General features: G+C 52.2%; 3 protein-coding genes across 9 annotated transcripts in view; all 3 read left to right on the top strand.

Annotated features, from left to right (window-relative positions):
* Window positions 1-72,650: 72,650 nt before the first annotated feature.
* Window positions 72,651-103,843, top strand: TBC1D24 (TBC1 domain family member 24). Of its 7 annotated transcripts, none has more exons than XM_068420243.1 (10): window positions 72,651-72,697; window positions 76,273-76,326; window positions 84,052-84,321; window positions 86,048-87,082; window positions 89,445-89,462; window positions 93,810-93,968; window positions 94,937-95,000; window positions 96,822-96,917; window positions 97,344-97,578; window positions 99,396-103,843. In XM_068420243.1, the coding sequence occupies exons 4-10, from the start codon at window positions 86,124-86,126 to the stop codon at window positions 99,548-99,550; spliced, it is 1,686 nt and encodes a 561-aa protein (XP_068276344.1). In that variant the 5' UTR covers window positions 72,651-72,697; window positions 76,273-76,326; window positions 84,052-84,321; window positions 86,048-86,123; the 3' UTR covers window positions 99,551-103,843. The 7 variants fall into 7 exon arrangements, with proteins under 7 accessions (XP_068276344.1, XP_068276339.1, XP_068276340.1 ...); XM_068420238.1 differs by lacking the exon at window positions 84,052-84,321 and adding an exon at window positions 76,457-76,574; XM_068420242.1 differs by lacking the exons at window positions 72,651-72,697; window positions 84,052-84,321 and adding exons at window positions 73,140-73,236; window positions 76,457-76,574.
* Window positions 103,844-120,921: 17,078 nt separating this feature from the next.
* ATP6V0C (ATPase H+ transporting V0 subunit c) lies at window positions 120,922-132,894 on the top strand. Its single transcript, XM_068420196.1, has 3 exons — window positions 120,922-121,314; window positions 130,628-130,811; window positions 132,057-132,894. Exons 1-3 carry the CDS (start codon window positions 121,239-121,241, stop codon window positions 132,259-132,261), a joined length of 465 nt encoding a protein of 154 aa, XP_068276297.1. The 5' UTR covers window positions 120,922-121,238; the 3' UTR covers window positions 132,262-132,894.
* Window positions 132,895-140,607: 7,713 nt separating this feature from the next.
* Window positions 140,608-140,983, top strand: part of AMDHD2 (amidohydrolase domain containing 2) — an 8,604-nt gene continuing 8,228 nt past the window's right edge. The window contains exon 1 of the mRNA XM_068420130.1: window positions 140,608-140,983. This exon is cut by the window's right edge and continues 32 nt beyond it. Coding sequence (XP_068276231.1) covers window positions 140,933-140,983 — 51 coding nt within the window. The 5' untranslated portion in view covers window positions 140,608-140,932.

The following is a 140,983-nucleotide window of genomic DNA, read 5'->3' as shown; positions in this document are numbered from 1 at the left end:
TTTGAATATCTCCAGAGAAGGAGACTCCCCACCCTCCCTGGGCAGCCTGTGCCAGGGCTCGGGCACCCTCACAGCAAAGAAGTTTTTCCTCATATTCAGATGGAACTTCCCGTGTCTCAGGTTGTGCCAGTTGCCCCTTGTCCTGTCGCTGGGCACCACTGGGAAGAGTCTGGCCCCATCCCCTTAACACCCGCCCCTGAGGTATCTGTGAGCATCGATAGGATCCCCCCTCAGTCTGCTCTTCTCCAGCTGAACAGCCCCAGCTCCCTCAGCCTGTCCTGGTAGCAGAGATGCTCCAGCCCTCTGACCATCTCCGTACCCCTCCGCTGGACTCTCTCCAGTGGTTCCTTGTCTGTCTTGAACTGGGGGGCCCAGAACTGCACACAGTTACTCCAGGTGTGGCCTCACCAGGGCCGTGTGGAGGGGGAGGAGAACCTCCCTCGACCTGTTGGCCACACTCTTCTTCATGCACCCCAGGACACCATTGGCCTTCCTGGCCCCAAGGGCACATTGGTGGCTCATGGGGAACTTCTTGTCCCCCAGAACTCACAGGTCCTTCTCCACAGAGCAGGTCACCCCCAGCCTGTACTGGTGCATGGGGTTATTTCTCCCAAGGTGCAGGACCCTACACTTGCCTTTGTTGAACTCCATGAGGTTCCTCTCCGCCCAGCTCTCCAGCCTGACCAGGTCTCGCTAATTGCAGTGCAACCTTCTGGGGTATCAGCCACTCCTACCAGTTTGGTGTCATCAGTAAACTGGCTGAGGGTACACTGTCCATTCATCCAGGTCACTGATGAAAAAGTTGATCAGGACTGGACCCAGGACTGGACTGGACCCAGCATGTTCTCCTGCAGTGTCATGCGTGTCCCCCCTGACGCATGTCCCCACCACAGCCCGCCTCACCCCCTCCTCGCAGCCCAGCACGCCCGCGGGCCCCACGGCGTGCCGAGGCAGCCCGTCAGCGCAGCACGGCTCCCGGCCCCATGTGCTGCCCGTTATATTGCGGAACCAGTAAAAATTATTTCGGCGTGTGCCTGTGTGGTCTGCACCAATGCCCCAGCCTGAGATAACCTAAGCAGAGGAAGCCCCAGGCTGGGCTTTAAATCTTCCATTGCCAGCAGCCCCCAAGTGTCCGACCCCCCATCCCACGGCCAACATCTCGCCGTACCGGAGAGGCGGCTCGGGGACCCCAGCAGCGAGCCCCAGCGGGGTGAGCCCTGCACACCACCGCGGTGACGGCATTCAGATCCCGCTGTAAATCAATTGCTGCGCCCTGGCAGCTCTGTTTCCACGGTCCCATGTTATTCTTTCACTCAGTCATGGGGAGAATGACTCTGTTTTCCTTCGGCAGTTTTGGTTCTTTTTCCTCTTTTCTTTCTTTCTTCCTTTTTTTCTCAGGGCGAAGGATGAGGTCGGAGCGAATATTCATTTCCACGGTTCCAGCTCATTGAGAACAATAAGGGCAATAAACAGAGGGCAGCATTGCTCAGGAATGCAAAGCATTCGCCTGCGGTTTAAAATTACTAATTTTTTTACAGGCAAGAATATATATATTTTTAGAGACCTTTAAGGACAGGCCAGACTCTGCTCCCCCACATCGCTCCCCTCCCAGCACCCTGAAATCCCCCCCCTTCATTGGGTTTGTTGCAAACTGGCATTAAGTGTGAGAGGTGATGGAGGGCTTGGCGAGCCGGGGAGTCCCAGGGGGAGCCCGGCTGTGGAGCTGGACTGGGGAGGGGAGACCCCGAGTCACTGGTTGAAGCTGCAGAAGTTGGACCTGGAGCTTGAAGGTTTCAGGAATGGGCACAAAAAAAAAAGCACTGCTGCGTGTGCTCAGAAAAGAAAATGAGACGTGGCTGGGGGGTGTGACAGCACGGGGTGGCAGCGGGGAGGGGATGGCACCGTGGGCATTACTGGCGGTGGTCCAGGCTGCGGGGCGGGGGTCCCACCGGGACACACGTGTGCCCTTCCTGGGGTGCTGCAGGGTAAGGCCAGGGTGTCCCCGCACAGGGGTCACACGCTGCTCTTGGGGCAGATGCTGCCCATCAGGAGTGAGGGCAGGGGACAGCAGGGCCACGGGCTGCAGGGAGAGAGTGGGGACATCCCCAGGTGCCCCCAGGTGTTCCCCCCTGCCTAGCTACAGGACCTTCCCAGTCCGGTTCTGTGGGAGAAGTGCTCGGAGGGACGAGTCCCACCTCAGAGTAGAGCAGACACTCGGAGGGGCTGTCCCCACCGCTCCCCACCGCTGCCGTGCACGGAGGCACTGCCCATCGGACCCTGGCACCATCCCACCCCCTCATCCACGCCTGCTCAGAGCATCCCCTTCCTCCTCACTGCGATGCAAGCCCCATCGCTGCTTCTCCTGCAACAAGAGCTGGTCTGGAAAGACTGAAGGGATGCGGGAAGGCAGGGACATCTTCACTCCCCAGCCTCAAGGGGATGATTGCACCTGAGAGTCCCGAGGTTTAGACCTGCTCAGCTGCCCAGCACCACAGCCAGCACCCGGCACAGCGGGCGGAGCCGTGGAGCCTGGCCTGGGGGCACTGGCACTGGGTGATGGGACAGCACATGTGCTCCCACTCAGCTGCACTGATCCCCACATCTCCATCAATTCCTCCCTCTCAGAGGAGGCAGGCAGACCAGGAGAGTCAGCTGAGGACGTTCGGGCTCACAGCTTCACTTCCGAATGGAACGGAGGAGGGAAGCATTGTTTTATTGAGAGCAATTGCTTTCACAGCCCTGCCCCACCAGACACGCACGCATCCTGTCTTGGGGCTGATTAGCTCCAGATCTGCACACGCTGGCTGCATGGGGACAGCTGCCTCCCTCTCCCCCAGCCCCCGGGCTGCACCCCGCCGACCTTCCACACCACGTCCCCAAAGACATCCAGGCTCCGCTCGCAGGGAGCAGCTGCGGTTCACCCCATCTGGATCCTCTTTGCAGATCCAGCTCCCAAACGTTTTGCCGCTCACCCAGAGGCTGAATGGAAACATTTGGGCCCTTTCTCTTTGCTCGCCTCTTCCTCTTCGCTGCCATGAAACCCTCCCTGCGCCTTCTGTGGCAGTGCGGGTGCTTCCCCGGGGCATCGGGGCTCACCCCAAGCTGCTCTCTCCTGCAGGACTTCAGGCAAAGGTCATTGTAGACCCCCAAGCTGGACCCTGCAGCAGGACCAGCCTGGGCTGAGGGATGGATTTGGGGACCAGGCGAGCCCCCGGCTGACGCAGTTTACTTCCACGGGCCTTTTACAACAGCCGAACAGCTTGAAGAGTCACAAACCATGAAGGAATATAGCAAAAACTCCATAAATCAAGTAAAAAGGCATAGACATAAAGCTGGGAAGACATTTGCCTTTTATTGTCTCTTCGGACAGGCTTAGCATTTAAAGGCTTTTATCTCCTTTTTATGGCTTTTCGGGTGGGCTCCAAGCCAATAGGTACCTCGTGTCCTTACTCTGCATTAAATTACATCACAAAGAAAGGAGGCTGGGGAGCAGACTGCAAGGAGGATGCAGCCAATGCATCCATACCCGCTGCCGGGGAGGGCTCGTCTCTGCCAGGGCTGCCCTCCCACTGACTGCAGGGCAGCTTTCCTGCCCTGAAGACCTCAGTCTGTTGTCCAGCCTTAGCTGGTGGGAGGAACTGCTCTATCTAGGACTTAGGTGATGCTTTGCAACAAGCTGAAGGGACCGCAAGCCCTCTGGGTTTTTGTCTGGATCAGAGCCATGCCCACACTAAAACCTAGATCCCAGCACTCAGACAATGGAGAAGAGTCCCTAAACTTCACAGGCTTGTGCAAACAGTTGGGGAAATCCCATCGTCCTTCCTAAAAAACCCTTAGCGCATCGTCCCTGCTTCCACGTGCCAACAGAGACCCCAAACCTGCCCTCTTCAAGGCAGTGCCCACCTGCAGTGAGCCAGAAGCAACCATCTGATGGGACTGTGGGAGCCCCAGCCACCCCCGGGGCCCCCAACCCCCAGGTGGGCTGAGGAGGGGGGATGCTGCCCGAGTGGAGGAGTGGGCTTATTGCAGGAGAATCCCAGAGGAAAGGCTGCCTTGGCCAGATCACCTCCACGAGGCAGGCGGGAGGCAGGAGCTCACGGTGAGCTTGCGGTGAGCTTGCGGCAGAAGTGAGGGCAGTGATGGTGCACACCCTCCCCAATCTTCAGGCAGACCCCTCGGCGGGGTGACTGGCCTGGCTGTGGTGACCCATGGTTTCAGGACAGGCTGTTCGTGCCACAGAGCTGGGTTTGCTTAATAACAGACATTGAATTGAATGTGCTTTTTGTGCAGTTCCCTGCTGACACCAGGCATCGGCTGTGTGACAAAAGACCTCTGCTACCCCCAGCCCAACACCCCAAGAATTCCTCTCCAGACCTTCCCCTGGAAAGGCTCCTGCCCTGCCACAGAAGCTCCTGGGGGGTATCGGGGTACAGGGAGAGTGAAGGTGGCCTTTGGAGCCCCATCTCACCCATCCCTGCAAGAGTTCTCCCCAAAATGGGGTCATGGTCCCCAGAGGATCATGGCACTATGGATGGGATCATGAGTGGGATGCGTAGCGGTGGGGCACCATGCTAGGAGTGGGAGCATGGTGGGCTCTCTTCCAGCTCCTCCCTGCTCCTGCATCCCCTGGGGCCAGGCTGGGTGGAGGATGGACAGGGACCTGTGCATCTGCAGGTGGCTGCTCCCACACCTGCATCCTGCCACCCTCTACTCCCCCAGCTCTCCATTGCCCAGGGCCTCCCCCCTCCCAATCAAGAGACCTGGTGATGGGCTGTCCCAGGGACAAGGCTCTTTCTTCTGCAGGACTCATACCCCAGGTGCCAGGGCACTCTGAGGGGCCAACCATCCCCCAGGGACACAGAGGACCCAAGCCTGTGGCGAGCATCTCTGCCCCTGCCCTGCTCATCCTCCCGGCCCAGCCACAGTGCTCAGCAGTAACTGCACGCCCTGGTTTCCCCCCATGGGGCTGCAACCTCTGCTGAAACCCAGAGGCTGATGGGGCTGCCAGGCACTCACTTAGCTGCCCAAGCAGGCATTTTTCTTCCCAAAGCTTGTCCTGTACTTGTAGCAGCAGGCAGCTGTGCAGGGATGGAGGGATCCAGGCATGGCTGCGGGTAGCGGGTCAGGATAGGGGGGTCCCAGCAGAGCTGTGCTCCCAGTGCCCCGGGAGCAAGGACCTCGCAGTCAAGTGAAAGAGCAAACCTCACTGCCCCGTTCAAACCCAGCATCTTTTGGCCAGACATCAGGCTGGGGAGACAGCCATGGGCCCGGGAGGAGATGCTGCGGGGGGGACACATGGAAAGGAAGTGAGGGGAAGGGATGCGGCATACGAAGGGTTAAAGGCGTCCTTCCCACCCAGCATACGCTGTGTGCCAATCCTCCCAGCCATGTGTTTGAAATCCCTTCTGCTATCTCCTGAAAATATTTACAGTACACGCAGATAAATTAGCTGTAGCGCTTATTACGTCTCCCTGGAAATATATACAGCAGTTAAAGATGTTTAAAAAAAAATAGCCAAAAGCCGTCTCTTTACTATATCTGGAAGATATTTCACAGTGCGGGGAATTTACAGGGCTGGGTGGCGGGGAAATCGCATTTATTTTCACTCGAGTAGAGAAAGTTAAAGGACCCTTCACTGGAGTTTATTTTCATCTCTACTTGTGAGACAAGGAGCCAAGGTTGGCTTGGAGTGAGCCGGCGCGCCGAGACGGGGGTGCAGGGCAGGTTAGGGTAGAGTAGGGATGGAGACCAGGAGCTTAGTGGCACCACGAGCTCCCAAACACACGTGGGTAGGGACCAGCGGTGTGGACGCAGGCTCCTCACACCGCTGCTGCAGGGCATGATGCCTGACAGACCTCCGGCTGTGCCTCCGGGGAAAATGGGTGGCATGGAGGTTGGGGACACCTTCACCAGGTGCCCATGGAGGTTCAGAGGATGGGACACCTCTGGTAGTTCAGGCTGCCTGGTCCAGGGTGGAGAGAGCACAATCCTGCGAGGGGGATCTCGGTTGATCCCACTGCTCACAGACCTTCTCCCACAAAAGACGTGACTGTTCCCTCTCCCATATCAAGTACACATTTCTGAGGGCACTGAAAGAGTCCAGAGCCCATGCAGTGCCATGCAATGACCTCCACACATGCATCTCCTCAGCCAAAGCAGCCTGAGACGTTGCTTCCATTCCCAGTGGTGGCCCAAGTCACGAAGCTCTGCCAGGACAAGGGGATGGGACAGCGTCACAGCCAACAGCTGCTTTGTTGGTTATTGTCCACCAGAGAAAAGCGAAAGCTGGTATCATTTCCATGCACAACTTAATTAATAGCTTCTCAGTGAAAATCAAGGTGATGTTTAAAACCACAGCAGAGGCACCAGCTGTCACAGTCTCTCCCCATCTCCAGATTTCAAGGCTGACACTCCTCAAATGTCCTTTCCAGAAGTCCCTAGATCTCCACGCTGGGGTGAAAGGGCTGTGGTGGAACATCTCCACTTCTCAGTCAGCTCCTGCAGCCAACACCGTTGTGTCCAGTGAAAGCTTGTTGACTGAATTCTTCTCTTCCCATCTTTTCTGGCTTCTCCCTCAGCTGAGGTTTCTCATGGTGAAGGCACCTGCCAGCTAGGAGTCAAAGACCAAGGTCCTCATATGCACTCATTGACTCACAGTCACTGACCCAACATTAGATGACAATGTCTTCTGGGCCACTGGCATCAAGATCTGGAAGCAAGCTGCTGGCCTTGACGTAAAAGGCTTTGGGAAGCCATTTGCTAATTCCCCTGAGTCACCCGCTCCCTCTGGCTGTTTTGAAATTCATATCTAATGAGTGGTTTGGGTGAAGGAATTCTGCAAAGATGCAAACAATTCCTTTGCCAAAATAAATGGAGCCAGAGCTGGGCTTATAAACATATAAATCATTTCTAGTTTTCAGCTTGCAAACAAGATAGACACTTGTTTCTTCATATGGATTTGGGGGAGAGCAGGAGGCTGGAGGAGGAGCAGGGGGGAGCCAGCTGAAGCTCCCCTCCAAAGGCAGCCCATACCTTCTTCAGAGAAGAACATGGAGCACCAGCTGCCCTCCAGAAAGTCTCTAGGATGAAGAAGCTCCAGAAAGTCCTCCAGAAAGTTTCCAGGAGGGAGGAAAGTTGGGCTCTCCACCAGCTTTTTTGGTTATTTTCTCCTCAAACAATATCCGCAGCAAATTAACTCAACCAATTCTTAATTTTCTCCCCAAGTGAGGAATACTACGTCCTGGGCCAGGCAGGGAGGAGAAATATCCTTGGAGTTGAAGGACATTGCACAGACAACAACTTAACCACACTGCACAGGGCGGGCTAAATGTGTGTGTTTTGCTACACGTGTTCTTCACGCAGGATTGCTATGGGACAGGAGAAAAACAGTGTAAATCACCCAAAACATGCTAAGACCCCCATGTTGCTGGTGGGGTTCAACATACCTGGGACACGGGTGGCCCTTTGCTTCAGCGGCTGCTCAGGCAGGAGCTGGGAGGTGGTGAACCTGCGCCCTGGGACGGGAGCTGCTCCCATGGAAGAAGTTTGCACCGAGCTTGTGCTAACCGCATTTTTTCCCAAATAAAGTGTTCTAGCTTGGTCAAATTTGAGCATATTCCAGGGACACAAGACAAATCTCAGCCTCTCTTCCCTCCCTACTTGCCAAATTGCTTCAAAGGCAGAATTTTAAAACAAAATAAGGACAAACGCCTTATTTTCCCTTATCCCCATTCTTGGTAAGAGCCACGCTCTCCAGCTGAAGTTTTCCCCAAAAATTTAACTAGAGGTTACAACCCACCCTGCAAAAATTTGCCCCCCAGCCTGGGATGGTTTGGCAAAGCTGGCAGCAAATGCAGGCAGGATTTTACAGAAGGAAGCACCAAGCATCCTTAAAAGTAGGGGGCACCTCCGGCTCCCCACCCCGACACATGGAGTCCGTCTGCGGCACGCTCAGAGCCCAGTCACTTTATTTATAGGATGCCGAGGATGTGCCTCGGTTTTCCAGGGGCTCTTTCCCCCTTCTTTTTTTCCCAAGCCTGTGGAAGCCAGCCAGATAACCAAAGCCGTTCCTCACTTTCACAGCAGATAAGCTAATTGTCGGATGTGCCCTTTGAGATAAGCAGAGCCGGGGGTTTACGAGGGAACATGTGTTCTTGGGAAACGCCGTCACCCAGCCGTGATGTGTCTGATAACCCAAGGACGTGCAGGCTTCTTCCCCGGGGAACTGGGGTGTCCCTGCGAGGGCTCAGGGGCAGCTGCCTTGGGCCACAGCGGCATGTTTTCAGGGAGGAAAGTTCCCCTGCTTCCCTGCTCTGTTGCTGCTGAGTGAGGAAGTTTCGCGGCGCAGAGCACCGCCAGGTCCTCCCAGAGAGAGACCCAGCTCTTCAGATGCTTTGCAATTCAGCAAGAAGTTTAGCACCTATTGAAACCCACAAAAAAACTTGCAGTGAGTTTAGGATGGGTCGGGCCAGGCTGGTGGCCATGAGCAGGGTTCCCCGGCAGCACCGGTGGGTGCTGAGTCGTTGCCCGAAGCATAAGTGCAGGCAGGAGGGTATTTCCCTCCAGTCCCTACGGACCCATATGGCTCCATCACTGGTGTGGCAATGGTTGAGCACTGGTCTGCGCTGGGGAAAGCCGAGGCACCAGGGGCTGAGGCTCTGTCCAGACAAAGCTGAGCAGGGGGAAGCTGTGTGTGACCGCGCAGAAGGGTCACTGATGGACTCCTCTCCCTCCAAAAATCTCTGGAGGCGGCCCGTTGCCCACACACAGCCTCCAGACCAAGGCTGGGGCCAGGTTTCACAAATTTCACAGAAATGGCAAAGCCAGGGAACCCTTTGGAGGCCATTTCACCTGCCCTGACTGCAACCAGCCTGTTTGGGAGCGGTCAAGTCCTCGACTCGCTGCTGATGGGGACGGCAGAGGTTCCCATGGCATGGTGAGGCTCCCCTTGATGTGCAAGCCATGCCGTGCTGGCAGGGAGGATTTGCACCAAAATCCCTCCCACACTGTGTCCCCAATCTTCCCTGGCATGGGGAGAGAGCAGCTGTGCTCCTCTGGGGCCACGCTTGCACGCCAGGAGTGAAAGGCGGGCAGAGCCAGGGCATCAGGGTGATCTGAGCCAGCATGCCCCCAGCCCTGGCGAGGATGCTCAGAGGATGCACAGTGGAGGGCTGCGGGAGGAGATCTGCTTCTCCCCGCAGGGAGACTGCCTTTGGTGTGGCCTTGACCTCCCACCGCTGTCCTGACCAGGACCTCTGAGCCCAACCATGGGGAAGCCACATGCCTGTTCCTGGGGACACTCAGTGCAGTGTGGCTCCCAGCACTGGGGATGGTCCATCCAGTCCAGCTCCCAGCACTGGGGATGCTCTGTTCAGTCCAGGTCCCAGTGCTGGGGATGCTCCATCTGGTCCATCTCCCAGCACTGGGATGCTCTGCTCAGTTCAGCTCCCAGCACTTGAGGTGCTCAGTCCAGTCCAGCTCTGAGCACTGGGGATGCTCAGCCCAATATGGCTCCCAGCGCTGGAGATGCTCCATCCAGTCCAGCTCGCAGTGCCACCACCCACAGCCGCGTCTGCAGGAGCCGCACAGCAAAGGCACCCACACCCTGTGACCCCACCATCCCCATCCCAGCAGCTCTCCAGGGCTGTGGCAAGGCCGTGCTCCCTCGCCCAACCGGCGGGCGAGCCACCCTCACTCGGCTGTCCCTTCCCTCCCTCCCCCCTGAACAGCCATCACTCACCAGGCTTTGATTACGGCCACAAAGGAGCCTTGGAGGAACCACGGGGAAGCTGGAGGGAGGCAGGCAGATGATGAAAGAGCTGTCAAATGGGATTAAACAGTAACCGTCTCCCCTACTGCTGGGCAGCGGGAAGGGGGACAGATTGTCCTGGATTGTAATGCCGGAGCCCTCCCGCTGCTGGAGCCTGCCAGGCCCGTCCTCCCGCGGGCTGCTGGCCGGCCGGGCCCTGCCAGCGGGCAGTGGGACAGCCGGGCAGCCGTCCCTGGGCAGGAGGTGGTGGTGGGCGATGCACAGCAGCTCTTTGCACGAGCACCCACATCCCACGGCGTCACCCCCAAGCCCTGGGTGAGACCCCCCCCCATCCTCCCATGGGCTGAGGAAGCCATCCCCTGAGTTCCCAGGCACTGAGGGTCCCCAGGGGTTTGGACAGAGGCTCTGTCCACTCCCAGCTGGTGATGTCCCCTTGTCCCCACAGGCACCTGCTGCTGCCAGCATGGCCCTTGCCTCCCCTGCCAGCCAGTCCCCAAGGGGAGATGGTCTGGCAGGGGACACCGCACTCACAGCATCCTTCTTGCCAGCTCTCGGGTAGAAACTCCCTTTTCCCTCGCCTGGCCTCCAGGCAGAGGATCAGAGGTGGGGAAGGGGTAGGCATGCTTTCTCATAACACAGGGACAGTGCCAGAGCTGCCTGGGGACTTTCTGCAGCTCCCCAGGGACATGGGTGCTGCAGAGCCCTGGGGTCAGGATGAGCATAGCTGACTCTGCCTTTCCATGCATCCTCCTGCCAACCCCCGAGCAGCACAGCAAGCGGGGCACAGGGTGCCGCGACCTGTGGAGCCATCCCACGCATGGCACAGGCGTGTTCTGGCTTTCCCAGGGGTGCGTGGCACCGGGATGTCAGCACATGGTTGATGAAACATCTGGGGGCTGGCATGTCCCCCAGGATGCTGAGCCACGCTGCCACCCTGGGACTCCTGCCCCTCCACTGCCTGCTCTGCTCCGCCTCTGCCCTCGCCTCTTCACCCACTCCCTGGGGTGAAGTGGCATGTGTGGGCATGGGGGCATTGGGAGCCCGTTGGGGATGCTGTTGTCCCAGACCCCAACTCATACAGGTTCTAAAGCCCAGCGTTGCTGGGGCTGTCCCGGCATGGGAGCAGGTCAGCAAGCCCCAGCCAAGGAGCCCTCCACCAAAACTGGGGCTGCCCTGGCGTGGCCAGGCATCTCCTTATTCCTTCCACATCTCCCAGTTTTCGGCTGCTCTGACATCCCCACCCAGGGCTGCTTTTCACCACAGCGGGTGATACAGCGGGCCAGCCTTTTCCCCATGGCAGCACGGAGCCAGAGGCTGGGAGTGCTGGGATGGGCAGGGCTGTCTCCCCGCAGGCAGGGGGACAGGCAGGTGGACCCGATCCTCAGCTTCCCAAGCACCCGCATCACCCCGCTGCCTCCCCATCCCAGTACCATGCAGGAGCCCCCAGCCAGGCGCTTGCAGGCAGACCCCCCTCCAGCCCCCCGAGCGCCAAGTCCTCACCACCCACTCCGCCAGCGGCAGCTCCAGTTTCTCACAGCACCCTCTTTTCTGAGCCATTCGTCACGGCCCCCAGCACAAAAGCCAGGGAGAGAAAGAAACAAGGAGTAGGAAAAGGAAGGAAGATAAAAAAAAAAAATTAGAGAAAGGGGAGCAAGAAGGAAAGAAAGAGGGAGGACAAGGCGTGAAAAGAGCCAGGTCTGTCGCCGAGAGGGGAGGAGGGGAAATTATGAAATAAATGAAGCACCTCGGCAGTTCGGGGGGCACTGGAAGACAGCCCGACCACGGCTGAATTTTAAACGCCTGCTGCACAATCGGTCCCATTTTGCGAAGAGAGGAAGCTGTGTCCAAAGACCCTCATGTTTATTCATGAGGAGCCTCTCTGGCCCCTCCCACCCTATTGTCTGGGGGTATTTATTTGGGGGCATCTGTCTGGCCCGATGAATGGTGGAGGGGTAATAAATGGGATGGTGGGGCCGGGGAGGGGAGCCGGCGCAGCCGAGCCGGGCGGTGGGCTGCCCTGTCTCCCGACCCCCTTCCCACTCCTCCTCTCAGCCCAGCGATGCCTGGGGAGTGTTTCTGCCCCCCGTGCTGTCCCCAGCCCCCAAGGGACCTCAGGCAGGCGGCCTGCAGACCTATGGCAGCCCAAGGGTGGTGGGGCGAGAGGAGCAGGGCCAGGTCTGGAGGGGCAAAGCCGGGTGGTGCTGGGGCTATGGGCTGATGGAGGCCAGGGGAGTGAAGGGTGGGTGTCCCCGGGGTGCCAGCAGCAGCAAAGCCAGGACAGGGTGAGGAGCATGGTGTGTGGCTACATGGGATGGGGCTTGCCTTGCCTGGCTGGGAGCAGTGACCAGCCCCTCCACGGGCAGCAAGGAAGGGCAGGCAGCCCCCAAGGGGCAGGCAGGGCTAGTTCAGAAAAAGGAGGACCCAATTCATCCACACAGAGGGGCAGGAGGCTCTTTAGGGACAGGGCAGGCAGCCCGAGGTGAGGAGAACTGCATCCCATGTCTGCTGGGCTAGGCCATCACTCTCCTGCCTCTCCTGTTGGAAAGGAGCATCTCCCTCCCATGAAACTCCTCCTCATCCTCCCTTGGTGGGACACAGTCCTCATGGGGAGCAAGGAGGAACTCTGCATCAAAACCAGCCTTGGTCGTGTCAAGGGGTTCAGCCTAGAAGCAACATGCAGGAGAGATGGACAATGGAGCACAGTAGGTGTCAGCCAGCCTGGCTCTGTGGGAAGCACATCGCACCGGAGAAACCCAGCAGCTCTCCTACCAATGGGGCTCGTGGAGGTGTGGGGACAGAGTGGCTGAGCTGACGCAGGCAGCTTGGCTTTCTCCATCTCCTTCACCTTGTGCTCAAGAGAGCTGGTGTCCAGCCCGACCCTTGCCCAGGGAATGCCTGTGGGACGCAGGAGCGATGCTCCTTTGCAGACAAAGTCATTACAAGATCACCCGGCTGGAAGTTGGAGCTCATCAAATTCAACCTTGAAACAGAAGCTACAGCCTTTTAGCTGCCAAGAAGAGGAGCAAAGAAAGGAGGTGGCTCTCGATGGCACAGCCACAAGAGCCACTTCCCTAAGCGTACGCTGTCACCCAGATGCTGGCAGAGGTGGCACGATGTGGGGAGGGGACCAGAACTGCCTGGCGGCCATCTCCACCGCGGCAACAGAGCCCAGAGGGACGCTCCTGCCCAGGCAGCGGACACTTGAGGAGGGTTGGGAGGTGCTGGGCAGGGAGAGCAGCCAGGAAGAGGCAGCCTGGCCGGCAGCGCAGGGAGCAGATGGCGCAGTCGGCAGGAGAGCACAGACACCTCCCCGCGCGGGCCAGGAGCCAGGGCAATGGCGCGGCTCCCCACCAGCCCCCAGGACTCTGCTGGGACGGGGAGGCAGCCGGGTGAGCGGGGTCCCCACACCCAATCTCCCCCCTCAAAACACAGATGTCCTTGCTCCTGCGTGGGAGCATGCATCGCATCGGCCAGCGTGTACACCCCGAGCGCAGCGGCCGGTAGGACGGTGTAGAGCCGTGCCTCCAGCTCGGTCGCTGGCAGAAGCTGGCTCAGCAGTTTGCTTACGAGCTCTATCCAGGAAAGTATTTTTGGAAGGGCATTAGGTTATTGGCATAAAAGCCGCCTCGTAGCCATGTAAGCCCAAGCACAGCTGCCAGCTTCACTTCCCTGATCTCTCCCATTCCCAAACCTCAGCAGAAAACCCCTCTGTAGTCGCAGCTGGTGATCCCCAGGTCCCTTCTCCCTCTGCCCCTGCACTGGAAGGCTCCTGCCTCGCCCCCTCCCCACACCCCGACCCCTGTACCAGATTGTCTCCCACCCAAGACAAGGTGTCCAGCAAGTTTTGGGACCGCACAGGCTCCACAGAGGTCCCTCTGGGATGAGTCCCTCTGGGACAGCCACGCCAGAGAGCAGATCTCCAGGAGGTCAGGTGAGGGATGTCCCCCAGCCACCAACATCGTGGGACAGCAGAGTTGAGACAGACCAGACCAGCAGTGCTGCTGAGAATCCTGCTTTCAGCGAGGTTATGAAACACTTGTAACCACCATCCCCAGGATTCTGCCACAGACATTCACCTTCTCCTAGCCCGGGTGACACCACACGCACTGGGGTGAAGGGTAGGAGGAGGTGGTGAGGAAGGAAATTGGTGAGAAAACCAGCCTCCACTTCAGCCCAGCAAAATCAAATACCTCCTGAGCCAAAGCGGGAATGGGGAAGAGATGTGGTGAGCTGGCAGCCTCCAAAATCCCATCTCCTCTCCGCTCAGGTGCCATGGGAGAGGGCATGCACAGGGAAGATTACCATGTGCGAGAGAAGATCATGACCAGATAAGCTCCTCACCCTCTCACACACCAGCCAGCCCGCATCCCTACTGCGCTGGCAGAATGTTTTCCGTGCCCTCTGTGTTTTGGAGACCTCACTTCCCACTAATGAGATGCTTCCTAGGTTGTAATTCGGACAAGTTGGCTTCAGTTGAGACAAAACCAGAAGGAAAATCCTCCCAGTCCTTCCGGCTTCTGTAATTGAATGCAAATTGCTCGGTAAATATCTGCAGCCAAACATCCCTGCAGCCATGGAGCGGAGGAGGGAGCGCCGTGCTCCAGCGGGGATGGTTTCTACCACGGGGTGGTTTTTCCGGCATGCACGCTTGGCTCTTCATGACAAAGGGAGAGAGCTGGGGGGCACATCCCCAGCCAGCACCAGCTTTGCTTCACGGAGGTGATGACAGGGTGGACAGCACATGTGCGGGAGGCTGTGATCCTCCCGCTGCCCGTGGTTGCCAGCCCTCCCTGCCTGCCGGCCCCGTGCCCCATGGGGTCCGGGGGTCCCTGCGGGGAGGGTGGCGTGGTGAGTCAGGGCAATGCCCCAGCCAGGAGGGATCCTCCTTGGGATGGGAAATGATCTGCGTGGAGGCAGAGAGGGCAGGAGGGAAGAGACGTGGGAACAGAGACTGCCACACGGCTGCTGGCTCAGCCATTGTGGGCTGTGTGGGCAAGAGGGGGCTGCTTAACCCCAGAGCCACCTGGGAAAAAGGAGCTGAGGGCACTGCCCTGCCCAGGGCCACAACAGCTGCCAGCAGCCCCTGCCCACTCCTCGCAGGGGCACCTCGCTGCAAGTGGGGAGAGATTATCTCTGACACTACTTCCAAGCCTCAGGGGTGCCTTGTGCTCCCCTCCATGGTCACAGGACAGCATCCAGGCTGGGCTCCACCTGCCCTTGGGGTCAGGGAATGCCCCCAGAGCAGTGCTGGTCCCCACTCTCACCCACCACCCACAGGGTAACCCACCCTGACCTGCACTGTTTCACCCAGCCCTTGGCGCTGGGCCGGCCACCCACCCGTCCCCCGTCACTCAACACATCCCGACGGTGGAAGAAGCATCTTCAACAGCCCAGCATGACCCACTGGTGCTGTGCAATACCGTACGCATGCAAAGCTGTGAACACCTCTGTGTGCAGGCACAGACACATGCGATAAGATCCACGGCTACACAAACACGCTCCCGGGGAGATATTGAATCAGGCAAGGGGAACGGCCCCAGATGCCCAAACTCGCTAACAGACAGATGCAAACATTGAGCGAGACACCCGGAGCCCACGACGTGCATACACACAGTCAGACACATCCATACACAATACCTCATTAAACATGGGCAGTGTACAGTCCCAGATTAGGTCTGGCTGGGCTGTGGGCATGTGGCCAGGCTGGGATCAGGGTTCAACTTCAGCTTTGACAAGTCCTGAAGTCTCACAAGCTGTTCTCATGGGATTCCCATCGCCCTGGACTGTCAGCAGGCAGAGAGGGGCAGCCCTGGACTGGAACAGGGGAGGAAAATGCTAAAGCTCATCCAGTCCTCAAAGCAGGTTCAAATTCCCTGAACCTGTCGTGGTTGCCCCTGTGGATGCCCCATCATTGGAAGTGTTCAAGGTCAGGTTGGACAGGGCTTTGAGCAACCTCATCTAGTGAAAGATCATCGAATCACAGACTGGTTTGGGTTGGAAGGGACCTTAAAGATCATCTCGTTCCAAGCCCCCTGCCATGGGCAGGGACACCTTCCACCAGACCAGGTTGCTCCAAGCCCCATCCAACCTGGCCTTGAACACTGCCAGGGAGGGGGCTAGATGATGTCCAGGGAGGATGGACTAGATGATCTTTAAAGGTCTTCTCCGACCCAAACCTTTCTCTGATTTTATGATCTAGGGATGGATTTGGCTTCAGCCCGAGGGTTCCGCTTCTGGGACCCTCGTGGGACCAGGACCCGGAGCAGGGCGACATGCATCCCCCCCCAGGCTGGGACCCGGGAACCCCCCGGCTGCCCGCGGCTGGTCCCCGAGACCCCCGTCCCAGGGCCTTTGCTGCCACCTCTCCGCGCTGCGGGGAAGCACAGCCCGGCCCCGGCCCCGGCCCCGGCCCCGGCCCCGCGGGGAGCGGACCCCGCTCCCGCAGCCCTGCGGGGGGCTCCCGGGGCCGGGCAGGGCGGCTGCGGGGCGGCCGGTGCTCCCCTCCTCCTGCGGGAGCCGGGCACTGGGGGGGTGCAGCCTCTGCTGCCGGCTCGAGGCGTTTTGCCCGTTTATCATAAACGCATCAGCTCAAGAACTAACAAATTTTCTACTTTGTTGTTGCTTCGAAGCGACGCGCGGGACGGAGCGGTGATGAGGGCTCTTGGCTTCACCCCAGGCTCGCTGCCTGGGCGGCAAGTTGCCCATCAGTAACTAAAATGCTTTCCAGACTCTCCCGCATTGAAAGCTCTCTCCTCTCCGTCACTTCCAGACCGCTCCGAGTTGGTGACGTGTCCTTGAGGGCCCCAGCTTGGTGCCACCTGCGAGCCTCGCATGGTCCCTCCGCTGCTCCCACTCTCCATGCGTCCCTCTTGCCCCATTGCACTCCCAGTCCTGCTCCGGCAATATGCCTGAGACCCCTGTGCTCAGTTCTTCTTCCCAGCGTGATGAAGTGTCCCACCTCAAACTGGGAGAACTTCTGCACCACCCGAAGCCCAGCGCCTCGGGGAGGACGCACTCACTGTGCCACACTTCCCATCTCCAAAGGGCTGCGGGGTCCTGCAGTGAGTGGCAGGTCCCCACAGAGGACAGGGCAGGGGAGGTCAGGCACGGGCAATGCACCACACTGGTGCAGCTGCTGCAGCAGCCTCTGCCTGCAATGCAGTTCCCTGCACTCCCATGTGGGCCACCACAGCTCTCTGAGAGCAGCCCAGTCAGCAGCAGGTAGGATGGGATTTGGGATAGGGCGTTAAGTGGTTGGTTGGGGTCTGGAGGCCAACAGGCCCAGCTGGACGTTCAAGTGTAGGTGCTGGGCATCCTCGTGGACAGAGACAGGCCATCCTCCATGAACACGGCTGACTGTGCCCCCTTTCCTGTTGGGACAGGCAATGAACTTGAGCCAGAGATCTCCAGATGTACCACAGGCACAGAGGTTCCTTCTCCACATCACTTCTGAGTGCAACCATCAGCTCTAAGCAATGTTTCTCACTTCAAATGCCAGATGGACTTCAAACCCCATATGGGCATCCTGGAGAGAGGAGAGGCCAGAATGTCCCCCTAAACCAAACCTCCAGAGCCAGGCCTGGGAAAGAGGAACGCTTCACATCTTCATCGTGTCACCAAGTCCTCAGCAGTACATAGCAACAGGGAAACACAATTATTGAGACAAATGCAGCTGCCTCCCACATGAAGGAAACAGAACTGGTCAAAGCCGGGAAGCTCAGGAGGGGGGAAGGAGAAAATGTTCATAAAATACCCTTTTTTATTGACAGTGGGGCTAAATGCGCATTGCGCGCGCGTACAAACACACACACACACAAAACAAACAAACAAAAGCCCTAACACACACTGAGGTCCTCCAGCGATGCCTTGAGCTGGTTTGTGGGAGGGCCTCCCTACAATGCCACCATCTCGATGGCCACCCCTCTCCTGCGTTGACAAAAGGCAGCGTCACACATGCCTGAAGAAGCCGGTCCCAGAGCCCATTTGCTGTTCTTTCCATTGTTTCACTTTAATGAGTTGCTAGCGAGGGATGACCTTTCCCTCTCCTTCCTCAACAAAGAATGAATACATTTCTCAAAATCACGGGGGAAAAGAAAACATGTCAGAAAGCACGATGGCCACAGAGCTACTGAACGTGCCGTTGCCAAAGACCAAGAGAACTGCGGCGAGGTGGCACGGCTCATAAGCCGTGGTGACCAGGAGGCATCAAGGGGGCTTTGGGTTGAGGGGATGTCCTGCAAACCCAGGGCTACAGGTGCAAAGCGCTCCAGGGGCTCGGGCTTTCACCAAGACCTGCACAAAGCAGGTCCCAAAGATCTCCTCTGAGGTGGGACTTCATCTGCCAGCCAGCAAGGGGACTCATGCCTGTCCTGAATAGCTGGCACCCCAGGAAGGAGCAAGATCTGCCCATAGTCACACACCAGAGATGAAGCTGATGGGGTCCAGGTTCACAGAGACCCTGCAGCCCCCATATCCGCACCACACCAACACCTCCCCTGGGCACAACAGCAAAGGGCTTAGACCTCGTTGCCCCCAGCAGAGGGAAGCTCCAGCATCACGGCCCGGTCCCTGCCCATCCCTGTGCCAGGGATAAGGCAAAATTGTTAACTGCTGAGGTCAGTGCAGGCCCAAACGTGCACTTCAGCCTGGATTTATCCTGCTTAACTTTAACATCTCCACAGTTAACGGAGGAAAGCAGGTGACTCCTGGGGAGTGCTCTGAGCTGAGGTCGACCAAATGGACCTCTGAAGGTGCCTTCTTCACTACAGAGGAGATGCTGCTCCTCATTTTGGCACAGCATGCACTGCTACTTCAGCTCGGGGACAACAGCTCTGAAACACAAAGTCTTCTGCTGACCCAGTGAGACCAAAACAGGCCTGTGACCCCTCCCAGCAACAACTAGCCAGGCCATCACTTCACCAAGCAGTTGTCTCCATGGATCAATTGTCCTAGACTTGCCCAGATGGCTCCTTCTGGGGCTCCGACGAAGAGGGCTGCAGTGGCAGTTGGACCCAGCAGAGGCTGATTTATTTTTAAGGGCCCCACCATCCCTTTTCCGTGGCATCTCTGAGCTTCAGGAGGAGACACAGTCCCAGCCATGCACTCACCCGAGGCACCTGCACCAGGAAGGGCTCCCTCCACCACCCAGCACCAATGGACGTTAGAGAAGGGGCAGGTTTTCCCCGGCACTTCCCACCCTTCAGTCTGTTGAAAATCATGTTGTGTATCAGCAGCTCCACCCAAATCCCTGCCAACATCCAAACATCTGCAACTCCTTAGTATGCGGCATTCCCTTTATTTCGTTGGAGTTGCTGGAGTTAACCTTCCCATTCCCCATCTCTGGCCTTGCATCCACCACCCAGCGTCTCATCTGGATGCAGTGGCTGCTTGCAGGTGGGCTTGCTGCCTCCTGGCTCCACAAGTGTTGACGTCACCGAGCTGTGGGCACAGGAGCATCGGCTGGTGCCCTTTCCTCACATGTTCCTTTTACTTTTTTTTGTGACCTGGTTTTCGGTGAATTTTGGAGCTCTTGCAGAATGTTTAAGCTGCTGCTGCTCAGTGTAGAGAAGCACAACCTCCACTTAAAGCTGGTGGAAAGAGCTGGAGGACCTTTTGCCTGTCTTCTGTGCTCCTGATGACAGCAGTCACCTCCTTCTCCCATCTTCTGTCCTCCTGGTAGCAGCCATCAGCTCTTCCTCTCCCTCCCATCTTGCTGAGGTTCATGCATCCCATGGAGGCTGGACATACCCTGGCAGAGACATAGCTGTTGGCCCTGCCATACCTGCATGAAAGCACCATTCCTTGGCCCCATGCACCATGCCATGCCCATAACTAACCCCCTACTCTCTCCTCTCTCACCACTTTTCCTCCACTAAACAAATCCTCCTTAAAAACACCTTTTGCCCTGTTTACACCTGTGCTGGATTGGGGAAGGGATGCGCTGTTGCAGGTCGCCCAGGCTGCCCCAGCTTGAGCACGGCCAGGCACGGGGACCAGACCCTGCCCTGCCCGGCCGCACAGCAAGAGCTCGGAGTCGGAAAAAATGACGTGGGAGGTTTTCCGTTGGAGGACACTCCTTCCCCGCTCAGCGTTTGGGGCTGGAAAGCTCTCGGAAAGTGAAAGGGGTTGACACTTCTGCTGGCGGCGGAGTTCAGCAGGGGTCAGGGCTAATCCAAGCAGAGCCGACAGGAGGAGAGGGAGGTGGCGGGGGGAGTCAAGCATTGACGCGCTGAGAGGTAAAAGCTGGTCAGATGCTCCCAGGAGGGAGGAAACAAATGTATAATCAAAACAAAACCGGCTGGGGCTCGCGTGGTTGATGGTGGGTCTCTGGGGGGCTCAGATTTTACGTTCAGCTGCTGCGGGCGGCATGGAGGGAGAGAAGGGCTGGGGGTGCTGCTGTGGGGGGCCACGGTCGACTCACCCACCTTGCAGGCAGCCAGGTATCTACCTGGCCTCAAAAACATCAAGATGCCCAATAGTCCTCAGATCAGCCTGCGGTTGCTCCAGGCTTGTGTTAGGTCCCATCTCCAAGGGATGGGTCCCATCTCCATCGGGCAGGATCTCAAGCTGACAGACACCCTGTGAATCATGTTAGCATGGCTGTGACACCGCAGAAACACTCCTGCTCCCTCACCCTGTGTTTGCACAAAGCTCCAAGCTCTGGAAATGCAGCCACCAAGCAAAGCTCACCACTCCAGTGGGAGCAGAGACCAGGAGAAACTCAACAAAACCCAAGCTATCACCCGCCGGGCAAATCTCACCCTGCTAGCCACGCTACACTGCTCCCATCCTGGTTGGAGACAGCTTTGGAGCAGTGCTGCTGGGGCCCTGGAGGTCCCAGGGAAACCACACCACTCTGTGCTCGGGTCAACACAGGATCCAGGGCACCACACACGTGCAGAGCACCAGCACGCATCTAGAGCAAAGTGGGGGAGATCTTTGCCTGCCGGTACATGATTGACTCGATGTTGAGTCTTAGGCACAAGTCCAAGCCATGGGATGATACTAAGCAGTGTCTGATAATAAAATCAGCACCAGACAGCAGAGCCCATTTGTTTCAGATCAAGAGGATTACCAAGATTTTTACAGGTTTGCTAACAAACAGTGGGATATTTGTGTGGAGTTGTCCGGGCCAAATCCATCTTTCATCCAGAAGTCTCCCTGCAGCTCTGACACCAGGAGCCTGGGGAGCTGAGCATCTCCTTTTTTCAGGAATGCCTTTTGTTCATCTAAACAGGATGCAGGACTGAAAAACACATTGAAATCTCTCGTCAAAAGCTAGCCAAAAAGCATGGTTTTGTAGTGCTTTTGAATGTTTTGGGCTTTTTATTTTGAACTCAGGGGACTGAAATGATTCATTTCCAAGAAGAAGAGGAGTGCATAGGCAACGTGATGTTTGGGGCATGCAGGTGCAGAAGGGCACACGCATCCTGTACCTCCAGCCAGGCAGGTCACAGCCCTGGACAGTCCCCTGGGACGGGGTTCATGTCTGCGGTGTTGGAATTGATGCTCCTCACCGAGCTCCCAGCCCTGACCCACCCATTACACTGGTCCCCAGCCTTGAGCCGGGACTGGGAACCCCAGAAACGAAAACCCCAAAGGCAGGCTTCCCTCCAGCAGCACCCATTCATGGAAAATAAGGAGTCTGTGCAGGGAAAAAACCTGCACAAGCAATCAGTCTGGGGCATTTCAGTTTCTTTTAATGTATCTTAAAGTTTCTGAGTCTTCAGGCCATGCTAATATCACATTTTCAGTTTTTCTCCACGGTGGCAGCAGCTCAAGCCTTCCTTTTCCTTGCCAAACCCCCCCAACCAAGCAAAGTGGAAGCCCCCCAAGCACTGTGACTCCCCGAGCTTGACCCTTAGGAGAAACATCCCGTCGGACGGACTCGGGGAGGACAATCTGGCAGAGCTGCAGTGCGAAGTCGTGGCATCCAGCTCTCTGATGGATCAGTTGGAGGAGACATGGGATGCACCAAGGGCTGTCTGAGTCACGCCACTGTCCTTTAAACCACTCTGTCTCCCAGTATCCCCAGTATCATTGATAAAGCCAGGAAGAGATGCGCTGGTGATGGGTATATTGTGTAAGAGCAGCCCTGAATGGCTGCTTGGGGACAGCACAATGCCACAGAGCAGTGAAGCTTTATAATTGCTGTTTCTGCAACCAGGCTACTCCGGTTTTGGATCTCTCACTGCAGCCATCTCCTCCCAATCCCCCACAGGCAGCGGCGGGGTGACTATGTCCATTTTACAGGCAGGGACTGAAGGCACCAGCAGGTCCTGAGCCCGACAGGGACCTTTGCCCACTCGATGGCAGGATGAGGTGGGGCGGTGGGGTGCCTCATCAGAGCGGAGTCTGGCTGGGGACCAAACGCAGGAGCAGCCACCCCCCGGGAGGGCTCCGAGATGGGGTTGGAGGGGGTCTGAAGCAGAGGGGGATGGGTCGGGGGGCTGCTCGTGCACCAACCTGCCAACAAGCCACCTCACCACGGCTTGATGCCCCTCCAGGGACATTGCCTGTGGGGAACAGCACAGCCTCTCCCACTTGCCCCACAGACTACTGTCATGGCGTCCATGGTGTCCCTGTCCCCCCATGCCCAAACAGGCAGACGCCCCTCCCAGCACAGCCCTTGGGGAGCCCCCCCCAGCCAGCACAAGCCCATTCCCCGCCAAGAGCGTGGCAGAGACAAGGCTGCCAACCGCACAGCATCTGAGGGGTTAAGAAAACCCAACCTGCCACAAGAGATTTGAGCAGAAACTCCACTAGAGACCTTGAAATCCTGTTAATTGATGCCACACATGTGCTGCATTTAACCTCTGCCCTTTGCTGTAATAGTTTACACAAGTGGCACAAAGGCCGATGTCTCCCGATGCGTGGGGGAGGTCTGCGCACGCCCAAACCCGCTGCGATCACACCGGGCATCCTCCGAGCAAGGGTCACCTCCTCAGCGCCGAGCTCCTCCATCCCAAAGGTGCTCACGAGCCCTTCGACAGGCCTTTCAGCCCACAAGCCCTTGTGCAGGAATCAGCCACTGTTTGTGGGCAGGTCCCAAGCAAAGGAAGAGTTCACGTGTAATTATTCAGTTATTTGCAATAAAACCCTCGCCTCGGTCTCTGGAGTGAACGCAGTCCTTCCAGCTGGTGTGTGGAGGTGGTGTCCCCGTCCTGCTGGGTCTCACCTAGGGGTGCAGAGAAGAGCTACTGCTGCTTGTGGTTAACACCAAGGGTGTGGGACCAGCATCTTTCCAGCCTTGCTGATGCGAGGTTTATTCTTTGTCATTCGGGAAAGAAACTGTGGAGTCAAGACTGGGAAAAAAAAAAAGATCAGAAGAGTTATGGCTGTTGTTAACCCCTATTATAGCCAGGCAAAGGACAGAGCAAATGAGTCCTCCAGGGTTTATCCATCTTAAAAACACCCAAGTAGGCAAAAAAGTAAAAAAGAACCCTGTAACTCCTACCCAGTACGGGTCACACTTCAAAACAGCTTGTTTCCTCTGGTGTCCAAGCTTCAGGGCTGGTCTCAAGAGGTTTGCTCTGGCAGCAGGGCACCAGAAGGAATGAAGGGAAGGTCTCCAGGACAAGACAGGAGACACCAGGACTTGCTGCCGCTGGGGAAGGTCCTGGGGCCATGAGAACTTGCAGAGTTACCAGCAATGCTGCTCTGCATGCTTGCTCCTCAGCCTCAGCAGCTGATACCTCACCCACGATGACAGTGCCCAGTTAACACATGAGCCATTTCAGTGGGAGCCAAATCCCAGGTGACACATTGGCAGGTACGTGGTGGATCCACCAGACTCCCCAGGCTGCGTTGGTCAAAACGCAGTACTCTTTGGTCACCAGGGCCGTGCCAGCAGCACGAGCAGCTCATAACCCTTCCAACCATGAAGTATACTTATTATACTATTACTGCAGTACAGTTAACCATGAAATAGATGATCTGCTCTTGCACAACCGAGAGGTGGATTTATACTATGTCTTTTTTCATTACCCCTGTTATTACCATCCTATCTTCACCAATCAAGTGATTCAGGGCCATGACCAAGGCCTCAGATGAAGAAGGAACCAACACTGCTCCATATATTCAAGTGCAATAGCAGCCTTCAACATTGGACACTGTAGAAGTAAGATCTTCTCGATGCAAAAGAGCAAGTATTGCCTACTCCTATTCCTACTTGTCTAACAGCTCCCAGGAAAATCTCTTCTGGTAGAGCCATAGGCAGGGAGAAGCTTCACCTCACGATGAGCATCTGGCTGCCAGGGCTGAGATTCACTCCAACCCATGACCGCCTCTCACTCACAAACTGCTCCAGCAAAGACAACTCCTAAAGGTTCCCCTTCAAATTCATACCAAAAGATGCAAACAAAAACATCAGTTCAAAAGCATTCATTTTTCTTCCTCTTGGAAAGATTAAAAAGAGATGTCAGATCTCATTTCACTGTTTCTGTCTTCCCTCCACAGACTGTGGGGTTCTGGCACAGAGACGCCTGATGCTGGTGGAGAGATGTGCTCTGGAAGAGAACCGATCTCTCCATGTTCTTCTAACCAGCTGTAATTTTAAACCCGGTAGCACTGAAGGTCCTATTGTGTTTCAGAATATTTGTGGTCAATCAAGCACCTGTCAATCAGAACATTTGTGGGGACAGTGATGCAAGGGTGAAGCAGTGGATGCGAGGCAAGGTGTGATAGCACGAGGGGTTTCTCAGAGATGCTTTGGGCCAGGCTCCCACCAGCCCATCACCTTCGACAGAGCACGATCTCCCAAGGGACCAGCGCCCATCAAATTAAAGGCTGGATCTTCAGTAGCTCCTGCTTGGAAGTGTGTGACCCAAGTTTTGGGCAGTGGCGGTGCAGGGGACTGCCGGCATCCCACGGGCATGGGACCTCTCGCCTGCACTGCCTCTGGGTGGGAAACCATTTGAGAGCGGCTGCCAGTGCTGCTTGCCTTTGACATCATGAGAGGGAGACAAAGCGGAGAACCTCACCCCGTGCTAATCAGCCAGGCCCTTGTTTTATCTTCAAATGTTCCTGCACGCAGCCATTAAAACTGCCCAGCCAACATCCCAGAGACGATTCTCTTTGAACGGCCGCTTTGTCTGGTAACTTTATTTACACTTTTGATGCCAATGTTTATCCACTCTTTAAAAAGCTATTCAGAGCGTCTCTCAAATTAACTTCAGATGTGAGAGCAATGGGAACATTCCCTACATCATATTTCATACACTTTCGTGTTATTTAATTCTTGGAAACTCTTTTTTTTAAATATAAAAATATTTTTTAAAAAATCTCCAAGGTTTTGGAGAGTATAACCTCTCCCTGTGTGGTCTGCAAAATCTGGCTGTAAAGCTTTTTCCTAAAGTTCACAAACTCCATTATAAATCGTCTCCTTATCTTGCTTATTGGGTTTCTGTTTTCACTGACATACATCCTGGATAAGAATATGCTCCAAGTGGCCTCCACCAGCAACAGGCCTGCTCCACTGGCAAGAGGAGCTCTGTCTGGGGATGGCTGGCATGGATGCCCAGAAGAGATGGAGATGTGGTGGGATGGGATAGGGTAGAATGGAATGAGAGGGACGGGATATAGGGTGGAATGGGATGGTGTGAGGTGGGATGGGATAAAATGATGAGATGAGACGAGATGGGAGAAGACGAGACAAGATGAGATGAGACAAAACAAGAGCACTTGCTTTTCCCCATTTCACCACAAACCCTCCCTAAGATTTCAGTCTTTTTCCTCAAGATGCCTTAGAAAAAGGAAACCGACTTTCTGCGCAGGAAAAAGAACGTACCATGAAAGTACCAGAGCAGCCTGGTACTCTCAGGGCTCACTGGAGACCCATGGCCAAGTCCCTGGAGGGTTGGGGCAGGCCACCAGGTCTGCTCCACAGGGAAGCAGCTGCAGTGGCCCAGCAGACTCGAGCCGCATCCTCCAGACCCCCCCAGGAGGTGGCTGCACCATCAGCACCTGGAGCCAATCCGTGAGCCCATGAAGGTTTGTGCATTGACCCTTCCAGCGGGGACCAGCTGGAGTTGGAAGAAGGCATATTTACAGCCAGGGTTAGTCTTTCCTTTTCCCATCCCCACCCCACTGGTCTGGTACGGATCAGGCCATAGGCAAGCAGGTTTGTCCCCTCGCTGGTGAAGACCCTTCACTGCCACTATTGCATATACTGTGAGGGTCACCCAGGAGGCTGCAGCAGAGCTGGCAACACCACCAGCTCCCAGACAGAAGGCATCACTGCCTCCAGTCAGGTCTTGGGCTGTGGCTTTCCAGCTGTGAGGGAAGTTAAAAGGCCTCTTCCCAAGGGGGCAATTTTCAGAAAAATCCAGTAGGCAGCTGGAGACAGCCTCCAAAACCAGCCGGCAGAGCTGAAAATCCTGCTTGACGGCAGGTATTTCATCAACAGCCGGCCGACGGTCCCTACAGCAGACGGGCTCCTCCCTGCCCGCAGCCTGGGATGTCCAGTGGAGGAAGCCAGGCAGCTGAAGGACCCAGAACAGATCCGGAAAGGCAGACTGTTCCCGCTGCCGGGCCAAGCCAGAGCAGTGTCCGATGAAAACCGCTGCATCTTCTGGGACGCTGCAGCTGTGAACAAACCTCTGGACAGGACTAAGAAGGACCTGATGACAGCAAAGGGCTTGGACAGGGAAGAGGGAATCTGAGACGCTGTATTATTTGGACTCATTAGCAAGCAAGACTTCCATGCGGTTAACACCCGTCCTGCTCCAGCGCCAGGACCCAGTGTGCCAGACAAATCCATTCCTGACCTGGAAAAAAAAAGGGGTCTGGGAAAATGGAGGGTGGCTTTATCACCAGCCCTGCAGCCACGGCTTCCCCGGGGTCCCCCGGGAGGAGGCAAAGCTGCACAGCACATGCCGGGCTGCAGGGCAGCATCCTGCTGACTACAGACCAGTGCTGCTTGTACCCGAACACCTCACCCCAGGCACCCCAACAGGGACAGAGATGTCCATGGGGGGCAGCTAGGGTGGGAGGAGAGCCAGGAGGGATGCAGGAAAAGCTGCTGCCCTAATCCTGGCATGGTCAGGCATCCAGGTGAGACAGCGGGAAGGGTTTATCACCTTCCCTGGGTGGCACGGGTGCGGAAGGGGTGGTACTGTGTCCTCCTGGCAGGCTCGGAGACATCTGTTATTTATAGAGCACTTGGGGATGCTCAGAAGCGAGGCGCCACACAAGCACGAACTGTCATTACAAAGGATATGATTTAAGGCCGGGCAGGGCCGGGAGAGGAGGGGGATCCAGTTTGCGTGGAAGACTATACAAAATAAATCCTGTCCGAAAGGCTTCCCGCCTCCGCAGCAGAAAACGGAGCTGTATCAGCCAGCCTGTCTCTGCCGCGCTCTCCTTCTTCCTTTTACAGGCATGAAGAGACTTTTTTTGCTCATCTTTGCTGCAAGACTTGTTGGGTCCCGCCAGCTGATACACGGCCAAGGGGAACGTCAAGGGATGGCGGAAACAAAGGGATCCAACTCTCCTCCAAGGTGGGACCTACGCAGCCACGTCCGCCCTCAGCCGGGTGACCTGCAGGGTCACAGGAGGGATGTGGGCATTGGAGGGATGCAGCACCAACACTGCTGGCCGCATGCACCAGCCGGGAGAGGCTGCAGGAGAAGGAAAGCTGGTGAGCCAGAAGCCACATCTCCAATGTGCCACCACCCCACTCCTCTCATTATAGCTGGGTGCAGGTCTCCTCTGCCCAGCCCTGGGATCCCCTTGCCCCAGGTGTCCATGGCTGTGCATCTCCTCCTGCTGCTGCTCTCAGCCTGGACCTTCGCTCAGAGAGCAGCTGGGTCCACCCTTCCCTTCCCATCTCCAGGTACAACACCCGACCATGCCGCTGGCACTGTCTGCGACACACAGCTGGAGCCGTAATGGTGCACATGTGCCAGCTGACATTGCCGCCTCTGGGAGAAGAGCTCCAGAGAGGCTGCAGGAAGAGCATCGTTCGAGCCCTCAGCTATCACGAATGTGCAGACATGGTCGGGAAGAGCTGTGCAGGATCCGGCTGTTGGAAAGCAACCCATGAGCCACCGGCAGAGGGGAGGTGATGGGGAGACCTGGGCTGGTACCTCACTCCTTTGCTTCCAGCGATGGCTTGGGCAGACCTTGCTGCTGCAGCTGAAGACATGTCTGGGCATCTGCCCTGCCCCTCTGCCAGACGCCGGGAGCCCCAACACGACGCAGACCATGTCCGTCCCTCGCCAGGGCTCCATGGTGGCCAGGCAGGGGTCCCAGGGCAGCAGTTGGAGATGCCCTGGGCTTGGTCCCACACTGCCACCAGAGCAGGAGCAAACCAAAACAGGGCTCCAGTGGGCAGGAAACCCCCCCGAGACTTCCCTCCTTGCCTGGAAAAGGGACAAAAGGAAATCGTGGCCAGAAGGGTTTGCCAAAAGTGTTACTTTTTTATTTTAATGGAAATTTCAAAATGAAAATTTCTCATTTTCAGCTTTCCCGTGAATTCTTCCCTCTCCCTCCACCCAGGGCAGGTAAGCACCTGAGTGCCAGTTCCACAGGAAAGGAAATCTCCTCCTCTCCCCTTTCCTTTGCATTTTCTAGGAAGGAGAAAAAACTCAAGATAAAGCTAGAGGAAGGGGAAGCCCATTGAAATAAATTAGCCGGGAGCAAAGTCATTGGGAAATGTTAAATGAACAAACAATAGTTTTCTGCTCTTTTTGAATTTCAAACCGAACCAGCTCTGCAGCGGACGGGATTCTCCATCCCCACCAAAGTTCAGGCAGAAGAAGAGGAGATCCTCTTTGTCTTGTTTTGGCAATGCCACTTAAAGCCCTTTACGGCTCCTTCCTGCAGCCGCCTGGTCTCCACCTTTCTCTGTGGAGGAGCCCTTTTCTCAGGAGAGCCTCCACGAGGTCTGGATCTTTTTCTTCTCCACTGGCTCCGAAGGAGAGTGAGGACATACAGCTCCAAGCATGGATACCTCTGTGATTTGGCCTTAAGTCAAGCAAGACAAACCCTGGACTGCAGGCAGCTTTAACGAGGAATTTGTGACCCTAATTAGAAAAATAAGGGCATATTCACGCAACATAAAAACATAAAACAAAGGTTGAGTTTAAAGATTCGTGGTCTACAGAGGAGCAAAACCAAAGAGGCCCCAAAGTTTCTGAGTTCCTGTTGGCTTTGGAGACATGTCCATGCCTGGGGAAGTTCAAGCTGCTTCAGATCTCCAGGGTCTGCAAAACCTGCACCGAGGCTCTCCAGCGAGCAGGCTTGCTCCCACGGTTTCCGGCATTTCCTAGTGCGGGAAGGTCTGGGAAACACTGCAAGAACAGCTTTTTGCAAAGTATTTTGGCACCTTTGCTTCCAACTGGGATGCAGAAAGTACAAAGGCTGAAAAATCTAAAAAAAAATATAGGGGGAGGGGGGCTAACCAAAGGTTTTCAAGCATTAGCAAGTTTGACTTGGGGGTGGTTCAAGTTGGAGGTGAAAGTTTGGGCGAGGTGCTCATTCTCCGTGAATCATCTGCATTTATCCTAACGATCACACGATGGAGGTGCAGGAAGCTGAGGATCAAGAGGTGGCTGCTAAGGGGCAGGGACTCGTACCAAAGCCAGCCCCTGGGGACAGGGCTGTGCGCTCTCCCCGGCCAGGGCAGCCTGGGGCTGGGAGCTGAGCTTAGTCCCATGCAAGACGTCAGAGCATGGATGGAGGTGACAGACCAGGCAGCACATGGGGGACACCCCAGTGTGGGCAGGGAGGTTGGGCACCCCAATGGGAGGGCCACCTCTCTGGTCAACAGCTGGATATGGTCCTAGGATGACCTAGAGAAGGTCCCAGGATGACCTGGCTTCCCTCTGAACCTCTAATGATGTGCCTCCACTCACTGTGGAACCAGATGTGCTCACTGAGACTTGGCACTGCGTGGCTGATGGCCCCATGCAACCCCACAGCACTGCCCGGCCAAGCCGGTAGAGGCACCTGAGCCCGGAGCATGGTGCTCAGGCTCTCTAGAGAGCAGGGCAGCAGAGCAGGGTAAAAGATGGGGACTGGGTGTTGGGAAAGTGCTCACGGCTGGCACTGTTCCCCTCTGAGTGGCTCTGAGGAGTTTTGAAATTCTCCAACAATGGAAAATTCCTTCCTCTCTCCCTTAAAAAAAAAACAAAAAATAAAAAACAAAAAACCTTGCTTTGGGCAAACTGAAGCATTTTTGCTCCACGTCCGACTTTCCTTGATTTTGACTTTTCCATTTTGCCTTAGACAACATAATGCAACAGCAAATTAAAACAAAGCATCATTTTTCCCGAACCTGCACTGGAAATGGCCTGTCCTGAATCTGCTGAATGGACACGTGATGATGCTGCCAGCAAAAAAAAAATGGAAAATAGGTCCCAAACTGAAATCCATGCAACCTCCCAGAGCTCAGCCACACCGTCCTGCTCGACATCGCATCCTCCCATCAGCGTTTCGCTGACCGGCTGCGCTGGCAGCGCTTCCTTTCTGCTGAAACACCACATCAGCATCCCTTATTTTGCTGTTTAGCCAGAGCCTGTACTCAGACCTCCTCCACGCCCCCTAATTATTACATTGGGTGTCTTAGGCTTTGTGCTCACAACGTTTTGAGAAACAGGCTTGCATACGTGTAAGAGATGCTTGACAGAGCTCAGAGCCTGTGTAAAGGCAGAACTGGCATCCCCGTTTTGCAGACAGCAAGCCAAGTCAAGGATGAAGGCTGCTCGTGGTTGGTGTGGCTGCCCCAGCACCGCCATCACACCCCACTGGAAATGACTAGAAACAAGACTGGAGGGTTTCTCAGGTCCCCAGTGGAAGCTGCAGCTGAGCCTGGTAAAGGACTTTCTCCCAAGCCCCAACGTGGCCCCAGGACTTCCAGGATGGTCCATCCTGAAGCCCATCCTGAAGCCCCCAGCCCATCCTGAAGCCATGCTTTCCACCAAGGCCAAGATGCCACAGTTCAAGCCCAATGCAAGCAGGTGACGCAGGAGCATCCTTAAAAAGACCTGTAGACTGGGAAGAGCCTCTCCCAGCCCGCTCCGCTCAGTGAGCCCCATGCCAGTCCCTCCCTGTGCAGTAGCACCCATTCCTTCAGAAGACTTTGAATAGGGAAGGAAACAACATATGTGATCCAAATTACAGAAACAAAGCCCAAACAAAGGCCGTAAAATCTAATAATTAACAGAGCAAATAAGCTGAACGCCCATTAGATTGCACATATTAGGTAATGACAAGTAGTTTGCAATAACCACTTCTGAATGGACTTCACCCAATATGCATTTAATTAGGGTTTAATAAAGCAACAGCATGTTCTTAAAGGCCAATTAGAAACATATTCACTGAGGTTTAGAAGCTGTGTAATAGATGCCTGTAGGAACCAGATACGTGCTGATTACATAGCTATTAATCCTCAATAAAGGGTCTAATAATCATTTTGTGCTTCAGGAGCAGGCAGCTGCTTTATTAAATCTTAATGAAACGCATACTTGGGAGCTTTCCTTCAAAGCCAGCCCGCATGAGGAAGATGGGCTTAGAAGTGGCAGTCTGCTGAGAGAAAAGACCCCCTCCTCGTCACCACCCCTGCCATCACTGTGGCGGGTTTGAGGCCGACTCTGTCCCTGGAGCAGCCGGGATGGCAGTGGCTGAGTCCTGCTCTGACAGGAGTGAGAGGTCTTTGGGTCTTTGGGATCTTTGGGAGCGCAGTGAGACATTTCACCCTGCGCTGAACACTTGCTCACATGGGGAAACATCTCCATGAATCAGAGCATCCGTCTGATTCACGGCTCCATGTCTGGAGCATCCCTGCGCAGCTCACACCAGCACTCAGGGCAGGAGAGGACCAAAGCCCTGGCCTCAGCGGGGTGGTGCCATGTGCCACGAGGAGCAGCTCAGCCACTTCTCCAGGAATTTACCTCCTGCCTGGATACAAGGCTGCCTGAAAAGGAGCCACGTTGAAGTGAGCTCCCTCCCACCATCACCCAAAGTGGAGCGGGCTTGATCCAGGGTCTGGGCCAGCCAGGTGGTGGCTTCTTGCCACGTAACCTGTAGAATCAGAGGTTGGCCTAAAACCTGCCAAGCCATTACCCAAGGCCCCGTGGACACGCCTGGACAAGCTGTGCCCACACGTTTTCACCACAACTCCATTGGAAAGCCAGCAAAATGGTGCGTCGGGCTTAAAAACTGTCAGATTGCAAAAACTTTTAATAAACACCCATCTGTTTCTTCACCTTCTGGTTTCCCAGTCCTCTGACTCATGGGTTTGGGTTTTCCATGGTGGCTGGAAACTTCAGCAACTGCAGTTGTGATGCAGCCATGCTTCACCCTTAGATTACACTGCAGATGAAGATGTGCCTGGTCCTCACCCCAAAACAGTCTGGAGCAGAGACCACCCCAATGCAGCAGATGGTTGTTAGCCAAAAGTTGCCAGCCCATCCTCCTCCGCCACCCGGGAGGATGAAGGCACAGCAAGCCAGAGCTGGTGCAATGGGGCTGGAGCCAGCAGGCAGCACCCAGGGATGGATCCAAGCCCCGTGGCCATAAGTGGCACCATCCAGCAATGTGAGGCTCTGCACAGAGCTGCCCACCAGTTCAGACTGGGGCTGGGAGGTGCAGGTCCCAGGCGGGTCACATCTGGGGCCAAGCCTGGCTGCTAATTAGCAGCCCTTGTTAACCCTGCAGGACTTCAGCAGTGCTGAGACTGGCAGCCGGCCACCTGCCCCAGAGTTCCGCGGGCGCAGGTCACCATGGGTGCCCCATCCGCTCACCCCAGCTGCACCATGCCGGGTGCAGGTCCAAGCTGGGCGGTGGGCGCCCAGTGCTGAATTTTGCAGGTGAGCAGCCAAAAGCCAGGACAAGCCATGGGAAGAGTGGCAGGAGCCATGGGCATGAGCAGCCCGGGGGCGAGAGGTGATGGAGAACAGCGAGGGTGGGCAGTGGGGCGGCCCCTGCAGCACCAAGCTTCAGCACTCTTCTGTGGTCCCCTGGCAGTGGGATGTGTAAAGCAGGGAAAACACCCAGGATACTCATGTGACACCCCAAATACTCTGCCCTTTTCAAAGCTCTCCGCTGTGTTACACTCTAATTAGCCCAATTAAGCAGAGCTCTGCCCCACAGGGCGGGCTGCTTGCTGGCTCCTATCCTGGATAGGGGGTCTGGCTCGCGCCCCTGAGTCCTCCTCCCAGACGTGGGGCTCTGTGGCTGGGGGAGCAGCTTGGAAGGGCAGTGCCCCTCCAAAGGCACCTCCAGTGACCCCCCAGCTCCATGACGGGGCTGCCTCCACCTGCCCCCGCGCATCACTCACTCCCACCACCTGCAAAGCTCCCACCCCGGCTCGTGCATGGCACCCTCCACTCCAGCACACCCATGTCCCTGCTTCACCGAGACCCCACGCCACCATCCCAGCCCCATGTGGGCATCACTCGAGGTGCCCACCTGCAACCAGAGCAGGCGTCCCGTGAGGACCAGCACCCAAGCATCCTTCACTTTATCACCTGGGTCAGGCATGCACACCCTCGTGGGTGCCTGAACCCCCAGGATCCACATTTCCCCAAAATGGGGAGACCATCTCCTCCCAAGCCAACAGTTTCCCTGGCCAAAACTCTCCAAAAAAAGAGTCACGATGGGCCATAAGCGGGGTGCTGAGGGGTGCCCGTGGGCAGCTCCAAGCCAGGGAGCAGCTGGTTCACGTTAGATGCTGTCAGGCCTTGCCTCACCGCAGATGGACAAAATCACAGCATCTCCTGTGTTATTAATTAATGTGTTTTCACAGAAAATGGAAGTTGCTTTCCAATCTCACCAAGGAGTTAATCGGCTGCACAAATTGGCCCTACCAACAGCCCGAGCGGGGGCAGGAGCCTGCGGGGACAGCCAGTCCGGGGGAAATAAAGGGACAAGGCATTTCATTACTATTGTTTCTCCCAGTGAAGAAAAGCTGGACCTGGACAGGGTGCAGATCCCTCCCACCTGACCATCTGTCCCTCTGCGTGCCCTCCTGGCTTGGCATCCCGCTGACTCACAGGGATGGAGAGCCTCAGCGATGGCTCCTGATGAGACCCCATGCATCAGATGCTGGGAGCTCCCCTCTTCTTCTCACTAGCAAGATACCAACTTAGTCACAGATACCCACTTTTAAGCATCTTCTCTGCATCATGGAACCTAGATGGAGAAAGATACTCCATGTGACCACCACAGACTCTGGTTACATCCACCAGGAGCCTTCGGGTGGTCCTTTCCATCCAGCCACAGGTGGCTGAACTCCACGCTGCTCTGCTGAGGAGCTCAGAGCAGAGACCCCTTGGCTGGGCAGAGGTGCCCATGGCTGGCACAGCCTCTCCTCACTTTCGGGACATCCCAGTCTTCTCGTTCAGCCAAGCCTTGTTTGCCCACAGCATTGCTGGTCAGCAGTTTCCTGGTGGAAAAGACAGTTTTTACAAAAGTAATGTTTTCTCCGCAAGAAAGTTCTGGTTTTCTCCCAGAGGCCAAGCCTCAGGCTGTTTAGCTGAATCAGAATGATTTGAGGTCATCTTGACACGAAAGCTCCCGTGACGCATCACAGGTCGCTGTCGTGCACCCCGAGTCCCACCACGAGAGCCCAGGTCCCCATGAAGCTCCATTGCGGGAGAAGAGCGGGGGCTGGAGATGCCCCGTCAGCTCGGGAGGGCACGGGCTGGCATGTGGGAGCTGAAAATGAATTTTGCTGAATTGAGTCTTTCTGCCCTCATTTGTTTTTTTTCTTTTTGGAACTTTCCATCCCACACAAGGTTTTAACAAGTTGATTTTTCCACCCTCTTGAGGACAAAAACAAATTCTGAAATATCACAATTTCCACAAGGGCAAAACTTCTGATTTTCAGCCACTTTCTCCCAAGACCTTACCCCAGCAGTGCTGCCAGGAGGTCCCAGGCACCCACACAGAAGATACTCACATATATATTTATATATATGTGTGTGTGTGTATATATATATAAAAATCTGTCTGGTTTGCAGCCCCTTCCCCAAAAGGGGCTCTTGGGTGTTTGATAAGGCACGAGCCCACAGCATCTCATCAGGGCCATCACATAGTCTCCTCTCCCAGCCTGGCCACAGCATCAGAGCCAAACACCAGTGCCATCCCCACCAGATTTTGCTGAGCCAGGGAGGAGGGGGACCTGTGGGAATCACAGGGTGCACAAGATAGCGCAAGAAGGACAATCATGCACATTTGGGGCATCCTGAAGATTGTGACCTCAGAAAAGAATTGGAGGCAACAGGGCTATATTTAATGATAATGCTCAAGGGAAGGATATTTTCTTCCACAAAAGAGCCACCAAAAGACCTTCCTGGAAGTCAAGCTTGAGCTTGAGCCCCGTTGGAGGGCACAAGGCAGATGTCTTCAGCAAGGATGCTCTTGTACAGGGTCTACCTTGCCCATTTTCCCTCCCTCCCCACCCCATCTTCTAGTTGGTTGGGTCCTACATTCAGGAAGGAGGGTGCCAAGAAAAGGTGAGAAAAAGATTTATGATTTATTTTAGAGACACCTCACAAGGTTACACCAAAAGGCTCATCTGACTGGGGTTGTGTCCCCCGCATGGGCTGATCATGGATGTTTAGAAGAACTCAAGAGAGACTTTCCCAGGAGCTACTTTGGGACGTCCAAATCACTGCCTTCAACAACCACCAACACACCAAAATTTCTCCGATCCCTTTTTCAATCAAACATGGTCAACTGGTAGCGTAAAACAAGCCTGTCTGTTGGCTAGCTCCAAACAAAATCTGCAGCTAAGGCATTGCAGATCCTCACAAGCTGGTCCCCGTCCTGTGGGGGCTGCTTGCAGAGACTAGAAGGGTTTGTCATATGGCAATTAGCTGCAAGGAATCCCCAAAACCCTCCAAAGCTGCTGCTCGCTGCCTCTGGCCCTTGCAATAAACTTACTGCCGCTCTCCATTTCAGATGGCCAGCTGTTCCTTATTTCTAGACCTTCTTCCTTTCTACTAATTAATCAGCTCCAAATGTCTCTCTGCATGGCCTGCCTGTACATGAAGCCAGAAACATGATGTCAGGACATGCTCGCCTAGACCCGTTCGTGCCACAGGTGAGGGGCCGGGAGTGCCAGCAGCAGAGCTGGGATGACCCTGCTTGGCCACCCCCGTGGCCACCACGCTGCTCCACGTAGCCAGACCCTGCATTGCTCCAGGTCCAGGGCACAGACAGTGCTGCCTGTTTGGCAAGGGATGGTGGACGGAGTGTATTGATGCTGCTCAGCCCATTGTGCTGACTCCTGACTCCAGCATCCCGCAGAGATGGGCAAGCATCAGCCCCATCATCACATGTGACCTCAACTCACCTCCAGGCAGAGGTGGGGATGAAGTCTCGGGGAAAAAAATGGGTTCACAAGACAAAAGAAAAGCAAAGGGTGGATGAAGCACTCTGCAAAGCAGGCCACACCAAAGTTAGCTTGACTTACCCACAGCTGACATATCCTGAGCAGAGCTGCCTGCACACAGAGCCAGCCAACGGGAAACATGAACAGGGACTCGTGTCCAGGGCACCAGAGCCAGCGGCCGTCCCAGCCCCGAGTGGAGGAGCTGGGACTGGAGGTGCCGCCAACATGCCTGGGCTCTGCTGCTTCAGCTCGTGGTCAGACTCCCTTCCCCTTGGAAAAGCTGGAAGAAACCAAATTTTTTCTTTTATTATCTTGGATCTGACTTGCACAGAGAAGGTGCTCCAAGGCCGCCTGTGCCAGGACATTCACGAAGCTTCCCAGCAGAAGAATGAAGCAAAACAAGGGGAAGCTCTTTGATCTTTATGGGCCTCATGCTTTGAGCCAAGGAAGCAGTGAGCATGAAGCTACACTTCCCGTCCAGGTTTGTGATCGTTCCTCCTGGCCATGGCCTCAGACAACAGCACTGAGCCTCTTCCCACCGCAGAAGAGGTCCCGTTGCAGCAGGGCTGACCGCGGAGGGGTGCTGGGGACCCGAGCTCTGACCTCGACTCTGCCGCTTACCTTGGGCAAGGAGGCACGTCTCAGTGCGTTGTTTTCATGAAACAGAAGGGATATCTGCTGGTAAGCCTCTTCCAGGTCTCAGCGTGGAAAGCACATTTGAGTGTGAGGTTCCCCCACGCGTACAGTGCAGCCGTTACAGACAGCACAGGCTGCTTCACCACCGTAAAGCTCTGCAGACAGAGGATGCCAGCAGAACAAAATGGCTTTTTGCCATTTAGTTCCTTCTGAAACAGAAGGGTCACTTGAGAAATTCAAATTGAAATCTGGATTTTGAAGATTTCATAGTACCAAGGAGGATTTTGGTGCTGCCTTCATCCAACTCTGCAGCAAAACCTCATCTCCCCAGTGATCAGTAGTGACTAACTGAAAGGAAAAGGTCGCAATATCCAGCCTGATGGCCTGTTCCAGAGGTGGTGAGTGTCCTTGGTATGAGGCTATAAAATTTAACGTGCCTTGGGTTTCTGCAAGTGAAAGGACCATGTGGAGGTAGGACTGTCACCACAGTAGGAATTTGGGTCCCCCTTTAAGGTCTCAGATCCACCATCACAGCTGCCTCAAGTCTGCAGTGCTGGTGTGGAATTTGGGCGGTAAATAGACTTGAGTGAGACTTCCAGCACACCCTTCCTCCAGGCTTGCCAGGGATACCGGGGTCTTCCTGGTAGAGCAGAGGCAGCAGCAAGACAGGGCCAAAATAACATCCAGAGCAAAATAGTCAGGCCTGAGCTGGTTGGGTTGGCCAAGTCACGAGAGCCGGGTCTTGGTTTTATTGGGACAGTGCTGATTCCCATCCCACCTCATGACTGAAGCCACAGGGTTGTAGTCCCCTGAGCAAAATGTACCTTCTTATTCAGCTCCCAGAGGTTACATGGTGCAAGGGCAGTTTTCCTTGCACTGCTGAAGCAAGAGAAAACATATGGAGTATTCAAACACGACCATGAAAATCCCGTCATCACTTGTGCCACTGCACGGGTTAGATCACCCAAAGTAAGCAAGGGCTCCAGTCCAGCAAGCCAGCGGCTCTTCATTCAGTAGACATGTCCAAAGAGCCTGAACCTTGGTAAATCATACGACACGGGGGCTGCAAGCCCTGGAGACTCTCTAGAAACCACCCCACGTGGAGAGCAAGGCTCTGCTGAACGCAGAAGACTCAGCAGCTACAGCACCAGGGCAAACAGCTCATTAGAGCCATCCAACAGACCCTCTGGCTTCTCCTTCTGCCCATGGCATAGGCCTGCTGAGATCCGCCTCACCAGCAGCGGGCTGCACCCACCAGCATCACACCCTCCAGCCTGGAGTGTGCCTTGGCCACATGCCCCGTGCCACCCTGTACCATGGCCCCGCTGCCAGCTTTGCTCCAGCAGTGGCTGCATGTAGGGTTTCAGGACTTCCTCCCGCAGACAGATTTGTTTGTGCCAGCCAAGTTGCTCAACAGGATATTATCTGCCTGGGCGGCAGATGCCCAGCACAGAAACCTCCGCTGAAGGATTGACATCCTGCAGGCATGGGGCTGGCAGCACATAGCTGCCAGTCCCACTCCCCTGGGGCTGTGCAAACCCTCCACCAGCCCCGCCAACCCTTCTTGGTGCGTGAAAAGACCTCATCTTCCCCAGGACCGATTCAAAGTCATGGCGAAGGTGTTCCCAAATTGCTGCCCAGAGAAAGGGCCAAAACGCCGGTGCAGCTGAGGCCCTCGGGCTCGTTGCACCAGTGGCAGCTGCAGAGCAGCCTGTGAGGTGGATGCAGGGGGCAGGCGGAGCGTGGCCAGCAGCGGAGCTCCGAAATCCCAGCTCTTCCCATCCCTTCCCAGCACATCGGAGGGAATGTGGGAGCCCCGGCCAGAGGTGAGGGGCGGCTGATGAACGAGGAGATAACGCCTCGGCAGATGGCTCCAAAGGCTGCGCCTCACTTGGGGGGCATAGACAAAACACAGAGGTGAAGCCCAGATGTTTAACTTCAGCATCTGGATGTGATTCCTAAACAGAGACGCTCACATCTGACCATTCTGCCTGAAAACAAATGGTTTGTTTGACCTTCCCTGTAGCCCGCCCCGATATTTTCTGGGTCTCTCCTAAACACACGGCGGCTGCTCCCTCCTTGCCCGGACCAGCCGCACACCAGAGGAGCGCCGCAGGCATCGCTGCGGGCACAGAGGCAGCTGTGGGTGCCTGGACGTGGCGTCCAGGGATGCGAGGAAGGGCGCAGCTCAAAGCAGTGCCACAAGCCTGGAGGAAAGTCCAGCAGGGTGGAAAACATCCTTCTGCATTGCACCCACCCTATTTTGAGCTCCCGCTCAGCACATTTTGGAGCAAGACACCAAGCCTGGGTGCCCACCCTGCCCAAGAGCCCATCTCATGGCCTCCAGCTGCCAGGTGTCTGCTCCTGCCCAAAAATCCTCTGGGAATGGGGGGTGATGGGACTACGGAGAGGGACTGGTCTGCAACCATGTCCTACCTTCAGCCTGTGCAATCCCCACCTGAGACCCACCGGAGCAGCTCAGATGCCTGAGCACCCCGCGGGCTCACCCAGGCACCCTGGGACCTGGCACAACCTGGGTCTCATTTCATGGCAGCAGCATCCCATTGCCAGCCGTGGGGACCAGCAGCAGATGGTTTCTAAGCCAAGAAGTGGCAAACCTGCTCGAAGCTTTGGGAGAACTGAAGGAGCCTACTCGGGGAGCCGGGTGCCCAGGACATGTTGAAGCCAGGCAATCCCTTTCAGAGAGGATATCTGATCTTGGATCTGAGACACCACGCGCCTGAGAATCCACCACGCTCCTAATAAGTGGAAATTGTAGGCGTTGGGTGGTGTTGAAGCTGACAATGAAGATAGTGATTAGTGATGACGGGCAGTACCAATTAAAGCTAATCTGCCTAATGGCCAAGTCTGAGGGTAGTGTGTGTGACTGATGGTGACAAGTGATGGCAGCTGGAGGAGGCCACAGTGACCACAGAGATGTGAGACAATGCTGGTGGCAGACAGAGCAAACGAGTGGTGACACAGTAATCTGTTACTCGGTTATTTGTAATCCTGCAGACACATCTGGCACCAAGTGCGCCGCGGTCCCGCGCTTCTCCTGAAGGATCCAACGGGCAGCACTGGAGGCGAGACCTTTCTCTGCGGCTTTCCGTGGGCAGTACGGGAGCGGTGGCATGGTCCGGTGTGGCACATCAACAGCCGATATCTTGGTCCACTTCAGCCCGGCTCCACTGGCACCCTCCAACTCAGCAAGAGGAGGGCAGAGCCAGCAGGGTGGTGTGGGAGGCGTCGGACCCCCCAGCAGAGCAGGACAAGGAGCCCAAGGTCCCGCTGAGCCCTGGCAACTAGCTGCCCACCACCGGCCACCTGCCCTGGCACAGCCCCTGCGCCAGCTGGTCCCTTGCGGCCGGAGCAGTCCCATGCCAGCAGTGCACAGCTCCACGAGCCGCTGGCCAAGAACAATGAGCCAGTGCTGCCAGGGTGCCGGGGCAGCCAGCCTGCGGGTCTATGGGTGCACTGGGTGCTCCATGGCCACTCGTAGCCAAACCCAGCCCTGGGCACGCTGCCGGCATCCCTGCCCTTCCCGCGCTGCCTTTAAACATCAGGCACTGGCAGGGAGGAGGGACAGGGCTGTCCCATGCAGCAGAAACACCAGCATGTCCCAGCGCCCAGGCAGGTAGCGTGTGAAAGCCAGGCTGGCCCTCGGGGCTGCGGCGGTACTTCACATGGGTGAAAAAGAAAAGGGCAAAACATGTCAGCTCGGCCGCGATAAGAGCAGTCACACAAAGCAGGCGCCGTTCACAGAGCAATATGTTAACTGTCAGCAAGCCTGGCAGCATGTCAAGGGCCACCACCTCATGCCCATCAGATTTATTCTCTGCCTGAGGTTAAAGCAGGGCTCTGGTCCAAACAAAGCTAGTGCAGATCAGCCAAAAGCTGCCTGCGTATGACCACAGAGTTACTAGCGCTGGTAGGGTGCAAGCAAGCTCCAGGACTGCTGCTAAAGACTGAAGCTCTGCAAGCCAAGAACTGCTCACCGAGCCTGCCAGTTTGGGGTTAGAAAGGCTGGGTTTGTGGCATCTCCTCGGGACGGGTCCCCTCCCACCGGGAGGCACCTGCTTCTCCAAGGCGCTCCGGGGGACATGGCTGACAGAGCTGGCAGTAGCCTGGTGCTCCCACGAGGACGTGGCTGCAGCCCAGGTCACAAGAGCTCACAGGCAGCAAGCTGGCAGCTGGGGACTTGGAAAGGAGGTCGGTGGTGGTGGCACAAGCCCAGAGTGGACCTGGTAGCCCACGCCACTGTCCTGGCAGGAAGCACCAGGGAAGGATATGGGCACCAGTGGCGCCTGAAGCCCCCTTAGCACCCTGTCCAGAGGAGCCCCAGGTCCCCTAGTCCCGTGTCCCCGTAGGCTCGGGATGCTCTCCGCCAGCAATGCTGGGGACGGGCAGCGTGGCACGGCAGCACAGTGCTGCTCCCAACCACAGCAGGCATTTTCGGAGGGAGGGATGTGCCCCGGTGTGAGGGGCATCTCTCTTACGAGGAGAGGCTGAGGGAGCTGGGGCTGTTCAGCTGGAGAAGAGCAGACTGAGGGGGGATCTTATCAATGCTCACAGATACCTCAGGGGAGGGTGTCAAGGGGAAGGGGCCAGACTCTTCTCAGTGGTGCCCAGTGACAGGACAAGGGGCAACGGGCACAAACTGAGACATGGGAAGTTGCATCTGAAAATGAGGAAAAACTTCTTTGCTGTGAGGGTGCCAGAGCCCTGGCACAGGCTGCCCAGGGAGGGTGGGGAGTCTCCTTCTCTGGAGATATTCAAACCCGCCTGGACATGACCCTGTGCAACGTGTTCTGGGTGACCCTGCTTTGGCAGGGGTTGGGCTGGATGATCTCCAGAGGTCCCTTCCCACCCCAACCAGGCTGGGATTCTGGGATTCTGTGACTTGGATGCATTTGTGTCTCGATTGTGAATTTGCTCTGGTTTTAATTTGGGTGGATGATGCCATATCTAGCGCCGCAGCCCTTGATTAGCGCGCGTACCGACACACACACACACACAACATTGCCAGACTCAATCATACATGTTTGCTCAAGACCTCTTGGAAATCTTTGGATTCAGCCCAGCTTTTCTTTTCTTACATGCGTTTGTTGTAGCCCGATATTTATAGTTTACTTAAAATAAATGGCTCCTTATGTTTCCCGCTTCCTGCTCCCGAGGGGAGGGTCTCATGGGGTTGCTGTCTGTCTGATTCTCTTTCCTCAACCTTTTGCTATTTTTTTCCTCTTCCACAAACATTTTTCGAGCAGATCCTACATTTGCCAGATGCTGCTGAGCCTCGGCCCAGGTTCTTTCAGTGGTTCTGGTGAGCAAGGCCCTGGTTCAGATTGAAGCAGACAACACAGTGCACTAGCGGGGCAGCTGTGCCACAGGGCCTTCACGGAGTAAAATGCTGGAGGAGGAGGATGAAGATGAGGAGGAGGAGGCAGGGTGGTCTCCGGGATGTGGGAGCCAAGCATGGATCCAGGCCATGATGCAGACTCGCTTGCTTGCAGCATGGGGACTTGAGGATGCAGTACCCAGACTCATGGCTGAGGCAGGGGAGGGAAGGGGTGGCAAGAGTCCCTGTGCCAACTCTCTCTTGCCCCACTTGGGTCGTGAGCATGGGGCTCCCACCTGCAACCCCCCACTGCAGGAGGGACCCTCTCCCCAGACCAGGGTGCGGTGCCAGCTAGGGGAGCCTCATGAAGGTCTCTGCTCCCACCTGGGCCAGCTCCGAGCAGGCTGCTCCCAGGCTGCTCCAGTCAAGGTCTAGGTATCTCCAAGGACAGGGATTCCCACCCCTCTCCAAGCCCCTATTCCAGTATTTGAGCACCCTCACAGTGGCCTCATGATTTGCCCTTGCATTTACAGGGAATTTCCCTTGTTCCAGCTCCTGCTGCTGCCTCTCGCTATCTCTCTGTGCAGCATCGAGAAGCCCCAGCTGCATCTTCCCTGCACCCTCCCATTTGGTCTTGGCAACCAAATACCCTGTGCCCTACAACAAAGGGAGCACAAGTCCTCGGTGGAGGATGGAAACCTCCCAGGGGCCTCAGCCGCTCGGCAAGGACAGGTCTGGGGGAGCCAGAGAGGGGGACCCAGGAGACCCCCTGGGTGAGGAGCAATCCCCAGGCAGCTCCCTGTTGCCTTGCAGCATCTCGAGGCGTGAGATGCAGGGATGTTTCTAAAGCATCCCTGCAGACGGCAGGAGGACGGAGGGATTAAACCAATGTTTGCGTGGCCTTTCCCACCCAGCAGCCTCTTGGCAGCTCTCTCCATCGCTGGGGCTGATGAGCCCCATTTGTTTTGGAAAAGCCTTTTGTTTTCTAACCCTCTGCTGCAAAGGGAACATTTTCGCTGCGAAAACTATCCTCCCTTCTTGTTTCAGTCCCTGGGGCTCTGTTTGGCCCCATCTCCACGGGGGTAGCCCACCTGCACACGCACACACACGTGCAAGCTCACACCCAGCCCATGTTGTAGTATGTGAGTAGGATCACATACTCCCTGTTTACACACCGGCCCGCTGCATATCCAGACACATATGCACAGGCTCAAATGCTGCCACCCACATGCACATGTGCAGGCTCACAAGTGTGCAAGCTCACACCCTGCCCCTCTGCATACACACAGGAAAGATCACACCCTGCACCTTTGCATGCACGTGTGCAAGCACATACACTGCACCAGCTCCGACCACAGGCAGGCCTGAGCATCCTCAGGGAGAGGCTGAAGCCCTTCTCCACCCCAGGCACAGACAGGACAGCACCCACCACCCTCGCCTAAGCACCAGCACCCCAATGCTTCCCTGGCTCCCAGGAAACACCCTGTGGAAAAAACAGAATCATGGAATCACAGACTGGTTTGGGTTGGAAGGGACCTTAAAGGCCACCTAGTCCAGCCCTCCGCCATGAGCAGGGACATCTTCAACTGGACCAGGTTGCTCAGAGCCCCGTCCAACCTGACCTGGAATGTTCCCAGGGAGGGGACATCTCCCATCACTCTGGGCAGCCTGTGCCAGTGTCTCACCACCCTCAGCATAAAATATTTCTTCCTTATATCCAGTCTGAATCTCCCCTCTTTTAGTTAAAACCATCACCCCTTGTCCTGTCAGTACGGGCCCTGGCAAAATGTCTCTCTCCATCTTTCTTATAAGCCCCCTTTAAGTATTGAAAGGCTGCAAGGTCTCCCCGGAGCCTTCTCTTCTCCAGGCTGAACATCCCCAACTCTCTCCGCCTTTACCCACAGGGGAAGGTGTTCCATCCCTCTGATCATTTTTGATCCCAAAGGCTTCATCCAGGAGGAAACCTGGCTGTAAAGGCTGGAGTAGAGTCTGGCTTTCTCCTCCAGACAGCCCTGCAGCCATCGGGAAGCGCTCCCAGCTGACGGCACCGCACAGGCCTGTGCTGCTTCCGTGCGGTACTTTGACCTCGGTTGCTTTTTCCCTTTTCTTTTGTCTGTCTTTTCTCTCTTTTCTTTCCTTTCCTTCTTTTCTTTTCTCTTTTTAAAAATTATTAGTATTTTTTATTTTTCATTTTTCTCTTACTTTCTTCCTTTTCTTTTTCTTTTTTCTTTTTATTTTTCCTTTTTCTTTATTTTCTTTTCTTTTTCCTTTTTCCTTTTCCTTTTCCTTTCCCTTTTTCTTTTTAGTCTCCTTTTAATTTTCCTTTCCTTTTCCTTTTTTTCTTTTCTTTTTCTTTTTTCCTTTTCCTTACCTTTTCCTTTTCCCTTTCCTTTTTTCCTTTTCCTTTTCCCTTTCCTTTTCCCTTTTCTTCTTCCTCTCCTTTTTCTTCCCAGTCTCTCCCTCCTCTCCGCTCCAGCTGCATGCAATCCACGCAAAAGCATCTGACTCTCACACACCCATTAATCATTTGCCAGACTGGCTCACGAGCGGGGACCGCGGCACATGAGCGCAGCAGCACCGTAGGGCTGGGGTGAGGGTTAGGACTGGGGGGGGGGACAGCAGCACAAGCCGAAGCCCCCAGTGCCTCCCAGCACTGGAGGCGGTGGGGTGGGGAGACCCGTGGCTGGGAAGCGCCGGCGGATGCCCCTGCTGTAACGAGCAAAAAAACCCTCTGCAAAAATGCTCCCGCAGACAGATTACAATGGGCTGGATCAAACCGCCCCCTCAAAACGCTCTCCGCTGGGAGCGGGGCCACCAGCAGCCGCCGCCTTGGCAGTGCAGCCTCCCCAGCACCCAGCAGGCAGCTCTGCCCACCCTGCCTGCTCGGGGCCGGCTCCCCACCCCGGCACGGCCCCCGCCGCTGCTGAGAAGCTTCAAATCTCTGTGGATAAAATGTCCTCAGAGAAAAGGGGATTAACCTGGGCGAGGGGTGGCCTCAGCTCCAGGGTTAGAAGATAAATTTGGCTCCTGGGTGCAAAGTGACACACGGCTGAGGGTCCTCCCTGCCCAGATTATCCTAGAGCAGGCGGGAGGCCCCGGGGAGGGACGGCCATCAGAGCATGCGAGAGGAGCAACTTTGAACAGCAAACTACAACCTGGAAAGGAGCACAGCAAGGGACGAGCAATATTTTCTAGAGTGTTTCTGGGCAGAGGTCCTGGGGTTCATGACAGAGGAGGGCAGCGTGGCACCCAGATGGCTGCACACCCCGAGCCCCATGGCAAACCAGCTCCAGTAGCTGCAGGGTATACACCCAGGAGATCAAACAAGCATTCAAGTCCCTTTCTCCTGGTCTTCATCAAGCCCCTGCTCCAACCCTGCTCCCATTAGAACACCCATCCTTGGCAGGGGGCCCTGGGGTGGGATGGTGCCATCATCCCACAGCAAGAAACAGGACCCAGAGAGCCAAAATGCCCTAAGCCCCCCAGGCTGCTCACAATAGGCTGAAGACAACATCTCCCGACTGTGAGCATGAACCCCTTGGCCATCCTCCATGCCCCTGGGTGCCTCACACAGCCTGGAGGCACCAAGGGGCTTTGCTTCCCCTGGGAAACCAAGACCCAGCATGGGACAGGATCTGGGATTCCCACAGCAGTGGAGAGTGGGGTCACGGGAGCCAGCTCACAAATGAACTCCCCAGACCCCCGAGCCACCGTGCACTGGGAGGGTCCCATGGGTCACCAGGGCTGGCCATGCTCTCCTGCGGCACACGGACAGCTCTCCAGCTGCTGGGAGAGCAGTTGACGTCAACTGGAGCAAAGCAGAGCTGTGGGGTCAACGTAACCTCTGGCTGTCCCGGGCAACCTTGTGGAGACACCACCAAGGGTGGCCACAGTCGCCCTCGCACCCTGGGAAGTGTCCCCCATCTGTGGACACTTCCCCCTGTGTGGCCCCAGGGATGGGCATGATGCTACCAGCTCCCCAGGACTCTGACCCTCCCCGACTTCAACAGCTCCCAGCTCTTTTTCTCCCAGCACAAGGAGTCCTCAGAAAGGGTCCAGGGCATCCAGTTTGGAAGGGAGCTAGAGCCAAGCGCCTGGGGCAGGCCACGAGGATGCTGAAGCGTTTCGGAGCATGGGGGCAGGCCAGCGGGACCTGGCAGGCGATGAGACGGGAGGACAATACAACGGCCTGTTTGTGCTCCCAGCTCCCGCCCTCCCCGGCTCCTGCCCCATGCCATAGTAAGGCTGGTATTCAGGGATTAATTGATGTAATTAAAGTGTGGCATGACTTTACCATGGCCTCTGAGGGCGGTGGCGGCGGGCCAGGGTCTGCGAGTAGAGGAGGAGCCCCTCGCGTGCTATTCTCCCTATAGAAAAGGGCAGATCTTGGGCAGATCCGAGGCATGAAATTGGTATAAAGAGATTGTCAGGGAAGCGTAACGGTGCCGGTCTTGCCGCCATCAGCAGCTGCAGGGCGATAATTCACCCCAGCAAGCTGCTGCATCCCATCCCACCTCAGCAGCACCTCTGGCAGAAGGTGCCAGCTCCGATACTGAGCGGCGACCAGGGATGTGACAACCCGGCTGGGCTCCGTGGCTGCTCCAGTCCGGTTCTGCACCACGGTTCCTGAGTGCACACAGGGCTTGGACACGGGGCTGGGGGCTGCGCTGGCAGGTGGGGTCCCCTTGCCTCACCCCAGAGCATGCACTACAGGACAGGAATGTCTCCAGCCTTCCCCTGCCCCGGCTCCCAGAAGCGGCACCACGCAGGCAGGCACAGTAACAATATCCCAACGCTGAGAGCACACTGGGCGAGCAAATAGAGCCTGGCCCTGATTCCTGACCACTTGCCCGGGTGGGAATAATTTTCCCCCTGGGGTTCCCATGTCAGAGGGCTGCCAAGCCCAGGGCAAACCGCAGCACGCCAGCTGGAGCCCTCCCAGCTCGCTGTCGGCCTGGTACGATTGTAAGCAAACCCCCTGGTGCTTTCAGCAGCCGGGGGAGAATGGGGCAGCGTGGCCCTGGGAGGCAGCGGGATCCCACGAGGGGCTCTGCGGTGAGCTGGTGACAGGGGACGCCTTGTTGTTAATGAGGTGCAGAAGAGGATGCCGACACCCGCCCCCTCGCCTCCCCAAGGACCCTGGCTCCGCAGCCGCCCCAGCAGCTTTCTCCGGATCTCGGAGCAGCAGCAGGCTGACCCCAGCGCTCTCCCCATCTCACTGTCTGAGCACTGAGCACAGAGCCCACCGGAGGGGATGCAGGGTGCAGGTCGGGGTTCTGGGCCACAGGCAACCAGTCTGACCCTGCTAGCCCCGGGGTCTGGTTACTGCAGGATGGAGGAGTCCATCGCCATCCCTACAGCACAGCGACAGCTTTGACCTGAGCCCTGTCCCCTGCCAGGACCCCCATGGCTCCTCGCACTGCTGCTCCATCCATCCTTCTTGGCCAGGAGGAAGGACAAACCGGGAAGCTGGGAGATGAACGGCACCAGTGTAACCCCAGGGTCTCCATCCCAGCACCACCGCACCCCCTGCAGCCTCAGGCAATGGGCTGCACTTTGGTTTCCCCTGGGAAAGGGAGAAACGAGCTGTGTGCCAGCTTATTTCAGATGTCCATAGAGGGGTGGTGATCATCCCTGTGCCAGAGTGGCATCTCCAGCCAGGCAGTCCATCCCCTGTAGGCTCTGGGATGGCAGAGCAGGATCGTGGAGCAGGCAGGGCATCCACACAGCTGCAGCCGCTGGGCTCAGTGGGCTGGGGATGAGTCAGGAGGGCAAGACCTCTGGGGACCCTCCAGGCCCCTCACCCAGAGCAGCAGGAGCCACTGCATTCCCACCACTGCTCCACCAGCGCGGAGCAGAAGGGAGAGCAGACGTGAGATCAACCTCTGGAGCAGCCGCTGGAAACCCAGACGGAGCAATCCAGCTGCCCCACAGATAGCTGGGGCTCTCCCTACCCCTCCTTTCCAAACCCAGGGGCCACTTCTCCTGCGAGCCACCGCCGAAGCCACACACCAGCTCCTCTGCCTGCAGAAACCACAGCCTTGCGTGCTCCAGCCTCTCACGGCCGCTCGCCGGCCACTGCGGCTTGGCCCATGCCCCACGGGCTCGGAGCGAGTGTGCCTGTGGCGCAGGGTAAACAAACAGCCTTTCCTCTGGGGCTGCTGCCGCTCGCCACCGCAGCCGCCTTCGGCTGGCCCGGCCGAGAGGGTCAGCGAGGGCCGTCCCTGCAGTGGCTGCGGGCTCAGCTGCCGGCACTGCCTGCCACCACGGCTGGCACAGAGAGGGGCCAAAGCAGCAAACAAACACGAAACACGCACGGCGTGGCCAGGCCTGCGCGCTGGAAACAGATAAGCTGCTCCGAGAGACAAATCGCAGCAGAGGAGAGGGCGGCAGAGCTGCCACGTGCTGGCCGGGGAGCAGACGGACGCCAGCTCCCACCTCGGGGTGCTGGGGAGGGGAAGCACCCCGAGGGGCGAGCAGGAGCACCCAGCCACGCCACGGCTGCTGGCTGTGCCGTCCAGCACCCAGCTCCGGCCGCAGGACGGCAGGGGGTCAGGCTGGGCTGGGGAGCGCAGTCCCGTCCCCTTGCACTGCAGCCAGCCCGGCCGGAGGCCACATGGCTGCTCACACGTTGTGACGGCGGTGAAACGAAGGGCAGTAAATCATTAAGCTGCCGTGGCTCTGCTGTTGAGACCCCGTGCTGGAAGCTCTGGGGAACCTTGACTTGCCTGCGACCGCATGAGGGCTGGAGTCAGGGTCTCTGCACCCGGCTCACCGTCTTTTCTGCTGCGCAAAGACCCTCGTGCTCTGCCCCAGCAGGAGCAGCAGCCTCGCTCCTTCGGCTCATTACGCTTTTCTAAACAATCAGTCTCGCAAGTGCAGTTTGGAGCAGAGCGTCTGCTGTGAAACTGGGGCTGGGTTATTTCTGCGGCCCTGATTCTTTGGAAACTGCTGAAGCAGACAAGAGAATAGTTCACGGTCCCCTCGAACGCACCCGACCTCCCCGGAAGAGCTGGCTGAGTTAGTGGTTTGAGCAGGAGAAGACTTGTGCTTTATTCCCAGCTCTGCCACTGACTCACTGGGTGGCTTTCAGTGAATCACTTCCCTCCACGTGTGTTTGCAGCTGGGAAGCACTGGCTGGGGCAGCTGCTGCTCCCCAGGCGCCAGGGAGACGTACCTGGCTGTCTGCAGGACGGGCAGCAAAGGCACAACATGGTGGAGAAGGGCAGCACTTGGGTCTGGAGGGTCTGACCTCCGAGGAACGGCTGAGGGAGCTGGGGGTGTCTAGCCTGGAGAAGAGGAGGCTCAGAGGTGACCTTAGTGCAGTCTACAACTACCTGAAGGGAGGTTGTAGCGCAGTGGGAGTCGGCCTCTTCTCCCAGGCAACCAGCGATAGGACAAGAGGACACAGCCTCAAGCTTCGCCAGGGGAGGGTCAGGTTGCACATTAGGAAGCATTTCTTCTCAGAAAGGGTTATTAGCCATTGGAAGGGGCTGCCCAGGGAGGTGGTGGAGTCACCATCTCTGGAGGTGTTTAAGAAAAGACTGGACATGGCACTTAGTCTAGTTGACATGGTGGTGTCAGGGCAATGGTTGGACTCGATGATCCCTGAGGTCTCTTCCAAACTGATTGATTCTGATTCTGTGACCAGCCTCTGCCCCGAGGACCAGGTCATCCAGGCTGACACTGTGAGCCGTACCCAGCCTGGCTGAAGTACAGCCCACTACAGGCAGAGCAGGGACAACACCGTCTGGGCCACCAAGGGGGTTTCCTTCCTCTCTCCTCTGTGCCCCCCTCCGCCATCCCCATATTCTTGGAGCCCATCTTTGCCTCCAACAGCCTCACATGCTCCATCCAGGGCCACATGCCTGGTCAGAAAGATCCAGGGCAGACCCAGCAGTGGTGTCTCCAGGATTTCAGATGCTTTGAGAAAAAAAAAGGCTTGTTGCTAGAAATAAAACTTTAAATGCTCTGGACCATCATGATGACTCAGTGCTGTTAATGCTGTGCAAGCTCTGCATCTTCTGGGCTTGCACTAGTACGGATGCACACCAGGCAGGGGGCTGCACCCACGGGCCTGCGAGGTGTTGCTCCCGTGTCCATTGTGGCACTGGGCTGGGCAATTGCAGCCATCAGGCACTTGGGGTAGGGATCATCAGGTCCTAGAAGAGCTTCCAGAAGAGTGGCCTCTGGGACGTGCGAGGGGATGAAGTGAAGGTAAGAAATGCAGAAACTGGTGGGGAATGTGGACGGGTGTCCCAGGCCATATGTCTGGGTGAGGTCGGGAGGTGCAGCAGGCAGCGTTGTGATTGTTCGGAGAAGAAAAAGGGTCAGCCCATGAACGCGAATCCCCATGATGTCATTGGCTCATGGTTTCCTTCCTTATGGCATTATCCAGGGACACGATGTTCTCTGCATTTTACCAAACAGAAAACTGTGGCAGTAAGAGGCAAGTCAACAAGAGTGTGAACTCAGAGAGCAAGCTTGGAGCACCCTGACCAGCACCCACACCATGCACAGCCTTCCCTAAGGGCACTGTTCCCCTCTGCAGGGCATGTGGGTGCCCCAGGCATGCAGCCAGGTGCCTTCCCCTCCACGGTGCAGGATGAACAGCTGCAGAGAGAGAGAGGAAAAATAACACACATCAGAACACAGATATCTTCCACAGAAAATGCAGCTACTACGATCCTAGAGGAGAAACAGAGAGGACAGGGAGGGACCTGGAGAATGGATTGAGAGCAGCCCTGAGGAGAAGGACTTGGGGGTGATGGATGACCAGAAGCTCACCATGAGCCGGCAACATGTGCGCTGGCAGCCCAGAAAGCCACCCGTGTCCTGGGCTGCATCCCCAGCAGCGTGGCCAGCAGGGCGAGGGAGGGGATTCAGCCCCTCTGCTCCGCTCTCCTGAGACCCCCCCTGCAGTGCTGCGTCCAGCTCTGGGGCCCCAACAGAAGAAGGACACGGAGCTGTTGGAGCGAGTCCAGAGGAGGCCACGAAGATGCTCAGAGGGCTGGAGCACCTCTGCTCTGGAGACAGGCTGAGAGAGTTGGGGCTCTTCAGCCTGGAGAAGAGAAGGCTCTGGGGAGACCTTCTAGCACCTTCCAGTACCTGAAGGGGCTACAGAAAAGGTGGAGAGGGGCTTTTTACAAGGACATGGAGTGATAGGATGAGGGGTAATGGTTTTAAACTGAAAGAGGGGAGATTTAGATGAGATATGAGGAAGAAACTCTTTGCTGTGAGGGTGGTGAGACCCTGGCCCAGGTTGCCCAGAGAAGCTGTGGCTGCCCCTCCCTGGCAGTGTTCAAGGCCAGGTTGGATGGGGCTTGGAGCAACCTGGTCTGGTGGAAGGTGTCCCTGCCCGTGGCAGGGGGGTGGAACTAGATGGTCTTTAGGGTCCCTTCCCACCCAAACCATTCTGTGGTTCTATGATTCTATGACCTGCCAAAGGGAGCACGCAGTGGTCCCCAGCTGCCAGCTTTGTCCCCAGGGCTGCAGAGGTTTGAAATCAGCTCTCCTCCACCACAGACTGTGATGTGGCCCTGGGCACATCAGTCCCAGCACCCATGAGGGCATTCCCCAGGGAGCCCCAAGGGATGTTCCTGCAGACCGTGGCAGCCCAGCTCTCCGCCAGCAAGTCTGCGGGCAGGTCCCAGCACGGCCAGCTCACAGCAGAGCGAGGTGAAGGCATGTGGGTCCTCCTGGGGCTCCAGGGGCCTCCTTTGCCACCTCCAGCAGATCCACTCCCGAAGCCTGAACACTTTGTTCCCATCCACTCCCCAGCTGGCTCCAGGTGAGGCAGGGCTGCGGTGTTTCGGGCTGGCAGCACTGCCTGCCGCCGGCTGCGGGCAGGCAGAGAGCATCCTTTGCCACGGCTCCGGCGGGCGCCAGTGCAAACCCAGCACCCAGCTCCCAGCCTGGAAAACCAGAGAAACCCCAAGGCCCCTGCTTGTCACCCGTTTCATAGGCACAGCAAAAGGAAGTTTATAAATCCGGTTTGCTTCTCTAAATGGATTTGCATTTGACGTCTCTTTCAACGAGGGCAAGGAAAACAGACTTCGATATCACATGCTATCATTTTACTAATGAAAACAGACCACAGTTGCCAAATACATCTGAGCATCTTAAAAGCGCTCTTCGAATTAAAGAGACATTGCCAAATTTAAAGTGCATGTTCTTCGTTTAGAGACTAAGCTGCATCAACTAGACACGAGTAGACCCGCAGAGGCGAAGGATGCAGACTGAGTACAGCCCGTGTGTTCCTACACGCACCCGTACGTGCACACAGCTGCTCGGACACATATGTGTCGGACCTCTGCTTTGCTGCTCCAGCGGTAGCATCCCTGGGCGCAGAGCGGACGCCTTGGGCCCGCTCCCTCGCTCACACCTGCCTGGGAGCGCCGGGATCCCGCAGGAACCGGGGGAGCCGCGCTGGAGGAAGCCGCAGCAGCACAGCGGGGTCCCGGGAGGCAGCGGGGCTGCAGCTGGCTGTGCACGGAGCAGCTCGCCTTGCTGCCGCTCTCCCACGCCTGCGCGACCTTCCGGGCTGCTCCCACCTGCAGAAAAACCTGGTGGGTGACATCACCTCGGGGATCAGCCAGCCACTGAGGTGACCCCACGGCACAGAGCTGCGAGCCCTCGGGTTTGAATCGGAGGGCACCTGAGAGCCAGCAGCTTTCCAGCCCTGTAGCATCTCCTCCAGCGTTGGTGCCTGCAGAAAGAGACAAGTGGCCGAGAGCGGCCCACAGGCTGCTCCAGCCCTCACCAGCTGCCTGCTCCAGGGTTCAGCATGCCTGCAGGGTTGTTGGTCAGAGTATGGGGGCCCGGTTTTTGGGGGAGAATGAGGGACCCGCAGCTGGGATGGTTACAAAAGCTGTCCCTGCAGATTTCTGTCTCTGAGTCACTGGCTGATGCTGGCTAACAACCCAGGGAGTTATCAAAAAAGCAGTTGTCGAAAGGGATAAGTCTGATTGTTCTTGTCCCTGTCTGCCTAAACCTGTCTGCATACCTTCACGCCATGTTGACACAGTCCCCAAGGCTTGGAAAGGCTCCCACTTCCCAAAAGTCAGCAGTTCAGAGAGCCGCTTTGAGGAGTCCCAGCTCCCATCAGCACGCAGGAGGTTGCAGGGGGACCGGCCGTGTCCCTGCTAGCCATGTCCCTTGGGGAGACAGGACCTCTGTGCCGGCTCCCCTCTGGAGATGTCCCAACTCTCTCCATCCTAGGGCTCCTCACGAAGGGGACTAAAATTGGGAGAGGTGAATCACCCCCTTCCTCACCCCTAAGGCAAAGCTGGTCAGGAATTTTCTGTCATTGCAATTTTTTCTACAGGAAAATCCACTTGTGCCCAGCTGCGCTTCTCAGCTCTGTGACCTTTAAGGCTGACTGTCTGCTGCAAAAGCAGGAAACAAACAGATTTGTTTGGATCAGTTTGATCCGACTCAAAATATTTTGGTCGTGGTCCTGATCCAAAGCGTTTCATCTCAGATCAGTTCCACATTAATCCGTAATTCCCTGGCAGGCTGTGCTGCCAGCAGCGCTGGAGCTGGGATGCTGCTCCCTCCCGGGGCCCCGCTCCTGCGCCTGAGCGGATCTCCACGGCTGCCCTGGCCAGCCCTGGCCAGGTGTGCTGGGAGGGTCACATGCAGCTCAGTAGGAGCATTTTTCAGGGGTTGCAGGTCTGTGACAGCCTCCCTCACCGCTGTCCCCAAGCCGTTCTGTCCCTGCATCTGCGCGCTGGCTGAGAACTTGGCGTGTAAAGCATCAGACAGGCCTTCGTGGCTCAGCAGGAGGCTCCTCTGAAGCAGCTCCTCACTGTCTTCTCTGCAACTTTTATTCACTTCTCTCTGCTCTGGGACCGTACCATTTCTTTCCAGCATTTGCCCCACCACCAGCAACCCTTGTCTTGACACTGCCCTGCTCATAATGCCATACGTGAGCACGGCAGGAACCCGAGCCCTGCGTGAACAGACAAAAAAAGCCTTTGCTGGCTCTTGCTGCTGAGCTGGTCTCATCGGCGCAAGTCAGTTAATGCTTCAGGACACGGGGACAGGGGGCGGAGGCGCTGCCGGTAGCAAAGCGAGGGCATCGTGTCAGGGACGGCGGCGAACAGGGGCTGCAGACAACCCGTGGTCGTGTGTGCTTGTCCCATGGGCAAGCCCAGCTCCAGGCAGACACAGTCCCAGCACAGGAGGTGTTGATGGAGCCGCAGGCCTGTGTGGGGGTCTGCTCACCAGCCGTTGTGTCTGAGACAGAGCAGGGCTGCTGCGACCAGGGGAGCGGCCACGTGCAGGCGGAGAGCTCAGCCAGCAAGGCAGGGTCACACAATCACAGAATGGTTTGGGTTGGAAGGGACCTTAAAGATCACCTAGTTCAACCCCTCTGCCACGGGCAGGGACACCTTCCACCAGACCAGGTTGCTCCAAGCCCCATCCAACCTGGCCTTGAACACTGCCAGGGAGGGGGCAGCCACAGCTTCTCTGGGCAACCTGGGCCAGTGTCTCACCACACTCACAGCAAAGAATTTCTTCCTCATATCTCATCTCAATCTCCCCTCTTTCAGTTTAAAACTGTTCCCCTCATCCTGTCACTCCATGCCCTTGTAAAAAGCCCCTCTCCAGCTTTCCTGTAGCCCCTTCAGGTACTGGAAGGTGCTAGAAGGTCTCCCCGCAGCCTTCTCTTCTCCAGGCTGAACAGCCCCAACTCTCTCAGCCTGTCTCCACAGCAGAGGGGCTCCAGCCCTCTGAGCATCTTCGTGGCCTCCTCTGGACTCGCTCCAACAGCTCCGTGTCCTTCTTCTGTTGGGGCCCCCAGAGCTGGACGCAGCACTGCAGGGGGGGTCTCACGAGAGCAGAGTAGAGGGGCAGAATCCCCTCCCTCGCCCTGCTGGCCACGCTGCTGGGGATGCAGCCCAGGACACGGTTGGCTTTCTGGGCTGCCAGCGCACAGTGCTGGCTCATGATGAGCTTCTCGTCACCCATCACCCCTCCTCAGGGCTGCTCTCAATCCATTCTCCATCCTCCCTGTATCTGTGCTTGGGATTGCCCTGACCCACATGCAGCACCTTACACTTGGCCTTGCTGAACTTCATGATGCAGCATGAGCTCGGGGTGCCACATAGCACAACTGTGCTGTTGCTGTATTTCAGCCCTGGTTGGCCTCAGCCCCAAGCAGAAAGGGTTTGCAGAGCGTAAGGATTCCGTCCTCCCCTTTGGCAGGTGTGCATGAGAGAGAGCTGGTCTGCAGCAGGGTCAGCTCCAAGGGTGTCTCTGTTGGACGTGCATGCATCTCGCTGTGCTCTGCCCTGAAATCGCAAGGGAGGACTCAAGCATCGCTCACCTCACCTTGCCACTCGCTGCAGAAGTTTGTCCAGACACCAAAACATCCCAACCAGCCTCGGTGGCTTTATCTGGAGGGTGGGAAGGAGCATCTCAGTGAACCTCTGTCCCATTAGTTACAGTCTCCTTCCTCTACCTCTTACAGAGCAACTGCAGGTGACGTAGGAGCCAGCTAGTGCATGTCCTCAGATGGGAGGGAGCAAAAGGCATGCTGGAGCTGAGGACAAGTCAAGACAGTGGCCTTGGGTGGAGCCACTGAAGAGCAAGGATCCTGATGAGCACCGTGAACCTCTGTGGTCCAGCACAAGCCTGGAGCCCACAGTCGGGGCAGTGCTTTCAGAGGGAGAACATGTCTCCTCCAGGAATACCTGCGAGTTACCTCAGCATCTCTGTTTCCCACTGTCCTGCAAAACGATTCGATAAATGGATAGTTCTCGGCCCTGAGAGGCTGGTGTACAGACGGCCTCCAAGAAAGATTTTCAGGTTGGTTCTGCAGAAAAATCTTACAGTGTCTGGGTGTTTCGGCCTGCCTGGCTGAGATAACAGGCAGCTGGGAAGGCAAACGTTTGGATGCTTGAGATTGTGCTCCATGGCCCCTAGGCACATCTTTGCTGTCATGTTTGTTTCTAAAGCGTTCCTGGTCTCCAGGCCAGCTCCTGCACAGGGCCACAAGACAGCACTATACACTCAAACCATTTATCACTTGAGTACCCAGTCCCCTGAGCTCATTTCCTGGAACAAGAGTCGCTTCACTTCTCCTCTTTGACTCTCAATATTTAAGACTGCCAGCCACATCAGGGGAGCCACACAGATACAGTCCCCATGCACCATCCCACCTCTCTACGGGCACATCCTCCCCTGCTGAGGGGCAATTCACACAGAGTCACATAATGGTTGAGGCTGGAAGGAACCTCTGGAGGTCACCTTGTCCAACCCCGTCAGGGTGGGCACTTGGGAGGAGGCAGACCCACGTGGAAAAGTACACGGCTCTAGGGCAAGGCTGTTCTGACGTGTCCACAGGCAACCACCACACGACATGTTGACATGCTCACAAGCAACCGCATTGCTGCTGCTTAGCACATTACTGGCAGCTGCCATCCATGACCATGTGGGTGCTGCAAGCAGTGGTAAATACATGGAGAGCTGCAGCCATGAGTTGGCTCCAGAAACAGCTGCATGGAGCCACCATGCAGGGACTTGTGCCAGGAACTGCACAAGGAACCAGACAGCTCACAGACAGCATCAGCGTAGCAGGAGCCACCTCCATCCCTGGCAGCATATCTGCTCTCTTGGCATCACAGCACCAGGGAGGCTACAGGAGGGATGTGAAGGATGGGGCAGAAGGGCAATGGATGGGTACAGAGGGTGGGAGAGGAACTGGGAAAGGGAGACAGGCAGTGTGACAGGCCATGATAGAAAACAAGGAGCCAGAAGGAGTATTCTTGGTAATCTAAAAATAACGTTTTTCAGTTCTTCACCTTTGCCACCTCTGAGTGTTTCAGTGCTGAGGACTGAGGTAGTCCAGAGAGACAGTAACTGTGCCTGAACTGCACGACCCAGGAACACCTTTCAGCACCAGTGTTTGGTGGGAATCTGGTCACATCACAGCTCCACAGCAGAAGGGTAACACAGTCACCCTTCCCACTCTTGATACCAAAGTCAGGCAGTCGAGGCAGCAGGAGCTGAGCAGTCAGCACGCTGTCCTGGACTCACACACAGCCCTAAGCAGCGACACATGCTGCCTTTAGCAAGACCTCAAGGTGCTGGGCAGACATTTACAGACATCAGGAACATGGAGATGACGTGCTGGCGAGCTCTGTCAGCTCTCCTTCAGGCTCAGTGGAGGTCACAGCCTGCCCAGTTGCTCATGGTTTCTTTATTCTGGCTTCCTTTAAAAATTTTTGCAGTTCCTGGTCTAGAAACACCTTTGCTGCTCCCAATGGTTGTTGTTCTTCCTACCTCAACTGTAACTTGCTTTGTTTTGTTCTGTTTATCTTTCCAAGGACACTTTGCCTCGTTTTCCTTATCTCCTCTGTTCTTCTTAAGGAGCCTTGAATCACACAAGAGCAGCTACTCTGCTCACTGTTTTTGTGGTTCATAATACGTTGGTTGTGCTAACCATCACTCACAACAGTGATGGTCTGCAGGTCACAACTGCAGGTCACAACAGCTACAGACTGTTTGACCTGCCCTCTCCCTCGCTGAGTTTTGTGGGAAGGAAAGCTGGGCACACAGCCTGGAAGGGACCTGTGACATGCTTTAATCCCGTAGATTAGGCATAATTTATTGATGTAGAGTGAACAACCATACTACAGTGCTGCAGGGGTAGGCTGGCCTCCAGCTTCTACTGCCACAAACAAAAATCTCAAGTAGCCAGGAAAACCGAGCAGACCAAAAACTACTTAAGTCACCTCTCCCAGCATCTTCATCCTCCTGCTGGTTGGAGTCCAGTAGGAAGGACCTGTCTCAAGCAAGCCCACCCCACCGTGGCCAGCATAGCTCAGGCCGCTCTGCTCTGCTGTGACTTGCTTTAGAATCATAGAATCACAGAATCGTTTTGGTTGGAAAGGACCTTTAAGATCATCAAGTCCAACTGTTAACCCAGCACTGCCAAGCCCACCACTAACCCATGGCCCTCAGCACCACATCTACACGGCTTTTAAATCCCTTCAGGGATGGGGACTCCACCACTGCCCTGGGCAGCCTGTTCCAGTGCTTGACAACCCTTTTGGTGAAGAAATTGTCCCTGATCTCCAATCTAAACCTCCCCTGGTGCAACTTGAGGCTGTTTCCTCTCGTCCTATTGCTTGTTACCTGGGAGAAGAGACCGACCCCCACCTCGCTACAACCTCAGCACCTGGAAAAATTACAGGTCTCACTTCTGTGTCCCCATTGTGTGCAGTGGGGCTTACTCTCTGTTGGCAGAAGACCAAGACCAAAATAAAGCATTTCTTAAGCCAGTTTTCTCCTCTGGCTACCTATGCATGCCTTAGCAAAGTTCTCTGAAACCCCAGCGCAGCAGGATGTGCAGTTTAAGGCCAGCTGCTGCAGGTCAGCATCTGTCAGCTGGTTCCAATGGCACAGAACTAGTTTACACCAACAACAGATCCTGTCCAGGAACCGGGAAGCATTGTTCTCATTACCTCTGCAATGCTTTTCGTCGCAAGCTATCCCATAGGGAATGGTGGAGCTGGCTGTTTCAGCCTGGTTTCCAACAGAAACAAAACTTAAGCAATCACACCATTTGTGTTTGTTCATCCATCCCCAACAGCTCAGGAACCCATCAGCAAGTTTCACCCAATTCTGACAGAGGGGTCAAGAAACTAGTGGTCTGACTCAATTTGTGACATGAGGTCCCTCTCTTCTACCAATTGCATGGGAGGAACCCACACAGAAAGCTGTTGTGAGAGCTCAACTTCTATCAGACACCAGAAAATAGTACACAGAACTTCCCTAAATGCCCTCTTCATGCAGAAGCTTTAGGCGGGACTCACGCTTTCCAGGTCACCAGAAGATTCACCAGAGAAGACAGAGCCCTGGGAAAGGAGGTTTCCTTGAGCTGGCTGCTCAGACTTGCTACCTCTGGTCTTGCACTGAGGCTGCCACCACCATAAAACAGAGAGGTTAACACTGAGAAACAGAATGACCAAGAACGCCGGTACCTGATGGAAAGAAGCAGCCCCTCACCTTGGGAGACCAGCACCCAAAAAAAACAGGCAGCATCAACCAGGCTCCAGAACAACAGGAAGGGCCACGATTTTCTCACCCTTCCAGGAAGGTTTTAAACATAATGGTGTCTTTTCTCCAGGCTTCACCAAACACTCAGAACAAAATCCAGGGGAAACAACTGAAGTCAGTGACTGATGTGCCCACTACAGTGTGTGAGCTGTTCATAGGAAGAAGCACAAAAATAATACAAGTTCACTGTTTATCTAACACCGGCCATGGGCAAAGTCAACAAACAGCCTTGGTATCTCTCAGGAGACACAAAGCTGACAGCCCCAGCCTGCCCTAAACGGACACGGCATGCATTGACTTTGGCAGCGCTGACTGCCGCATGCTGTCGTGTCAATAAACATCCCCATACAGATATCTGAAGGAGGTGAATGGTTGTGAGACATGGAGAGGAACAGTGTTTGCTACAAAGAGACAAGGGAGAGAGAAAAATCCGTCATAAATAATAACACTTCACTCTATGACATACCACTTTATCACACTTCATTCTATGACTTTAGACTGGATATCAAGAAAAATTTCTTCACCAAAAGGGTTGTCAAGCGCTGGCACAGGCTGCCCAGGGCAGTGGTGGAGTCACCATCCCTGGGGGGATTTAAAAGCCGTGTAGATGTGGTGCTAAGGGCCATGGGTTAGTGGTGGCCTTGGCAGTGCTGGGTTAACAGTTGGACTTGATGATCTTAAAGGCCCTTTCCAACCAAAACGATCCTGTGATTCTATGCCCATGAATAAGAAAAAGTAGGAGCACTGATGGGGGAGGCTGTCACAGATACTGCCCAGAAGACACGGTATTGCTTATACTGCTGTGCAGCTCTGTACAGCTAAGGAGGTGGTGGTGCCCATGACGTGCTCCCACCATCCTTGTTGCGCCTTTCCTGCATGCTTCCAGAAACACCTTTACCTTGCCACACAGCGTGGACCTCTCTGGTTACTCCTCTCCCAGAATACAGTCCCCATGTGCCAGTTTGCAGAGAGAGGCATGCAGCTCTGTGCCAGGCTGTGGCTGCAGACCTAACCTCCAGGGTCAGGTGGGGCAGGGTTTCTCCAAGCCCACACCTCCTCTCAGATCCAGCCACTTTCCCACCTCACAGGCAAGTCATCCCACCCGTAGGCAAGTCATCAACAAAACCACATTAGGCTGATACAGTAGCTTACACGTGGCTCCCAGCGATGCTGTTACTGTGGGAAACCCACAAGCACGAAACTCCAGCTCACAGTGCAAATTTCCCTCACTGAGATGTGACTAGTCTAACACAATCCCTTCAGCTGCTCAGTTGGAGAAGGGAAGCTTGTTTCCAACATCTGCAGAGAAAGAGAGCTGCCTGAAATGGAACCAAGAAGCAAACGAGCAGCCCAGGCAGCAGAGAAAAGCCAGGCCATCAGCCCTGAAGTGCACATCGCAGCATAAAACAGACGACAGCTTGTGGAAGGTCCCTCTGAAAAGCAGCTGTGCCCTCCAGGGTATCAGCTGTTTGCCCCCAATCTGGTATCGGCTACAAGCTCGCTGAGAGTGCACTCTAAGCCATTAATAAAGACACTAAACATTATTGGTCCCAGTGTCAAAAAAGATTGAGTATCTCTGCCTTTTCCACGTCCTTTGTTTCTAGGGCCTCTGCCCCGGTAAGCAGCAAGCCCACACTTTCCATAGCCCTCATTTTGCTGCTGGCATAGTTGAAAGAGGCCTGTCTTGGTGTCTTTCACATCTGCTGGCTCCAGCACTGCTGAGCTTTGACTTTCCTCACTCAGTTCCTGAAAGCTCAGGCAATGCCTCAATGTCCACTGCAGGTAGCCTGTCCCCGCTTCCACCGCCCCCTCAGGAGTCCCCTCTTGGGCTCCTCCCCAAAGCACCGTTCTTACATCAAGGAAGCTGGTCCCTGTCCAAGATGCTGCTATTTCAGTGGATACAGGATGAATAGGAAGGCAAATTTGCAGCCCAGTCTGTCCAGTGGGAATCAAGGATGAAATTCTACCCTTCCCAAAACATCTAAGCTGCACATACGGTACAGAACCATTTTAAGAGCAACAATGCCCCCTGCCTGTCTCCATCCCAGCGTTCTCTTCCTACTCTGAATTTTCCAGCTGCAAATCAGTTGATTTAGATCAATTCCCTCTCTCATACCACAGCTAGGACATGCAACTCCAGGTTTAGAGAAGATGGGACTTTCAGGACTGGATTCTGCTTCAACATGGTGTAGAGTAAGGTGGCTTCACTGAAGACTCTGATGTTCAGCCTGAACCAGGGCTTGGTCATGGATGAGTCAGGTCACTTTCAGAGGCCCACATCCTCTGGAGCATGCAGAAGCTCAGCTCCTTCTGTTTTCAGTTTCATAATCCATAGTGGTAGCTTCATCTTGCCTCTCCTTTCAACTTCTTCACCTTTTGCAAACTCACACTGTGCCAGAGAGAGGATATTGCCCAGATCTTCCCACCGACCTCACTAGGGTGCTCCGCGTCTTCTTGCTCTCCAAGGGTAGCACCTTGTCTTGACTCACTGCTTTCTCCAAGTGGAGAGAACAAGCAAAGATGGAAGAGAGGCAGGTCCTGGCATCAAAGGAGGCCTGCTGGGCTGGAAAAGGGACAGGAATTTGTGGAGTGAGGTGACATGCTCTGAGCCATGACCTGGGTCCCCATGGGGAGCTGGCTGCCTGAGTACCCTTGGCCATGAAGAGGACTAGGAGAGCCTGTGCCCGGAGGAGAGCATTGTGACTCCACAGAGCAGGGCAGGAGAGCTGCCAAAACTACTCTCTGGAGAGACAAAGGGCTGGGGTAGGATCACAGACATCCCTGACGCAGAGGAAACCGGGTACTGGGAACCTGGAACAAGGGACTGAGAAGCACAGCAAGTGAAGAGTTTGGGACGATGAGTCACAGACTGAGCGCAAACACAGGAACAGGCTATCACGCGGTAACCAGTTACTGCGCGTCAGCATTACAGTCCATGTGCATTCGCTTAGTCCGTGCAAATAAGGTCATTTCAGCCAGTTTAGTGCAGTTCTGTCACGTTGGCTAACCCGAATTGACTTGCATGTGCCATGGATTAAGGGTGTGCACACAGATGCCCCCCACCGTCAGCTGATGTACAGCAGCATATTCCTCCGTGGTAACTTGTCCAGTCCGTCCGCGCCTCCAGCTTCATAAAAGCTTCATCAGTGGGACAGGGAAGCCTGAAGAAAAAGCACCTGGGGTATGGTAAGGTAGCTAAGGAGGTCACACAAACCAGGTTGCCAGTGGGGTTATGTTCAAGCACGAGGACCCATCCCATGCCATTTCTGTCCTCCATCTTGGGCATGCCTTCTCCAGGACCACAGCCTCCCATGTTCCTCTCCTAGGCTGAAGCCTACTGAGCTTGGAGATGGCTGTTTGACAGAACTGCCTCGTTAGGAGGTTTCGCAACAAGCTCCCTGTGACTGTATTAAGCGCCCTGCATCATCTGTTTTGACTTTGCTGGATTTGTCTGTGTTCAATATATTTCTTGCAAGGGTCCCAGTTCAGCCCTCATTGACGTCAATGGGAGTCGGTCCATTCCCTTCAGTGAGAGCAAGAGCCGTCCCTTGGTGCTTGTATCTCGGCTGTTTCAATTCAATGCCCAGCTCCGTACACCCTCCTACCTTTCCCATCCCTTCGGCATGGCTGGCAGCTCTAGCCTGTCCCTTCTGGCTGACTAGAGGATCCTGTCGGAACTTGCTCCTTGTTCCCTGACACTGTACCACTCTCATTTGTTGTTCACCACATTTCTTGATTTTCTGAGCACCTTCAGCATCATATTTCCTCAGCTGGACCCTCAGCAATGCTTCCATCTCTTGAACATAGACAAAGGAAGTGGTGTTGGTTGGCCTCTCCACCTGGGCAACATCCTCCTTCTACAGCACAGTCATCCACCTTGACAGTAAGGAAGGCTTTCACTTCAGTTAGTTTTCTTTCTGCATTAGCTCCTCAATGATCAGTTCCTATCCTAATTTAGATCTCTGTGTGGGTGATTATCAAAGAGGAAGGCTGGACATTCACAGGAGTCCGAGAATCTGGTTTCAACACCACACTCTCTTCAGGATTCTCACTGAGATTTCGGATAAGTCATTTAAATTCTTTGCTCCCTCCTGTAAAACCGGGAATCGTGCTCCCCTCTCTCCAGTGTTTTTTGATGGTGAGATGTCCTCACAGTACTTTCGAGACCACTACTAAACCTCACGCAGAGAACTTTACATCCCCAAGCCTTTCTGAGTTAGCACCATCGCTGCTTCTAAAACACTTCAAAAACGGACAAACAAAGATGCAAAATATTAGCTGATCACCCACTAGATAAACCTTTCATCACATCCATGGACTGCCAGAGAAGAGGCAGGACAACACACGCCATGCATGCATTGTTTTAAGCCCTTTCCTAGAGCACTCACTCCAGCGATGCTGGGGAGAGGATCCTGCGCTAGACAGCTCCATGGTGTGACCCGGTACAGCCTTGCTTACGTTCACACATTCATCCTGGAGCCAAACTGTCTGTCTGATTTATGTTATCCTACAGAAGATCTTGAGTTAATGGCACTAAAGTTCTTCAGAGAAGACCCATCTCATGGAAGAGGGAAAAAGACAAGGAAAGAGGGAACAACAGGAACTCTTCTCCTTCCACATCCCAGCTGGACTTGGCTGGAGCTGGCTCCAATTACGCTGGTGGAGCCCCGCGCTGCGTGCACTTCTGAGGCTGCCACAATATCTCCCAGCGCCAGAGACGCGCTCTCAGGCAAAGCGGGAAGCAGATGGGCTAAACGCGGCACCCCCACCTCCTCGCGGCAGGCACAATTCGAGAGAAGGGGATCGCTTTTATCAATAACAGATATTCTGCTGGAAGGGGGTAGGCTTCCTGCGAGCTTCGGCAGTGAGGAGGGAATGGCAAAGCGCTCAGACAGCAGTCAGCCACGGTTCCAGGGGAACGCTTTCAAGATGTGGTCTGTCCCACTGATATGCAATCACAGAGAATTCAGCCTCAGGAGCAACCCTATATGCCACCAGATTTAGAGATGAGAAGGAGGAGAGACAATGCTTCAAAGCTCATGGTGTCCAGGGTACCCCTGCACATCATCTCCCTGAGGATCTTGAGGACCATTAACTGTGCCGCAGGGAAAGCTGCTCTGACCAAAGCGCTTGCACCCAGCTCCCATCTCGCAGGCAAACCACAGGGAAGGAACTGTCAAAGACAAGGCCAGACCGCATCGCACTCCCTCAGCGCTTCACCTGCACAGCACCGGCACCAGAGACAGGCAGGGGATGGGGACATGCAGCCACACTGCTGTCGGACTAAGGAGGAACCAGGGGTGTGAGGAAGGGGAAGGAGGAGGGATGGAAAAGGTGAACGTGGGCTGCCAGAGCCTTGCTCAGGTGGGAGCTGGGCAGAAATGGCAGCGAATCCACTATTTACGAGGAGTAAAGTGTTACAGAGCACAGCTGGGCCTGGACTACCTTCACCAACACCACGGCCTGCCAAGCTCCTAATAAAACCCAACACAGGTTGACTTGGGTTCTCATGGTGCTTCAGAGCAGCAGCTTCCCTCTCCCCACCTGGAGCCCACATGCGCTGCGAAGCAAGCGCTTCCCCGGCACCTCACCGCATCCAGGGCTTCCCCCACCCACCTCCACAGCCAAGCGGAGCAGCCCAGGAGCGGGTCCATGCCCTCGCTGCTTAACCTGCCCTCCGCAGCCCCACCTCACCACACATGCCTCCCCACTCCGAGCAGCGATGGAGTACACCCACGGTCTGTTGTTGTTGGTTTTGGCTCAGCAGTAGCAGGCTGCTTCCAGCAAGAGTGGTATGAATAATTGCCCAATTAACTGGAGGAACTTCCAGATGTGTGTTTGCTTTCATACCCATCCAGCCCCCCTCAATCCCACGTGCCTAACGCCGTGGAGAGCGGTGGGGGTGGGAGAGCCAAGGCTCTGCTAGCTCGCACAGCAGCGTGGGCAGGGCTAGCCCACTGCCTGGCTCAGCTCCCCTTTCCATCCCCACCTCCCTCCCGCTCTCTAAATGGGGAAATGGTCTTTTTTTAACGACCCCGGGGAGAAGGAAATTTGCCCTGCCTGCCAGAGCTTGGTTACGCATGCCAAAAGCCGAGCAAGCAGAGAAGAAAGCTGATCCCATGTTATGATTTTTATCAGGTGCACATACAGTGAACCCTCTTAAGACAGGTATTTTTTGCCGTTTCCCCTCCGCTTTTCCCATTGAATAATCTTGTGCTCAGCAGAGGTTTTATTCTCAGCCAAACTGCTTTCACTCTGTGGGACGCACTGAAGCATTTCAAGGTTGTGGTTCTCCTCTGTTATCAGTGGGATCCAGCCCTAGCATTGCCACCCATCCGCTTCACACCGTCTGAGAAAGGGGGGCTCTTTATAGGATCCGGGTGGAGATTTGACCTGGGCACGGCGTGTCTGGAACTCGTTCAACAGAACAAGGCCAAAAGGTGGCTCTGACCCACAGATGACATGAGCTTCCCACTGTCCCTCACTCACACAAAAAGTGCAAGGGGTGGCTTTCACCTCCTCTGGTTTTAGCACCCAGTTTGGCATCTGAATATCTAAACTCCAGTGAGAAGAAACAGAAGCAGCTCCAGAGTGACCTGCTCCATCCGATAGTGCTTAAGACAAACGAGCTGATTCACTCATGAGAAGCTTCAGTCTCTTCCCCGCTGCACAGCACAGATGGAGCTCAAAGGACAAAATCACACCAGATGGCAAACTTCTAGACAGCTACTGTTCGGGAGATGAATGCCATCCAAAACACACATTCTGCCCAACCACAGCATGAGTGAAGCAACTCCAGCCCAAGGCATCCTCCCAGACCAAAACCTCAGCCTTGGGACCCTTTGGACAGGACAGCCAGAAATAACAGCAGCTAGGGGACATGACTCTGGAAGCGGCATTAGCTTGGCGTTGTGGGCATCACACGACTCCTTGTGTCACCCAACTCCCAAGGTTTTATCTTGCAAACCTTCAGACAGCAACCTGCAGCTTACGCACCAACACAACCACAGCCAGAACATCTCCTTTCCCACCAGCACATGGATGCACGTAGGGCACTGTTGAAGCAGAAGACTCATAAGACCTGCTTTTCACCCAGCAGCTGGCAAAGGCCGAACCCAAAGAAAGAGGACAAACTGCCCCATGATCCTTCCCCATGGCTTACAGAGAGCCTGGCTCACTGCAGGCCAAGCAAATGCTCTCTCTAACTAAGCAGCTGCAGGGAAAGTGTGCTCCTGAACTGGTGAAAGGGTCTGGACAATGCTCTGCTTCCCCATCCTTTGAATCAGGACAACTGGACAGGGCAGACAGCCAGGCTCCAAATACCTTTAAAAGATGAACGATGACATTTTCCTGAGAGAAGCTCAACAGCCAACATTAACTTTTCAGTTATCAGCAAACAGCCCAGTGTCAAAAACACTTTTCCATGCCAAATTTCCATACCACACATCACAAGACTGGGGTATAAAGTCCCATTTCTCACAAGTTTCTCTTCAATCACTGGAAAAGTCACCGCTGCCGGGAATGACTTTCCCTTGCCCCCTAGATTGCTACTCAAATCCAGCCCACCTACAGCAGTGACGATGCATTTGTCCCCTTCTCTCCACAGCACACTTCCAGGCCAATTATAGACGTGGCGAACTAAATTATAGGGTGGTTTGCTTCAGACAGAGCATGAACCTGGTTGCTAGAGAGCAGCTGACCTGCTGTAATGACTTTCTTTAGGAGTTATTCACGGCTCCTGTGCTTGATCTGCTGCACATGGGGCAGCTTGAGCAGGCTGGCATTTGTTCTTACACAAAAGGACAAGGCGTTGGATCCTGGGGAGGAAGGCGGAGGTGCCACGTGTATGAGGAACACGAGGACGGCAGGGTCTGAGATCCTGCCCTGAGGGGTGAGACCCTACAGGACCAGAAGCTGTAAAGATGGGGAATTCGATAAATGCCCAAAGGGAGACAAAATTGTGTGTTTCCTAAGGACAACAAGGCCTTACGTCTGTCCTGGTGTCTCAGCCTGGTCTGACATCCACGGGGCAGGGGCGCAGAGCCTGCCCGCCCATGGTGCTGCTGTCAGAAGGCAGAGGAAGCTTTCGGGCTGCACAATATTTTGCAAGGGTGGAACAACTGGCTTCCCCTCCGCAGCCGTCGCCCTCCCCACCACCCCGCAGGACTCTAAGTGGGCCATAAATGTTTTCAGCATGGCACTTGACCAAGCATATGCCATAAATTACAGTCCCGTGCCGATAATAAGTCAGGTAATAGCGCCACTTTTTTGTCCTGCCAACTGCACAAAAGGTGGCAGAGGGGAGGGAGGAAGGCGGGGGGAGACGCCTATTAGCACCAGGCTGGATTTTACACGCGATGGAAAGTGTTTGTTCAGCTGGAAGTGAGAACGGTGCTTAACCCGAGAGCACACGCTAACGCAAACAGAGCGTGCAGAGGGGGTGCGGGGCACCGGCACAGAGTGGCAATTCACGCTCCGGCGCAGGTGCGAGGGCTGCGAGGACCAGGCGTGGGTCACAGCACCCACCGAGCATGCTTTCGCTCTGGCTCTGTTTCACACCTTTTGGAATCACTAATTGCAGGCTCTGCTTTGCCCTGAGGGAGAACACAGACAGGTCTGAGAGCACCCAGCGCCATGGATTTTGGTGCAAAGCCCACTTCACAGGCTGAGCTAGGGACCTGCCCTGGCCGTTTGGCTGGGACAGCAAGGAACCCACTCCAGCCAGAGGCCCTCTGGGTACCACAACCGCTTCTCATCCTTCACCCAGCTGGGTTCAGCGTGTTCTCAGGTCTCCAGAAAGCAAAGCCATGGGATCGCAGCCTGGTTCTGCACTTGCTTGTCCAGCCACTTCTGCTGTGAACTCTGCAGGCCCCTCGCTGCTCCCACTCCATCACACGATGTGGTAAATGCACCCAAGATCCAGAGCCGGCTGCTCAAGCAGAGGCACAACGCTATGAGGGACATCAGTGCCCCAAAAAACAGATCCTGCTTTGCCTGGTGGAAGCCAGTAAGCCCCCTGAGAAGAGGCAGTGCTGTGTTTGGGCTGGTGCTGAGGAGTACAGGGGGAAGGATGGGACCAAGACAACATCAAAGACAGTGCAGAGCATAAATCAAACAACATTTAGTTATCCATCCATGTCTGTAGCATGTGACTCACCAACAGTCCCTGGAGCTTATACAATACACTTGCACTTGAGAATAAACCAAACTCCTTCAAAACCACCCTCTCAGGAATTGCCCTGGGAAAATAAGCCACTCCCTGAGACCCCACAGGTCATCAGGTAGGCACTCCACTGGTGGAGGGAAACTGCCACATGCAAGATCCCTCTGTAAGGAACTCTCTTCCTCCAGCTAGTCCGGAGCTGGCAAGAGTGCCCCAAAGGTGCCCGACCTCCAGAGGGATCTCTGTGGACCTGACCCTACCAGGTATCTCAGGCAACAACAATACCTGCAGCCAAAGCTGGATGCTAACAGGCCATCATCACACGTTGGAATGCCTGATGCAATATGCCAAGAGCATCCTACACGCATCACCACACAGCTATGTCCTGGTCCCCTCGTGGAGGAGCAGGATTAAAGGCATCCAGAAGGGAGGCTAATTCCATCCTAACAAATCACCTGTCAATGCCAAGAGGATCACCCAGTACCAAAAGCTAACCCTTCCCATGGTGTTCATGGTACAACGTGACCTAGAAGGCAGGAGGTCCCACAGCTGGGGAGAGAGAAGGGACAAAGAAACAGGAAAAGAACGGGAAATGTAGCGTCTGCAGAGCACTTCTTGGAGTCACGCAGAAACGCGTGGCTGCCTTCACGAGAGTGTGTCCCTTTTAGTGTCATTAAAACATCCACCAGCACTCTCCCAGTTTTGGCACCTTTGACTTTGGCCTCACCCTCCTTGCCAGAAGGAACATCAGCAGCTCATCCAGAGAGGGTCTGGCTGCTGCAGGTGGAAGAGAAGATGATCTACACCCCTGGGCGAACCTCCCATTAAGATGCTGGCACGTGATATGGAAAGGATTTGCTTAATTATCCCATGGTAATTCCCAGTTTTACCCACAGGAGGTCACACTTTGCCAGGCTTATCAGCCTTCCGTGCGAGCAGCCCTGCACAAACAGCATTGCCATGGGACCAGCAAAGCCACACTTCTACTAGCCCAGCTCAGGGTTTGGCCTAAGTCCCTTCTGCACATCCTGGCATTCTCTGCCGATGCTCCAGCCGCCCTCCTGCCCACACTACCAGTGCTAGCCTCATCTCCAGGGCTGCTGGACACCCATATGGACAGCTTTCCCGTGTGGTGGCCCATTCCACCCACTCAGCCATTCCTCACTCTCTTTTCTTTTCTTGCACTCATGTCCTTTCCCAATCCAGTCCCTCCATCATCCCTGTCAAAAAGCCTCCATTACATCCAGTGCCAAGACCAAACCTTTAGCCTGGTTTCATAAGAAAATGAGAGATACAGAACTGCATATACTGGAGCAACTTCTGTTCCAATACACTTCAGGAAAATGAGTGCTCAGGTAGAATAGCATCCCCACACAAAGAAATGTTCAGTGTGAGCTCACCTCTTATCAGTCTTTGGTGAACAGAGAGAGAAGCCGCCCTCAGGACACAAACCCACAGGAAAACAGGCTTCACCAAACATTGCACTTATGGAACTACTTGTTTCAGGGCATGTGAAAGTTCTCCAAAACTCAGGGATATCCTTCATTTATACCTAGAAAGTCCTTACAAGCTCATTGCCGTCAGTGCCCAGGAGGTCACCAGGTCTTGCTCTTTATTTGAGCCGCTGCAGGGTTTAGTACTTAGAGCCTTAGCATTCCTTGGCTTCTGTAAAGCTGCCAGCAATGAACACCTTTCTCCAGGAAGAAAAGTAGATGTATTCCAACATGTTTTCCATCAGCCATCAACCAGCTAGTCAAGTATGGTTTTCACCCTCTCACCTAGTCACAGGCAGCCCAACAGCCTGAGTACGGCCTAATGAAGATTACTCATACAGCCTTGCAGTCTCCAAGCTTTCACAACAGCACACAGCACCAGCTCTGTCCACATCATCTGCCATTTTTCAACCTCTACTAGTCCACAGGCTGCTGTGTCCTTTTATCCCGCCGTCACACAGGCCCCCCTTCTGAAAGATCTGCCCACACTGATCTTATCTCTGTGCAGGGCCCTGCCTCCTTGAACACTATCCCCTATGGCACCTGGGTTACCGGAATGGTAAAACCATTGGGCAATGCAGAGACATTGGTGACAACAGTGTCACCATTATACTCCTAAAATATCTCTTGATAGCACACGCCCCTGAGCATCAGAAGTTTGGAGAGAGCCTTCAATTACTTCCACTTTCTGAACCCTGAGAACAACTCGCTGGCTAAAGGGTATGTTCAGTTCAAATCATGGTTCATTTTTCAGCAGAGAAATTCCTGAACTTCAATCCATCTTCCTGTGCCCGGTCTTGGTTTTCTAAAGCCTGTCAATCTCCAGCTTTGTTCACACCATGTGAACACCTTCTCTCTGCTGCAGTTTCCCTGGAGAAACATGGGAATACCAGCACTGCTTTACCTCAGAGGGGCGCCATGAGCCCAAATATACAGACTACATAGGCCCCATGGGCTACAGTGAAAGGATGCTATAAATACTGAAGACAGATGGAAGCTTTTCATCCTCCTACAAAATCTTATCAAATACTGCCCATGCTTATCTCTGTTCCTACACCTCTCCATCTACTTTCATCCTCTTCTAAACCTGCTCTCCTTGCTAGCTCGACTTCATTTGGCATAGGGAATACAATCCTTTCCATGCGTGTAAGTGCCCTCTACAACCCTACAGAACCAAACACAAGTGAATGTGAAATAATACTTTACACTTCCAACTTCCAGTTGGATAAAAGAATGAGTTCTCAGCACAGCTTCTGGAAATCGCTCTGTCATGTGCTTCCTCGACACGAGTTCACTGCTCCCCACAGCAGTATTGGCCAGCTACAAGGAAGCCCTGAAGGAAGCATGTATGAACAGGTCTGCCTAGTGCTTTCAACCAGTTACGGGCTTAGCCATTCTTTGAAACAGCAGGACTGCCCTGCCCTCTGAAGCTCTAACCACCGTCAGAGACAAGGCACCCAGCACTGCCTGTCACAGCAATGCCCCGGACCCTACTAACCGTTTGTCCCTGGCACCATGGATGCTGTGTCTATCCTGCTTCTGATCACTGCCCAGTAGCTTTAAGATACATATGAAAAACCCTCTTAAGACCCCGTTGAAAATCCAGCTGCGATGTCCTCAACTCCTCTCTGTGTTTCATGTTTCATTGTCATGTCTTGTACTTTACTTGTGGTCCTTTGTGGTTTCTTTTGGATTGTAAACCTTCCAGGTAAGGGATTTGTTATCTGGCAAGAGCCTGCGTTACCAAGCTGTGTACATTTACAATGCCATATAAAAGATTAGTACTTTACTGGTCACTTAAGCATTCCTAGTTAATAATCTTTAATGTGGCAGTTATTTATCCAGTCATAAACAGAACACCGCTGCCAAGTCAAATAAACACTACGGAAGGCCTTCATCTTTAAAATGAACCCGTTTCTGTCCCGGCTTAGCAAAAAACCAGTCACGTTGTTACTGAGCACAAAACTATTCAGATCTTATAGAGTTCTTAAAGCAACAATTGTACCCAGTATTTGCACTGAGCTTCTCACCTGAAGCCCCTGCAAGGCTGGTGAACAGTGTAGTCTCCAGTGCAGAACCCCAAGCCCGAGGCCTCCTTACCCTCCACTGCTGCACCCTGCCTGCCTGCCGCACCAGCACCGCCCCTCACCGCCACCCCTGTCACCCCTCGCAATCCCCCACCGCCCTCCACAGCCCCTCATCATTGCCCCTCATCCCCCCGGCCCCTCACTGTCACCTCACACCACCCCCCAACACTTCAAAGCCGCCCATCACCCCTCACAGCCCCTCACCAACCCCTCACAGCACCCCTGTCACCCCTCACAGCCCCCCACCAACCCTTCACAGACCCCCCATCACCCCTCACAGCCCCCCACCAACCCCTCACAGCCCCTCACCAACCCGTCACAGCCCCCACCAACCCCTCACAGCCCCCTAACCCTTCACAGACCCCCCATCACCCCTCACAGCCCCTCACCAACCCCTCACAGCCCCTCACAGCCCCTCACTGGCCACTCACAGCCCCCCATAGCCCCTCAACGATGCCTCAAAACCCCTCATCACCCCTCATGGCCCCTCCGCCACCCCTCACGGCCCCATCACCCCTCGCAGCCCCCCCACCGATCCCTCACAGCCCCCCCGTCACCCCTCACCAACCCCTCACAGCCCCCCGTCACCCCTCACCGACCCCTCACAGCCCCCCAGCCCCTCTCCCCGCCGCCCGCTCGGCCTCAAGACCACAGACGCCGCGCACGTGCCCGCGCCGCCCGGCGGCGCGCATGCGCGTGCCCGTCCCGCCGCCGCCGCTCCCTTTGCGCATGCGCGCAGCGCCGGCGCTCGCTCCCGCGGCCCCGCCGGCGGCGGCCGGACAGGCGCGGCGCTGAGGGCGGTAAGGGCGGCCCCGGCGCGGCGGGCGCCGGCCGAGGGGGTGGAATTCGGTGCCGGGCGGCGGGACCTCGGCGGCGCCTTCCCGGCGAGCGGCCGGGCAGGACCGGGAGGGGCCCTGCCCCGAGCCCGGCCTTCCTCGGGCCCCCTTGGCGGGCGGCGCGCTGGGACTCGCTCCCGGTGCCGGGCTGTGGGTCGCCGGGCGTGCCCGTGCGGGGCCGGTGCGGGGCCGGTGCGGCTGCGGCGGAGCTGCCGGGGGCGGGGCGGGCTGCGGCCCCGAGCCGCTGTTTGCGGGTCCGAGGTGCGCGGTGGCACCTCCGGGAGCTGTCGGTGTCCGTGGCGCTCCGCCCCCCTCCCCGCTGCGAGCGGCCTCGGGAGGCTTCGGGTTTGGTTTGTTCCAGCGCCTGGAGACTCGAAGGCGTTTGAGGGGCTTCGGGCGCCTCTTGGCTGAGTGCGCAGGTCGGTGCTCTCTGCTCCTACACTCGGTTCTGCGAAACACGGCAACACCCGGGGATGAGGCAGAGACAGACCCTCTGGTTACTGGTAATGCTCACCCAGATCCTCCCAGCTTACACTTATTCTGCCAGCTGGTCCCAGTTAAATTGCAGTTTGTATTCACGTGAAGAGCTCTCTAAACCCAAAGCTTGTCTTCTGTAGCTTCTTCCTTGAATACTTTAAAATTTCTATCACAAAATTTTGTTATGAGTTTATTTTCGTGTTGGTCTTCATCTAGGAACTGCTCTCTGAAACGTATACATGCATATAGAGCACATCCTTAAGTGGAAGATTGCTGTTGGGATATTGGGGCTGCCAGAATGTTACGTGAGCACTGGATTTAGGGTGCCCACTAGAACTTGCCAAAATGTTCTCGGCTCTTCTGGACCTACGAACAGGAGAGCAAATAACCAAGTGGATGGGGTGCGCTTAGCTGACTCCAGCCCCAGGTGGTCTCCGGGGGCAGCAGGAGAGATGATATCTTGCAGGTGCTGTTGTAGCTGTGATGAGAGGGAGGTGGGTGGTTCTGTGTTGAACTGTATTATCTTAAAACCTTGCATTTTTATGTCCAGTTCCTACAGGAAGCTGGAGCATCTGAAAGCTGTTCTGGCTTCCAGGAAATCCCAGTAGGATTGTCAGAGCATCCAGGAATACCCAGAGTGCAGGAATGACATGGATCACATCTAGAGCTCTGTATCACCAGAAAAGGGAATTCCCTCTTGTTAGAAGTTCCTTCTTTGTGCAATCACTAGCAGTGAGACTGTTGCAAAAGATTGCTGTCCAAGATAGTTTGCAGGAACAGCACTGATAACTCGAATCCAAGGACTCCAGCCTCATTTTATGTTAGCTCTTTATTGCTTCCAAGCAATACATGATACTTATGTCCTTTGTCATTTGCAAAATGGCTGTGGATAGTGTTGCACAATGGCTGGCTATTGGGATCTTTGTACTGAATGTCTTTTCTGTCATTAATATTTGAAAGTTTGCAGGTGTTCCTGCAGCTAGAATTCGAACTCGGGGGAAAGCAGCTTTCTGCTTCTCTTTTTTGTTGTTAATAATTAAATGCTGCCAAGTAAATGTTTCTAACAGGCTATCTGTGGACCCGTCACATATTGAAGCACCTCTGCTCTTCCCAGCTCTCACCTTTTATTGCGCCCTTTGTGTTCTCCCCTTGGTTGCCTTTGCTTCTTTATTCTGTTAATTTGAAATCTTGAAAGAGCCTCCTTCCCCTGACCAGCCTTGTCATTTGGACTGTAAAGAAAACTGAAGAAAAAGCTATTCCTGCACTAAAATTACCCTGTCCATAAATTTAAGGCAGGCAAGCAAAGCAAACCAGTCCACGCTGCACAAGTCTCTCACCATCTCCAGCACCAAGGTTATTGCAATCTGATAATACTACCCTGGCATGTGTTTAGATCGTAAGTGCCTTTGCTTCAGTGCCGAAGCCAGACAGAGTTAGTGACAAGCAAATTATTGGCATCAGACCGTGAATTTAGTCCTTGCTGTTCTTCTGGCTCTTTATAATACACCCTGCCCTGCCTGTTAGGTTGGAGAGGCCGCTAAAACTGCTTGTGTTGGGCTGTATGGATGCGTGCTCAGAAGCAGATAGATGTGTGTTAACACTCAAAATAGATAAATTGGTCTGAAAGAAAAATAGCTTTTATATTCCATCTGTACACAGCCTTGAATTGTGACTGAGAACTAAACTAAAATATCTTTTAAATGTCTGCTCATTTGGGGATGCCTTTATTGTTGGGTTTAATTGCAATGTTCTGACACGTTTGCATGGTGTGTGACTTGAGGGAGGGGCGTACAGGGGAGTTTGGCTGAGTAATGCTGGTCTTCAGCTATTTACTCTTCTTGTACTTGACCAGGCGCTCATGTGACCTTTCTAATATAAAAATAGACACACCTAATTCACTGTATTAATGATTGACTTGCTTGGAGTCCCTGTGTGTTGGTGGGAGTACATGCTGGAGATGTCCAGCGGTGGAATCAACGCAGCTTTCAATTCTCCAAGATTAATACATGAAAGTGCTTGGATCTGTGGTGTCCACACTCATAGGCTTTACCGTATCTCATTTGTTCTCCTCTTGCTTAAGCTTCTCAAGTTAGAGGACAGTTACCTGAGCTTTCAAACATGTTGCAAAAGACCACGTGTTGTTGATTCCCACTGTCTCAAGGAAGAGACTCAGAAGAAATCTCATAGGCTGCCGGTGTCTGTATTAATGAGCATGCTTAATTGTGCTTGAGGTGTACGCAGCTACATAATGTTAGCAAATAGGTGTAACTTTGGTGTAGCTACATCAACAATGGATTATTTTGTTACGTTTCTCAGGGGAGAACAACTTAACATTACAATAACTCGTAACTTATTACAATAACTCGTACACAGAGTTGTAATGACTGTATTTTGCAGGAAGCTCCAATAAAATCTGTTAGGCTGAATATCATTCATTTGAAAAGAAAAATAATGTTCATCAGATTAGTTCAAACTTTTCTCCCTGATAGTACAAGGGCCTGGCATATCAACCCTCAGCAAGTCAGCTGATCTAAACCCGCACTCCGTTGCAGATCTTCAGAATATATTCATTTTTGTTTTGGAACTGGGGATATAAATACTGCAAGCTGCAGAGCTGGTATTCTAAGATCCCCTGCCTGTGCAGCAAATACCTCTGATAGTCCTAGGAAGAGAGACACTCTCCAGAGGTTACCTGTTTAATACAGAATTTTGTACTTCCTATAGAGAAAGGGGGGGTGAACACTGCAGTAAGCTACAACGAGCAGGTTAGATAAAAATATTTATGACAAAAACGCCACGTGTAGTAATGCTCCTTGTGGTTTTAGAGACTGAAATGAGTTGTTTATGCTGTAAGCACTTTAATAACGTGGTTAATTAGCTGCTCTTCTCTATTGTGAGGGTATTTGTCACCTTGTTCTCTATACTGCAATTGCAAGGTTGGAAACAGGTTGGAAGTGCAGGCAGATGCTGAGGTTAATGGTGCACGTGATGCACATGGGTGTTGCCCAATGCATTGTTCAAAAAAGTCTAATTTTTAAATTATTTCCCCCCTCCACCAACAGGCCCAGCAGAAGGGAGTAAGCTGTAAGAAGATCTATACAAGGACAAGTTCTAAGGTAAGGATTAATAAAAGCACTTCAGTCTTGGGGGGTGGAGGAGTGTTGGACTTCTTTGTTGTTTTTTTTTTTTGTAATATCTTCCCTGTATACAGAAAACGTTTGCTTTATAATCTGATTCCATGTGTAGACAAGATTCCTGCTCCTGCTTTACGTTTCAATATGCGTGTAAGCTCTGTCCTCCAGCTGAGAGACTTTGAATCCATTGGCCAGTGCAGTGACACTTGACAGAGGACTAGACATGTCAGGTATGTTAAGTCCCTTTAGGTTTACTCGGAACAAGCACATGGGTAAAGAGCACCATCAACAGCAAAGCCTCTTTTATATATCCTGTGCTCTGGCCCCTTAACTATCTTAATGGCCTTCTAATGGGGCTGGTCTTGCCAAAGTTTTTCCTAGAGATTAACAATGTGCACTAATAGTAAGATTATAAACTCAATAGCTGATCTGTTGTTACAAATGCCCTTTGATTTTAAAATCGTAATCAAAATAATGCAGGACTAGTTTGGGATTCCACATTGGTTAGTTTTTCATTATGAAATGCTGTTTCTGTACCTTTGCTGCTGCAGAGGAGGTGTTTGCTGCTATTCTTTGACTTTCAGTAGAGCATAACTTTGGAAAGACTACAGAAATAAATATGAAAATGAAGCAATATATTGTTCAGGGTCCCTGAAACGCAACTGTTGGCATTCTGCCTGAGATTAGGTCCTCCTTTAATTGTAAAGTGCATTTGGATCTGGCTTGATGTTGCTGTCTGAACTCTCCTATGTAGGATAATCTGCCCTTTGTTTCAGGAAAGGGGTAATCCATTATCAGGGAAACCAGATTATTGAACCTTTTCTTCTGAGCAGCTTGGGAGAAAGGTAGAAAATCTGTAGGGTTCTGCAGAGCTAGAAGAAAATAAATTCTGTATAAAATGACAGCTTTAACGTTGTAATTTTTATATGCTCTTCTTACTGTAAATCGACTTTTATTTTCCAAGAGAAAACATCTACACCCTTAGCACTTAGTGCAGAGAATAATGAAATAGTCTGAGATTATAAGATTTTTCTATCCTGTTTTTAGCTGCCAGCTGAAATTATAGGGGCACAAAATTTACCCTGGAATAAACAAGATCTAGTGATAACTGCTGGTGTGAAGAGTGTATCTCCCCATTTGCTTACTACAGAGGCAAGGAGGGCGTGCAGCAATTTCCATAGGCTCACTAAGAGAGTAAGGACTTGCATGCTCCATTAGACCAGGGTTACTGGTTCATCTGCCCATTTCCTAATGTAGGTATCCCTTAAGCTCTGCAGCACTGCCAGATTAAGGCTTTGTATATTCATATATTGCACTGAGAGGTCTTAAATCAATATAAACATGTCCTATCAGTTACTTCAACAGAAGAATTAAATTGGCATAAGTATCCACACTGATACTTGTACTGCTTTGATTAAATTGTCTTTTTGTTTTGTTTTAAAGATGATATGGGGAATTGGGGTGTTGGCCTATTTCCTTGACAGACTTTAAATGGCACAGTTCGTATTTTGAACCTTTTGCAAGTGAGAATGTACAATGTTCATCCCTGTGGACATATTCCTGATAAATATTGTGAAGAATCGGAATTTGATCGTTAGTTTTAAAAAATTGGATATATATTTGTCTATATATTGTATATGGACAATATATGTACAATGCAATGTATGTTTTGTGTGTGTATATATATATTTGAATGGAAAATATATTTGTAGTAACAAGATACAGGCTGAGGCTGTGATAAGCTAGTTCTGCTTATACAGCACTTGAACAACAAAGGCTTCGCTGTAGCCTGCAGACAAGGCTCCTGATTCTCCCTGACCCTAGGGGACATATTGTTAAATCCTACATGGAAAGGGCTACTATTTTATGGAACAGAAGGATAAAAACTGGACCTGCCCCCGCTGCAGTTTGGGCTGCGAAGTGTTCAAGCAGCGTAGTGGTTGCACAGGTGCACTGTCGTGTAAAGACTGAACTCCTGAACATGCTGTTGTGATATTTGGTCACAAAAAGTACTGAAAAAGTATAATCAGGGACTGTTGAAACTGGTCAGACAGTGGGAGGAACAGGTCTAGGAGGTATGTGCTCTTTATTTAACCTCTGTAGTTTTCTCGTACTAATAAACCCATAAACATTGGCAATGCCTGTGAAATGCTTCTTGGCAAACCTCTCTTAGATACCAGGAAAGGTCACACCTAAGATTGTGTCTTCTAAGTGTAAAAATCCACGTGTGTTTCCATTCGTGCTCTCCACTGCTGTTCTGCACTTAAAGAAAATCTAAACACGTAAGAAATAAAACATGGTTACATGTACTCCTGTGGAGAAGGTTTACATAGGAGAAGAATAAATAAATCTGTGTTCAACATAAACAAATGCAGACATGTCTAAAAGGAGAACACTTCAAAGCACAGGTGTTTAAAGATATTTTTCTGCCAGGAAATGTTTGTAGTGGAGAGAGATCTAGAGGTGATAGACAGCATTCAGCGCAAGAGAACGGGAAAGTGGATTGGTTTATTGCATGTGGATTTGCTACCACGTCGGAGCTTTTCACTGACAGTTACATCTCATCTTTAGTTGCACATAGTTGGCTGTATTTCCAGATGGAGAAAGATATAAACTGAGGGAGGGGGGGGGGGAGAAAACAAAGTTTGAAGACTGAAGATTGCATGTTCAGTATAAAATTTTTATCAGAGCCAGAGTTTGCTGTTGGGAGATGGACCTGTTTCTAGTTACTTCAGTTTTTGAAACAAAGGGAAGAAGAATAGTTAGCACAATGTGAGGGATTTTTTCATTCTTGCAATTTGGGAAAAAACGGAAGGAAAAAAAAGTCAATATAGTGGGAAAATGGTACTGATTTCTCTGCACTACTTTGACAGATATTGTTTTTAAATGGATCATTTTTAATACATGATGTAAAATAGTTTTGCTGCTTAAATGCAGTTTTCTTTTGGTTTGCCGGGGTGGGAAATACAGGAATTCTCCTCTCTTTAACTTTACTAGTTGTTACTTGTTTTTTCTATGACGTGGGCAGGACAGAAATCTCCTGATCTACGTCTTTGATAACATTTACCATCCAGTATCCTCTTACAATGCTCTGTTCTTTAGCCTTTTTCACCCTTAGTGGAACCATTAACCATTTTTTTTCTCTTCCATTTTTTTCAAAAAGAGTGTTTTGGCTTTTTTCCCCCAGAGTTTTATCTTGTTTGTTTCTTGTGTGTTTATTTTGTACCTCTGTGGTATCTTCATGATCAGTCTAGCTCACAGGATCAACAGTGATTGAGCATTAGAAGTGCTTGTGTGATCCCAGGGCCGGGGATGGGAAGGAGGGAGTGCTTGCAGATAGAAGGCGTATGCATTTTCATAAATATAAGCTACTGTCATTTATCTGTCTGTCATTGTGTGTCTGAAATTTTGACTGTAATAAAATACACGATTGATTAATCACAGATAATTTAAAGACCCTGTTGAGGAAGGCAATAGTACTTTCCTAAGAATGACAGCATGGGTTTCTAAGACAAACCTTCTGCAACTGTGCTTCATGTGCAGTGGTGACATCCCAAGAGAAATCATCTAGATGCCTAAAGTTATGTGCCCTGTGGTGCAGCACTCTGATATCAGGTCTTTATCAGTTACTCAGGAAAGTGAGAGGTTTCTAGACTTTGTCCCAAAAGAATATCAAGAAAACAGCGGGGAGCCGCTAACTAATCCCCTATTGTTATTGGTAAACTGGTATTAGAACATTATCCAGAATTGTATTCCCAGAGCCCAGCTTGTGCTGGACACGGTGCCCAGGGCAAATCATAAAGAGGTCGAACTGCGTTTAACCTCGTTAAAGCAATCCATCGAACTCTGTGTACTCTACCGGAAAGGATCATCACTCCAGAATGCATCGACGTGGTCCAAATTGTTCTCCTACACAACATGAGCTAGTTGTGTTCAGCTTGTTCTAGTGCTAAATGGAGTGCTTCATTTTGGCCCTGATGCATCCATCTTCCTCAAGGCATAGGAAGTCACTGAAGCTATAAATGAGATAAAATATTCTTCTGATCAGGAGGTGTTTGGGGGAAGGGGAGACAGCACTGTGGTGTCCAGTCTTGTTTCCAGCTCCATGTAGCAGAGATGCCAAGGTGTGCTGCTGTCAGTCTGGGCTTGGGGAGCACTGCGGGATGCACTGAAGTACTCGGGGAGGAGAGAGTAACTGTCTGCTCGTTGTCTTTTATTCTGCAGTTATTACTGTCTTGGTGTCTTGGTTTGTTCTTCTGTCAGATTCTTTGGTGTATGAAGCAAACATCTCGGTCATGATTGAGTGTTCCTCAAGGATGGGAAATCACCTGCTTGGAGTTCTGGGTTCAATTTTCTTTCACTGAGGTGAGGGCTAATAGCTAGCAGTCTTGAGGAAGCAGTTCTCATTATCTGTTCACGTGCCTTCTGCCCAGATTAGTTTAACACGGTTATGAAAGAGAGTAGACTTGAGTCTTTTCCCTGGCTACATCACTACTCAACAGTATAAACAGCAAACGATATGCTGCAGGTCTGGGAGTTTAGCATTAGTCTTGATTTGTAGGGCAGCAAAAGAAAATATTTGCTTTCTGTTAGCACGTTGTAAAAATACATGCCAAAATTTTGTTCGTCGGTATCTAGCTGTATCTGTACAGTACGTAGCAAACAGCTGAATCAAAGGTGTTGTAACTGTCCCCGGGTAAGGTGAAAAATGTTATTTTCAAAGTTTGGAGTTGTTGTTATAGAGCAGCTACACTGGATTTGAATGAAGTGTCTTAATCAGCTATTAATCTGCAGTCAAACTTCCAGAATACAAAGTTGCAAGAATACCTAAATGGAATAGGGGACAAGGTTTTCCTGATTAATTATAATTTGTTTTTTTAGGAAACTCTCTTGTGTTTATTAAAAACAATATCAAATCATGTAATCTCAGGTTTTAACCAAAGTTGGAATTTATTTTTGAAAAGTTTAGAATGTGAATGTTTCACTGCTGTGGAGTGCTGCCTGTACTCTGGATTTGAAAGAAGTAATTGTCCTCTGGGTTAGTTGGACTTCAGATGTTTCAGTTTGCTAATTCCTGCATTTTGGAAAGGAAAAAAAATGATTGATGTTGGCCCTAGCCGTGTTATCTTTAGTAAAATTGTAGCCCTGTATTCTCCTTAATGAACGTTAAGTCATAATTCAAGTCTTATCTTTTCCTGCTGATGTATTTTTAGACACTTTCATGGACTTTTTTTGACTTTTGACTGTCACGCTTGGCTTTACTGCTGTGTATTTCATACAAATTGAGCGTGGTTTTCAGCTGTCTTCTGAGAGTAGCCCAAATGACAATGGGAAGAGCTAAGAGAATGGAATGGAAAATGCAGCTCGACTAGCAAGCTAAATATTTCCTAAAAATTTAGTCACTGACTTGAAATCATGCCAGTTCCAGTTGCCATGGTCATAGCTTGGTTTAGAATGGTAATGATTACTTGCTTGCTTCATAGTTTAAACTTCACTTTGAAAAATCTTTTGCCTGTTCTGCAGCCATTTTTGCTGTATCTTCAATACGCATTTTTCTAGTTCTGCTTCTCATTTGTGTGGGGTTTTTTTTATATTGCAATTAGCTGAAGAGTTCCATTATAAACTAATTGATTTAACAACTCAAAGTTATGTGGCAGTTACTAAGAAAAAAGCTTTTTCTCCTGGTTCTGTCCTTCTGTGTTAATTCCTACTGTTTTGTAAAAGTCACTGTGATTAGAAAGGATAATGGCTACTTCCCCTTAAATAAGGTATACATAATTTTCAAGCTGTGTTGTTGTTACGAGTAATGTAATTTTTTGGCTAATTTTTACAATCCCCTTATAGTTCTGTTCTAACAGGTACTTGACGGTGTTTCAGTTCTGTGCAGTTCAGATGCTGATCCATCCTGTTGTCCCCATGTCCACTTAGAAGATACTTACCACAGCATGATGCTAACTTCTCTGGAGTTACTTGAGCAAGAGGGAAAGAGTTTTGTTGCAATAAGGAGGTGTAAGTGGGTCTCTCTGCCTGCCTTTAACCATCTCTTTATACAAACACTTCATTCTGAAATGTTTTTTTCTCTTCTGCCTGTGTCTTACCCCTTCTTTATATGTGAAAGCTAAGTAGTTTAGGCAAAGAAGAGGCTTTGACACAGACATGCACTGCTCCTTAAATGACACCCCAGCCTTCGGTTCCTCCAAACAGAACAGTCTGTACTGCCTGCTTGCTCCCCCGCGGCAGGAGAGATGGGTAGGAAACAGCCCCGACTAGCTAGCCCTTTGCCACTGAGCGTGAGACAGCTTTTGTCTCCTCTTCCCACCGGCTCCAAGTTAAACATTCCTCTTTACATGGTTGCCAGAAGAGAGAGAACTTGCCCAGAGGGAGGGAGGAAGTTTTGGAAGGAGTGGGAGGAGGAGATGAAGGCTGGCTGGAATTTTCCTGAGATTTCTTGGGCTCTTCTTCTTTGGCAAGTAAATATTCCCATTGGAGACCCACTGGCTTACAGTAGCCGTTGGCACAGTGTCAGGAGATACACACCATTACACTGAAGCATGCTAATTCTGTTGGTTTTGCAAGCACAGTTAAGAGCTGGTCATGCTCTGGCAATCTCAACAGTGCCCATTTGCTTTGCTGTCAGTTGCTCTTGCAGCGTCTAGAGCTTTGAAGAGCAGAAGCAGCCAGACCTACTTGCACACCCAGCAGATTTATCCCAGCCGAAGTATGTATAAGGCCGTAAGCTCAAATCAAAAGTTCCAGCAGTCTGACTTCCATCCTCCAGCCACGGACTTCAGTGAGCTTGCTGAGGAGCACGTGCTCATCAAATTCATTAGTTTCTGGAATGGGCAGTCACGTCCAGAGAGAAAAATGACTGTTTGATGCAACCTCTAAATATGCCTGTGTCTCTGAACGATAGAAAATGAGACAGGAAAGAGTAAGGAAGAGGGAGAAGAAGTGGGCCCCGCACTTCAAGGAAGATGTTGAGGTGTTGGAGCAAGTCCAGAGGAGGGCGACCAAGCTGGCGAAGGGTCTGGAGGGTCTGACCTCCGAGGAACGGCTGAGGGAGCTGGGGGTGTTTAGCCTGGAGAAGAGGAGGCTCAGAGGTGACCTTAGTGCAGTCTACAACTACCTGAAGGGAGGCTGTAGCACAGCGGGAGTCGGCCTCTTCTCCCAGGCAACCAGCGATAGGACAAGAGGACACAGCCTCAAGCTTCGCCAGGGGAGGTTCAGGTTGGACATTAGGAAGCATTTCTTCTCAGCAAGGGTCATTAGCCATTGGAAGGGGCTGCCCAGGGAGGTGGTGGAGTCACCATCTCTGGAGGGGTTTAAGAAAAGACTGGACATGGCACTTAGTGCCATGGTCTAGTTGACATGGTGGTGTCAGGGCAACGGTTGGACTCAATGATCCCTGAGGTCTCTTCCAACCTGGTTGATTCTGTGATTCTGTGAAAGTTTACAGGAAAAAGGAGAGCCACTATGTAACTCTGAGTATCTTAGAAGTTGTCTCATATGATGGGCATTTTATGTAACCCTCCTTAACATACGCAGCTCCCAAGGGTTGATGGCAGAAGGGGGAAGCTGTTGCATAGCAGAGACTCCAGCAAGCACAGGATAGTAATAGTTTCTATGCTGAAGTGACCATGAACAGAATGGTTCATCTCTCCATGCTTTGGTCACTGCTAAATAGGATTAAAATTCTCTTTTCCACAGGGATATTATTCTAGAATTTGAATTAAAGATAATGAGTTTCCCTGTGGTTCCGAGGCGGAGAATGACAGAAAAATGTTAACTTCCAAGGAGCCGACATTGACTCTGTGATGGACTGGTATCCTACCAGTGTCCTGAAGACACGCTCTCAGCTCACACTGAGAGGCATCGTTTCTGAACACTGTAAGAACTGAAGTCAGGACAATGTGTTGCCTGCTTTAATTACGGTCTGAGAATTAGTTTCAGATGTGGAGAACACAACAAAAAGAAATGGTGAGCGTTTCTGTATTGCTCTTACATTGTACAAAGATGACTCAAAAAGAATCTTATTTATTAAAAGAAAAACAAAAAGTAGTAAATGTTTGGTAGAGAAGGGCCATCCAAAAGCGTTCTCTGACAGGCTCCTGTGTGTTGCTGCCAGCCTTTTGAAAGAGGAGTTAAATTTTGGAGTTTCAGCATGTGATTCCAAAATACCCAGATTAATATTTAGTCAGAATCTAAAACTGTCTCAATTAATGTATGGCTGTCCAAGCTAATGCTAATTGTATGTTTATGAACTTCTGTCTACTTGAGGCAAAATGTTTGGTTTACTTTCCTGTAGTAAAGTAGGGAGGATGACTTGTCTGTTTTGATGGTGTATCTACTTTAATACCTGTTGTACAAAAGACCATGCTAGTAAATGCGAGGTTCCATGTGTTCTCCAGTCTGTTGACACAGAAATGACTAAGGGTTCTTTGGAAGCATTTCAATAACTGTTTTGTTGATTTAACCTTGCTACATTATGTCTTAAATTGTACAAAACAGTTTTATAGGCCTGTTGTGTTTTATAGGGCTTATCTGCCTTTGCAGAGTGTGCAACATCAACGGCCGTGTGCTTCCTAGCTTTAATCTGGCACTGAGGACACGTTGGCAGAGCCATTCCAGCACTGGGCAGACGTGTTGCCTGCTGCTATTAGGGCGTTTTATTGTATCTCCCCTTCTACTTTTGCACTGGCATGATTAAAGCTGATTCAGGCATTAGTGGTTGCAGTCATGCTGTCTGCTGGGACATGGGTGTACTTTGAAGTTGGAGTCGACTGGTAGATCACGTAAACATGTGATTTGAGGAACTAGAGGCCAGAACCTGGTCTTTCAGCTCCTGGTGCTGTCGCAGTGGTGTGTGTTTTTAAAATCTCCTGACGCTGGTGATAGCAGCCCCTCTAGAGGGTGATCTGGTCACAGGAGGGTGTGCAAGGTCAGGACCACAAGTCCAGTGCAGTACTCGAGAGAATTAAGCAGCAGTTTCATGAAGCTGTTTTAAGCTGACGTGAGCATGTACTGCAGTCAGAAAGGGTGGTTCTGTCCTGCACTCATCTTTGTTCTGGCACTGACGTCGGTCTGGCTGACCATACAGCTGTGCATCTTGCTTATCCAATGGAAAAGAAAAATTGTACCAGATTAACAAGCTAATCTCGGTGACTGTGTGGCCACACAAGTGCTAGTACCAGCACAGAGAAATGACTAAGAACACAAGGCTGTGGCTAGCAGGAGGTCAGCATCTCTTGTCGCTGGCCATGCAGTCTGAGAACAGTGTAAACTGCTCGTGAGACTGCATCCTTGTAGCGTAGATAAGTTACTTCCCCAGAGAATTAGGAAGAGAGACTGCAAATTGAACAGACTTTACAATGGGTATTTTTGAAGTGGGAGACTTCAGTTCTCTAAGCGAGAAGTTAACCGAAAGGTGCTTGGACCTTTGGTTAGGGAGATTAACTTCTTGTGGAGATGTCCTCAGACTCAGCCCCTTGGCTGGCCATTGAGAAATTAGTATGAGTTATTGAGAGAATGGAAATAAAGTTTGGGTTAAAAATAAAAAGGCACATGTCTAACTTTCTTTGCTTTAGAAAACGGTTTTGGCATTGCAGGAACAAGCTGAACGTACGTGTGTGTTCCTAAAGAAAATGGGAGATTAACTGTTACTCAAGCCTCTATTTTTTTTTTTTTTTTGCTTTTCTTTTTGCAGGAAAAGCTGCAAGTCCTTTAATGACCAAATAAGATCTCCATTCTCATTATTTATCTGATATGCTTCTCCTGGAGTCATGGATGAATACACCCGCTTTGTGGATTGGGACAAAATGGATGTTACTGTCCAGAGCCAGGATGCGAAGGAGCTAACCTGCACAGAGTTCCAGGAGCTCAAGCAGCTGGCCCGGCAGGGCTACTGGGCCAAGAACCACTCTCTGAGAGCCAAAGTGTACCACAAACTCATTAGCAATATCCCATGCCGCACAGTGACCCCAGATGCAAATGTGTACCGGGACATCGTTGTGAAGATCGTTGGAAAACGTAACAGTAGCTCCCTGCCGCTGCCGGAGTTTGTGGATAACAGCCTGGTCCCCACGTACTGCTTGAACGCAGAAGGCATCGGGGCGGTCAGGAAGATCATACTGTGCGTTGCGAATCAGTTCCCAGACATATCGTTTTGCCCAGCGCTGCCTTCTGTGACAGCTTTGCTCCTCCACTACAGCAAAGATGAGGCAGAATGCTTTGAACAAGTTTGTCGCATCCTTGCTTGCAACGACCCATCGAAGCGGCTCATCGATCAGACGTTCTTGGCTTTTGAGTCCTCCTGCATGACCTTTGGCGACCTGGTCAACAAGTACTGTCAGGCAGCACATAAGCTGATGGTGGCGGTGTCCGAGGACGTGTTGGAGGTATACTCCGACTGGCAGCGGTGGCTCTTCGGAGAGCTGCCTATGGTGTACGTTGCTCGGGTCTTTGACGTGTTTCTGGTGGAGGGCTACAAAGTTCTCTATCGCGTTGCGCTGGCCCTTCTGAAATTTTTCCACAAAGTGAGAGCCGGGCAGCCCATGGAGTCTGACAGCGTACAACAGGACATTCGGGCTTTTGTGAGAGACATTGCCAAGTCGGTGTCTCCAGAGAGGCTCCTGGAAAAAGCCTTTGCCATCCGCCTCTTCTCGCGGAAGGAGATCCAGCTCCTGCAGATGGCCAACGAGAAGGCTTTGCAGCAGAAGGGCATCACGGTCAAACAGAAAAGGTAGGGCCCTCGCTACAGGTAGCCTGAGCGATCTCGTGGGTGTTCCCAGCGTGATGAGCAGTCAGTCAGTCAATCCTGGGTGACTGCTGGGGAAGGAGAAGAGCTCTACTGGTACATGCTGGTATCTCTGCTGATTTTTTTTTTTCTTCTCTGCAGAAAAAGTCAGCAGCCCCAAAATTAAGCATTGCTGGGATTGTAACAAGAAGTGTAACTGAATGTTATGATACAAGAGAAACAAAGCAGTTTCTCATAGCTTACTCAGTGATTAATTTATAATTACTTTTTACAGGTACATACTAATTGCAAGTATTGTATGTCAAAAGTTTCTTTTACAAGCTGTTTTTAAACTAAAAGGCATTTTAGCAAAGCTGGAAAAAACACTGATAAATTACTTGGAAGAAAAGTACCCAAACAAATGTGAAAATTGATTCCTAAATATGAAATTATTTGTATAAAATGTCCATTTCCTGCTGCCCAGTACTGTGAATTCAGCAGTTTCTTTAGTGTCAGTAGGCAAACACTGTCCCAGCTGGGAATGTTTTGCTTAACTGGGGAGTTATTTTAACAGAGCAAGGAAGAAATAAGTCTTATTTACAGGTTACTTTTAAAATTAGTTTGACTGCAAGCCTCCTGAAAGTCAGGAGTATAGTAATCATAGGTAGGAGTTGACCTATTTTGTGATAGGTTCAGGTACTGTTATTTCTAACAATTTAAAAAAAAACACAGAAGAGAAGAGTGAGGATACTGATCGAAAGATGATTGCATAATCACAATTTCTTTTCAGAAAGGAGAGGAGGAAAAGCCAGCTGTGAAACTAGTAAATTAAATCCTGCTCTAATGTCATAGTAAAAGCCACAATAATAAAAAGCTTAGCTGAAAGAGCTCTCCGTGTACATAGAAACGGCAGCAATATATTAATCTAAACAAAATTATCATCTTGCCAAGTGCAAATATATGTGTGGGTAGATACAGGTGGTGTAGATGTGTTCTGTTTCTCCTAAGGCCTTCTGTGACTGCAGGAAAGTTCTCCCAACCGTTTCTGAAATCTAAGTTTAAGTGTTGAACAGTTCTATCAGCTGTCCTGACCTCTGAAGGGAGGAGGAGTTCTAGAAGTCTGCTGGGGTCAGTAAGTGTGAGAGGTAGAACCTGGTGTTCTGGAGGGACGGTCTTTCATTTTCTCTAAATCTTTAAAAATCAACAGGTACCAGCCACTGGTGTGTTGGGATCTTCCAGCCAGTTGTGTTGCTGAGTTAGTTCCAGTAGTTGCACACAGATATCATTCCATGGTATTGAAATATGTATTGAAATATATAGGTAACAGATTTCAGCCTATAAAATAATGTCAATGTTAGCTGAACCTTTCATGTGCCTAAATACATGTAAAGTTCCCTCCAGTCTTTTCCAACGGTTTATTTTTAGAGTCACAGTTCGGTTTACAATTAGCTTGTGCTTTATTTTTCACAAGTCTTGGAAGAGACTGCTCTGTCAGTCTCAAATATCTCAAGGCGTTTAGCCACTGGAATGCCACGTCGGGTAGAGCTCAGATCATTGTATCTGAGACTCACACCCAGAAGTGTTAACTCTTCCGATGTGTATCTTTTCTTCCTGTACAGAAGAGTTGTAATATCCTTTCTGCGTAGGTTCTTCAGCAACAGAATGAAAGCTTTAAATCAAATAAATGTTAAAAATTAAAATTAAAAAAAAACAAAACAAAACAAATCAAACCATGCAAAAAGAAAACAACCACAGAGAAACCCAGAAGCTCCTACTGTGTTAAATGTTCTAGAGGTTTTCTTGCTTAGAAGAAGTGATGCCTTCAAAGCAACATACATTAAATTCATACCCAAATAATGCCAGTAGTTACTGCCTTACTAGGCAGAGTTGCTGGTGAAAAACTGTTATCCTCTCTCAGCTACTTTTGTAAACATACTGAAACTTCTCAGTATCCCCTGGCACCGTACTGCTGCGAGCTTGGCTCAGTTTGGGTCCCAGCGTGGGCAGATGTGGGCGCTGGAGAAGGGAGCTTTTCTCCAGTGCTCGATGGGATGTGAGTGAGTTCTTTTGTCCGGGTGTGTTTGGCCTGTGCAAGGAGATGGTGAATTATTTTCCAATCAGGTAACTACAAGCAGGTAGCAAAAAAGAAAAAAAAAAATAGAAATGGGAAATATTTTAACCTGTCTGTTTGGTTTTTCTCATGCTTGGTGATTCAGATCAAACCTTGCTTTGTTTCTCTCCAGGCTCCTTTCATTCACTTTGTTGCGGATGTAGGAAATCACTGATCTTTTCTATCTTTTTTTTGTCTTTCTCCTTATACGTTCTCCTTCTGTCAATCCCATACCCACTGCACCCCTCCTGTTTGCAGTGTTGCACCTCCCAAAAGGTAGGTTAAAACACTTGATCTTTGCACTTTGCTCGTTTCTTCTGTCTTTGGCTGGTTACTTTTTCCATGGCTGATGCTGGGGCAGGAGAAGCAGGGCAGCAGTTATAGCATCCCATTGCTGTGTCACATCTCCTGAATACGCTCTTGCAAAGTTAATTCAAAGCACCTGCAAAGCTGTAGGAGAAGGGATCATGGGCCCAGCTAGTCAATGTAGTGCTTCCATACAGCAACACAAGCCTGTGTTTTCCAGAATGGAAAAGCATAATATTAATCATGTGATACAAGTCCTTTCTACACTGCAAGAAAAAGTGTTATTTTTTTAAAACAACTCAAGTAACATGTCTTAGAACTGTTAGGTATTGTCCCTCATCCAGACCTGATACACGCTGTTGCAATAGATGTGAGACATAACTTTTTTTTCTTGTTTGCAAGCATTCCGCAGTTAATTGGAAAGAAGTTGGACAGAGCCCAACTTGGCACGCTCCTAAAAGTGACTTGTCTCTGTTCATACTAGATTATATTTATTTTTAAGTAGATAGGGGTTTTTTTTTTTAGAGGCAAGAAGACAGACTATTTTCCTGTGTCACGGAGGTCAGAGTTACTCAGCCATATAGCATTAATGGTTAATGAAGTCATTTAGCAAGTCTGAAAAGCAAATCTTAAAGAACAAAACCCAGTGGATTGTGATACCTGATAAGCAGAGAACTTGGAAAGAAGACAGACTGCCCTGTGAGTATTAAGTACCACACATGTATGGGTTCAAATTAATGCCTTTGAGAACCTTCTGGCCTTGTTGCAGGTGCCCTGAGTTAACTTTAGTGAGTGATGCACACTAACATTTGTACTAATTTATAAAATCAAAGTTGGAATTAATTTCCTCTTGTTTTCATGAACACCTTAAGAGACTTACCAAAGCATGTTTCGTATCATATCCTGTGTGTTGAAGATTTTACCTCTAATAAATCAGCAGGCTGTTAATTCCAGCCAAGCAAATGTTCAACGTCCGTGTATTATTTTACTGTAGTTACAATGTTCTTAAAGGAGAGGAAAGCCTTGATTTCAGGTAGGAAGCACGTAGTTTGGATTGGAGGGGACTTAGGTAAACGCAGGGTGTCTGTTCACACTGATCTCTACCCAGGATGAGGTTTCAGCCTTATACACCACATATGGCTTATATTGCCATTTATGACCGAGAAACAACGTATCACTTCTACCATGCATTTATGCCCTAACTGAAATTATAATGGATTTTAAAGATAATGAGAATTCTATAAGATTTGTCCCAAAACAAAGTAGAGCAGAAAGATATAATTCAGGGAGTCATACCTTGGAGTGTGGTATTTGTTGTCCTGGAATCCATCCAGAGCATATCCACTGTGACAGCTGCTACCGCATGTCATCAACGTTGGCTTTATCTTCAGGAACTTTGAGGTCTCTGAAGCACATTGTATTAATGATATAGCTGTAAAAACAACACTCCTGTGAAAACAGCAAATAAGCTGCTTTATTAAACATTTGAATTGTGCTACTTTTCTAAATCTAATTTCCTTTGGGATAGTAACAACGGAACATGTCTTTCCAACATCACCAATCAATAGAAAGTAGTCATGCCGATCCCAATAAGATGAAGAATTGAGGAAAATGCTAATGCAGGGTAAAATCTTAATGAATTTGTTCAGTTCTTAATGAATTTGTTAATCTTATGATCTTAATCAATTTGTTCAGTTCTAGTGGTAGACTTTAATGCAGTACCAGTCCAAATTTAGTGTTCTCTCAAACTGCTGGTTTTTTACCAGATAACCCTGAAAGACCTCTGGTGTAGTGAAGGCTAAACTTCATTTTCATCAATGAATATAAACCAAAACATTGGGGGTTTTTCTTAGCCAATTTGTGTGCTGTTCATTTTCACTCATTTACTACTTTGAAAAGCAACTACCCAGCTGCAGTAGATGGTTTTCAGTGTCATTAGAGAAATACTTTCAGAAATGAGAGGATGCATACAGGTTAGATACTCATAACTCTAGTTGCAATTTTTCTGACCCCTCTGCCAAAAAAAAAAACACTTGTATTTTTTTTAAGCAGCACAGGATTTGGTTTGATGTAGGTGCAGGCTGTGTATTGATGCTGGTTTCAACACAGCATCAGGTTTCAGTCTTAAGCACCTGCAGCTGTGATTTATGACTGGGAAATAGCAGGTCATTTTATTTCAAATCAGAAAGATCTGTTTGTAAAGGTGATATTCTACCTACGTGGAAAAGTTATAAGAAGACAGGGGGTACTGAAAGTGCTGTGTTACTGTGAATACTGCTGAACACGGGCTTTGAGCGGGGCCTGGGTAGCAAGGTCCTTAAATCAGCAGTTCATAGTAGCCAGGAGAAGGAACAGAGGCAAAAGAAAAGGCACACTGAAGCTGAGAACCTTTTAGGAACAAGTACTTTGGTTTAGTTGCCCAAACAGATCACGTAAGTGTGAAAAATGTACAGCCCGAGCATACAAATAATTATGACACTTGCTTGTTTGAGCTTAGTAAGTTTAAAACTGTTTTCATATTTGCTGCTAACTCTTAGCCTGTTTATCATCATTACTTTTCCTCCAGAAATTCACTGTAATAAACTAGTTGACTGCCCTCAATATTTTTTTAATTCCTTGAATGTGAGAAAAATCTGATTTCTGATGTGAAGCCGAGGCTTTTTTTTCTCAGCCCTGTTCCACCAGTCTTTAGCTGCAGACCAGACAGGACCGCAAGGGCTGAGACCTAAAGTAAGACCCTGAAGGTGTGGGTTCAAGTCTTGGCCCATACTTTGCTTACACTAATCTCTCGTGTGCCTCAGCTTTCTGTGTTTAAAAGCACAAATAATGTCCCAGTCAGTGATACTGTAAGTTTTAAAACCCATTAATAGTTGCAGCTTGCTTAAATAGGTGTCCGTGTAAGTTCCTTGCTAATTAGGTAATGTGGGTTAGCAATGCAAGTAGTGGTTTGGTTCATTTTGCTAGAGGAAGCAGTAATTTTATTTTAAGTGATCCAAGGAGTCACTTCATGAGCAATACTGACACTAAGGCAGCTGCAGTAAATTCAGAAAGCATTTCCCAATGTCTCCAAGCAAGCACCTCTCTAAAGTAGAGTGCAAATGCTGCTGATTTCTTGGTACTACAAGCACGAAAAATAAAAGATGTGTAGTGTGTGTGTTTTAGGGAGGGAGCGAAGCTATTCAGATACATGCAGATATTCAGTATTGAGGTCCTCTTTATCTTCCATGAAACTGAGAGGAAAGAAATGTGTAATTGTCAAAAAAAACCCACAAAACCACCAGAAACTGGCAAATACTTGCAACTGAACCCTTGCACGCAGAGCAAACTGCCTAAAGCTTCATCTAACTAATGGCTGCACAGTAATTTAGTATCTTGTGTAAGTTCCTGTGTCACTTCCACCACCTACTTGGCTGTCACTCTTGCATTTTAAAAGTTTTTAAGATCGGCCACGGATGCAATAACGCTTGTTTAATCCCCGGGCTCTGAGTTTGTGTGCTTATTTGATCTGAGAAATGAAGGTTGGTTAAGATGATGATTAGTAGTAGTAGTATCGTTACCTTCAAGTGTTTAAAAGCCATGAATCAATTCTTACAATTGTGTCAGACCCCTCGGGGGGGTGTGGGGGTTTGCTTCCCGGTGTGAGTGTCTAGCGTTCCTTCATGTTTTCAGGTTCCATCTGTAACCATGAACCAAGGAGCTTCTTTGGTTCTTAATGAAGTGGAACTCATTGGTAATGACATGTTTCCAAGAGGTGGAACTTTCCAAAAGCTTCAAATATTTGCCTTGGACTAAAATTGCTTAGCCTGGTAATAGTGATTCCTCTAAGATTTCTGAGGGTTTTAGGAATCCTCTAATTCCATGATACAGGCAGGACTTAGGAGGGGGGAAAAGTACTACCTCTTCCTTTCAGATACTGGCTGTTTCTTTCAGTATTCTGTTCTCTATGCTTAAATACTAACACATGTAAGACTGTCTCAAACAGCAAGTATAATTTGATCTATTTAAGGTCATGGTCGTGCTAGCTGGCGCACCGTTGTGTCCTCTGTACGTAAAGGTGCAGGCCACAGCTGTCGTACAGAGGAATTGCTCCAGGTATTTCAGTAAGGCCAGATCACTTCTAGAGGATTCTGTTAAACTGCAGTAGTTTATTATCTTCACTAAGTCATGGCCTTCTAATCCAGTGGGCTGGAGCTTTGAACAGTAGCATATCTGCTAGGATCTTATAGCGTTCAGCTGTCTTTGTATGTTACTGTCCAGTAATCCAAACCTTGTTTTGTTAAATTGTTGTTTCTCAACGTTTTGTATTGTATTTTTCAGGCAGAATGTGCACTTAGCAGTTCATGCTGAGAACTTCAAGTCTGAAATTGTCAGTGTGAAAGAGATGCGAGATATCTGGTCGTGGATCCCAGAGCGATTTGCACTTTGCCAGCCCCTCTTGCTTTTCACCACCTTGGAACATGGCTGTAGTCTGAGCAGGTAAGGAAAACCTTCCCTGCTCTGCTCTGCCTCAGGGCAAAAAAGAGCAACTCGTGAGCTGTTCGCTGGATTGGCAAAAAGGCCATGCCTAGTCAGAACTTGATCTGAAGAATATTATTAGCGATGGGATGTAAATGTGACAAATTCCTATTGGTTACAGCATTTGACCAGGATATTTCATATGCCAGAACATGGCAAGGCATTTTAAACCAGCCAAGACCAATTGGAAAAGTCAGACTTGCATCAGTTCACAGAATATGCTGGTCTCAGACTGGTTCATTCCCACTGAGTACGAATGGTTTAATTCAGTGGCTGCTCTGCAGGCGCTTTTGATAGATAACCACATTCGAACTGATCCAAAGAATAAGGGAACTGGAAATTCGAGATTCCTCTACCTATGAATCTGATTGTTGTTATTTTTAAAGCGGGATAAACTAGCTATGGGTTCTCCTTGCACTTAACAAAGACGACTATAATCCTGTAGCTCCTAATAATGACTTCGACTCAGGCCACAAAAAATTACCAGAAGAAAGAGGTGAAGGCAGTCCCATGTGCCTCTAAGGAAAAGCAAAAGCAAGCAAAGAGAATGCGTCTTAATTATTTTCTATGACAATGGAAAGCTCTTCAGACACAGCCCTCAGTCCTCAGGACACAAGTTCCTTTAGGTTGTCCTAATTCAAAATGCTGTAAAATGCCACTGTTGTGATAGATAGTCTTCTAGTTGTTCTGCAGAGGCATGAACAACTGTACAGAGAATTGAGTAAAGAAGAACTACTTGATGATATAAGTTTACACTCAACCCTGTTACTTACAATGGAGTGTGGAAAGCATTTGCAGGAATATGCGTACTCTTTAGATGTCTTTTTTGACATGCCATCAGTTGGAGGAGGAGGTGGTGCCTGACGTTAAGGAGGAGAACTGCAGTTGGTGGTAGTTGAGTGCTCATTTTTGTGTACTCTGCACTTCAGGTTCTATTCTCACAGCGAGGGACATGAACCAACTCTTCTCCTCATCAAGACCACCACAAAAGAGGTGAGTAGGGTGAAAGGCAGGTGATTAAATTAGGTTTTAGTTAGTATGTGATGCTATCTTGCAACACTCAACTGTTGATAATAAAATGAAGAAGCAAGGGACCTGAAATTGCTTGGGTTTTGTTTTGGTTTTTTAACTGCATGCTTTAAATGGTTCCATTTGTTGATTACGGGACTATGTATTGTTGGGTAAATCTTGTAAAGTAGGTCTTGGTCAGCTATTCTTTCTCTTGTAAGTAGTGTGGGATGATGGACTAGAGTAACTGATTGAGCTCTTGGACAGACTCTTTAATTGTAGAATCAAAGGGAGAGGCTGGGGAGTTGTGTTAAGAAACTCATGATTCATAGAAGATATTTTCATCTTCTCTGGGATATGAGGAGAGAAAGCAGCAGAATTTAAATGGTATTAGTAATATTGGAATACATAATGTGGAAACAAAAGCTTTAGCTTCATCTCATTCTTGTTTGAAAAAAACAAAACCCAAGAAAGCTCTGAGAACCTGAGGAGGAGTGCACACAGGTGCCTTATCTAATGAGCGTTGGTTCTCTGCTCTACTGTGTGTGACCATATTGGACAACATAATGTGAAAACAGAAACATTAGCTTCATCTTATGCTTGTTTAAAAAAAAATAATGCATAAAACAAGAAAGCTTCCCAGAACCTCCAAAGGAGGGCACACACGTGCTTCCTGTAATGAAGGGAAGAGGGGAGATATTTATTTGTTATTTTGCTCCTTGTCTGGAGCATGTCAGAAGTCTGGCTTTGTAAGTGATGCTGGTTTTTATAGTATGGTTTGTTTCTTATCCCTCAAAAGAAAAATAGATAGTCCAAACAAAAAAGTAAGAGAAAAGTGTGGGGGTTTTGTTTGGTGGTTATGGGTTTTGGTTTTTTTGCAAAGGATCACGTTCGTCCTTTATTCATGTGTCTATAGTTACGTTTTAGAAAGAAGAAAATTTGCCTTCTGATTTTCTGGCTCTCATGTACTTTGGGCATATCAGATCAAACAGAGTCCTGGACCATCTTTTTGTTTATGCACACATTTTACCTGTATAAAAAAAGCTCTGCTTGTAATGCTGGTGGAGGCTAAACAACAAACGTGCCTTAGAACAAATCTGTTTAACCATAGTTTCTGGAAAAAAAAATGTAGGGTTGCTTTCATCCCATTCTTAGAGCTTCTCTATTTGATCTATGTCCACTTGGCAGTGATGCTGATTGCTGGTAGCAAGAAATTATTCTAGTGCAAAGAAAAGCCTCCACAGAGAAGCTCAGCCCTCTCAGGCTGTGTTTTTCTTTATTGGAAACTAGTGAACCTCATGCTGGTTGAATGGGCTGCTTTAAATATCTGAGCTAGTTCAGCATTGGCTTAGCTGAGCTGATTTTAACCTACGGTTTGAAATGAAGGAAGCCACCAAGGCTACTGTTTATGACCAGAAAACGTTCAGGCAGAACTGCTAGTACTGTAACTTGTGACAATACTGTTGCTTTGGATGCCAAAATGAAGAAGTGGAAGTTGGGCTTTACAAGTTTGGAGTGATTTGTGGTTTGGTACCTGGGGTTCTCTTGGAACATTTCTCCTTTAAGGCCACAGAGATGTGAAATAATTTATGAAACTCTTAGGATTTAAGGGTACCCACCAGTGGATTAAAGCAGTTTAAATCTATCTTTAGGTATAAGTACTTGTGCTGCCTTAATCCACTGATACTGAGATTTTGAAAATCAAGCTAAAATAAAACCTTCAGTTCTGGACTCTGAAATGTTGGTGTTGATTTAACACACTTTCTTCTTCAATGGGAAGCCTCCTGACGGTGCTGTTTGTTCTAGGTCTGTGGTGCTTATCTGTCAACTGACTGGAGCGAGCGCAGGCGAGGAGGGAACAAGCTGAGTTTCTTTGGAACTGGGGAGTGCTTTGTATTCAGGGTGAGTAACATTTTATTGTTGCTACCCAGTAGCAAGGCAGAACTGCTGTACTGGTGTGAGTAACTCTTACTTCCCTTCCACTTGAAGAGGCTGGATTATATGCCCTCCTGGTTTATAAAGTCTACTGAACTCTTAATGTGGAAGAGAAAATTTTACTTTTCGGTTCTGTGGTAACCCTTTTTCTCCCTTTTTTTATTTTCTTAAAAAGATAAAAGGTAACTCAGAAAACACTGCATCATGTCTTCAATCACCTAAAAAAGCAAAGGTAGAAAGAAAGAAAATAACATCTGGCCTAAGAGACAGTTTGATCCAATCTTTATCGCTTTGTGGGTAGAGTTTGAGGGGCTTGAATGTTCTTTGCAGCGCAGAGCTCTGTGTAGGGCATGTGCACTAACTAAAGCTTTGCTCTTCTCTGCCCCTGTGCAGCTGCAGCCAGAAGTGGAACGCTACGAGTGGGTCATCATAAAACACCCAGAACTGGCCACGACTGGTTCAGAGCCAGAAAATCATGCCTCACCAGCCTCCAGCACCCTCTCTTCCAGCAGTGTCCCATCAGACCCCTCGGATCGCCTTTCCCCCTTCTTATCGGCTCGGCACTTCAACTTACCCTCCAAAACGGCCTCCATGTTCATGGCTGGCAGCAGTGAATGCATCATCATAGGTAAGGCAGTGTGAGAATTTGAGCATACATCCTACCAGCTCTTCCTAGGTAAGAGAGTCACCTGTATTTAAAATATAAGCATTTCAGTATCACCTCAGTTAGAGATAAAAGTGGCCAAAACTTGATATTATTACCCCACAAAAATTTTCTGTGGGAAAACTTGCATATCAAGCGTTTTAGAGTAAGATAGTAACTCATAGCTTTAAGCACAGCCATACCTTCATACTGCCTAATTCGTGATGAGAAATAGTTCTTGAAGAGGAGCTTACTTTGCACAGAGGCTTTTGAAACACAGGGTAAACTATAAACCATGTTAATTCTACTGGAGCTTTATTGGATCTGTGGTGCTGCTGACTTTGGCAAAAGCCTGCTTAGTACTCACCTAAATGGGATTTACAAGGAACAGGTATAAAATCGTAGTTGTCCTTTTCCCAAAAACCTTTAGTTGACACTTGTTAGCCTGGTGTTTTCCTCTGTAACATCAAGCATTGGCTGATTTCCCACTTCGCAGCACGTGCTCTAATCGACCGTGCGTTGGGCTGCTCCAACCAATTCTGGGGGTGTTTAGCCTGGAGAAGAGGAGGCTCAGAGGTGACCTTAGTGCAGTCTACAACTACCTGAAGGGAGGTTGTAACAGAGTGGGAGTCGGCCTCTTCTCCCAGGCAACTAGCGATAGGACAAGAGGACGCAGCCTCAAGCTTGGCCAGGGGAGGTTCAGGTTGGACATTAGGAAGCATTTCTTCTCAGCAAGGGTCATCAGACACTGGAAGGGGCTGCCCAGGGAGGTGGTGGAGTCACCATCTCTGGATGTGTTTAAGAAAAGACTGGACGTGGCACTTAGTGCCCTGGTCTAGTTGCCATGGTGGTGTCAGGGCAATGGTTGGACTCGATGATCCCAGAGGGCTCTTCCAACCTGGTTGAGTCAGTGATTCTGTGATCAGCTAGGCTGGTGAGAGCCTCAGTGCATGTGTAACTGAATTAGCAATCACTGTTAATGATGTATCACAGATATTTCAGAGATCTTTACTGTTGAGCATATATCCCACCAGCTCTTCCTGTCAGCCTTAGATAAGACAGTCATTTATATTGACCATATATTACACTATGGGTAGTAATAAGAGAAATACAAGCTTGGGTAGTAGATATATAGAAATGAATGTTGTACCCAATTCCAGCTGTAGACCAGAATTTCCACCCTTTTGATTCTTCAGATGTTTTTGATAGCTATTCTTGGACAGTTGCTCTATAAGCAATAGGGGAATCTTTCTTTTTGTTTTCCTAACAAATTTCTGCATTCTCTGACTGTAAGTTCTGTGAATCTTGACATAGACCCACAGATAATCAAAATGCTTTTAACTCTGATGTGTTTTATAGTGATTTAGAAGACCCAAGCCAGTGCTGTTACTTACTGATCCTGTTCTTCTCCCAGCTTTGATTTTGGCTGCTAACAGAATTCTGTGTTTTTTCTTTACTCCTTACTGGAGGGAAAATATGCAGTTGGTAGCTTGCAAGATCCTCCAGCACTGAAAAACAAATCTTAAAGGCAGGCATTTGAGTCAGAGTTCTTGTTCTTACTGACTTGCATTACTTTTTTTTTTTTACATTTAAAAAAAAATCATCCAGTTCTGATAGTGTCATATAAAAGTTATGCATTTGATCATAATCTGTTACACCTGAAGACAGCAAGCAAACATCACTTAGGGCTTCCAGTTGTTCCCATGAGAAAAGCACTGAAGTCCTTTTTTTTTTTCTATATAGCAGTTTCCCATGCTAAGAAATGCAGAGACACCCTTACGCTTGTCTTTGTCTCTTCACAGGAGGTGGTGATGGCCAGGCTCTTTACCTCGATGCAGATCTGAACCATGGAAGAACCAGCCACTGCAACACTTTCAATAATCAGCCGTTGTGCTCCGAAAGCTTCCAGATCTCTGTCTTGGAGGTGTGGGGCTTCAGGGACACCATGAATGGTTGACGTGACTATCATTAATCAACTAGTTTTTCAGTTGCCCTAGGATTCCAAAGGCAAATTCTAATGCAGGAGCCAAGTTAGAATATAATTTCTGCTGGGCTCAGTGTTTTATAGTAATTACTAAGTGGTGCACTTGAAGGCAGGGCTTAGTTGTTTACTCTTATTTTATTTAAGACAGGTCAAGGTGAAGTAATGTATCTGATTAACTCCTTAGCTCTTTACCTCTAGAGATCTGGATGCAGGTCCTGTTACTACGTAAAAACGAAAATGTAATTATTTCAAACCATCCTGAATGGATGCAAGACCATATCACAGGATAGGTTTGTGGTTTGGTGCAATTCCTCAGAGGCACAGAGCTGGCTGAGGTGTACTGTAGAGCTGTGTGCCACTGGCACACAGGCCACTCGCCTGAGCCAGTAATATCAAATGTCCGCTCACGGGGAACACTGATGACCTCGGGTTTGATGTAAATGTAGTTCATAAAAGCATTGCCCTACTATAAGCAGGCATTGTGCAGACAGCTTAGTACCATTTCGAAGGTTATGAAAGCCCTCAGTTGGCACAAGAACCACGATTGCTAGTTATCCTTCTCCTGTACCTGAACCCTTGACACATTCCAGTTGTGTCTGTTTGAGGAGTCTGCCTCTGGGGAAGGCATCCAGACTGGACAACGATATCTCAAAGGCTTGATTTTGTTTACATTCCTATTCCATATCAGTATAATGACTTCAGACTGACTCGTGTTTCAGGCAGCTGAAAGCCAGAGCATATGTGCAGTGCTCAGGAACTTCCCTGTCTTCATCTTTCCTGGAAGCTGAAACGGACCTTTAAATCTGAGAATAATTGTGCTGATTTCCCTACGTGTTTGGGGAATTAGACATTGTGATACAGAAGCTTAATGCTCTCCTCACAAGTAAATGAAGGGAGGTGGGAGTGAAATCTTCTGTGTAAGATTATTCTGGGAGTGGACGAGTTTCCCAGGAGAACTCTAGGCCACACTGTTTCTCCATATCATGAGTCTTCCCAGTGATGAGATCCCAGCAGTGTTCTGGCAGGGTTTGGATGACATAAAGAGGCTTTGCTCGTTCCTGAGAATTCATACAGTTCTCTGCAAGCATGCCTTGTGGCGTGCAATGTCTGGAGGCAATTGCCCAGTGTCTTTATCTAAAACTTGCGGTATCTGCTGTAGAACTTCTCCCATGTGATGAAGCACAAGTGCATAAACATCGATGGACAGCCCAGAGCACAGGACAGGGTGCTCCCAAAGCTTCAGTGTGTAATTTGCTAGTAAGAAAATTTACCACAGCAATAAAATTAAGGGAAAGAGGAACTGATGTTTTTTTCAGCAGTTGAATCTAAAAAATTGCTTTAGAGTGGGGGAAATGTTATTACTACTTAACCTTGAAGTTCATTAAAAGGAAAAATTAAAAATTTTTTAGTGATAAAATCCCAGCTTAATTATGTGACAGGGTCACATTAACATTCAGAGGTCACGGGTGAGTCTTGTTGGTAACGTTGGCTTGTTTAACTTGCCATCAACGACAATACCATGTGTCTTGGTAAAGTGCTGCCTCTTGCAAAGTACGGGCACAAACGTGGCAAAAATGTGACTTGCTTCTTAAGGTGCCGTTTTGAATTTTGTCAAAATAACTTTGAAATATCAGACTGCATATACAACAGTTTCAGATGTCTTTTGCACCATTTATATTTGCAATTACCCTGCTTGAGAGTCAGCACTGGGTCTCTCTTTCTTTCCCACTCTGAGCTCTGTCCAGCTGTCTTTTCATAGCTTTACCATAAGCTTGACTGAACTGGAAAGGGAGATATAATTCAGTTAGACTTACGTATTTTCATGAGGAAGAACTCGAACAGTCATATCTGGATTTTACAAATACTGGCTGATGCTGCCTTCTGTTATTTTTTCAAAGTTAGCTGTATCACTTTGCACTTTGCACTAGTATTCCACAAGCTTCCTCAGACAAAATAAATCACTCAGAAAATGTATCCCATTTAGTAGGTTCTCTTAAATGTAGGTGGGATTTCGCTTTTGGCCATATCTCCTCTCTTTCGAGCTTGTCTGAGGTGCCCTTAAAAAAGAAAGCCACACAAAAACACAATAGCACTAATTTTCAGCTTGTTGTCAGAAATTCCCTTGAGCTGTGTGTTGGCAGGATTTGTGGGACTTTAGCATTACACTCAATAGGTTTTATCTGCAAAACTCTTGCCTGCAGCTGGCAGCAGTGATGGGATTTTCTCGCTCCCCATCCCTGCCGCATGCAGCTATGTCAGCAAAACCTGGGTACTGTACTATGTCTTAAGCCGTAATCAAGAAACCCTGTTCCTTTCCCTTCTCTGTTCTCAGTGCACAGGGATTTGGGTGTTTGAAATGAGAAATAACTCATAGTTGCTCACAAATTCATCATAGGATATTAGTGTGAGAATCCAAGGAGCAGTACTGAAAACCGGTGAGGTCTGGGCATCTGAGTCTCGAGGGTCTTTCAAAAGTCAATCGCAGGCCTCGGCTCAGCTTCCCTTGTGCCAGATGAGTACAACTTCTGACTCCCATGGCAGTGAAGGTCCACGAAAGACCCCTTTTTGGTAGCTTATCTGGATGGCCAACCAGTTTTTTGCATGGGACTAAAGGTAAATCTTCATTCTTCAAGTAAGACGTTCCACTGGGTGGCTGGCAGGGTCTCACAGCTGCCCTATGTCCGTGCGTTTGCAACTGGCGTGGGCGTGCTTGGAGTTGGCAAATCACAGCAGGAGGAAAAAGGGTTAACCAGTGATTCTCCTCCTGCTGACTGTTCGTATCCATATCAATCCTGAGGCACATGTTGCAGGATGGCTTTAGTTTGACACAGCAGGACCCCGTTTCAGACATCCTGCAAGACTGGTGTGCACGTTTTAAATTTGAGTAGCCTAAATAGGCCAGAGGCTGCAATAATCCAGCAAGAGGAGTTGTACAGTGCTGCGTCATCTTCGCACAATCCTTTTGTTCAGTAAAAATGGATGTTCCTTTTCATGTGCAATTCCATTGTGGTTGTGAGACACCGTAGTGGAATAGCTGCGTGACTTGGTTTGCTTTCCAGTAGCGAAGAGACTTTTTTTTTCTCTGTAGTTAATGGTTGTTGCTGACCAAGTGTACATCAAAGTTCAGGTAATTAAGCCAACAGTTTGTTACATGCAAAACTCTTGAGATGGAGCCCACAGACTGGTTTTTAAGACAATTACTGCAGTGGGCGCCTTATCAGACAGTTAAAACTATCTGCAGTGCCCCAGCTGTGAACGCTTTGGTCACGCCGTAACCGCACAACTGTCGGTGTGGTTTGTAGCCCTTGTTTGTGGTCCTGCTGGCAGCGGTGACAGCGAGGGTGCTGGTGTTGCCTGATGAGCTGTTTGGTGTGGAGCCGGAGAGCTGAAGGCTGGGTGTCATCTACCACAGTTTTTCAGGGGCGTGTTTTCTTTCCTGAGAAGCCGTTTTTGTTTGTAATGTTCTGTTGAAGGCCGAAAAGACTAGAAACTCCTGACATCAGAAACTTGAATTTATGATAAACGGCATCTAAGCTGTTTCCAGGCCACAGGAACTATTTCCAGCTGTCAGCCAGGCTAGAAAGACTTCATCACTGCACCCACACTGTCGTTCCTATACTCCCTTTTCTGATGAAGCGCATGAATCGGCCTCCTATTAATAGAGGCCAATTAACAAAGGGAACGAAAAACTCTGATTTCCTCTTTGTTGGGATAACTGAAGACAAACTGGAGGGGTGGGCAGTGCTGTTCTTTAAAGAGTTAAACTTCATGCCAGTAGAGATCCGTGTTCAGCCACAGGAGGGTGGAACTTACGGTTCCTGTGCGTGCATTGAAATTGTGCGCTTCATCCTTGGAGATCCGTGCTCATTTTTGATGGGGAGTGAGCTCCTCTGCCCCCTGACCGCACAGTGGCCACAGCGATGCGGATGCCACAGCCAGCAGGGACCAGGAGGTCGCCTGCAGCCGCGGCGCTGGAAGAGCTCGGCTCCTGCGGCTGACACCCGGTTGTTGGGTGGATCAGAGGTTTGGGCACCCGGCTGTCAATGCTGAGGTGCCTTTCTGCCAGCTCTCCGTCATGAATTTCAGACTGTTCATAGTCGAGATTAGTGTGTGTATTATTTGGGGTGATGTTTTTCTTCAGATGAGTGCTGCTGTGCTGCTGAGTTGGTTTTCTACCCTCTCCTTGGAATCGCTGCCCTACATTGATGGTATTTTTAGCACTGTACAGAATCTTGGATTATATTAAAAAGTGTTTGACTGTGAGGACTCCTGACTTTGTCATTCATTCAGTTATTTTCCTTCCCGTAGACCTCATAGCAAACGGCGTGCTGAAACTGAGAAATAAACCTTGGAGCATGTGCTCTCTCACACGAGCTCTTCACCGCAGTGAAGCAGTTACACAGTTCCTGACCGTTTCAGGAGATCTTAAGAGGCTTCCACCAAGAACCAACTGTAAAAAAGATGGGCAAATTCTGAAATGAGCCTTCTTCCCTTCGGCGGGGCCAGAGAACGTGTTTTGCCCCAGCCCAGCCTGGGTTTAAAACGAGCTTAGAGGTGTCTTTTGGCCACCGACACTTGGAAGCTGTAGATCAGACCAACGGTGCTGTTGCATCCTCTGTGTGTAAACGCCATCATCACTCGACAGTCCTGCGGCAGCTGCAGGTCAGCGCTGCTCTCGCTGGAGGCTGTGCCTTCCTCCTGCCAGCACAAACGTGAGCGCTGGCAGCAGCCAGGCAGCTTGGTCAGGGAACTGCTTGTTTAAAACTACTATTTTAGTTCCTCTTGATGGCTCAGTTTTAACCTGGCTCTCTTCCCTGCCCGTGTTCCTGATAAGGGCGCAGATGCTTTCTGGCCATGGTTGAAAGGAGTGTTTCTAGTTACAGCACTGGTTTAAACGAATATTCCTGTTATTTAAGCCTAGTCTTTGCCAATGCTTGAAACTTAAATGTAAGACTTGTGGGAACTGCAGGAACTTATTGGTATAGTTGGAGGATACCAAGATCCTCTGCACAAAATGCCTTTGGAAACTCCCCACAGGCAATGACCAATGGAGTAAAAAAAGAAGCTGTTTGAGTTTCCAGTGAGATTCCACTAAATTCTTGGGGTTTGAGTGAAACTCCTGGCAGGCAGGAGGGAAAAAAAAAAAAAACCAACATATCCACCAACCCGGGGCCTCCTGTGCTGCTGTACAGGGGTGTTTGCAAGAGCAAAGCTGCGGTCTGCGGCGATGCGCTGTGGAAAAGGGATTGCTGAGCCTGCAGAAACAGTTCAGGGATGATTTTCGTGCCAGCAGTTCTGCACGGCCGTGATGAGGGTTTGCTGCAAAGAAAGCCTGTGGCCACTAGAGGTTTCCCTCCGCCTGCTCGTCGGCTTGTTTCTCCCTCCATTAAAAATAAATCCATCCTTGCGAGCCAAAAGTCCCAGAATGCAGTAAACATTATCAGGCTGAGTATTTATTTTTCAAAAGAGATGGGAGTAGGGAAAAGGGGTATGAACAAGCTTTCTCCACTTGATTTCCAAAAGTGAGCTTAGCATTAAATACCTGAAATCACAATTTTGCAACTCCCTTAAAAGACCTTAAAGGTGCTCAGCAGCAGGACGATGTAACCGAGGGATCTTGAGGAGCTCAGCAGGGCAGGCTGCTGGTCCTGAACCTTACAGCTACTTTAAACTATGTGTCTGAAGACCTGAAAGGCAAATGATGTGCTTGATTGCATCAAGTAGTGGGAGCTCTTTATCATGCCTGGAGGGCTTGGTGATGGGGAAGTTATGGGTGATGGCTCATGGGACTGGTGGTTCCTAATGATGCGGAGGAGCCTTAACTGCTGGAGGAGGAAGGCTGTCCTCTGTCTCGCCGTGGTGCTGCGGTATGAGAAGAGGGTGATGCTTGCCAGGTGTGCCTTTTTTTCTGGAGTCTCCTCCGTAATTATGACACGGATGCCTGCTTCCTTGGGAGATGTTTTGTAACCAGCTGATGGCACAAGACTGCTTCCAGCAGCAAACTTAAGGGTTTTCCTGCCTTTTAAAGCACCCTGTTGGGTGTTTCCAGACCTGCCTTGCTATCACTCTTCCCAAGCACTGCTTTGGGTTGCAGAACCTCTGTGTGAGCAGCTGGGAGGGACGTGGCTCGACTCCTTGGCCATGCTCTGGTGTCATAGGCTGCTTCTGACTGTGTTTTCAAATGGCTGCTCAGTGGAACTGGAGCCAAACTTCAGCTGGGTGATATCTGAGAGCGTTCAGCTCCTGTTTAGCTAACCTAGTGCTGGCTTCTCTTGTGCAAACGTAGATAAGGCGCTCGGACTGTCTATGCTGTCCCTGAACCTGGATACACACCTCCCCGTCGCTGACACAGCTCGTTGCTTGGTGAGTCACCTCCCTTTTTGTGGCTACGTTGTGCAGTCTATTTCTCTTCCTCAAATATTTCTCCTCGTGCTCCGAAATCCTGCTTCCTCAAAGCTCTCTGGGGTAATGTGAAGACCCACTCTTGCCCCCTTGCACTGTGAAGCCCTGCTGTGCTGCAGGGGTTGCCTCAGGCAGCCAGTCCCTTTCAAGAGCAATGCATGTGGGCTTCTGCATCTCCTGCTGCAGGGGTCTGGGTATGCCGTGCTTTGGTAGACTCGTCTTGTTGAGGCTCTGAACTCAAGCCCAACAAAGACCACAACTAGAACGAGGTTGGTTGCTCGCTGTGAATCCTGCAGAGCAACAACTTGTCCAGTTTTGTTCGAGGGAGGTTTAGGACTGAAACTTCACAAGTTGTCACTGTTCGCTGAGCTGGGTAGAGGTGTACGTCCAGGCTGGTATTTTGTCCCTTGACCTCCTGCACGCTGAATCGTACGTGCTCGATGGAGATGGCCCTTAGCAGCAAGAGGGCAACTTCTGCCTGCTCGAGCAGCACCAGGCCGGTGGCTGCGGGGGTCTCGCTGACCACAGTGCCCTCCAGCCAGACTCATGGCAGCCAGCTGGCAGCTGAGCTGGCAGGATAGCCGCATCTGCACCAGTCGTTCCTCGGCATCCACAGAAGCTTTGCCACGTGCCCGCTGTGTCTCTCCAAGTGACGCAGCACCCCGCAGCCACCCGCTCCCCTCCCTTGGAGGACAGTACATAGAGATAACCCTTGGGGATGCTGGAACCGGGGAGTCCAGGCTTCCTCGCTGCCTCCACAGCCAAAGTGCTGCAGGACCTTCCTCGTGGCCACGCTCACACAAATTTAATGAGGGGAAGAGGCAGCAAAGTCCCAGGGATGTTGGGTCTCTCCAGGTTTGGGTGCCTGTTCCTCAGAAGCGGGAAGCGAGCCTCTGTTAGTGCCTCCCAGAGGGATGCGCTGCAGCCTGGGCGTGACCCTTGTTGGAGAGCAGAGTCCCCCCAGTCACCCACCCTGAGACAAAGCCAGAGGAAAACTGATTTCAGCAGTTCCACAGCTCACAGAAATACTCATTGATACTTTTTTCCTCTAACAATCTGCCTCATTTTTGCCAGTTCCCATAACCTCTATCATTGAGTTCGTTGTGCTCTCTCCCACCCTACAGGAACATCAGCCACAGCTCCTGCGTTGCCGTGTGATCTTGCTCTCTTTTGGGGCAGATAAAGGGAAGGCATTTCTCGCAGTCCCAGCTTCGCCTGCAGCCGTGCCGTGGGTTGTGCACCTGGGTTCGTGCCCCACGCGTGAACTGTTGGCTCTGGAGGGAGCAGTTGAGCTTCAGGGACCGCAGGGCTCTACTCAACCGTAACTCTCAGCATTTCTGAAGGTGTGGGTCGTTTTGGGACAGCTTCCTTCCCTGATGAGCAGTAGCATAATCATGTACAGATTTTTGAAATTGCAGAAGTGGAAACTACAGGGGGAATAACTGACTAGCAGAGGAAATTTGATTAATGTGTGTTCGGCACAGCCTTGGGGGTGGAGGAAGGGGCAAGCATAGAGGTTTCCAAGGAAGAGCCAAGGCACCTTTCTTTCCAGGACAGCTGCCTGCCTTGTGCTCAACCCTCTGACAGTTTTGGAGCTGCCTCTAGCTCAGACTGGCATCTTGGAGAGAATTGCTAGCCTGTATCTGGGAGGGGAGACATGCTGTTCCTTTGGCTGGTGGGAGCAGATGTTCGCTCGAGCCCATTCCCTGGGTCAGGGCAACCTCCAGCTGGTGCCTGCCCCGACCCCCCGCCCACCCTAAAGAGCTGTTTGCAAAGAAAAGGGTCCAGGGCTCCCAAAAGAAAAGGGAAGGGCAGGCTCTTGGCCCATAAACCAGCATAAACAAGCTCCAAGCAGAAGCCTTTGGCCTGAATTGTGTCTCATGACCTCTGCCATGATCCGTCTCTCACGCAGCCAGAACCTACTTGCAGGGGCTGGATCTGTGTTTCCTTGTACACAGCCAAGGGTACGCTCCCATGACCATCCGTACTAGCCAGTTCCTGCCTTGCCTTTGCGCTGGCTTTTTGAGGCAAAGGATGTTTTTAAGGGCTTAATGTTTAATCTGCACCCTACGAACCAGGAGAAGCTGCAGAGGTTAAAGGAGGCTGGGAGGTGGCTGCGCAAGGTCCTCTTCCTTTCCAGGGTCCGTGTGCCCCCAGCATGGGAGGGGTTCAGGCATAGGAAATCCAGCCGCTCGCTGGGGCTGGTGAAAGGCACATGATGAGCAACCACCTCCAGGGCAAAAGGGCTGCGCTGCGAGCGAGGAGAGAGGGAGAACTAGAAAGTTCTGCATTTCTGGGCAGGGTTTTTGCAGAAACGCGCCGCTCTTGGTGAAGCAGGAGCAGACGTGTTCGGCAGCAAGCCCTCCGTGGCCCTGGGCACTGCCGCAGAGATGCCTTCCCACCCTGGTCATGCCAAGGCCGTGGGACCAGCTCTGTCCCTCCTGCCATCAGCTGTGGGCTGTGGACCAGCAGGTCCCACTGGAAATCCGGAGCCAGCTGGTGTCCTCTGAGTGACGGCTCTGCCCTGGCCTCAGACAACCCCAGTGGCTTCTCTGAAGGACCTTGTCTCAAACAAATCTTCACCAGTCCTGGTCGCTCACTGAAACAACCAAGAATCTGTCCCCATCACAAATGTCTCCTGCTGCCTTTCCCGCAGAGGGATGTGCAGCTGGGTTTACACTGTGCGGTCCCCAGGGTTCCCCAGTGAGGTCCAGAGCATCGGGCTGCCACCCCCCATCCAGCCGACCTGGCAGGGAGCTCCTCGCCTGCATCTCCTGGTGAGTGAACGGCGAAGAGCCGAGTGCCACGGGCTCTGCCAGGGCTGCTCCAGCCCACGGCAGCTTTTCTGCAGGCGTGGAAATAGGGAGGGTTGGGCCACGAGGATGAGTAGAGCCAGTAACATGCACTCGCAGCCCAGAAAGCCAACCGTGTCCTGGGCTGCATCCCCAGCAGCGTGGCCAGCAGGGCGAGGGAGGGGATTCTGCCCCTCTGCTCTGCTCTCGGGAGACCCCCCCTGCAGTGCTGCGTCCAGCTCTGGGGGCACCAACAGAAGGACACGGAGCTGTTGGAGTGAGTCCAGAGGAGGCCACGGAAGATGCTCAGAGGGCTGGAGCCCCTCTGCTCTGGAGACAGGCTGAGAGAGCTGGGGCTGTTCAGCCTGGAGAAGAGAAGGCTCTGGGAAGACCTTCTAGCACCTTCCAGTGCCTGAGGGGGCTACAGGAAAGCTGGAGAGGGGCTTTTTACAAGGGCATGGAGTGACAGGACGAGGGGGAACGGTTTTAAACAGAAAGAGGGGAGATTGAGATGAGATATTGGGAAGAAATTGTTTGCTGTGAGGGTGGTGAGACCCTGGCCCAGGTTGCCCAGAGCAGCTGTGGCTGCCCCCTCCCTGGCAGTGTTCAAGGCCAGGCTGGATGGGGCTTGGAGCAACCTGGTCTGGTGGAAGGTGTCCCTGCCCGTGGCAGGGGGGTGGAACTAGATGAGCTTTAAGGTGCCTTCCAACCCAAACCAGTCTGTGATTCTACAAGAGGGCACCGGGACAGAGCCATAGCCTGGGTGACCGTGGTGCCTGTGCATCAGCAAATATTACTAATACATGTGTAGCCGTACAGGCATTCCTCAATACCGAGCTATTCCTGAGCTCAGGCTGCCCCATGTGATCCTGACTGTGTCAGCTGATGGGAAAAAAATCTCTTTATGGAAGAAACGGTGTGTTCCTTGGAGAGGCCCAGGACGGCGGGCGTCACCCCTCTCCTCTGTGCTCAGCCAGCTCGGAGCCAGCCGCGCTGGAGGGATGAGGCGAGGACGGAGCGATGTCAGGTCCTGGAGGGAGGATGGAGGAGGGACCAAACTCGGCTTTGGCTCGAGATGTTTGGCTCACGGGAGATTTACTGCCCTGACCTTAGTTAAGGGGCTGAAATCCAATCACAGCCCCCCCCATGTTGCAGGGAGGTGTCCTCCCTTTCCGGGCATGTGCCAGGGCATATCCGGCCACTTTCCCCCTCTGGGGACAGGAGGGTGGTCAAGAGGGCGAGTCCTGTGTGGAGCAAGGATTCAGGGATGCCTTGGGGACTGTCCTCATCCCTGGCTGTCCCTGGTTTCCACTGGGTACTAAAGGTGACAGTGTTTCCCTCTCTCTCAAAAGGCAAGAGTCACAAAGCTGGATTTATTCCCACTGTATCACAGAATCCTGGGCTGGTTGGGGTGGGAAGGGCCCTCTGGAGATCACCCAGCCCAACCCCTGCCAAAGCAGGGTCACCCAGAGCACGTTGCACAGGGTCGTGTCCAGGCGGGTTTGAATATCTCCAGAGAAGGAGACTCCCCCCCTCCCTGGGCAGCCTGTGCCAGGGCTCTGGCACCCTCACAGTGAAGAAGTTTTTCCTCATATTCAGATGGAACTTCCCGTGTCTCAGTTTGTGCCCGTTGCCCCTTGTCCTGTCACTGGGCACCTCTGAGAAGAGTCTGGCCCCATCCCCTTGACACTTGCCACAAAGGTATTTGTAAGCGTTGATAAGATCCCCCTCAGTTTGCTCTTCTCCAGCTGAACAGCCCCAGCTCCCTCAGCCTCTCCTCGCAGCAGAGATGCTCCAGCCCTCTGACCATCTTCATACCCCTCCGCTGGACTCTCTCCAGTAGTTCCTTGTCTGTCTTGAACTGGGGGGCCCAGAACTGCACACAGTTACTCCAGGTTTGGCCTCACCAGGGCAGTGTAGAGGGGGAGGACAACCTCCCTCGACCTGCTGCCCACACTCTTCCTCACGCACCCCAGGACACCTTTGGCCTTCCTGGCCCCAAGGGCACATTGCTGGCTCATGGGGATCTTGTCCACCAGGACTCCCGGGAAAACCCTTGTAAAACCCCTTGGTTTTATAGAAGCAGTGCTGGAAGGAGCAGTGCTTCGTTACCCGTGTTGTCATCCGCTCTTCGTGTCGTGGCTGTCCTTACCTCTGGCTTTCTGAACCATGCCAGTATATTTCCAAACCTGTCAGTAAATAAAATACATAAAATCACCTTCTTTTAATCTGTTCCCCATATGCTGCCCTTTAATTTCTGCACGGTACTTATGGGATATGGTAGAAAGAGGAACTGGTTGTTTTCATGTGTCTCCCACATCTTTCCACTGAGTCTCCTCTCCCTCTTCCCCTTTGCTGAGCCAACATCCCTGTGTGATCTTTTGTCATCCACAAACGCTCTTGCCCTTTTCATCCGCATCCGCTGAACTTCGCTGTCTTGGCTGTGTCTCCTTCCAAACCCAGTGGTTACTGTAGTCGTGCCTCTCTGCCCCCAGCAAAGAGCCCAAATCCAAGGTCTCCCTGCAGTGAGCGATGCCTGCTGAGCCCGTCATGGACGATGATCCTAAAAAGCACTAAAAAGCAGAGGACTGGGCTTTGGAAACCCTGGGGTCATGGTCCACATCTGCTGCTTCGGTGGCGTTGAGGTGAGCAGGTCCATGTTGCAGGACCATGCTGCAGGTCCATGGTAAACAGTGATTTCTCCTACCAAATCTCATCTTTCTTGGGTATTCCTCCCTCGAGGGCAGCGCATCTCCTGCCGACAGCAGTGGGCACTGCTGGACCCCGCCTTCAGCTGAGGCTCGGCCTGCGCCTGGAATACCAATACAAAGGGACAGTGGGAACCTGCGGGTAACCGACCTGCTCCCTGCTCTGCTGGGAACTTGCACTGGACCCTTTGGAGGCCTCTGGATTTCTTCGTGGTCTTTTCTCTTTGCTAGGATAGCAAAGTGGGCTGATGAAGACCATCTTTGACTAGACACGAAGGAGCTTTCTCCAGAGGAGGTGTTCGATGCCGTGCCCAGCATGGCTGAGGATGGCCGGGGGCAGAGGAAACCCCAGCACCGTCCCCAGCCTACCTCCAGCACCCCAGAGCCCACCCCAGGCTGCCACAGACCGTGGCCCCACCTGGACCTGCCTCCTCTCCCCTTCCCCCAGCCGCAGCAGACAGAGACATTCGTTCCTCTTGTGCAGAGCTGGCCCAGCCGCCCCAGTCCGGCAAATCCCAGCCTTGGGGCTGGGACTGACAGGGAAATCTTGTGCTTTTTCTTCTCTTTCCTGCAAGGCAGCTCTAAAATACAGTGTTCAGGGGGCCAGGTACGACCCTGGCCGCAAGCACCAGCACCTTCTCTCTGGAGGTTTAGAGGAGAAGGCAATGCATGAAGCCAGGGACAGGGGAGACCCTGAAGGCTCAACCCAGCCCACCCCATCTCGGGGCGTGAATTTTGCCCAGTGGGGTTTTGTGATCGTTTCGTGCAGCCCAAGAGGGACAGACAACTCTTCCCTCCCACCGCTGGGGCCTTTCCTGCGTGGTTGTGGTCCTTATGCTCGTTCCTGATGAGGTGCCCACGCTTTTGGAGAACAGGCGCTGGCCTCGTGCCCAGCACGGTGGGCACTGTGCTGCCGCCCAGCACGGGGCTCTGGGCCGCTCGGATAAGCAGATGCGCTTCGTCCCCGTGATTAGCTAACCGTCCCCTTGCTGCTGGCGCAATGCTTCGCGCCGGGCGTTGGAGGAGAGGAACTGCCTGCAAGAGAGAGGTGAAACCCAGGAAAATGACTCTGAAAATAAAAATGCCTCTTGCCTCGCCCAGCAGCGGCTCCGGAGCCGGCCGGGCCCAGCAGGCAGCTCCCATTCCCCTGGAAACTGAGCAAAGAAGTAACGGCCTGAGACGGAAATAACAACAGCAAAGGAAAACACCTTCCTTCTCCATTTGAGTTTGTCTTTGCTAAAAGAAAGTGATAACCGAGCGCTGTTTGGTTTGGCTGGTTCGGGTGCTCCTGGGCAGCAAGGACACAGCTGGGAAAGCTGTTGGCGGAGGTGGCTGCTGCGTCCTTTGCCCGACAGCTGGGCAGGGATGTGAGACCGCGGGGATGTCGTGGAGACCACAGGGATGTTGTGGAGACTGCGGGGATGTCGTAGAGACCGCGGGGATGTCGTGGAGACAGCGGGGATGTCGTGCCCCATCGTGGGTTAACGGAGGCTGCCAGGAACCGGAGCGCGGTGCCCATGGACCCCCCGGCCAGGCAGAGCAAGACTGGGGCACTGCTGGCACCCGCACCCAAAAATCACATCTGCAGGAAAACACGTCACCCCAGCTCATGCACAGACAGCCGTCGGGGACAATCTAACCCTGTTTTGGCAAATTTCTTTTCACCCAGTCAAAAATATCCTTTTCTATATGTATTAGTCAAGCCCAGCAGAGACACGTGTGCAGGAGGGGGGCAGGAGGCACGGGTACGCCGTGTCCGATGAGCTCCAGAGCAGAAGAGCTTTGGGGGCTCCCAGCTGGCTGCCACCAGCACCGACACCAGCTCAGTCTCAACACCAGCTCAGTCTCGTCTCTAGTTGTTGAGGGGTCTATAGGCATGAGAAGCCCGGAGCAGAGGCTGGCACGGCATGGCACGGCACGGCAGCATGCAGAGGAGGTGATGCTCCATCAGAGCGCAGGAGCCGAGGCTGGAGGAGCCGAAAGCAGAGCAGCCACATGGGAATACTTGGGAAGTGACAGAGGGACTGGATTTAATGTGCTAATTGGTAGCGGGGTGCTGTGATGGGAGCTGAGCCAGGCAGGGAGGCAGAGGAGGGGAGGCTCCTGCCCTGGCACGGCTTGGAGCAGAAGGACAGCGATTTTCTCGGCCACCTCGCCGCACGGCAGCGGCAGCCCTGCAGAAAGGCGGTGTGTCCTGCCAGCCAGATGAGGATTTATTTCTCTCCCCGTCTGCCAGCTCTGCAGGTGGAGGGAGAGCTGGCAGCACGGAGGAGGAGTGAGTTTTTGGAGGGGGGCAGAGCCATGGCAGTGTCCCAGCCCAGTGACAATGGGACAGCCCGGCTCGTGGCTCCGAAGCAGCTCCCATCCAGGCAGCAGAAAGCCTCTGCCTTCACCTTTGCTGGCAGAAACAAACCCATGTTTTCTCCCCAAAACTGAGCATGGCGCCAAGCAACGACCCCAAATCAGGCTTCTCTTCCTCGGCACCCCGTGGCTGCCCGCTGTCGGCATCCACCAGCAGCCCTATCCCCGAGGAGAGGCGGCCGCACAGCCAGAGCTGCTCTCTGCAGAGCCTTCCTACCCTGGAGGTGACAAATTCCTGCTCCCGCAAGCGCCTGGCAGTGAAATCCCACATTTTGGAGGCTCCGGTGCTGGACCAACCCGTGTTTGGGGCTTACACCGCTCTGGGTGTGTCCGCGTGGGAGCACAGCCCTACACGTGGCTCCCAGCCACCCTGCCACTTGCTTTGCCAAAGCTCATTTCTGCCAGGCCCAGCATCGAGGACAAGCTCTATCGCTTGAGCAAAGTAACGTGGGCGCACGCGGTGCTTTACACGCTGAGCTGCTGGTCACGGTTGATTGAAGAGCCGTCACCGCCGGCCTCCAGCCCGCGGGGCAGCAGCGCTCTGCAGCCCCGTCTCACCGAGCAGCATCTCTCCAAAAGTGTCTCTCCAGGACACATCAGCTGCCCCAGTCCCCCATTTGCAGACCCGCTTCCCAAAAGCCAGGCGTGGGGTTGCGGCGGGGAGGTTTGCCGTGCTGGCTCTCAGTATCTGTCTTCAAGAGCTCCGAGATGCACCACAAGTACAGGCTTGGCACTGGGAAAACCACGTTGGCTCCTTCTAGCAATGCAAACCCGGTGATCGAGGACCCAAAACCTGCCACGGCGGGTGCAGCCAGCACGTTAAAGAGAGGGTTGCTGAAAGGTGTGTGGGGCATCCCACGTGGAGCTCACCCAACACCCGAGAAATTCCTGTCGTATCAATGGGCCCCTTCGACGGTAAAATTAGCTGGTCATGCTGCGTCGGCGAGAATCGCCCAACCAAGCAGCAGGAGCTGTGCAACTTCCACAAGTAACTATGGTAACACAGAGCTAATCAATGCTATTTTCAAACCACGGGCAGAACCTCCTCTTGGGAAGCCCTGGCTGATCCCAGCTGCTGGCTGAGTGCTGGGGTCTGGGCGTGGATGCCCTGTGGAGGGAATGATGGAGAAGACCAGACAGCACACAACGGGTGGTCCTGGAGAGGACCAGGAGCTCCTCCTGCTTGTCCCCTGACGGGGCATGTCAGGAAAAGGATGGGGAGGGGGATAAAAAACCCAGCTTTTCTCTGCCTCATCCCCAGGAGCTTAAGAAACTGTAGGGACAAGGATGATTTCCCAGCAGCTCTCACCCATGAGCATGGCATGGAAAAGAGGAAGATCAGAGGTTTTATATAGGGCAGGAAAGTCCTGGACAGGGATGAGAAGGGAATGGGATTAGATTAGGTTAGATGAGAACTAGGACAGGACAGGACAGGACAGGACAAGACAGGATAGGATAGGATAGGATAGGATAGGATAGGATAGGATAGGATAGGATAGGATAGGATAGGATAGGATAGGATGCCCCTAATTTGCCTCATGAAGAGGTCTGGCACCGGGTAATTCCCAGCTAAGGAGGAGTTAACAGCTCAGGATGGAAATGAGTTAATTAAGACCCAAGTAGAGCAAGAAGAAGCTCATTTGCAAATCGCCCGAGGTCCTGACCTCCTGGAGATGGTGTCGCCCCAGGGATGTGGGGAGCTGGAAGAGCCAGGGAAGGTCCCAGCCGAGCCCCGTGACTCCGGCTGCGTGATTTCGGCGAGAGGAGATGAATGAGGAAATGCTCCGGCCGGGCTTGCTCCGTCGCTGGCCAGTGTTTGCTGCCGAGGCCGAGGGCAGCGGGCCCGCTGCCAGCCCTGCTGTTCCCATGCCCGCTGTTCCCATGCCCGCTCCCGGCACCAGCTCCGCTCCACTGACCCCATCAGACCCCCTTCCCCAGCCCTGGCCGAGAGCCCGCCTGGGCTTGTCGTGCACCGAGCTGTGGGGTCCTGGGAGGTTCAGAGCATTTTTAACACATTAACACCGAATCCCCGCGGGAGGATCAGGTGCCCGGAGCATCCCCTGCCAAAGCACCCCTGTCCTGCAGCATCACGCCTCCACGCTGGACCCACCAGAGGGGCAGGATCCTCCCAGGTGGCTTTCCAGACCCCTTCCAGCCCTGCTTCATGACATGGGCAAAGCCGCCGGCGCCGCTGCGATGTTTAGAAACGGGAGCTTGGAGCGGGTACAGATCCCCTGACAAATTGCTGATGCGGCTGGACCTGAAAACCAGCTGGGGCCAGGGCGGAGGAGCAGCCCCGCTGTCCCGCACGGCAGCACCGCGCAGCCCGCGGCCGGCTCCTGCTCGCTAAAAGCAGCCGACAAAGGCCGGAGCCCCCTGTTAAATGGCTCCCCAGCAGGTTTTGTCCACGCAAAGACGGACACACGGTCCCGGGGGGTGGGAAAAGCATCTGCCATAAGGCCCCTCAAAAAAGGTGGTGGCACCCAGAGCCTGCACCCCACTGGAAAGCCCATCTGAACCCTCTGCGCCCTTCCTCGGGACGGGAAAGGCCGACCTCAACCCACCCTTTGGTTGCGTTGGGTGCGGTGCGATACCGCCGGACTCACACATGGAGCGGGGTTAATCCAGCCCAAAATCCAAGGGCAGAAGTGGACGTGACAAGCTCACAGCCCCCCCGGGGAACGCGTGCGCGTGGTCGGGGGCAGCTTGGTGAGCGCCTGCCTGGCAGCGTGGGGAGGGGGGACGCGAGTTGCTGTGGGAACAGTAATTTGGGTTGTTCTGCCTCTGGGTTTCTGGCTCTTTGCCTTTGATATTGCGTTCGCCTCCCGGTTTGGTGTTGAATTTTGTTCCCTCCTTTCGTTGGATGAAAGCATCCCTGCACCTCGCCCTGGCACAAGAGCCTCGGGTGACCCTGCTTAGGGGTGGCAGTAGAGCCAGTGGCACCCCGGGGAGGGGGCTGGATGGGGTGCAGCACCCATGGGGGCAGAGAGGACCCAGCACCAACGAGCAGGGTGAGCAAGACCGCAGCCAAGCCGTGCCCACTGCACTGTCCGGGTCTGCACGGGCCAGGACACCCAGCTGCAGCAGAGTGTTAGTGATGGGGGAAATACCATGTTTTAAACAGCAATAGTGTAAAGAGTAATTAAAAGTAAATTAAATTACTCTTGGGCACCCCTCCAGCTTGCCTGGCACCTGGGCACAACAGGGAGCCAGACAAGGTTACACGTGCTGTCACCAGCACCCAAGTGGTCCTTCCCCTCCTCTGGCCCACGTGGGCTTCGTGCACCCTCATGTCCACCCCCCACCCACCACAGCCACGCCTGAGGCAAGCGGTGTGGCCCAGCTGCATCCCGGGAGGATGCTCGGTGCACGGTCCCTCCGTTGGCCATGGTCAGTCCAGGGTCGTGTGGAGCAAGTGGAGGAGGACCGGGCAGATGGAAGGAGGTGGATGCTCCCGTCTCCAGCACCCAGACCTTCCCCACGCGTGTACCCCGAAGAGAGGAGCGTGTTTGCGCTGGGACGTGCGGCAGGAACCACGCCAGCCCCACCGTGACCTCTCCTTGCCTCTGCCTGGCCAGCTCCAGCAGCAGGGGAATGAGTAGTGGATAGTGGGGGGCTAAATAAATACAGGGGATGGGAGAAATGTAAAATGAAATATTTTGGAAGAAAGCATTGTCAAAAGCATAAAAAAAATCCTTTATGAATCAGCAATTTCTGACAAAAATCCAATTTATTAGACATTGAGTGGTGGAGAACTGAGGCCCAGAGACATTGAGTGAATCCCAAATGAAGAGCATGGGAATTGGAGGATGAGGACGAGGAAGAGGAGGAAGAGGGAAAGGACCAGAGGGCTTGGCTCGAGGTGCTCTTGCCCCCCGGGACTTTGTCCGCAACCGCAGCACAGGGGCAAGGAGGCTCCCAGCATCCCACCGCTCCGCAGGGTGAGGGAGGGACACTCGGCCCTCGGGGCCGTGGAGCCGGCGCTCAGCCCTTGTGCAGACACAGCGTCCCCGAAGCGCCGCCGCCGCAACTCGTGGGCTGCTACAAGGAGGCCCTTTGTTCGCCAGCAATGGCCATTCGCCAGGCGGGTGGGAGTGACGGTGTGGAGATGGTGCTGGATGGTGGGCGGGAAGCCAGCGAGGGGCAGCGGGGCCAGGGCGGGCGGCTGGCACGGAGCTGGGCACAGGGAGGGGAGAAGGCGGCGCTACAGCACGTGGGGGAGCGGGAGACACTGCATCGGGCGGCCGAGGCTGCCCAGCGGGACCCAGGAGCGGCACAGGGAGACCTCGGTGACAGCAGTGCCCAGAGACACAGGGGAAGAGCATCCTCTGGGGCCCCTAAAATGCCCCCTGCTCCCTGGGTCCCGCACCAGCCCAAACTCGGTGAACAAACTGCCAAGGCCACCAGTGCCTGAGGGATGAGAAATTCACCCAATGACCAATTGCTCCGGACATCTGGGGCAGGGAATGTCCCCACCCTAGTGAAAGGCTTCCTGACGTTAATTGGGGCTGCTGGAAACGCTCATTAGTACTAATAGCCACGGCCATAGCAACGATGACAGTACCATGGTGACAAACTACACATCCCAGGGTGCAACACTGCGGGAAAAGCAGCATGGTGCTGGCGGTGGTGGTGATGGTGGTGGCAGTGATGGCAGCAGTAATGGTGATGGTGGTGGTGATGGCCATGATGATGGCGATGGCTGTGGCAGTGGCGGCAGTGATGGAGATGGTGGTGGTGGTGGTGATGGTGGTGGCGGTGATGGTGGTGGTGGTGGCAGCGATGGTGGTGGTGGTGGTGGCAGCAATGGTGGTGGTGGCAGTGGTGATGGTGGTGGCAGTGATGGTGGTGGTGGCAGTGATGGTGGTGGCAGTGGTGGCGGTGGTGGTGGTGGCAGCGATGGTGGTAGCAGTGGTGGCGGTGGTGGTGCTTCTGCTGGTGGAGCACATGTGGGACTCACAGCCCCTGCACCCACCTCTGCCAGAGCTCAGCATAGGGTCCCCCTCTGGGGCTCTGGCCCCCGGCAGCACCCCACGGCCCTCTCCTCCCCTCCTATGGCTCTGTGCTTCTCAGCCAGTTCCCACCACAGGCCCTGTGCCGAATCCCCCCATGAAGACCTGCTGCCAGCACCTGCCACAAGATCATCTCCACCATCGAGCCGCCGTGTCCTGCAGCCCGCCCCCAGCAAGCGCCCATGGGAGCCGTGGGCTCTCTGCCGCAGCCATGGGGTGGGTTGTGTTCAACCCACAGGCAGGGAATTTGCCAAGCAGGATTTCAGTCCTGTTCTCACCGTCCCTGGGAGCTCTGACAAGGCTGAGGTGGCAGAGAAGAAAGACCTTGAGGTGCTGGAGTGAGTCCAGAGAAGGGCAACGGAGCTGGTGAAGGGTCTGGAGCACAAGTGTGATGAGGAGCGGCTGAGGGACCTGGGGGGGTTTAGCCTGGAGAAAAGGAGGCTGAGGGGAGACCTTCTTGCTCTCTACAACTGCCTGAAAGGAGGGTGTAGTGAGGGGGGGTCAGTCTCTTCTCTCAGGGGACAAGTGACAGGACGAGAGGAAACTGCCTCAAGTTGCACCAGGGGAGGTTTAGATTGGAGATCAGGGAATATTTCTTCGGAAACTGCCTCAAGTTGCACCAGGGGAGGTTTAGATTGGAGATCAGGGAATATTTCTTCCCCAAAAGGTCTGTCAAGCGCTGGCACAGGCTGCCCAGGGCAGTGGTGGAGTCCCCATCCCTGGGGGGATTTAGAAGCCGTGTAGATGTGGTGCTGAGGGACATGGGTTAGTGGTGGCCTTGGCAGTGCTGGGTTAACGGTTGGACTTGATGATCTTAAAGGTCCTTTCTAACCCAAACGATTCTATGAGCTATGAACAGTGGGAAAAGGCAGGTGGCCCTCAGTTAATTAAGAGATCTGGTATTTCAGGACATCAGAAGATCAGCAGCAAAAGCAGGAGCAGGCAACTAGTAATGAACACCCGAAATCCAGAATTAACGTGTTTTTTTTCTAGAGTTCCCCGAGTAACAGGAACAGCATCAACCCTCCTTTTAGGACGGGCTGTGTTAGGGTCTGTCTGGGATGTTTCGGGATGGGTTTAGCTCAGAGGGGGGTTGCGTGCACCCGGCCTGCGGTGGGGAGTGGGTGGCGGCGTCCGTGGTGGGGTGATACCGCAGTTCAAACCCAACTCATCTGTTCCCTTCCAGCCCCGGGGGAAAAGGATGGGCCAGGGGTGCTGGTGTCACCTCACAAGGAAGCAGGAGACACGCTGGGGAGAACACTGGCGGGAGGCTGCCGGGCCCAGACCCCGGGAGGAGGTGGAGTGTGGGGGGTAGAGACCCCCAGAGGGGACCCCATGGCACAGTTACTCCCCCCGAGGGGAGCACCACAGCGCAGGGGATGGGGCCCTGCACAGGGGACAGGGTACACGGGCACACCATGCGGACAGGGCCCGGGGGATGTGGCACATGGGAGAGGGACCACGGGAAACGGCACTGGGGACACGGCACGTGGGAGAGGGGACACGGGAGATGGCACCGGGGACAGGGGATGCATCGCGGGGGACGTGGCACCAGGGACATGGCTCCTGGGAGAGGGGACACGCCGTGGGGGACGTGGCAGTGGGGACAGGGGCCACGGCAGCGGGGGCCGCACGGGGAGGACGGCGCAGGGCGCGGGAGGCGCCGCCGGGGGCCCCGCAAGGCCGCACGTCCCGGTCCCGGCCCCTGCGCCGCGTGGGCGGGGCCGCGCCCCGGCCACGCCCCTTATGCTAATGAGCGCTGAATCACCCTCAGCGGGGCGCGGCCGCCGGACAGGACTGAACCACCCGCGCGGAGAGAAGGGGGGAAGCAGGTGGAGGGGAGCGGAGCGGGGAGAGCCGGCGCGGCCAAACGCCCCGCTCCTGACACGGGGTGCGGAGGAACGAGAGGGTCCGCTCGTCCTCGCGGGCGAGACCCGTCGTGGGAGCGCGGAACGGGGCGCGGGGGGAGGGGGCAGTGGGCGGCCGCCCCCCCCCGCCGCGCGCGCGTGGTGCCGGCCGAGGGCGGTGCGGCGGGCGGGTGGGGACGGTGGGCGCGGGTCACGTGACGGGCGAGCCGCCGCCATTTTGTCCTGCGGAGCCAGTATTTAGGGCGCAGCGCCCGGGCTGCCGCGCACTCCCGCCGGGACGGAGCTCCGCGCTGCTCCCCGCCTTCCCTCACCCGCCCTGCGGCCGGCCCCCTCCCTCCCGCTGCCCACAGCCGGCCTCCACCCCGTCTCCCTCCTCCCCTTTTCGCCTCCGCCATTTTGTGGCCGAGCGCTGCCTGCGGAGGACCGGCGCCGCGGCGGAGCCTCCCGCCTCCCCCCGCCCCAGCCCTCTCGCTCTCCCGTTCCCAGCGGCGCCTCGCCCCGGCCCGGCCCGCGCAGCCATGTCCTCCGGCGCCAGCCCCGAGTACGCCTCATTCTTCGCCGTGATGGGCGCCTCGGCTGCCATGGTCTTCAGCGGTGAGCATCCATCGGCGTCCCGGGAGGGGTGTGGGGGCCGGGGGAGGGGGGCACCCTTTCCCCGTCCTCCCCCTCCCTTGGCGGGGCGGGATCCCCGGCGGTGGGCCTGGCGCCCGGCTGGACGGGCCGTCCTCCCGGCCTGGCCGCGGCGGGCGGAGGCGGCCCCGGGCCTGGGGGGGGGCTGGGGGCTCCCCCCGCCTCCCCCTCCCCCAGCCGCATCCGGGCTACCGGGGCGCGGCGGAGGGGGGTCTGCGCGGGTGACGTCACCGCGGAGCGTGCGGCCGCCGGCGGAGCCCCCGCTGCCACGTGACTGCGGCGGTGCCGCCGCCCGGGCCAGCCCCGGGGGGGTGGCCATGTCCCCCCCCCCCCCCCCAACCTCCGCGCCCCCCCCTTTCCCCCGGGGCCGGCCCCCCGTTAGCCACGCGTCCGGGCTGGCCCCATCAGCCAACGAGCCGGGGTCACCGCAGGCCCCGGTCCCGGCTCTGCCGACCCGCGTGGCTCCCCCGGGGGGGTCCTCGGGGCTTGGGCTGGGGCGGGGGGGGGGGGGGGGTCTGCCCCGATCAGCCTTTGCGGGCCCCCCGGCGGGGAGGGTTGCGCTGGCTCTCCTGGGGCTGGGTGCAGCCCTCCTCCCCTGAAAATAGGCGAGACCAATTTTTAATGGGATTGAAATGTAAAGATGTGAGCGTTTCAGGAGTGGAGTCGGCTTTAGATATGTTAATAACATGAAAAGGAACTGAGAGGCTCCTGACCTTCCCTTTGCAATGGGGATGCGTGAAGCACAGAAAGGGAAGCTCTTCAGCATCCATCCGCATCTGAGCTTCAGCGCGGAGTAAATTGGGTCATTCTGTGGTATCGCTCTCCCTATTGAAGAATGTTTATGTAGAGACCCATAAATGCTCTTTTACACCAGAAAGACCATCGTATGATGCCTTGTCTCTCTTGGAGCCCAAGTAAACCTGCAGAAAATGACTGCTGCTGCTCCTGACTGAGCATTGACTGTTTCCTGATCGGTGCAGACCTGCCGTTCTGTTTGGGATGTAACATGGGGAAGGCTTCAGCTGTTTTTTTTCCAAATGCAAGTAACTAAGAATATAAGAACTAGGAATCAGTCTGGTTTTCTTTTCTGAAGACTTACCCAGTATCTCCATGTGCGTAAGCATGCTGACTTGTCTTCATCTGTCACTTCTTTATTAAAGTGGCTTCTGTGATGGTAGCTAGGTCTGCAAGGCAGATTGTAGAAGTGGCTCTTGACTGGTCGGTATAGTAGATCAAACTGTGTGAATAAGCAGTGGATTAAAACTGGTGTTTGAGAGGCAGCTGTCTAGCCGTGCTGGTGTTGGCACCATTGACTGGTTTCACAGCAGCCATGTTCATGGCTTTCACCTTCACACAAAGGCCTGAGTGGCTGCGCTCAGTCTTGCTCAGTTTGTACTCAGTGGTGGGATGCAGTTGTCCTGTGCTGAGGGCAATTAGTGACCTGCCACCTCTGAGTGAAAACATTGTACTTGGCACTGGACAGCTAAGGACTTTGCTGAAAATATGGCTGGAATGCTGTAGGAGCCAATGTTGGGATACTGACCTACCTGCCTCTTGGCTAATGAAGATACTGGAGGAATAGACTAAGACTTAGTTACTTGTTGGAAAAAAAAGTCAGCAGATCACTGCCTTTTGCAAAATAGCAAAGGCAGGTCCTAAATTGAGGTCCTAAATACTGAGCTTTCTTCCTGAGGAAAGAGTCCGTGGATTCCCCTTGCAAAATTGAACTCAGAAGCAAAAGAACATGGTTGTATGGCCTTGTAGATGCTGGTTTTGTGATATGCAAGCTTGCTTTGGTGGAAACATCAGTGGGGGATGCAAGCTTGAGTCAGCATTTTAATAGGAATTCAGAGTGTTTCTTGGTGTGTCTAAACTAGAAGTGAAGCATTTCCTAGAAGCTGTGGGTTTGATAGCGTGGTACTGTGGGACTGCAAGCTAAAGGGGAACGTTTGAGTTAGGTCATTCAAAGAGAGTACTTACTTAAGCTATATTGACGAAGTCTTGGTAACTATTGTGTTACTGCTGGTCCATGACTGATCCTTAATGCAGAATCTGTGACAGATGGTCTTAATACCAGCAGGTCTGAGCCATGAAGTTAGTCTCTTACTAGGGCCTAAGCGCATCTGGTGGGTTCAGTCACTGGAACAACAGGTTGTAGACACTGCTGATGCAAAAGTATTTCTTAGTTGTGAACATTACTGAACTGCTTGTTTGGTGAAGTAACTTGGATTTTTAAGGCAATATGGCAGAGGTGTCAATATAGGATAAAGTAAAACTTGCAGTGTCATGTAGCTTTCCTAATAGGGATGTGACACTAGAGCATGTTCTGATGTTAATTGAACATTAGTTGTTAAAAAATCCACCCTAATTTAGAAGCAAGGAGCTAAGTCTGTCTGGACAAGCAGTGTAAAACTCTAAAATTGCCCTAGATCAGCGTTAATTAGTGCAGTGATCATGTCTGACTCATGCTGTATCTAAAGATCAGATTCTTGTGGAGCTTGTAGTTCTGAGACCTGTTTCTAGTAAACAGGTTCAAGTTCTATACTGTCCAGGCTAGTTTGATGTGAAAACAAGTGAATTAATGTTCAAACATCAAACAGTACTGCATAAACTGCTGATGGTAAATAGATAGCAGAGCAGAACTTGTTCTGGTCAGTTGGTACTGATGGCAGCTAGAAAGACTGAAGCAGGCTGCTGTGACCTTGGCTATCTTCGAGCCTGCTTGTTCATTTGCTGATTACAGCTTGTTCTGGTAGCTGAGGTTCCTTTATTTCCTATGTGTAAAACATGTGACTGGCTCAGTGTCAGATGCTGTTGAGTGATCAAATTAGTGTGGCTTTTCCATGCTACTTTGGTGTGCCAAAATGGAAAAGCGTGGTGTTGGGCAAAGCTGTCTGATTCTGTGCTTGCTGGTGCTCCATGTAGAAAAGCGTGATGTCCCAGGTGTACCCCACTGTGACCTCCATCATGGGGTAAGGAGTTTACTTTGACCTGCACTCTGGATGGACATTCAGTGCCTTCAGTACTGCTTCACTATCAAGCATCTGGAAGGCTGCTAATGAAGAGAACTCTAGCCAGCAGTGTTACTCCTGTGTCCTACTTCTTGTTGTTGCTGCAGAGCTAATGAAATAGTACTTTTTATTTTAAACTAGGGCTGCAGATGCTGTAGCAGTTGGTTAGCTATTCAGGGGCCTCCATGTTGAAATTGCTGTCTCAGAACATCTAGCTTGGTGCAGCTGACAGCCCTGCGCAGTCCCACTCTAGAAGGCATCATGACTATAAACAACTTGCAGCCTTGAAGGCAGATTACACTGGTACTTCTTGAAATACTCTCTGAGAGGTGGGGAGGTGGTAGAGAGGCGAGCTGCTTGCTTCTCAGTAAGGAGCTGTAGACCTCATCCTAAGGGGATCTTGCAGACTCCTTAGCTGTAGCTTGCAGGTAGAAATGAAATGGTGGAACCAGAGTGCAGCTCAACGTAGTCTTCGGTTCCAAATCATTAAAGAGTGCTTCAAAGGCATGGTGGTATGGGCAGGACAACTTAGTGGGTGACATGTTTGAGCTACCAGACTGTCTACAGTAGACTAGCTTAAGCATTCATCTTTAGCAGCAGGTAGATTAGTGGACTATTAAGACGTAAGTGTTGTAAGAGAAGTAAACCAGATAGGCAGTATTGTCCAGTTCAGTTAAATCAAGGGAAGACATCTCAACAAGGGCACCATTTCCACTCAGTAAATGCTAGTCTTGAACATCTGAAAGCCTGGTCAAGCTTCAGTGTAAACCATTGGCTCTACAAAACTTAGCTCAAGTAGATATTGCTGCTGCTTGTGCTGTGGCTTCCAGGTTTACCTGGTGGGACTCCTGTCTCACCCTGAAGTCACTGTAGACTACAAAGTACTTCCCCTCTGATGGGAATGTTCAGAGCAGCAGTAGAGATAAATGGCAGCTGCCTCAGGGCCCCTTAGTCAACTTCCTTTTTTCATTTCCTAAAACCAGCCTCTTCTATCTCTCCAGACCCTGACTGATTTGAAGCAGGGGTTGCAAGCTGGAAAATTCTCCAGCCTGATGGGCTGTTTGGTGATGCCTGAAACAATGGTTTCCCAGCAGTGCGTGCTTCCACCTGCTTGCTGTCCTCACCAAAGAGTAGGGTGTAACTTGCTGAACTCGCTTCCTTCAGACTGTGAATCTTGTGAGTGTGAGGCTTCAAGTCAGGCTAGTCTGGCCACGGGAGTGTCTGCTGGATGCAGTCAGATGACCTTGGCTCTCCCATGCTTCAGAAAGGAGGCAGCTGAGCTGTGGGTGCCTGCTGGTGAGTGGTGTAAGCTGCTCTTAGACTGACTAGATGAAAAGGGCTCCTGCGAACTGGTACAACAAACTACTCTGCTAGTCAGTACCTGGAGTACAGTGGTCCACCCAGTCTGTGCAGTGGGTCATCTTTAAGGTCGCAGGGGATTTTTTATGATGATAAAGAAAGCTAAATAACGAGCGACTGGACTTTGCTGCTTGCAGAAGAGCACACCCATACTCTGATGTGAAGTGTCAGCCTTACCATACTTAAAAAACCCATTGGCTTTGTGTGCTGTGTCAGACAATCCGGAGTACCCATGGCAGCAGTCCCAGCTGCTTGGACAGTTGACTGGTAACTCTTTTGTTTTTTTTATTCTTTGGACTGCTGCTATTGCAGCAGCTTCTTGAGGAGCTGGTAGACTTTTTAAGTTCTCAAATCTACTGAACAGGAGTAAATGGCCTGCTAGCCTTGCAGGTTGTTGTTGATAATGCTGTAAGCTGACAGTGCCAGGCTTGTTTGAAATCCACACACCCTCTCATAACACTAGGGAAGAGCAAAAAGCGTGCTGTCCCTAATCCTATAACAGGTGACTCACTAGAGATTTTCAGTCTACAGCTTCCTGTAGGGCAGCTTATCTGTTTAACCCCCCCCAGTTATCACTGGGGGACTGACTATAGCCAGTCTTCAGTCAGTGTGATCTGAATTTGCATAGGCTCCAGGTACAGTTCCGCTCTCTCTTCGGTGCAGATACAACTGGGCACAGCAGCTGGGTTTTTCCAAGGCAGCCATGGGGTATCTGTTACTGTAATCCGAGGTAGAGCTGTGTTTGTGCTGTGTGGTGGTGTGGGAGGGGCCTTAGAATACCAGTGGGAAGAAGCCAGTTTCTCTGAAAATGCCCAGGTTTCTGGCATGGCAGAGCAAGGACTGTAGTTGACCTGGATATCACCTCTTAACAGTTCTTCAACCATTTAAGAGCAACCTGCTCAAGGATGAACAGGCATTGAGGTGAATTGATGCCTGCTCTCTGGTTTGAGGGAAGCCTGCCTGCTGCAGAGGGTAGGCCATTTGATAATGGATTAATTATAAAAGGCTGCAGATGCAAGTACTCATCCAGAATGGTCTTTCAGGCTTGCTATGATATCTTAATTGGAAGTTTGACTTTTGTTACTAGCTCACTTCCTAATGCAGGGAAATTCTGCCTGTTAGGGCTCTGGAGATCTTTAACACGTTGCAGTGTGAAAACCTGCTTCTTCGTGGTGGGACACAGGAGGAATCACTGGCTCTGAATGGACCAAATGTACTGGAGTGTGTGTGCCTGGGTCTGAACCTCTGTATTCTTGGGCTGAACATGTCTGAATGTATTGCAACTGCTGAAACAGCATCTATGCAAATGGTTCCCTGGCCTGAAGGCTCCTGATAACGTGGTCACTGTCCATAGGTGCATATCTGTGTGCAGGGCTTTGCAGAACCGATGCAAGGCTTCTGGTAATGCTTCCTTCTGTATTGGGGGAGTGTCGTGTGAGGTGACTTGCAGCTAAGTTAGCTGCAAGATTAACATTCTTGATGCGTGACCTTACTGAGCACTAACTACAGCTACACAAGATTGGTCCTAGTACTTGGACTAGCACTTGATCCAAACCAGAGGCTGCTCCAGTACCGACAGTGAATATTGGAGGCAAAGCTCTACTGAGAGTCCTGGCAGTGGCAAGACTACAGCTAGTCTTCAGTCCTTACTGAAGCTATTGCCTATATGGCAAGTTACTTTCTAGTTCATACTTCATCTTGGGGCTGCACAGCTGTACTGGCTCTGCTGCTGCTTTGGACTAATAGAAGATAACAGCTGTCTGAGGTGCCAGGCAGCATATCCACACCCCTGTGGGAGTGTGTTTTGTCTCCAGGAGCAGTACCACATCAGCTCTGTGAGTTCAAGGAGTTACTCTTCAGAAGTAATTCAAAATCAAGTTAACCTTTGAAACAGGCTTACTTGGGAGTAGGTGGTCTTGAATTATGTGTAAAGCAACTTCTCTGTTACAACACCACTGAACTTATAAATGGCACAGTCCCTGCTCATAGACCAGTATGCCTGCCTAGCTTTATCCCAGCAGAAAGCCAAAGTGCTGCTTCTCCAGCTGCCAGGTAAATGTTCTGATAGCTCCATGTTTGTCTTAAGTGTAAGTGTTGCAGCTTAATTGGTCTGTACATTACAGGTGATGGAGCTGTAGGATCTGAAGCAAATACATGGAGTCTTGGTGTGTAACAGCAGTACAGCTCTTGCTCTATTTTCAGTCTTCCACATAGATCTCTTCAAACCCTGTTCACTGAGAAGATTTTGGGAAACATGTCCTTCCAGTGCATCAAGGGGTATTTCAGTGTAGCATATGAAGCATATGTGCTTCAAACATTCCCAGCTGCCCAGAGGTACAAGTCAAGATGTGCAGGAGGATTGACGTAAGTGCCAAATAGCCTGTAACTGAATAGCTGTGCCATTAGATAGCTGTGTCATGGTGGGAGGTGGATATCGTCTTTGCCACCTGGACTGTAATATTGGGGTATTGTCAAAGGTGCAAGGAGAACTTCACAGGCTAGTGAAGAGCAGTAAGACAAGCTGTCTTGTAAGATGCTGGAAGTGCAGCTGTATGACCCCAGTGTAAGGCTGTTGGTCGGGGTGCTGATGGAGACTTCACTGGGAGCAGATGTGCCAAGCTCTGAAGCTGGATGTGTAGCACCTGTGACTGTGCAGCAGTGGGAGTGTGACAGATCTTCAGTGCCATCTAAACCTAATGTGAAAACTGTCTGCCACAGAGTATGTGTAGACTTTGTGTCTAGCTCAAGGCATAAGCTCTTGCCTATTCTCTAGAAATGGGATTTAACAACTGGGAATTGACAAACTTCTGCTGATCTGCCCCTCCCCAAAAGCTTAAGCAAGCTGGCTTTCTGTAAGTGGGATTACAAAATCAGCTTCTGTAATCCATCACTGCATTAATTGCAACACCTTTAAGTAACTTCAGATTTGGAGGAAGTAATGACTGATCTAATTTTAAATAGTGAACTTCCCTCATGAGCCTCTGCCTTTCTGGAGAGGTTTATAAACGACTCCAAACAAGAGAAGTGGTTTCTACTAAATGCTATAGCCAGTCTAGAAGTCTAGATAGCCTGAATCATGATTCCACTTAATTCCAGTCCTTAGAAGATGCTTCATCCAACAGAAGAGGTTCCTAATTCAAGGTAGTGATTTCTTTCTAGACTCTCTGGGGGCTAGACCCTTAAACAGTTCCATCACTGATAACTGCTAGCTAAGTCTGTGTGCTACTTTCCAGGCTCAGCTTACATTTGGAGGTAAAACTTGTCTTCTGCTTTTGGCTCAGGCTTCCAGCTAAGCTGGATTCTAGTTCTGGACTGCACTGAACAGCCCTTTACATCTGTTGTCATTTAGTGACGGTCAAGACTTCAACAAAACGAGGATCCAGGTTACAGGAGGTTCATGAGCTTTGCTAGTACAGAACCAGTTTGTGGTTGATAATGAGGCTTTCCCTTTGAGTTCTTGTAACTAAAACTGAACATCCTTCTGGTGGTGAGTCTTGTGTTAGTGAGCGGTGCTGTCTTTGTTAATCTTCTGAAGTTTCTTAGTGCCAAGCCAGGAGGATTACTGCTCAGCTCTTGACTGCTCAGAGATAGGCTTTATGTAATGCTGAGTGAGAAGCAGGAAAGCATGTATCCTAAACCCTTCGAATACTGCCCAGCAACTCTTGGGCAAGGTGCACCATCTCACACTTGAATGCATCAGCCTGGTGGTGTCTGAAAAGGAGACTGCCTACCCTGCCACATGCCTTGCAGTGCTGCTTCAAGGACTTAGTCCTGCATGGCTGCTGACCTGCCTATCATCTCTTGGGTGATGGTGAGTGCAGTCCAGAGTTAAGGAGCTCCTAGAGTACTCCAGAGCCAGGTTGGAAGGAAAGAGGTCTTTCCAAGTGCTTCAGAATCAAAGAATGAGGTATTCTTGGAAGCTTTTTCGAGACCAGTATGAAGTTTTCAAGGCAGAAGTTACTTTTTTTTGTGTAGTACTTTGGGACTCTTCCAGCATTTCTCAGCTGGAGGTGATAAGCCCATGTTCTGCTTTGAAGAGCAAGCTTTGCATTCCTGTGTTGATCTCTGCATGCTCAAGTGTTTACACAGGTGATCAGTGAACCTTAGGGGTGAGGTGGTTGTGGTCCTCTATAACCTACAAGCCTTACTCTACTTTGTGGTTCCAGTGGTTGGATTACAAGTGTTTGGACTTGAATCCTTCACAGGTGAGGTTATTGATACATGAAGAGGGTGTCCTTTCTCCAAGGAATGAAGTGCAGCAATAACATGCGAGTTTGTTGCTATCTCTGTATGTGTCTGTTGAAGTTGAAATGGCATGTTTAACCCCAGGCCAAAGATAGGTTTTGTGGAAGGAGAGGCCCCATAAAGGTGACTTGTTAAACCTTGGGTGCATCTGAGAACTCGGCCTAGGTGGCTCGAAGTTCAGTGGCTGTAAAACCTGGCCTTGAGCCGGGTCACATCCTGCTGTGGTAGAAGGACATGCTTTGTGGTGGTTCCTCCGCAGTTCAGCTGAGCAGAGCCTCGCAGCGCCTCTCAGCGTGGGCTATGCGAGGGCACAAACTCTGAAGTAATGAGTTAAGATTTGGACCTTGGGTTTTGGTTCCTAAACAGGGAATGAATGTCTTGCTAGGGAGTATACCCTGCTGTGAAGCCAGCTTAGAGAGGGTGTTCTGTTATCAGTACTGTTTGAACAGCATCTTTTTATTGCTCTAGCTTTGGTCTAGGCCTCTGGATAGGGCACTTCCTCATCCCTTAGGGGAACACTCCTGTCTGACAAACCAAGCAGTCAAGTGACCATGTTAGTTGTGCACTGTTCTCCCTTGTGCTGCCTCAACTGTTCTAATACTGCAGCCTGGTGAAGGAGATGGTATTTGGGGATGTGTCTAATGCATCTTTTTCTCTTCCAGCCTTGGGAGCTGCATATGGAACAGCGAAGAGTGGCACGGGTATTGCAGCCATGTCTGTCATGAGGCCTGAGCTCATCATGAAGTCTATCATCCCTGTTGTCATGGCGGGTATTATAGCTATCTATGGCCTCGTAGTGGCAGTCCTCATTGCCAATGCCCTCTCACCCTCTATCACGCTATTCAAGTAAGTTGCTGCATCTTGGTTTTGTTTAAGTTTGTCCTGTTGCTGTGTTGATGCTGCTGAATGGGTGGGTTTTGCTGAAGACCCCAGGCAGGATTGTCAATGCTAAATGCTCCTAACCTGGGCTTAGCAGCATGGACTGGATTTCAGCTGTCCTGCCTGATGCCTCAGCCTCAGCAGTGGTGCTGCCTGATGAGTTTGCTGTATTAGCTAATGGATCAGACATCGCACTGCTAGAGATAGTGCAGTGGTTTATGGCTTGAAAGAAACCGTGTACAGGCAGTACTGGGATGGGAGGCTGAGCTTGTTCCATGGTGCCAAATTCTAGACCTGGAATACACAGGTCTTTCCAAGACTGTCTAATCAGACTGTCTAAATAGTTCTCCTGTTGCCTGGGAGATGCAAATTGAATAATGAATATCGCTTGCTGCTTTATGTGCTGGTAAATCAATCCCCATTGGGCCTCTACACCAGCTACAGTCTGAAACTTAATCTACTCTTGGCTTTTGAGAACAGCTGGAACTGGCTTGATGGAGACCTCTCAGAATAAAACAATGCTGCTGAGGTCTGACAGTGTGTAGATACCTGTGGCAGTGTACAAGCTGTAGCTGATGAGCAGTGTGGTTGGCCTAATAAGCCCCAATCTAGGAAGCAGCAGGTATGAGTGCTCCTTTGCAGTTACCAGGTGGCCAGATACTGATAGGGACTGCTCCTCAGGTACCCCTGCCTGGAAAACCAGACCATTCCTGTGCAGCTCTTGCAGTGTAAGAGACCTAATAATAATCACCTGGATGTGCTATGGCTGTATAACAAGGTTGCTAAAGGTGGGAGACAAAAGCAGCTATTAACAGGCTACACAGGACTGTAGGCAGGCATTATGGCGAGCGCTAGCCCACATGGCTGGAGTAGGTGCAGCTCTGGCAGCATGCTGAGCCTGCAGCTGACTGAAGGGGCTGCAGACAAGCTGGGTGGCCACATGAACTCGCAGGCCCAGTAGCTTAGCTTGGTGTATGAGCCATACCTGAATATCAGCTAAACATCTTGCATAACTGCCCATTTTTTTAAGTCTAGAGCTAGGAGTCTCAGGAAGCTTCAGTATAGAGGCTCTTCTGCAGGGAAGAGGTTCCCTTTAAATGTTAATTCTTATTTCCTTTGGGGAGTGCAAAAAAAAAAAAAAGCTAGCCTGAAGTTGAAGGGTTGGGTGTCCTGTTGCTTGCCACTGAACCTCTTCTCATCTCTGTCCTACAGGAGCTTTCTTCAGCTGGGTGCTGGCTTGAGTGTGGGCCTCAGTGGTCTGGCTGCTGGCTTTGCCATTGGCATTGTGGGTGATGCCGGTGTACGGGGAACAGCACAGCAGCCCAGGTTATTTGTGGGCATGATCCTGATCTTGATCTTCGCTGAAGTCTTGGGTCTCTATGGCCTCATTGTTGCCCTTATCCTCTCCACAAAGTAAATGTCACGGTATGATGTAAAGAGATGTAACAATTCCACGTTAAAAAAAAAAGCTCCAGAATGAAAATGGTCTCTCCAATGTGTACAGTTGTTCCAATTTGGTAGTTGATCTCTTGTAAATGCGCAATGTATGTTAGTGACTTGTCTGTCCTGTGTGTACTTCAATATTAAATTGGATGGGCTGCTCCAAGCCTGCTGCATGGCTTGGGGTGGCCTGTGTGCAATTTTCCACCCATTGCTGTTAGTACTTTATGTATAAATATGAACTAGAAATGTAATTTTTTCTCTTCACTGGATGTTTATTTATAAAAGACTTGACATATTCATACATCTATGGAGCAAGGATTTTCAATTTCCCATGCTATATATATTAATCTTATATATAGGTAGATTACACTGTGGGGTCAATTGTAAGTGCAGAGAATTCCTTGGATGTAACTTTGATTCTAAAGATTGCTGTAGTGTCCTGGTATTGGAGTATGAGAATTTTGTGTTTTATTACAGCAATTGTCCGAAACACTCCTGTGTTTCAGTAGTAACCGCGTATGCTCCGGCATCAGAGTCGTGCACCCAGTGTTGGGTTACAAACTTATACCATGTTTCCAAATAAAACTTCCTCACTACATTGCTGTAATGAGTCCTCTGCCTCTGATTTCGTGCTTTTGCTGCTCCTTTAGGAAGAGCAGGGGTTGCTTTAGGGGGAGGCAGGTTCTTGAAGTGACTCAGCACCGTGCAGAAGCGATGCTGCCATCACTGCTGAAGCATCCATTCCCTTTTTCTCCTGGGCAGGTAGCAATGCTGTTTCCAGCTGCTGCCTGTGGGCAGTACTCACAGTGAGCAGGAATGTAAGGCTGTTATGGTGCTGTGATCCCCTGATGGAGCAGCACATCTTTGCTTTGGCACTGTAATGCTATGGAACAGGCTGTGTGCATGGCCTGAGCAGGCTTCAGCTGGTGACAAGGAGCAGGAGCTGCTGAAGAGCCTTTAGGCAGCTTGGCTTTGTGATGGTTCTGCAGAAACTTGGCTGGTTGGGAAGCTGCTCTGTTGGCAGCAATTGCCTCTAAAGAACCTCAACAATAGTCTCATCAACAAAATGGGTTCATTCAAGAGCTCATATTTTTAACTTGTAAATCGGGAGCAGTTGAGCTGAGAAGTTCTGCTTTTGCAGCTAGTGAATGCTGCAGCAACGTACTCCCTTCGCTTGTCCTGAGGAGTTGTGAAACATTGCAAAGCTGAAGCTTATAGGAGAAACAGATGATGGACCCTTACAAATGTAGAGCTTGTTCCAAATTGCCTTTGGGAAGGACATAACCTTAATCTTAGTTGTATAGTTTGGAGAACAGGTCAAGCTTTTCCTTGTTGAAGCCAGAATGTTAATATTGCATGGATTACAATGATAGGATGAGAGGAAACAGCCTCAGGTTGTGCCAGGGGAGGTTTAGATTGGAGATCAGGGGCAATTTCTTCACCAAAAGGGCTGTCAAGCGCTGGCACAGGCTGTCCAGGGCAGTGGTGGAGTCCCCATCCCTGGGGGGATTTAAAAGCCGTGTAGATGTGGTGCTGAGGGCCATGGGTTAGTGGTGGCCTTGGCAGTGCTGGGTTAATGGTCGGACTTGATGATCTTAAAGGTCCTTTCCAACCAAAATGATTCTGTGATACCTAGTACTAGTAAGGCCTTTGTGATCAAACTAAGCTGAGGAATCTGGAGTGATCTGTGGGAACCTCTTCTGTAAGCCTGGTTGGGAAGGGAGATGATGCGGTGTCCAGTATTTCATCCCTGTACCTTGTGTATACCTGTGCAGCAAACGAGTCTGGTGTAAGTACCATGAAGAGCTATGGTCAGAGCTGAGGAATTCACTGGAGCTACAGCTGGAGCTTCTAACCTGGCAGAAGCATTCACCAGCCAAGGCCTGGTGGCACCTTGTGCATCTTCTGGGTAGCTGGTCTCCAAACTGGGGACCATTCAGGAGACTTCAGCTGTGAGCCAAGCATTCTGCTAGTATGGATTTTGAACTTCTGAATTAGACTTTACCCAGGGGTCATAAACAGTCACGGAAAGTCAAGCATAATTCTCTCTCAGCACTGATTGCAGTGAGTGCCTTCCCAGTGCTTCTGTGTCGAGTCTGATAGAGCTTGCAGCTGGCAGGGGGTGAATCACGACTTCAGGCTCTCTGGAAAGCATGCCACGTGCATCTTGCTGTTCTGGTGAGAGGAATTGTATTTTGCTTGTGTAGCAGGACAGAAGGTCCTAACTGGGGCTGCAAATATGTCTAAGATCTGGTTTTACATTCTTTAAGGGAACCTGCTGCCAGCCTCGGGTTTTGCCAATTTACAAGAGTGTGAGCAAATTGCATTTAAGAGAGCAACTAAATGCTCGTGGTAGCTCTCATCTCTAAGAGAAATAAGCAGTGTAATGGCACTGGTCTATATGAACTCTTTAAGATCCCTTGTAGCTTGGTGACACCTTGCAGAAGGCAGTTACTGGGCTCAGGATGGCGATGGATTTACTTACGTAACCAAATGCAGGCAAAATCCCATCGCGGCGTTTTGGTTCATGCCTTGGAACATCAAACCTTTCTTGTGAATACACATACCCATGCGAGGCAGGAGAGCAGAGCATAAACCCAGAGCTGGGGTTAGCACACACAGGTGGAGGATTGCTTTGCACTGAGTATCTGCAAATACACCTGGAGTAAAATTAACAATCTGAGCGTGTTGCCTCGGCCAGGTGTTTTCTGACAGCGATGCTCTAGATCCTCACTGATGACTCCCAGCTGAAAACTCACATTCCAAGTCCTTCCCTGGTGCTATTGCATCAGCAAATTTCTCAAGTGATTCAGGGCATTAAGAAAATTAAGGACCTTTTGGTCCCTTTCCTGCATTTACTGACAGCAGCGTGTGAGATCAGAGCGCAGTCCTGTCTGGCAGGGATTGGCTTTGGTTTGGAAGAGGGGCACAGGCAGCCTCGGAGCGTGAAATGACAGACTCGTCAAGGGCCTGACTAGAAGAGGTGGCGTCTGCTGGCACGTAAATGGTCCTCTGTAGTGTGGCAGATTGCATGCGTGTGAGTGTGCACTGCAGAGTGAGTCAGCCCTGCGGAGAAGGGAGCGGGGTGGCTCTGCAGCAGCAGCAGCAGAGGGTGAGCGTCCATCAGCAGGCGGTTCAGGCTGGGTTAGGGGGTGCTGCCTGCCTAGACAATGCCTTCACAGAGCTTGCTGACCTTTCTCTTCTGTAACATTCTCATACTGGCTTTGTTTCCAAAGGCTGCAGATTTTTTTCTATTTTTTTTTTTCATTGCTCTGTTGGAGAAGCGTTTTTAAGCGGTAGGATTTTATCTGTGATTGCTCAGGGCTTGTCTTTCCTTGGGAGACCTGGTTTACAGAGAAGCACAGTAACCTGGAAAAGTAAATAAGCTTTGGGGAAATAAAAACCTCATTAAGAGAAACTGATCCCACAAACGAAGCCACTGTTTTCAGCTAGAGGGTAACAGCAGATCTAATGAACACAACCCTCAGTAAACCTTGTTTCCTTTCAGTCCTAACCACGGGGATGTGGATGTTAAGGCTTTTGGGTGTTTCCATCCAGCCTTGCTGTACAAACCTCTGACACACAGGACTCGCCACCTCTGCTCTTAGCGTGTCTCTTTCTGCTCTCCAGGTATTAACCATCTTTTTCTCTTGACATAACTAAATTAAACCCAGAGTAAGTCTTCCCAGTGCCACTTATCCTGGAGTGGGAATTTTCTGTTTCAGGGTCAAAGGATTGTGTCCTGAAAAGCTTCTCCATTTTTGTTCCTGTTCCTCACTACTGAATGCTGTTCCTTGTCTCTGCAAGCCATGTTTCATTTAGCTCCCGAGACAGTCGTAGCTTTGCAACTGGTATCACCGAGTTTCTGTCGAGCTGGTTCCTGTATCATGGCACCAAAGCACACAGGAAAAAAATCCTCCCCCAACCTTACAGTGTGTGAGGCCCGAAGCTCTCCTAGGGGCCAGACTGCAGGGTCCCAAGTGCCTCCCACCAGGCATCTGCAGACCATTGACAGTTCCCACTGACCTGTGGGAGTACCAGCTGGGTGGCAGGAGGGCAGGACGAGGTTCCTGGGGAATCAGTGGCTCGTGTTTGCCATCTTCTTTTGCTGAGGGGATGAGGTGCACTCACAACAGGCCCAAGTCCTGGCTATTCTGGAATCACCAAGGGGATACTGGTGCCTGTTTCAGTCCTGGACCCTTTTTTGGCACTTTGAGCTGTCCTTGCTGTTACATCTGTGGTTTCCTCCTTTGCCTTTGGGTGAGGGTAAAGGGGTGACCTCGACTGGCAGAGAGCAGTAACAGCCCCCACCACCTAATGGCTTTATCTACCTAAGGCAGGATGAGGACAAGCCTTAGGAAGTCACGTGTGTTCCCCAGACTAGCAGTGTGTGAATGGCCTCCCTGGCTCTTGTGTGCGTTAGGACAATTTCTTAGACCTCTTGGTGAATGCACGTGAAAAATTAGAAGCCAAAGCTACATCTCCAGAAGCCCTTCATTTGGCAGCAGTGCCCTCCCTCTGGACACCGAGACCTGCTTTCACATCTGTAGCACGCACTCCCCTGTTTCTCACAAATGTGCTGGTACAACTTGTCGTGACGACAGGCAGTGAGTCTTATTTGGGAACTGAGCCAAGTTAAAAATAACTCAACCTGAAGAAAAAAAAACATTTGCTAAAGAAAACGCAAGTGAAACTACAACTTGTGATGCCCTCAGCCTATTACTGGGGCAGTAGAGAGAAAGAACATGCAATTTAGAGAAGGAGTGTGCAATTATTGGTCATGCAAGACAGGGTTAATTTAATACTGAGAAATAGAAGAGGAACATCCAAAGAGACAAGACTTAAACAGGACAGATACGTGACTGTATATACAAGACTGGAGCATCTCTGCTGCGAGGAGAGGCTGAGGGAGCTGGGGCTGTTCAGCTGGAGAAGAGCAGACTGAGGGGGGATCTTATCAATGCTCACAGATACCTCAGGCGGGGTGTCAAGGGGATGGGGCCAGACTCTTCTCAGTGGTGCCCAGCGACAGGACAAGGGGCAACGGGCACAAGCTGAGACACGGGAAGTTCCATCTGAATATGAGGAAAAACTTCTTCACTGTGAGGGTGCCAGAGCCCTGGCACAGGCTGCCCAGGGAGGGGGGGAGTCTCCTTTTCTGGAGATACTCAAACCTGCCTGGACGTGACCCTGTGCAACGTGCTCTGGGTGACCCTGCTTGGGCAGGGGTTGGGCTGGGTGATCTCCAGAGATCCCTTCCAACCCCAACCAGTCTGGGATTCTGTGACATAAAGTTGGGCTGGGTGACATACCTACAGCATCGATGAGGCAAATTTCCATACCTTTCATCTCAGCACAGGCTGTTCTGTTCTTCCCAGCAGTGCAGAGGGCGGCCCGGGCTGTTTGCCAGCGTTCTGATTCAGTGGTTCGCTTTGGGCTTGCAGCCTAGAAAAATATTGGATCTGTCGCTGAAGGGTCGGTGAAGCTGTGTCAGTGGGGTGGGTCCCGTGGCAGGATCTTTTCTAGGGGATGTCACTACCTGTACACAATCAGTATTTGCATTTACTTAGGTGTCTCTTCCACTGCTAAGAAAAGTCACTGTCACAAGTCTGTCAGCTTGTACGGTCATATGAACGCGCCCTGTTTTGGCCATGGGCAGTCTGGGTGCTGTATATGCCTTTTGACATCTGAGTTCAGTTTAGCAGCTTGGAAGAGCACTTCCCTCCTGGCAGAGTCGTTTGCTCAAATAAGCAGGCCTGAGATCCGCTTTTAGGATTCATTTTCTAATCTTCTGGTTTTGGAGTCTCCTTGACCTCACCAATCATTCCCACCAGTACGCTGCTGGGTGCCTCAGACGTGGGTAATTTCAGCCATGGTGAGGAAAACCTGCCTGAAGCCATTCTGAGCCTCAAATTCCTGAGACAGCATGGCACATGGTTTTCCCGGCCTCAACTAGCATCATTGCCAGCTCTCCATTTCAGGGGCCTTTACTGGCATCCTGCTGACAGTAAGAGGCAGCTTGTAGTGTGGACAAGCACTGACATCACAGAATAAGTACAGCATAAAACCTCATTAAAATTCAATTCCTGGCCAGATGGGGTTGTTACATCCCTGCACAATTACATTCCCCATCATTTCTCTTTTCTCATCAGCGGAGCTCACATCAGCACCCTGCCGAGACACGGTCCTTGATGAGACCCTTGACTCTCTCTGTGATACCGTAGGACACCGAACGGGATAAACACGCAAGAGAGGGCTAGGTGGGCTGCTGCAGCACACGGCAGTCCCTGGGGAGCAAGGAGGACGGAGGGGAAATGGAGGAGTGCCAGCAGATGTTCAGGAGTAAATGCTTAGACTGTTGGGGACACTGGCTTTAATTTCAATGAAGCATGGTGCTTGCCTGTCATGTTTTGGAGATTGGACACTTGCCCTTCCAGACACAGAGACTGCAGACAGAAGGACTGCTGGTGGCATGGGCTGGTGGAGAGAACAGGCAGGGGCCTGGCTGCAGAGCACAGAATAAGCTCTCTGACTTCTTTCCCAGGCTGCTGCTGACTTGTCAGATGACCTTAGGAGCCTGCCTGCAGCCATGCTGCCAGCTTGGAAAGTAACATTTCAAAAAAGTAATGAATTACCTGTCCAGGTTGCAGTTAACTCTTTTTTCCCCATAGCTGAGACTGAGAAAGGAACAGTGAGGGGGGGATTCCAGAAACCTTACTTTGCCCGAGCCAATAAACAGCCTGAACAGCCCCAGCTCTCTCAGCCTGTCTCCAGAGCAGAGGGGCTCCAGCCCTCTGAGCATCTCCGTGGCCTCCTCTGGACTCGCTCCAACAGCTCCGTGTCCTTCTTGTGTTGGGGGCCCCAGAGCTGGACGCAGCACTGCAGGGGGGGTCTCAGGAGAGCGGAACAGAGGGGCAGAATCCCCTCCCTCGCCCTGCTGGCCACGCTGCTGGGGATGCAGCCCAGGACACGGGTGGCTTTCTGGGCTGCCAGCGCACGTTGCCGGCTCATGGTGAGCTTCTCGTCACCCATCACCCCCAAGTCCTTCTCCTCAGGGCTGCTCTCAACCCATTCTCCGCCCAGCCTGGATTTGTGCTTGGGATTGCCCCGACCCACGGGCAGGACCTTGCACTTGGCCTTGCTGAACTTCATGCGGTTTGCATGGGCCCACCTCTCCAGCCTGTCAAGGTCCCTCTGGATGGTGGAACATGGCTGCCCAGCTAACGATGACAGTGCCTGTACAAGAGCTGCATCAAGGCTCACTAAGAGCTGCAGGATCCGTGGCTGGAAGATGGCAGGTGGTAGTGAACTTGTGAAGGTAAAGGTGGCTTGGGCTTACTCTAGTCTGTCCTGGGGCTGAATAATGGTTCTCGAGTGATGATGCTCTAGACCACCTGCACTGAGGAGCTGCAGTCTGGAGTCAGCAGACACAGTGGAAAAATATTCTGCCCGAAACATTTCTCATCAGAGCATCTGGCGAGACAGAGCAGGAGGTGCGTGCAGACTGGCAAGAAGGTGGTCTTGGGGAGATGGTTGTGACAAGCAGATGTTGACACCTGCATGGTCAGCACAGCAGCTCCTCCTCACCCCTCTCCAGCTTCCCTGAGCTCACCGGTCTGGAGTTTCCCTGGATAAGACAGGCTTCCCTTAGGACACATGTCACTCCCCACTGGTATCAGACCTTTTCAAGAGCATTTCATCAGCTCCACGTTACACGCTGTGGCCAAACACCAGCACATGCTGCTGCCAGCCCCTTTAGAGGCTCCGACAGGGTAAATCCCCCGAGACAGTCGCTGTGAGAGAGGGCAGCAGGCCCGGGGGCTCGCTCGGCCTGGCGGCAGCATGTGTATGAGTGAGACCCCAGGCCTTCAGGGCAGGGAGAGCCTGCCACCCTCCTTGGCTTCCCAGACAAGAGCAGGCATCTCTCTACAGCCTCATCCCCACAGCCACCTCCCACGCACAGGCTTGTGTGGGCCGGCAGGAGTCCCCAGGGGCAGCCAGGGCCGAGGGCTGCTGCGGAAGGGAGCTCCTGCACCGCCGGTTTTTCTTCACCACCGGCTTTTAAAGCAAGGTCGTGGCCGCGGGGGCCGCCTGCTCCCCTCAGCCCGGCGGCCGGGCCTTCCTCTACGGAGCCACCGACCTCCCCAAGATGGCGGCGCCCCCCCCATGATGGCGGCGCCGGGGCTGAGGGGGGAGGTCACGTGGGAGGGGATCCCGGCGCGTCAGGTGGGCCGGGATCACGTGACTGGGAGCCGGCGGGGCGGTGGGTGACGCCTTGGCCCCGCCCAGGCCCCGCCCCCGGGTGTCCGGTCCCCGCCGCTGCCCCGCGGTGGGGGGGTGCGGGCTGCCCCGGGCCGGGCCCTGACCGGGTCCCGCGGCCTGGCCGCGCCGCACAGACCGGCGGGGCCTTTTCCTCACAGCATCGGCCCGGAACCCCGGGGAAGGGCGGGGACCTGCCCACCGCCTGCCCCCGGGGCGGTGCTCCGGCCCCTCCGCCCCGCACCGGCTTCCCGTTCCCGCTGCAGCCGCTCGTACCGGAGCCGCGGCCTTGCCCCGCCCCACCACCGCCGCTCCCCCACCCCGTGGCCCTGATCCCGGTCTCCGGGGGGAAGTCCCCCGTTCCCGCCGGCTCCCGCAGCCACACGATGCCGTCCAACAAATCCGTCTCGGACGCGCCCATCCTCCAGTTCACCAAC

Source organism: Nyctibius grandis, chromosome 30, assembly GCF_013368605.1.
Source record: "Nyctibius grandis isolate bNycGra1 chromosome 30, bNycGra1.pri, whole genome shotgun sequence".
Lineage (NCBI taxonomy): Eukaryota > Metazoa > Chordata > Aves > Nyctibiiformes > Nyctibiidae > Nyctibius > Nyctibius grandis.
This window is presented reverse-complemented; position numbering and strand designations above follow the sequence as displayed.

Bases quoted from the DNA above. Each gene is read 5' to 3' on its own strand.
- TBC1D24 (XM_068420239.1), top strand. From the start codon at position 86,124: ATGGATGAATACACCCGCTTTGTGGATTGGGACAAAATGGATGTTACT. The intron at 95,001-96,821 runs GTGAGTAGGGTG...TGTTTGTTCTAG, and splicing joins TCAAGACCACCACAAAAGAG to GTCTGTGGTGCTTATCTGTC. The intron at 96,918-97,343 runs GTGAGTAACATT...GCCCCTGTGCAG, and splicing joins GGGAGTGCTTTGTATTCAGG to CTGCAGCCAGAAGTGGAACG.
- ATP6V0C (XM_068420196.1), top strand. From the start codon at position 121,239: ATGTCCTCCGGCGCCAGCCCCGAGTACGCCTCATTCTTCGCCGTGATG. The intron at 121,315-130,627 runs GTGAGCATCCAT...TTTCTCTTCCAG, and splicing joins GGCTGCCATGGTCTTCAGCG to CCTTGGGAGCTGCATATGGA. The intron at 130,812-132,056 runs GTAAGTTGCTGC...TCTGTCCTACAG, and splicing joins CCCTCTATCACGCTATTCAA to GAGCTTTCTTCAGCTGGGTG.